We start from the raw sequence: 107,683 nt of genomic DNA on the forward strand, positions 1-107,683 counted from the left end.
GTGGCACAGTATAGAAAGACAACAGCCTAAAAGAGTAAACAATATATGTGGTTTTCAAGCTCAAGGCACACAAATCCAGGAAGGACATGTGGTTTGTTGGCAGACAAAACACAAGCAAGCCATGCAAAGGTGGCAGTTTTTTTAATACAGCCGCCCCTTTTTGTCTAATTCCCAAAACCTGGACCCCATGCATGCAAGACCAGTTACATATAGAAACACAAGAGCAATATAATCAGCCTTTGTCTATGCTCATATTTACTGTCATTCTGTCAGCATCTATCAACATGGTGCAATGCAGACTGCACACCAATGGTATACAAATTATAATAAGTGTTTCAAATTTTTACTGTGTTTCAAACTTTACATATATTTGTTTTAAAAATAAAATTGTGCTCATCAAACGAAACCTTGCTATATCACTTTAATATACCTCACAATTTTACAAGGTCAATAAAGTCTGTGAGCTCTTAGAGTTTTAATATTTGTTTCTGTGATTGTAGCACTAAAAGTAGCACTAAAAGTGTCCTTTACAACAAATCCCTGTGGCTACACACTAAAACTTCTTGTCTCCGGTGAAGTAGAAAAACATTCAGCAGATCAGATCTCAGTATCCTGCATGTGTTATTCTAAGACACTTACAGTATAATTAGTGTAATTCAGTCAAATGCATGCCATCTTGATGTTTTCGACTGTTTTACTGCCATTTAAATACAAGTAAATCACACAAAAACATGTCCAGGTCACGTTTCATCCCAAAATGAAAAGGCAAAAAAATCATTTATATTTTAACCTCTTAAGCTCTGCAGGGATTTTGGGCTGCCATCTGAAATTTTTCACACACATTTAAAAGCTCCCTGTTCACACATACAGTAGACTCATTTAATTCAACCCCCTAAATTGAAAGAAATAATTGAAATAATTATTAAATAACATTCTATATGTTTACAACTTTATGATCATTTGTTTTTAAAAGATACATTTTTTTAATGTCTAAAGTTTAAAAGCATGCTTTTTCAGTTCTGTGTCCTCAATTTTCAAGCAAAAAGTATTATTTTATCCCTCTGGGTGGCAGAAAATAGTTGAATTTCTTCTCATACTTTTTCCTACCAGATTTCATATTTTGTTGTAAAAACTAAATGGACATAACATTGGATTATTCACCCAAGAAAGCTAACAAGTAAACAAGTCATTTCTTTACTGTTAAAGGTAACAACCAAAGGTAAGATTTGATATAAAGTTATAAGCTATTTGGGGCTTACAGATCAGTAGTCCGCAAAGAAAATATACATTTGCATTTTATGCCTAACTGAAATAAAATTTCACTTTGTGATATTTCTTTAAATAATTCAAACTGTGGTATTATGGAAAACAAAATAAACTGTACAATCACCTTCAATGAGAGCTTTCATTTGATATATGACTTGTCTATTTAAGTGCTATGTGAAGGACTTTTATATTCGTTTTTCAAATTTATACACTGTAAACTCTAGGTGGGGCCAATTTGCAACACAAATGTTATCAGGCCTTATTTAGTTATTTTCTGTAAAAAATGTTTTCTCTGAAAAGCTTTCAAATGATACCACATATGCCTAACTTGTGCATTCAGGCGCTTTAGGGTGTTAAGTGTTAAAACGGCTTGCCATATACGCACCTCCCGGACCTGCCGGTGGCTATGCAGAGTGCAAGAGGTTAAAAAAAAGAAACCCTACTTTTATGGTAATTAGGAATTTTTTTGCACTGACACAATGATTTTTAAGCACATTGACCCCCCATTCTCACAACCTAAATGCATCCAGATGTTTTATTTCTGAGTTTTTTTTAATTCCCATAATTCTAAATAGCAATTTTACTATATTACATAAAAACATTAAGTAAAAATTACAGTACAATTACAATGCAATTTTACATTTTGATAAGCATAATGCTAGCACAACTTATACTACTATTACTACGATATATAAAATGTAAATTACAATTTAAATAATGTAAATCATTACATTTTTATATTACATTGAGGAGAATGACATTATTTTTTAATTATGGTTTTGAGAATTGGGTGCTAAAATGTGCTTAAAGGGATAGTTCACCCAATAATGAAAATTGTCTCATCATTTACTCGCCCTCAAGCTATCCCAGATGTGTATGACTTTCTTTCTTCTGCAGAACACAAATTAAGGTTTTTAGAAGAATATTTCAGCTCTGTAGGTCCATACAATGCAAGTGAATGGTGACCAGAAATCAGAAGGTCCAAAAATCACAAAGGCAGCATAAAAGTAATCCATATGATTCCAGTGTATATATTCTATATATTCAAGAGCAAAATGATAGCTGTCCTTTATTATTGTAAATCTCCACTTTCACACTCTTCTTCTTTTGTATTTTGGTCATTCACATTCTCCATGTATATCGCCACCAACTGGTCAGGGCTGGTCAAAGTTGGAGATTTTTTAGAAAAAAACGACTTAAATACTGATCTGTTTCTCACCCACACCTATCATATTGCATTAGAAGATATGGATATAACCACTGGAGTCTTGTGGATTACTTTTCTGCTGCCTTTGTGCCTTTTGGAGATTCAAACTTCTGGTCACCATTCACTTGCATTGTAAGGACCTACAGAGTTGATTTGTGTTCTGCAGAAATAAGAAAATCATGCACATCCGGGATGGCATGAGGGTGAGTAAATGATGAGAGGATTTACATTTTTGGGGGGGAACTTTCCCTTTAAGCATCATGAAAATTAATCACAATGCAAAAAATTTTAATGGTTCTAGAAAAAAGCAGCTTAATTTTAATAAAATTTTACAGGGGAAAAATGACCGGGACATGTTCTTTAAGTATATCCTAATATGCCAACAAAACTCTCCGATAATTTGGCTAACTCTCATTTACACGTCAGTTGAGAGTCCGTAATAACAATAACAATAATAATAGTAATAATACAAAATAACAAAAATAAACATCACCCATAACACAGAGATAAGAAGTGTAAAAATAACTCCCTGCTAAAAAAAAATAAAAGAGCAATATGGCTCTGGAGTCTCTGGACAAGTTCCACTGTCCCATATCTTCTCTGTCATGTCTCTTTCTTCTCTGAGGACTGGTCTGGGATTGATGAGCGGTGTTTTCACAGAACAGGTAGTGTGTGTGCGTGTGTTATGCTACCAATTCAGAACCATTTATGGGTTTCTTTATAGCAGAAATTGGTCATAAAGATTCTCTGATCCATCTGTTTAATGGTCAGTCTGAGAGCCAATCCTACAGCACGAGGGGTGAGGCAGTGCTGGGATTCGTTGGTGTCGTGCCGGGGGAGGGACCGTGCTTTGGAGGAGCCAAATCCAATAGGGCACGAACCGTTCCTGCTACTTGAGGCAAACCTCGTTCTTCCAGGATGTGAAGAGGCAGACATAGCTGACTCTGCAGCCGAACACACATGGCAGGGGCAAACAAAATAGGAGGGGGACGAGAAAGGCATGTCAATGGAGAAACAAATTATAACAAAATGAATGTGGAATGTTTAAAATGAAGAAAATTACGAAGGCCGTGAAGTGCAAAACAAAACAGCAAATCTAAAAACACAATGGCAAATCCTAAGGCAAAATAACAATTCAGAATCACATCAACAAATAATAAAACACAACAGCAAATCCGATAACAAAAGAGCAAATCAGAAAATACAACAGCGAGCGGGAAAAGTTCATTTTAGGTACGATGTTCATCTATGGTCTCATAGGTCAACAAGTGCATAAGGGACCTTCTTCAAGTCCACAAACTGCGCTAAAACGTTGGTGGTGTCCAAGGACTTGTTCAGACTGCCAATACAAGTCAAATTTTTTTGCATATCTAGATTGTATCCAGATTAATTTTTGATAGTCTGGACAGCAAAAAAAACACATATAACTTCGGGAGGTGGTTTTAAATGCGATTGAAATCTGATTTTTTCAAATGCGTCTCAGTCAGGACGCCCTGGCTGCTCAATTCGGATTTCAAATGGTCTTTTGGGTCACTCTTAACACGACACAGAATGATGATCGGTGACTGCTGCACAGAACATCACAATATTTACCAGTCTCCGATGTCGCTGACTTTTTCTTGTGCGACGGAGGAGTTCTGCACCGCGACTGGACAGGGCGCTTATTTGGAGAGCGAGATGATGCACATCCATTTTTCCCGCATCTGTTTTGAAAGCATCATCACGTGGTTACGCCTACGTCCTTACCAAAGCAACCCATAGGTTGGTAATGTCTGAACGCGCCAATCTGATTTGATCACTTGCAATTAATAGTGCGGACAGTCTGCCTGAAAAGATCTGATTTGAGAACAAATCTGATTTGCCTGCAGCCTGAACATAGCCCAAGCATTCATTCAGCTTGCATGTTCTAACTTAAAAAAACAATATTGGTTAAAAAAATATGTTTTTTATTTAATCAGCATTACAAAGGTTCCAGTAGCTGCCAATGGATAGGTATTCCAAGTATATCTAATTATACAGAGACAGTATTCAATAATGTTTGAAAAACACCACTAAAATTCATCAAGACGTAATTTTTACATTACAAAGGTTGTAACAGGTTGCCAGTGGTGTGAATGACTAACTTACATTGTTTTTGTTTTATTAAATAACTGAATACTGTAGATGTATAATTCCACATCCTGGGAAAATCTCACCTAGAATAAGTCAGCATATCTAATAGCAGCCTTCTACAACCTTTACAATATGAATATAATATCTTGGTAAAATTTCAGCAATTGTTTTTTTTTCTAAAATATTTGAACACTGTACTCATAATTGGAGAAGCTGGCTTCAAATGTAGAAAATGAGCCATCATGCCGCCAGTCTACTGCAAAAATGTAGACTGAGAAAATGCTTTTTTTAATGCCAGTGTTTATATTATGTTAGAAGTCAATTGAATAAATGCTTGGACCGGAGGTTTAGCACAGTTTGTGAATTTTTAGACGGTCCCTTACTACTTACAGTGTGTAGATAAAAATCCAGCCTAAATATTTTCCCTCTATCTGTGTTATAAAATGTCCCATTACTGTTTTACTGAGTGACAAACCACTCATAATGTTCAGCAATTGAGCATTTGGAATGAATTTTGAAATAATGGCACAAGTAGGCAGGGAACCAATCAGGAGAGGGCTAGGTATTCTCCACAAAGCCAATCAGGTGAGAAGCTATGGAACCTACCCTTTCCATTTCAACTGAATTACTGTTGCGTTTTCTAACTTGTTGTTTTGTTTCTGGATTTGTTATCGTGTTTTCTGATTAACTCTGTTGTTATTTTATTTGCCATTGTGTTTTAGTATTTGTTGTTTTTATTTTGCTCTTCATGGGCACCATACCATACAAATATGTACAACTTAAGAAATAAAATAATGATGAAAGTAAAAATGAGAGAAGATGAGGAGAGACAGAGGAATCGTTCAGGCAGAGAAAAGCAGACAGATCAGGTTGAGAAAAAGACACAATCAACGAAACATCAACCCGTCGATCACAAATGCAAGTCAGTCAGCCACTATGACTGAAATTAGGAATTGTTTACTTATCGCCCACCACAAGGGCCGACCTCACAAACTGACTAGTTGTTAATTGGACAGCAATTCAAACATCCTGGGCTGTGTTTCACAAAAGCATCATAAGCCTAAGTAGATCGTAGAAAGAATTGTATGAATCATCAAAAATATGGACCGTTTCCCAAACGCATTGTAACTTGACAATTGTCATAGCTCCACGAGTGATCTGAAGTAATTGTCGAGGGTTTAAGGCATCACAAGTAAACGTTCTCATGCAGTCACCTGCAGAACATTCATTAAATTACACCTAAACGTAATGTTTAGGTGTAAATGAAAATTCTCATGATTTGCTCACCCTCCTTGCATCCCAGATGTGTATGACCTTTTCATCTGCTGAAGAATATTTCAGCTCTGTAGGTCCATACAATGCAAGTGAATGGGTGGCAAAATTTTTAAGCTACACAATCCACTCTGTATGGAAGTTTCTTCTAAAAATCTTAATTTGTGTTCTGCAGAAGAAAGTCATACACATCTGGGATGCAAGGAGGGTGAGTAAATCATGAGAATTTTCATTTTCTGTGAACTAACCTTTTAATACAGTTAATATTGCAATGCTTACAACAGAAGCAGAATACAATGTGACTTCAATATAAGACAATTTTACACATTTTATTTATATTATATTAATAATATAAAAAAGTTATAGATCATTCTGGTGAATAATTAGACTGACTATTTAAGAAAATAACTTGAAAACTTCTATTAGCAAGGCAAATTCCATGTATTAATGAAGTTACAGCTATAACGACATTACAGCAGTGTTAGGTGTAATCTGATTACTAAGTAATTACTGTAATTTAATTACTTTTTAGACAAAATAGGTAGTGTGATGCATTTAAATTCATGTAATCAGATTGCAGTTACTGACTTTCAAATACGTTAATTACATTACACAGGTTACACATACAGTGTGTCCAAAATAATATTTACGTATAATACATTAAACTGTGTGTCAATTTAAAACAAAAATACTCAGAGGTCCTTAGAGGACAAAAATGTCCACTTCATAATAATATTATATATTAATATTATTTCCACTTTCAATTAGTAAATTTTTATAACCAAACATCAGTCCTGTTAATAACTACCAAATATTCATTCATTTTCAGGATTTTAACCCTTTAAATGCCAGTTTGTCTATATAATGCCACAATTGTTTTTACGCACACACCCACACAATTTGAGCTGCATCATTTGTTCAATTTGCCTGCAGTGCTCAATAATACAGCAAACAGAAAATAGGAAAAAAGCATGTATTTGCTCCATAGGCTAAACATAAGGAAAATGGTGCCATCTAGTGGAAAATATTACAAAATGAAATTAAGACAGGGCTCTGGAAGCATAATATCATAGAATTCATTATGTTATGCTTTATTGGCACTGGGATCAAATATTGCCGTTTTAATGAGTTTCAATGGGGAAATTTTTGTCCTTAAGGTACTGAGTGTAACTATTTTGTGTACATACTGTATTTTAGATGTATTATAGGAAGTGAGGTTGAAATATCAAAATTCCCCCAAAAATACACACCTTTGGCAAAAAGGAAAAATTCTGAAGTTTGCACAAGGGTTAAAAGATTAATTATGTTCGTCCGTTTGTTTTTCTGTGACAGCAGAAGTATGTGTACTCGCTAACAAGTCATTATGATGGAGAATCATGCAGTGCTGAGTGTACAGCAATGAACAAGGAGGAAATACTGTACAACATTATTTTGAATTTGTTGAAAAACTAATTTGTCTGTGAAATGTTTTTTAGAAAGTAACTTAAAAATAAAGCAAATAGATTTGTGATTACTATTAACGGCCATCCGCTTGTTCACTGGCTTCCTCTTCCGTGTTCCTTACTCCTCACCGGAGCTTACACTACGCCTACGCCATAACTCAACTCTCTCGTGAACACACGGATGGCTGTTACCGGAAGGCAGTGATTATGGTTTATAAAGTTATAAATATGGAAAATATGGATAAATATGGATATTTTTCTTACAAAAATGCATCGCTTTGCTGCAAAAGGACTTTATTAACACTCTGGAGCCCTATGGATTACTTTTTTGATGGATGGATGCACTTTTTTGGGCTTCAAAATCTAAGGTACCATTCACTCCCATTATAAAGCTTAGAAGAGCCAGAATATTTTTTTTAAATAACTCTGATAGTGTTTGGCTGAAAGAGGAAAGTCATATACACCTAGGATGGCTTGAGGGTGAGTAAATTATTGGATAATTTTCATTTTTGGGTGAACTAACCCTTTAAAGATCAATGCATTATGTTTGTATAACAGCGCCGCCTACTGTATAGGGGTGAAATCGTTTTACATTTTTTTTCCACTCAGTGTGAATAGACCATTTGTCGGCAGTTCGTCTCACAAATTCTCCACTAATTTGGTGTGAATGGGCCTTCAATCCTTGTGGGGATCGAACCAGCAACCTTACAATTACAACCAATGAGCTACACCAGCCCACCCCAACAAAAAGCTGCCAGTATTGTGGGACTTGAACCCATAACCACAGAATGGCCTAATTTTGTTAACTACAATTCCTTGTATTATCCAGATGTAATCTCCAAGTGTTCCATAACTGTGGGGTCCCTGTATCATGTTTATTATTGTGAGGAAGAGAGACAAAAGTATTAAAAAAGGAAAGAGTGGAGAAACACCCACAATAGAAAGCAAGTCTACACTAGATACTTGAGTTTTGATTTTTATTGTAGAAAAAAGGAGGACAACATTCAGGTTGTAGGAAAATCAGGCAATATGGCACACAAATGTGACAATTAATTTTCCTGTGTGTTATATATTAGTAACAGACATGTACAGGTTGACAATGAAGTATGGTGTTATTTCAACGCTGAGAAAACTGCTTCTGGTGAAAGATTGCCAACATGATCAATAACTGTAGGGTTTAGTGCTCTTAGTGAGTTGAGATGTTTTCTGTTTAACTGTGAGGTGGAAGACATGGACACACACCACAGTAAGGCACAAAGGGATAAACAGAGATTTTATGGTTTGTCGTCGTAAGGTAGAGCTCATGGAAACACTCCCAAAAATTCGAATCGAATTCTACAAAAAATACTCCCTCTCGCAATATTCCTTTGGGAAACAGCAGCTCTATGGCACAATAAACAGCTTGTTTTGTGAGCAGGCAGCATGTTTTTCTATCTAAATTTAAGGCTGAATGGGTGACTCCACCCATCTTTGTGCTTTTAGTTGGAGATTTGTTTTTTGCTATGGAAATGCGCTTCCTTTATACACATGCACACACACACACACACACACACACACAATCAATTGTATGCAATTCAGTAGGGATGGGAATCATACAGAATTTAATATTGCTAGTTCCGATTCCACTTAAAGGGATAGTTCACCCAAAAATGTTAATGATCTTATCATTAACTCACCCTCATACCATCCCAGATGTGTACGACTTTCTTCTGTAGGTCTTTTCTTCTATTTTTAGAAGAATATTTCAGCTCTGTAGGACATTTCAATGCATGTGAATGGTGGCCAGACCTTTAAAGCTCCAAAAAGCAGATATAGGCAACATTAAAGTAATCCATTTTACTCCAGTAGTTTAATCAATGTAATCTGAAGTGATCTAATAGGTTTTGAGTGAAAACAGACAAAAGTGTAACACATTTTTCATCTGTACACATTGCCATTGCGGTCTCTAGGCACGATCATGATGTCAGAGCACTAGATGGCACTAGGAAGTGTAAACAAGCTTGAAATCATGATCGCCAAGGAGAATGCTGACAAGATTTGCAGTGAAAATGGAAATACATTTTGATCTGTTCTCACCCAAAACTGATTGGCTGGCTTCAGATGACATTTACTAAACCTCTTTGAGTCTTATAAATTCCTTTAATGCTGCCTTCATCTGCTCTTTGGAGCTTCAAGTGTCTGGCCACCATTCACTTGCATTGTATGGACATACAAAGCTGAAATACTGAAGAAAAAAAGTCACACATCTGGGATGGCATAAGGGGGAGTAAATGATGAGACAATTTTCATTTTTGGGTGAACTAACCCTTTAACGATTTGGTTCCTTGACAACTCTTTTGGTATTCCCCCCACGACCACCACCACCATCCCTCCAATTATTGGTCCTAACTATATACTTAACAATAAATATAAAAACATAAACAATACTACTGTTGGTAACATATTTTAAGTTTTAATTGACCTACCACTTATTACAACAAAACTGTTAAATGTGTATCTTTAAACACTGTTAGTGGAAGAACCTGTCAGTATTTACATTGATTTAAGTCTTCAGTTTGAGACCAATTTGAGAGTCTTTTTGAAAAATGCATAAAAAAATTCCTTCGAAAATCGCATTTGGTCATATTTTATACATGTTGTTGCGTATTTAAGTGTGGTGTTATGTCCGCATGGGCGGGGAAAAGAAATGTTTACGGAACTTAACATTAAGAAAATAATATGTTTCCAGTGTTTTTAAAACTTGTGGAACCAGTTCTGAATAAGAACCAGTTCTTGATTCCCAACCCTACGATTCAGACAATGCTATAAAAAGGAAATATCTGTGCGCACAAACACTGGTTTTTGAGTAAAATCTGCTAATTTTGTGTAAAAGGTGCACACAAACAATTGGCTATTTTAGTGCATCTATCACTCCATAAGTGCAATTCAAAGAGCTGGCACCAGGTGGCAATAGATAGCACAGAGCAGCGACATGATTGACAGGTAAAAGAGGGCAAAACCAGCCAGCTGGGAAGAAGGGGCAGAGTGAAGGTTGGGTGGGGACATGGAGAGCAAGGCCTCAACCAGCCTGAAAAGACAAACAACCTCCCCTTTCAATACGTCCCCTACCGAACACAAGCTATCCTAACCACAGAGCCAAAACGAGCAGAGGAGGAGATGAAAATGTGTTTAAATAAAACAGAATTGATAGGATGTGGGGTGGTTTTAAAATGGAAGGGGATAGAGAAGAGAGAGAAAGAGATAGTGGTATTAGCTATTAAACTTGGAGGCATTGCAATCAGAGGAATTAAAGCAAAAGATGTTAAAAGCCAAGATAGTTTTAAAGTCAACATGAAACTGCATTTTACTTCAGTAATGTGACACATTTCTGAGCGAAACAGGACATTTAATAAGACAAAAATGCAAGGCGGGACTTTAATTTATCCAGCAGAATAAATGGAACGGAATGGTGAAAAGTGGGCATTCCATATCAAAATGGAGCCAGAACTGAAAGTGAGTTCACAGTGAATTGTAAAAGTCAATTTTGATTTCATGTTGACTTTAAGATTAGTTACAGGACACAAGACATATATGTACATTTTTTAAAAGTTATTTAAAAAATTGGGCCTTAAAAAGTTAGACAACTACTTTTCTTGAGAAAATGGTGTGCACATGAAACTCTAAAGGACCTAACATAGATACCTGCGGAACTCCAATTCTGCGACATGCCTCCAGAAAGTTTTCCACATTTCGTCGACACTTTGCCATCGTCAGTTTGGGCTGGAAAGAAAAAATAAGAAACATATACATAAGCAAACAGGCACAATCTCATGAATGCTAATAAAATCAGTCAAAAACAGTCACATACCACTGCTGGTGAGGGTACGTGGATACTGGGTATGGATCGAGGACGCACGTGATTGGCCAGATGGCACAAAACAACCCCGTCAGTCAATGCAGCCCCAAGGTCACTTGGTAAAGAAACCTTGAGTCGACACTCAATATTCTAAAGGATAGATAAACAATTAGACAGTCAGGACAACAGCAGTGCACCAATATAAGGTAGCTAAAATAAATAAAAATAAAAAATTAATCCAATGAGAAAGGTTTAGAAAGGTTTATCACCATTTTAATTTGAAGAATTCAATCTTATGAAAAGCAGAGCTTAATAAAAGATTAGCTGTTTTTAACTACACATGACATGAGGAAATTGTCATTGTCATGGCAACAGGACAGTACTGTGGTAGACTGATTGACTCACTCTTCTCAGTTGCTCTATCAGCTCCGCCTCCTCTCCAGTTGGTGCTGGACTTGCTGTGGGAGTGGCTTCTGTAGACTCCACCCTCTGTACTCCTGACCCTCCTGCAAATCACAAATGTGTCACATTAGACTCCACTTAACTGAGAAATCACATAATTCATAAGACATGACAAACATAATTCACATATAATTATATTTCAGAACATCCTTTAATTACATATTTATAAGCATAACGGCTCATTTAATTAATTATCATTCATGTAATTTTACTTCTACAATAATAATTATTAGATAATTATATAAATATTGAAAGATAATTAATAATAAGCATTGCTTTAAACATCATTTACAGACACCATGAGTTTGTTTTCATTCAATTGATTTTAATGAAATTAAAACTAAATTAATTTAATTTAGCAAAACAATTACTAAAGATGCAAACTTATTTCACATTGTAGTAATTTGGGGGAAATGTTCTTGATAGTCATGTAGAATGTCCTAATGCTTTTGGTTTTAGGGTGAAATATGCCCTGGAAATGCGCAACAGATTTCGTGAGAATCACCCATAATATTTACTGTATGTGCAACATGTGTTCAATTATGCAAGATGACATCACAAATGTCGCCGAAACATCAAAAGTCTGTGTCAGGTACACATACCTTTCTTCTTTTCTTCTCGCTGACTCAGACGAAACAGGTAACTCTCAGGTCGATGAGCGGTGCCGCGAGAGATGGGCAGGGCAGCCAGGCTGGGGTAAGTGGGTGATTGGATGGCTGTGGGACAGGCAGGAAGTTGAGTCACAATGGAGTGAAGGATTGAATGGGAAAAGTGAGGTACGGAGAGATAAGAGGGGTTTATGATTTCAACTAAAACATACCGGTGGGTGACAGCGAGGCATAATCATCACCTTGCTGTCGATGGCAGGAATGGTTTAAGAAGAATTGGAGAGAAAAATAAGAGCATAAAAGTCAGTGGAAATAATAATTTAAGAACACTGTATTTGTGGCAACCACTTAGATTAATTTAAAAGTTCTTGAGAATTTCTTAACCCTAATCAAACATGCACATAAATCAGTTTAAATCTTGCACCATGTCCAAAGCAGTTTCCTGTGTCAAGTAATTTTTCTGTCCTCAACGAAAACAAAATATTACGTAAAGCAACAAAATCACAGCCAGTCATTTTTGAGTAGGGTTTGGGATCAATGAGATTTCATTGTGCACCGAGCTACCCAAAACAATGTTACATAAATTGAAACCAAGTAACAGACAAAATCTTTTGACGTTGTTGGCTAGGACAAAAACACAGATTAACATACAAAAGTTGGGATTTATTGCTTGAAGCTATTGGCATTTTATGCCTGGTTAGGACAGGGTGTTTTTATATTTTATGAGCAAACTCATCCAAAACAGAAACTTTGTCTGGCAGAGCAACTCCAGCAGCAGCATGCAGCGCAGTACCTGCGGTGTACAGGAGGCGGCAACGGCTAAAGCAGGAGAAACGCACCCATCCAGTGGCACAGCAGAGAGATACTAGCCAGCCACAGAGAAACACGGAATGGTAGAATAGAAAACAATGTGGAGAAAGAAAGGAATGAAAGCAGGAAATGAATAGAGGGTTTGAGAAAGTGCATGGGAGTTAAAGAATTCCTTTAGTTTTATCACCACATGAAGTTCTCAACACCACATACTACACAGATTGAGTAAGAGGAAAAAGGTTAATCTGCTCTGTGAGAGTATTTCTAACCAAGCTATGACAAAATTAAAAATAAATAAAAATATAAGGGGGGAAAAACTAAAGAGGTCACCAGATGTTACATAAATCTGTCAAAAAAAAAAGATTTTTTTTTTCAAAAATTGCCATCCCATATGTAAAATTGGTTCATATATAAAGAAAATGTATGTTTTCATGTAAAATGTATTTTACAGTGGTAATATTAACTGAGGTATATTGACAAAAATGTTCATATATTGCTCAAATCTATTATACATTGGTGTATTTAAATTGTTGTCATAAATAATGTTTTTAAAGTGTTTAGGCTACTATTGTATTCATAAATAACAAGCTTAATGAAACTATTGTATTTATAAATAACAAGCTTAATAACAACTCAAAGCTTAAGGCTTTGCATTGTTCATAGATATTAGGAAATAACCTGACACTTTTATATTCATTTTACAATGCATTTGGTGATTTGGAAACAGTTCTCTGAAGTCCGATGAAGATGAATGAGAGACATTGAGTGAAATATTGCAATGTAGTTTTGAACCACAATACACCAAAAATAATCACAATAATATCGTATTGTGACCTAAATATCGATATTATATCGTATCACCAGTTACCTTGTGATTCCCACCCCTAGCGTACATATACACATATATTGTGTTGATTTCTTTTACAATTTGGTTCTATGCTACGGTTAATCCGTAGCAATTATAATAATTCTATATATTTTTTAAATAATATACACCAAGTCTCTGTGTGTGTTTCACCTGTTTGTGAGGGTTTGGTCTCTTCTTTATAGTGTTGGTATCTGTGTCTATCTCAAAAATTAGTAGAGCCTCAAATTCACTCTGACATAAAAGGAACATGAGAGAGAAAGACAGAAAGAGAGAGAAAGAGAGACAGACAGGGAGGGAGGAAACAGGGGAGACAAGCAAAGCAGCAGGGCAGGCGTGTTAAAGACACTATTTGGGAAAAGCGAATCTAATATTAAAGCAGGTTAGAAGGTTAGCAGTTGAAAGAATAGTTCACCTACAAATGAAAATTCTGACATTATTTACTCTGATGTTTTTCCAAACCTGTATGAACTTGTTTCTGACATGGAACACAAAATGAGCTGCTCAGACACCATTTATTTCATTGGATATTTTTTTTATATCCAATGGAAGTAAATGGTGACTGAGGGTCACAATCACTAACATTCTGCCTATCATCTCATTTTGTGTTCCACAGATGAAAGCAAGTTATATGGGTTTAAACAATATAAGGGTCAGTAAATGATGACAGAATTTTCATTTTTTGTAGAACTATCCCTTTAAAACAGCACAGGAGATTTTGGATAAAGATATTTCAGTAAAAGCTGATGTTAATTAGTTTTGTACAGTTTTAGCTATAAAGTTGTATTGTGACTTTGATTTGGAAAGACATCTGTTAAAGAAAATGAACACACAGAGTTGTTGTTCTTAGAAATGAGGTGGAACAGAGGGCGAAGTGTGAATGTGATTGGTTGAGTTAGATGTACTGAGCTGATAGGCTCTTACCATAAAGAGGGCGGAGTCATCTGTGTGAGTGGACCGTCTGGAGGGGTACAGACTCTGGGGTGAGACAGTACATGTAAGACTACAGGTAACACCACAGGCCCACTCACACACACAGCAGACTATGGGGGTGCAGAATTAACTGAGGGGTGGGGAGGTAATGGATATGTTGGTGTAATAACTGAAGAAGAGGAGTGATCAGGAAGACACTTACCTCACTGTCTGTTGGACTGAGCTTCGTAGGACTCGGAGATGATTTATTCTAAAAGTACAAAGAAACAAATCTTCCCATCATGGTGGCAGTAGTATTAAAGGAATAGTTCACCCAAAAATGAAAAGAATTCAGGCTTTTTCTCAATGTGCATTATTTTGTTCTTACGTTCCCATAGACCTGTTCAATATCACCATCCACTGCCGAAGTTCAATTTCAAAACTCGCAAGTAACGAGAATGCATAAAATTATCTGGATGTGTTTTTGTTCAGGCTAAATATCGAGGATGCATTGTATGGTGACTTGTGGGCAAAAACCAGGTACAACAGAGGCAGATAAAGGATATTTTTAACATTGTGTTTTCCCACTGTAAGCTCGCAAAAGTCTGGCAGCTCGTGAGAGACATTATACATTGTCCACCATTTGCTGGGCATGATTTAAAGTAATAAAAACATGGAAAAAACAAGTGTTTGCAGACTTTATTCTTTTAACATGTGACTAGTCCTGCGAGTCCTGACTGTTGTTATGATAATGCTTCAAATGAACGTGACAGGTTAACAATATGGAGACTGATATAAAAGACAGCAGTAATATTCCCAGTACGATTGTACACAGTTTGATTGTAGCTCAATTTCATCCATCATCCATGAATATATAGGCTTAAGACCCTAACTGGCCTCGGCATGTGCATGTTGATGAACGGTCTCCTTTCTTTTACCCATAAAAAAAGTGTTAGTTAGTTTTTTTTTTCTGTCTTAACTTTGATGTGGATTTGCATTTTTCAGAGAGCTCAATTAAAGATAAAAATTATATTTTGGTTGCATTTTTGAGATAATAAATTTAACTGTAAAACAGGCACATAATATCATAATATCGATTGCAGGCCCCTGAAACTAATCAAATCGAAATCGTTGCAGACTTTAAAACACAGTGAGTAATAGTACTAAAAGCATTTCCAATGAAGCAAGGTTTAGTACTTTATGATTACAAACCGTTCCCGCTCATGTTGGAGTGAAAGCTCAGTGTAGGTAATTGTATATGTGTGTGTGTATATGTGTGTGTGTGTGTGTGTGTGTGTGTGTGTGTGTGTGTGTGTGTACCTTGACTAAGTTCATAACAGCTTCTCTCTGGACTGATCTTGTTGTCTGGCGTTCCTCCTCGTACCGCAGTGCTGCCAAGTGAGCTTCTCGTCTCACTCGCTCCACACCAGAACCTGATACCACACTGACCGAACGCTAACACATATAACCAGAAAGATACATGAGTGTTTTTATTTAAATGTATAATGTGAAAGAGTGTGTATGTACAGTTACACTTACCTGACTGTGAGCATATATAGAAGAGGCAGCTGTATCAGACCCACCACTGTAAAGACAACAACAGTTCATGACAATCAAAGCTACAAAAACAGCTCCTTCAAAATCACTGTGGTTATGACATCACAACCAACCACCCACATTTACATATTAAAACTTATTTAGAATTCAGCAACTTAAATCTAAAATCATAACAGAGCTCATTTACATATACAATTCTTAAAAACAAATGGTTGGATAATGGTCGTGAAATCTATATTACAGTACAATCATTTTTGGTGAAAGAAACCTTGACTAATATTATAAGTGAATACAAGGGAAAAAAAATGCTACAAAACTGTATAACATTGTGTTAACAGCAAGTTAGTACCGGTTATGCAAGGAGATTTGGCGTCTTGCTTCCTCAGTTTTGAAATCTCTGGATGGGCTGGTCTTCACAGGTGAACCCTAGAAACACATTGGTTAAGTTAATGTAACCAATGTGGGATATGACAACAACTGACAGGCTGATGTCAGCAAGCATTGTACCTCTCTGGTGATTCGTCTTTCAATGTAGGCCATGAACTGGGAGCTGAGGGTGACTGGCTCCGCCCCTCTCCGTCTCTGCCCATCTTCCTCATCCTCCTCCCCAGTACAGCTGTCAATAAAGTCTATCTGTTCAAGCTCCGACTCCACTAAAGAAAAGAGATAATCAAGTACAGTCAACAGCCATGTGAATAACATTCACAATCATGCATACTTATTAGGGCTGTGAATTGATTGTAACTAATTAAATCATAGTTTCCTGTGATTAATCATGATTAATTGTGGTACATGGTACATAAAAACAAACATTAAATTACTTGATATATTATATTATAAATATATTTACTGTACTTTGTCTCAAAGAACAAGAAATTGGTTCGTTTTTATTTTATTTATTTAAATACTGTATGTACATGTTAAAATTTTGTTTTTGTGGATAGTTAATTATTTTATTTTTTTACAGATAATATATATATACACACACACACACACACACACACACACACACACAGTAGTATAAAGTATACAGTATGTTTACATGTCATAAAATCAGTGGACAAGCTATAATTAAAAGTTGGGCAAAATCTTATGCTGCATCTTAACAATTATAATATATAAAAATAATAATTGCATTTTAATCTCTGTCTTGGATTGTAATTTTCTGATTTGTGAACTGCTTTGATTAATTCATGGAAAAAAGACCAAATCGCTCACAAATCACTATGGCTTGAATGTTTTTACTCTACACGAGCCTAAAACAAGAACATCTAACCACTGCAACATCTATAGAGCAAAGTGTAAAAAGAAAATTCACTACAGAAATTTCCACGACTTTTAAAATATAATTAATTTTCCAGGAATTTTCCAGGTCTGTAAACACCTATAAACAGTTTTTAAAGCACAGTTACAATTCCAGGTTTTCGAAATAAAAATACTTTGTTGTCCATCAGCTTAAAATGTAGAGATCAGTACAAGCCATTAATAGGCTGATTTCCTTAAATAGTGAAAACACTGTGGCTCTGTAGGGCTTTCCAAAATGGGTTTGTTGGAACTACCCCGGCCAGCTTGACACCGCAATATTGGCTCAACCAACAGCGTCAGTTTGGGGTGGGATTATCACTATATTCGACCACTGGCAGACAGAGGATGCATTTGGAAATCTGTTTGAAAACAACATACATTTTTGCAATTCCGTTTGGTGACACTAGTGTCGCAGAAATTACACACTTCAGCATTAATACAGAAATCCGCTGATGTTTTTACAACAGCGTAGAGCGTAACTAATTCAATCAGAATTTAGAGTCTATCTGTTACTACGTGTTTTATAAGTGTAGATTTCCTCTTACATGTGCCATTAGTCACGTGAGATCCCGTCCGGTGCTCGTCACGTTCTCTCTCTCGATCTCTTCTCTGTCTTTGCTCTTTGGTGATTTCCGCCACTCTCAATGGCAAGTCTGACAACTCATCTGAAGGCTGTAAAAAAGTATAGAACAGATTTAATAACACAAATAAAATGAGTGATACATAATGAAGAAAAACTGTGGGGTTGATTTGATAAAATTTTGGAGACCTGAGAAGCACTTGCCTCATTTCCTGACCATCTCTTGTCTCCGCTGTCCACACTGTTAAAGCCAGAGTCCAGAGCTCCATACAGCCGACCAGAATATAAATCATCCGCACTAAAAGACGGAAATAGAACAAAGAGACCACTTAAGAAAAAGACAATAAGTATATTGAGAGTTTTCAATGTTTTAATAACATCTTAATTTTTAACTTTAGTAAAAACAGCCTTAAGATTGTTATTTTTTTTTAAGTGTTCACAGGTGTCTATGGGATCAAAATCCCACCAAATGTTTCGCAGTCTCAGATCCAAAAAATAATAAGCATGAATCAAAAAACACAAAAAACAACAAACATATTAAAGCAAAGTCATCAGAATTGCAAACAAAAACATGTTTCCTTGTATTTTCATTTTTATGTAAGCTTACGCTTTATTTTTCTTTCCATTTGTTTCCAAGTTCTGCGCTTGATTTTCCAAAACTTGTGAGTAAAGTTTCATGTACATCAGGGGGCATTTTGCATCCCTATTGGTCCACTAGTTCTTGATTGACAGTTCCTCCTCTAGCCAATCATTTAAAGAGGGGGGAGGTGACGTCACTCCAATGCAACTCCGACGGCTGCTGCTCAATATTATAATATTTGTGGTTGATAGATACTCTGCTTGTGTCTGTTTTGAGTATTTTCTGCCAGCTCTAAGAAACAATGTGTTGTCCGAGTAGACCATTATCATAGTCCATTAGCACATGTATCGAGTCAGCTGAATTTAGTTAACAAGAGTCTTTAGTTTAGGCACCATTTAAGACTTCCTTGTTTGAAGGTTATAGGCTGCACCTTTTATATAGTTTTGTGCTTATTTTTATTTTTTTATCTGTGCTTATAATTTTTTTTATTCATGCTTATTATTTTGATTCACACGTATTATTTTGGGATCCGTGCCCGCAATATATTTGGCGGGATTTTGATCCCATAGGTGTCCCCACAAAACAAATCGGTGCCTGTAAGGCTGAGTAGCCTGCCAGGAACAACTCTGTACACATTTCTCCTATTGCGAAAAGTTTCAGGAAGTAAAAAAAATGGACACTGCATTAATTGCTTTATTTTTTTAACACGTTAAACAAAAAATATTAATTTCCCAGCCCTAATATTGATTTGTCTATTGTAGTCCAGTCCCAAAATCAACCTATAGACCATTTCAATGTCTGTTCATCCATTTATGGAAGTGACGTCCGTGTCCCTTGAACATTTCCAGCTAGTTGTCAAACTCGTTCAAAACAACAGCAGAAGGCACTTCATTCATAGTGACTTTAACATGATTAACTATAAAAACATTAATACACTCACCTAAAGGATTATTAGGAACACCTGTTCAATTTCTCATTAATGCAATTATCTAAGCAACCAATCACATGGCAGTTGCTTCAATGCATTTAGGGGTGTGGTCCTGGTCAAGACAATCTCTTGAACTCCAAACTGAATGTCAGAATGGGAAAGAAAGGAGATTTAAGCAATTTTGAGCGTGGCATGGTTGTTGGTGCCAGACGGGCCGGTCTGAGTATTTCACAATCTGCTCAGTTACTGGGATTTTCACGCACAACCATTTCTAGGGTTTACAAAGAATGGTGTGAAAAGGAAAAACATCCAGTATGCGGCAGTCCTGTGGGCTGAAAATGCCTTGTTGATGCTAGAGGTCAGAGGAGAATGGGCCGACTGATTCAAGCTGATAGAAGAGCAACTTTGCCTGAAATAACCACTCGTTACAACCGAGGTATGCAGCAAAGCATTTGTGAAGCCACAACACGCACAACCTTGAGGCGGATGGGCTACAACAGCAGAAGACCCCACCGGTACCACTCATCTCCACTACAAATAGGAAAAAGAGGCTACAATTTGCAAGAGCTCACCAAAATTGGACAGTTGAAGACTGGAAAAATGTTGCCTGGTCTGATGAGTCTCGATTTCTGTTGAGACATTCAGATGGTAGAGTCAGAATTTGGCGTAAACAGAATGAGAACATGGATCCATCATGCCTTGTTACCACTGTGCAGGCTGGTGGTGGTGGTGTAATGGTGTGGGGGATGTTTTCTTGGCACACTTTAGGCCCCTTAGTGCCAATTGGGCATCGTTTAAATGCCACGGCCTACCTGAGCATTGTTTCTGACCATGTCCATCCCTTTATGGCCACCATGTACTGATGTCTGATGGCTACTTCCAGCAGGATAATGCACCATGTCACAAAGCTCGAATCATTTCAAATTGGTTTCTTGAACATGACAATGAGTTCACTGTACTAAAATGGCCCCCACAGTCACCAGATCTCAACCCAATAGAGCATCTTTGGGATGTGGTGGAACGGGAGCTTCGTGCCCTGGATGTGCATCCCACAAATCTCCATCAACTGCAAGATGCTATCCTATCAATATGGGCCAACATTTCGAAAGAATGCTTTCAGCACCTTGTTGAATCAATGCCACGTAGAATTAAGGCAGTTCTGAAGGCGAAAGGGGGTCAAACACAGTATTAGTATGGTGTTCCTAATAATCCTTTAGGTGAGTGTACGATTGTAATGAAAATTTGGACCATGTTGTTCTATGGCTGGATGCTCCCTGGATGCCTGGAATTAACGAAAATTAAAGTGTTTAGAAGTATGAAAAGAAACCACAAATGGATGCATCACCCGCTGAAATTAACCGAGACAGCTGGATGCCTGACGTACTAACAACTGGACCACACATCTTGTCTAAATTAACAGCTTCACTGATTATAGCAGAAGTGATCCAATATTCCCGATCTTGCAGCAGAGAAAACAAACTACTTTCATCGCCTCGCTTTTGTAGATGCACACAGTATCAACAACACTTCTGGATCAGTCAATTCAGGTAAATGTTTGATGTTCTTTGAGAAACTTTGTTGACTCAGAGTCTTATTTAGAGGATCCAGTAAAGACCTCATTAAATTTCAGTTTTGCATATAACATATTTGTTCTGTTTTAGCTAGACTCTAGTAGAGCATAATTTTTATTTTGACAGTTATGGGTTAAAAAACAAATGCTGCAACCGGAAATGCTTCAAGGCAAGACATGCAGAGTAGTGTTCACGAATATGGGGTATGTCAACTCAAAAATGCAAAAACTAGAGACATCCATGTTTTAGAAGAGCACTTACAAACGCTAAAATAAGGTGATTATACCATATACATCACGAGCATGATCAACAACAACACTGGAAAGCAAACATGTAAAGTTTGATTATGATCTCTACATCATTTCATCTGTGCCTGCTGCAGTCTTCCTTCATTCCGATCAATCCAAGCTCTCTTTCACTGTCTATGTCTTTTCCTTTCCCTCCCCTCTTATCTGCAGAATCACCCTGCTTTGTGCGTCCTCTGACAGATATAGCGATAAACTGTAGTGCAAACTATATCAAATGGATTTGAGTGCGAGAGAAAACCAGGGAGGAGATTCATCAACTGTATGGCCAAACATATCCAGCTGAGCAAAACAAATGTTTGCAAACAGTCTGCAATGTAACATGCAATGGCTCCAAAAAGTATTTGGACCCTTAACCCACACTTAAAAATAAAAGGATATTTTTGTAATACAAACCAAATATCAAAAGCAAGTGGCATAGAGCTTTTCTCACACTAACTTCACTTTTCAGAGCCATTTTTGCAATTACTTTTACAGAGCCCTTAAGAGGATTTTTTTCCTGAAATTGTTTTGCATGTTCTCGCCATAAGTTTTGAGTTTCCTCACAATAGTTTTATTGTGACAAAATTAGAGCGCTAAAATGCACACTAGCAGCCACAGATGTTGTACGATGAGTTCGGCAGAAACTGAAATCAGCAGCGGGAGAGTGGCACACCTTTTTAATGCGTGGGATAAAATGTCCATTTGATGCGCTAGAGTGATCTGCTCTGATAAAGTGTGAGAAAACTTAAGTTTACAGAGGCCATATTAATCTACTATATATAAAACTGAATATGTATATTAATGGGAGCATATAATCCTAATGACAAATGTCATGCCTGATCTGATTTAATCACTTCATTATTATTATTATTTAACTGGATAAGCATGTACTAGTACATGTATGTATTAAATATGTACTTTTGAAAAGAATATTCAGATGTAATCAGATTAGAAAAACACAATTCTAATGTAAAATATTTTACATGTAATCAGTAACAGTGTGTAAGCAGCATATGTATCTAATATATTTCTGTATTATCAGCAAAGCAGAATTATTAGCTAATATTTCCATTTGGTGTCACCGCTGCCCTGATCTGAGCTGATTTTAAGTCCCAGTACATTTTAACTACATTTTGCAGGAAAGGAACAGTTTTTGCAGATGTCTTTTAAAGTAATTTATTTTTTCAAACTTTACTTATCTTGATTCAGGCTTTGTTTTAAAGAATTGTGAACTGAACCATGAGTTTAGTATCGTGAACCGAATCGAGAGATGACCCTATTGCTATGGTTTCACTACGAATATCATGGTTACAATTTGATTACTGTAGTAAAACTATGGTAAATTTATTGCAAGGGAACACAAACGCAAAACTTATTGCGAGGGCATGCAAAACTACTTCAGAAAAAAATCCCGCCCTGTCCTCGAAGGGGCTCAGTAAACTTTTAAGCAACTGGTGTCAAGGTGATTTTAGTCAGAACAGTGCCCAAATAGTTTTTATATCGTTTTAGTATGTACAATACAGTATGATTACAGTTTTATCATTTCAAACCTAAGAAATGTATTTTCCTGAAATGCTTAGCTTGAAAAGTGTGCTTGTATCTTTCTTTTAATTATTTAAATGGCACATGTTTTGATATGTTCATATAGTCCAAAATAATTTCCCATTAACAGAACAAAAAGTATATTTGATTCTAATTTGTTATGTAATGCACTGCCACCATTCATACATTAAGCGTAACTTTACTGTCCAAATACTCTTTTAGGGCCTCTGTGTAATTTATAAGTGTATTCTCTTACCAGGATCCAAAAGGCTGTGGTCGTCTGTCATAATCTGGAAGGTCTGGTGTTGCTTTACACGCCTCCATGTTCAGGTATTTAAATATATGAATCTTTCCCTTTATGCAGATCTATAACACACCAGTAACATCACTAAAGACATAGCATCTTTAAGACTTGGCACAGTTGGTATTTTGTTTGGTCATTGTGGAAATAAATTTACCCAACAAAATGACTATCATTTACAATGAATTCTAAAATAAAATATGCCCAGTAAATGGTTCAGAAACTGCTTCCTGTGACAACATTCACAATATCTCACTGTATGGTATTGTGTTACCTGTGCAGGTGGGCTCTGGAGAGGGTTGTTGTCCAGAATAATGCTCTGGAGGTGTCTGAGATTGCGGTAGCAAACTGGGATTGTCGTTACCTTATTGCAGGAGAAATCGAGCCATACCAATGGCAGCTCGGCCAACTCTGCGAACCAAATGACACAGAAATAAAACAAAATTTCTAAAAGGAAATATCACCAATTTGATTCAGGTACAGGTGTGTACTGTATGTCTGACCAGGAGGCAGGCGAATGAGGTGGTTTCTGCGGATGTTGAGGTCACGGAGAGCTTCCAACTGACCGATCTGAGGAGGAAGAGTCTGGATCTCATTACAGCTCACATCCTTTAGGAGAGAAACAGAGAGAGAATTGACATGTAATGTGCATTAGTGACAGGGAATGTAAAGATGAAATGCTGAACTCAAGAGAACATTGGTCCAGATGTGGGGCAGACACACACACACCAGTTCTGTAAGCTGTCTGAGTTTAGCCAGGTCTTCTGGCAGTGATACCAGCTTGTTATTGCAGGCGATCAGAACTTTGAGAGGCAGTTGGCACAGATGAGCAGGGAGAGTGGACAACTGGTTCCGACTGCAGAGAAAATAAGGACATATTAAATTTCGGTATTAACAAAAACAATGCCAAACGGAGGGCCTGAGTAGCTCAGCGAGTTTTGACGCAGACTACCAACCCTGGAGTCACATACTATATATTTACTTTTTAAACACAGCCTTTTGTGATTCAGAGCTATCGTACATTTTCAGGTGGCTTTGAATAAAATGCACGAGTCATATGAACAACTTTAACTCTTTCCCCGCCAGCGTTTTTAAAAAAAAGTTGCCAGCCACCGCCAGGGTTTTTGACGATTTTCGCTAAATTTTAATGGCCCGCAGAATATTTTCTTCCATGAATATATGAAGATGCTATATATCAAAATAAAGATCTGAGCCTCTGCTTTTAGGCAAAAAAAACGATTTTATTTTATCTTCATTTGTTCTTTTTTTATTGTGACTTGAACAGAGGTCGGTTTTGTCAAAAAACAACATTTCAGACAAAAAGCTGATAAAAAGGCATGTTTATGTCTGATATTTTGAGCTTCTCATACTCCACTTCTTAATGTTTGAGACGATCGCAGTCTGTTTCTTTGATCAAAGAGTTGCGTACTCTTTCAAAACATGCGCAGGGGTCTTCCTTACCGTATAACACCTAAAACACGGAAACCCGGAAAATTCTGTGTTTGGCGGGGAAGCGTTTTTTCATAAAACACGGAAAATTCCATGTTTGGTGGGGAAAGGGTTAATGGTGTTTTTATGGTTCTTTTATGTCATTCTTGGAGCTTGACAGTAACGAACATGACTAACACACAGTATTGGATTGGTATCGGGCTCGTCGGACCAATCTAATAGCTTCAGTATCGGAGCCCCCTCCCTAGTGTCATGGTAATATCTCAAAGTTAATGTTGTGTCATTGTAATATGTTATGTCTGCCATTATTACCTGATGTTCAGGTAGGTTAGTGACTGTAGATTGATCAGACTCTCTGGTAGTGACCGTAGGCAGTTCTGGTACAGGTTTAGATTCTCAAGCGACACAAATATACACACCTCCACTGGCAGCTCCGTCAACCTGTTTCGTGAAAGGTCTGCGGCGAGATAACAGAAAGAGAAGACAATGAGAAACAGGTGTCTGGCTTGAGATATTCTACACACCTGTCTTTGGTTTTGCTCATGTAAAGCATGTGTGATGAAGGGCTGTTGAGACTGTCCATTTGCTCTGGAATAATACTAAACACATTGCGTTTCAAAAATCTGAGCACCTCTGCTCCACTCTGCTGCAATTCAGAGATTTGATACCACAAGTGATGTACAATAAATTGGTATCAGCAAATAGTAACATTGTTTGAGTTATCAGCGTCTGTCTGAATTGGCCATTACTGACAGCAGTTAATATCTGGAATTAATTTTCCAATCCAGAGACTCTTTTTGTATGCCATGTTTCAAAAGTACTAAACAGTTATCCATCCTTCAAATAGTACATTATAATGTTTTAATGTCTAATTTCACTTAAAATGTGCAAAATCCTAGATTGGAGTTTTAATGTGAAAGATATTTAAAAATTAAAGACAGAAAACAATTTAACTAGCGGTCAACTGACACATACGTACTAAAAATTTTAGGATATTTAGCACACATTTTTATCTCTGTTAAGTTAACAAATCTTTTGCCAACTAACTGTGAAGCTGGCTAGTTAATGGAATATTCCAGGTTCAATACAAGTTAAGCTCAATCACAGCATTTGTGGCATTAATGTTGATTACCACAAAAAAAAAAAAAAAAAACTTTCGACTCATCCCTCCTTTTCTTTAAAGGGGTCATGAATTAGAAAATCATACTTGTCATGATATACTGACATATAAGAGTTCATGGCACTATAAAAACATACTGTAAATTTCATAACCGAAAATGTTTTAGTTAGTCCAAAAAAAGGCTTTATTGAAACCAATGTGCCAAAACGACAAATTTTCTACTTCCTCCTCACTATTACGTCATAGTGAGGTCTTACATCAGCACAGGCCAGTCTCTGCATAAACAGATCAACGGCTACTTCATCGTCGACACTGCTTAGGCTGCCCACTGGTTTAACGGTTAGAGTTCAGCGGTGAGATTATTTTTGGAGCAATAGGAGGTATCACGATGGCCACGAAGATGTCAAGACGTTGCATTACCAGGTTGTGGGAAACTAGATTTGTTGCATTTCCTTCCCAAGGATCCAAACATTAAGAAAGAGTGGAAAGTCCCGGATTGCATCGGTATGAACGTGTTTGTTTCCTCACTTCATTTTACTGTGGATTCTTTCACAAACAAGACACAGTTCGAAGCAGGCTTTGCAGAGAGACTTCACTTAAAAGTTGATGCAGTGCCAACTATATTGGACCCGACAGGGATGTTGCAACAAACAATTGTGAGTATCCATGTTAATTGTTTTGCTTTGTATGTTACAGACTGTTAGATGTGTGCTGAGCCTAGTGATTTTAGACACTGGTGTATTAGTTTTAATGCACAGGGATCTCAAAGCAGCATATATTTTCGTGTCTGTTGGCAGGCATAATGGCACAATTACCACAGATGCACCTGATGAGAACGACAGTGTGACAAACACAGGTGAATGTATCCTGTACAAGTAAGTGTATCCATTCACAGTTATAAATGTGATAGCACCATGTATTTACACTTTATTTGGCACTGTCTTGCATTACTCAGCATTTGTAAAACACAGAAATGTTTCCCCATTGGAAAATGCCCCAACTCTGTAACAAGATACACACTGTTGTGTCACGTCTTGGTTTAAACAACAATAAAACTCATTCCTATTACACAAATAGACAAGTAAATTACAGTGATTAGCCTACTTACCACGCTGTCATAGTGTCCGTGGTGTTTGTGGAGGGGGTTAATTTTATTCAAATTTTCCTCCGGTTTTAATTTTTTAACCATCCTAAGTTTTCAAAACAATCCACACGCCCGTATTGGCGGGGGCGTTTACACTTATCCACATGCAAATATGTTACCCAATCACAGCAATGGGCGTTTGAACTGAAGTTTTCAAGAGCCACAAAAACTGGATAGAAACTATTCCTAAATTATGACTACTTTTAATAAAACAATTTTTTTGTAAATAAATAAATCACACTAACATAATAAGTGACCTCAAAGTACATTTGGGACCAATTTCAAAACCAATCCAGAAAGCTTCTGTTACTGCCATGACATCATCAGATTTCCAAATAACTCTAGATGTATATCTACGCACATACACTGACTTTAAACCCAGAAGACAAATTACTAAATCTCACACACACACACACACACACACACACACCTAGGACTGCATTACCACCAAAAATAGCTGTTGATGTAACAGCAATATAAGTGTCCATTTTTCTGCTCTGACATACATGTGAGGCCAGTATACTCACTGGTGCAAAAGCACATTTCAACATCAGAAGCAATCTGGGCCTAAAAATACCCAAGCATAGAGACATTAAATAGTCATGCGAGAGCCGTGGAGATGCTGAACATTTTATTCAAAGCCACTTGAAGACGTGCAATAGCTCTGTGAGTCATTCTTGCAGTGTTTACTACTTTATTGATTCGAGTGTGTGCAATCAAATATTCCCAATATTTCTGCTAATATTTGTAGGCATCTAAACTACGATACACTTTCATTGCCTCTCTTGTGCAGAAGTCATTTCAGGTAAACATTTGATGTTCTTTGAGAAAAGTTGTTGCCTCAAAGTCTTATTTAAAGGATCCAGTTAAGACACATCATTGTTTAATTTCAGTTTTTGCATACATCTTATTTGTTCTGTTTTAGCTAAACGTTATTTTGCTTTGACAGTTCTGGGTTATGCTATTGCACGTGTATTACAAGTTCTGTCTAATCGCCAAGCCTTCAGCAAGAACAACAAGCCTGTTTATTTTTTGTCCCCTTAGTGAGGGTTCACATGCAGAGTCCAATGGCAGCTATCTCCCAGTAAGAGTAGTCATTGTCTTTAAATTAGTGCGTTTGACTGTTTAGGGGTAAACAAAGTGCCTTCTACATCAAGATTTGGGACCAATTTCAAAACCAATCCAAAAAGCTTCTGCTACTGCCATGATATCATCAGATTTCCAAATAACTCTATAGCTGTCTTTACACTCACACACACAGACTTAAAACCCAGAGGACAAACGACTAAATCACACACACACACACACACACACACTTACAACTAGGACCGCATGACCACCAAAAATAGCTATCGGTCTAACAGCAAAATAAGTGTCCATTTTTTCTGCTCTGGTTTACATGAAAGAGGCCAGTATACTCACTGGTGCTCAAAAGCACATTTCAACATCAGAAGCAATCTGGGCCTAAAAATACCCAAGCATAGAGATGTTAAATAATCATGCGAGAGCCATGGAGATGAAGATTTTACGGTAATTTCACATGGCTAGTGACGACCGATATGTTTTGTTTTTTAATGGTCGATATCCAGAGAGCAGGGTGGCCGATAGGCAGATACGATGCTGACATATTACACAATTTAAATTAAAACATAACATTAACATAAAATTGCTACAAAATTAATCAACTCTTATTTGCACTATATTTACTCAATTTCACACTAAACTTTATCTTTTTAAAAAGAATTTAAAAATAATACTGTATTTTAAATTTATGTTTAGTCATAAAATTGTATTAATTTATTTGCACATGAAGAATTGTTAATATATTAGGAAAAAGGAAATTACAGTACACACAGTAGTCCAGCAACCATGGATGGCATGCCCATGTTAGCGATCGCATTTTCTCAAAAAATAATCAAACCAATTGCACATACAGTGCATAGTGAATATGATATTTACTTGTAGCACACGTGAAGTGCTTTTACTTTGAAGTTGCACTCACGCGCTCATGAGGATCCAGCGCGTGCAGCAATCTCCTGACAGTTTAAATGGCCTGGATCGCCTTCTTGGATTGTCACGGACAGACCGTCATGATTTGTGTATCAGAGGAACTTTTGATCTTGACCCTTAAATTTAGTATTTTTGCTGATGGAATACGTAATTCAGAGGAAGATATTAGATGAGCGCTCGAAAAGGAAGAAAACGTTGGATTTTCATGAGGTTTGCGAATTACATCTTCAGAAATGAGATATCTGCATATTTGCAGACAGTATATAATAGAATATTTATTGATATTTACCTTTTATCATTAGAGAAGTTACAGGGAACTGCTTCAGAGGAAGATTTCTAAGATTTTAGAATACGTGCTTCAGAGGAAGATTTATTAGCGATCCACAGGATGCTGGATCTGATGAAGTTGTGTGAGGTTGGTTTATTACATCGGTTTAAATGAGATGCGCATATTTGCAGATGGTATTAGTTTTATTGATATTTGGCATGTAACAACAAAACGAACTGTGACTGGTCTTTTACATCTCAGCCGCTTCACATGCAAGCAGGCGATTCTTTCTCAGAGCCCTCAAGAAACAAATCGGCTAAATAGGAAAATATATCAGCCGATGTCGATAATGAAAAAAAATCTGAATATCTGCCTATTAGCAGCCTCTGCGATATATCGGTCGATCACTACACACGGCATATGTGATTGCGTATTTACGTCATGCTTCAACAAGCTATGTGAAAGGCCTGCTTTTTTACGTGATGAAGTAATCGATAATTCAGCCAAAACGTTTGTTTTGCAAAGTCCTGCCTACACTTATTTTATGAACATTGTTTGCTTGACAGAGCCAACATACTGTTATTATACAAACTTAAGTTAGGCTATCCATTCATCCAACCAACTGTCTATCAGGCCTATATAACCTTCAAACTTTTAAGACATGGTTTTAAGTCAACATTCAAAAGGTTAAACTTTTCTTGTTTATAGATGTTGCTTCGATCTGGCTATATATCTGCTTTTGTTTAGTCTTTTTGTGGAGAAAGAGAGCATGTAAGTAAAGAAGGTAAAGAAGCAGGTTAAAAACAAATAGTATCATATAAAATTTCACTTAAACCTTTTGCCAAGTGCAAGTGTGTTTCACTCTTACAGGAAAGTGTAGTGTTTTATTACACATAATCAGTGGAATCAGGGCTTCATGGTCAATGTGCAGATAAGAAGCCAGAATATCTTGTTTGTAAGTGTCATCCAGGTGTGTGTGGATGTACTGATGGTTTTACAATCCATGCTGGATCTATATTTGTAACTGTGCATCTGTGCCGAAATCCGGGATCGGAAAGACAGGAAGTACTGCTGACTGTAACGTCTGCTTCCTACATGGAGCTGTACCTAAACCAGCAAACATACTGGGAGAGGTACACAAACAGCTCAGATCTATTATAGAGAACTCAACAATCCTTAAAAATAGAGCTGGGCGATAAAACAAACTAGATATTTAATCGCAATTAAAAAAATCCATGAAATCGATGATAAGCTCTAGTAATTTTCAATATTTAGCCTATGTTCTACATATAGACGATCAGTTGCGTGTCACAATGCAAGCCATTGTGACACGTTGCATGTCACAATGCAAGCAATTCGGCTTTCTCAAACAATGAAGTGGCTAACGTTAGCTGCCGGGTCCAGCCCCAGAATTGATTCCATCCGGACTACAAGAATTCATGACAACGGTTGCGCACTCTCATCGTCTCTAATGAGAAGCGTGACAAAACAACATCGTAGTTTACACCAGCTCTGATCTTCCTGCGCTGTATTCTTGAATATTTTTCTCTAGCACCGAACACGCTTCATTTATGCGATGTCCACTCCACACACATTGCATCTTTGCAATTCAGACTTTTACCTTTTCTACATTTTCTCTCAGGGGAGAGAAAATGAACCATTTCATTTATTGCAAGGGAGCACAAAACCCTCCCTTTCTTATAAGGGTCTCAGTAGTGAGCAGAACAGTATATAAACCATTGATCTTGGTTTAGCCCAGTACTTGCCCTGATTATCTTTGATTATGTTGTTATTACTTGTTCATTGGTTGTCAGGACATAGTTCTAACCTGATTAAGAAATGCAGTTTTTCCCATTAATTGACAAGACTCTGGTGGCCCACCACAGTCTCATTTGCCCCGCCACGGTCTCATAATGAACTGAAAACAGTTTTACACTTCTCATCTAAAATATTTTTGCACTTCTCAGTCTCATAATAACATAAAATGAAAGGTTGTGCGCCATTCAGCTCCTCACCCGCTGCTGTAAACTCATGCGCTAACAGACTCACAGATAACTGCACTGGAGTATTCATGGATCCGTCTAATGTTATTTGGTTGAGGATGTAATCTTTGAGGTAATTAACCTTAACTAAAATTACAAGTTACAATCATGACGATTAACGTAAATGAACGTTAGTGTTACTAGGTTAATTGGCATAACGTTACACTACTTATGGCTTCACTAGCTAGCTATCGTTAGCAGTCTGAGGTAATATTAAAAGATAAAAAGCTGAAACTGACATTCCTAGTTTTTACCCTGCTTTTCAGAATGAGCATACAAAAATATATTAAGAGACGTCAAACCCCAGATGAGGAAGAGACATGATGTCTAAAATTAAATGAGGCCTTGTGAGAGATTAGTTAGCACCACAGACTCTAGCTCTGAGTGAGAATTGTGGGTCGGGTAGTGTCAATCCAGCTAATTTTAGCCAATCGCTTTCGGGCAAGGCAGGCCTCGACTCTGTCAATTAAACCCTGGCTGGTGGTGAAGAGCATCATATGGGGAAGAATTGGGGGCACTCATCTCATAATTCAATTTATTTCAATGTTGCCTACTGCAGCTTGAAGAGCACAACACTAGCCTCTTAATTGTGCTCTGAAAGTGCACCAGATAAAAGTATTTAACTTTAAAATGTATAACATTTTCTTACAGGGGAGCAAGCCCCCAAACCCCCATAGAAGATCAGAGGTTCACCGCCCAAAATCTTGTGGGAATCACTGAAATGTATTATATCTGTATGGATTGAACAATTATAGATGAGAGATCTGTTATTATTTACTTGTGTGACTTTCTTCTGTGGAACACACAAGCCAGAATATTAGAATTCAGTTTAAGTACATCTTGTTTTTTCATACAGTGAAAGTGAATGGGGACTGAGGCTGTCAGTCCCAAACATTCTGCATGACATTTCCTTTTGTGTTCCATGAAAGAAAGTCATAAATATGGGCTACGAGTAATTACATAATTCTCTCTCCATTTTTTTTCTCGGGGTAAGTAATTTCTTTAACAACTTTTGAGAGCAGCCACATCCACAGTCAAGAAAATAATTTTAGAAGTAATAAACAAACGAATATAAAACAAAGAGATTAATCATTTAGATCAGCCAAAGCAGTTTATAGTGTTAAACTATAATCTCTTTCCCTTTTCATTTAACGCTTTTCACACACACCATTCTGATGACCCAGATGATGGAGTGGTGGTACCAGAGATCCATTGCCCCTTATCAGACTAGAATCCTGCTATTCTGCATGGATAAATGCAACCATTGACATCACCTCTGAATGACCTGGAGCTCCAGACAAACTTATACTGTGATAATATGCAGACTATGTTCTACTTAATTAGTTTTGAGTTCTAGATTCAAACAAACACAATTCACAAGTACTGTACACAAACAGCTACACGTTATTAGTCGACACCAGGCTCTTTATATGCACTAGTCTCTGACTAGCATTCCGACAAATAAATGTTAATGCCTGTTATTGCACTCAGCATCACGTAATATAGAATGCATAGTTGGAAAGGAAACTACTTATGTTACCGATACATCACTAGGAAGGACCCTTGCATCAGGCACATTCCATTTCAAATTCAGCCTACAGCTGCTTGACATTTCTTATAATAGCATCATTTATGCTTTTAAAATGACCTGAGACCACTTAAAGATTATAGAAGAATTCTAATAGTGTATTTGTTGGCTTTAAAAAAATATAACTGTAAACCTGTCAGCAGTGTAAAGGGAAACAAAACAGAACTATATCTCTGGACAAGAAACAGGTTTAATATATATTAACAGAGTTTTATGGATCATAATTTATGATTAACAAGTGAAAATGAACATGAATGATAATTCTTTTCTTGATTTTACACTTATTGATGTGTACGCCTGATACAAATTAAGAAATGACTTTAGCTATATGATTTAAATTGTAAAACAGGGGTCTATTATTAACGCTAAGACATTTCAAATAATATATAGTGATTAATTAAATTATACTTGACTATAAAATCTACAGTAGGCCTACACGAAGACTGAATAAATGAAAAGCAGCAAGTCTCTAATGCATTGCCGTCCTCATGAATGCTAAATTCTAAATGATGTAATGCAACTAAAAATCAATATGTATATTATTTTAGGTATATTGTCTTTTGTTGTCTGTATAGTGTGTATAATGTGTTTATTATTTAATATGGATATGGTATTACATGTACATATTGTTCAGTGAGTGTTGTTGTGGCAAGCAGGGCATGGCCGAGCGGTTTCTAGGCAGAGCGAGGCCGGAGATATAAGTGGTGAACGAGTTCCACCAGTGCACCACATCGGTCTCGCATTCCAGTGAGAAGCGGTAGTACTTAAGGTGAAGAGACCGTGACAGACGGGGAAAGAGAGACGCACGCAGCTGTATGTGCATGTTGATGTGCTTTTGTGTGTCGTGAGCCGCTGAAAAGCAACCCAGACCTGTATGTGTGTTGAATGTTACAGCTGAAATGTCCTATTGTGTGACAATGAAAACTTTATATGCAGTACACGTCTCACATGGATTGTTCACCCAGCTCCCACTTCCTCCATAGAAAAGGCAGAGGTCTGCCGCAGTTGTGTATTCTATTTATATACTGTATATTATCTTGTAATTACGTGGTTGCAATGTTGATGTCTGCGTAACTATAATAAAATGATTTCCAAATCTATTTTATTAAAGTTAAATTCATCATAACTTTAAAATCAATTATTCAGCAGGTTTTTTAGAAGCCACATTTGAAGCAGTTTAAAGATTTCTGTCAACAAAATTTGTTATTGAATACCAATGGAACACAATACAATCGAGGGTCTACACGCAGTGAAAACAAGCTCTGTGTTTGGTTTGGATTTTCATAATACGTTTAAATTATTAAGAATTACTTTAAAAGGTGCACCCAGTGGCAATTGTGATGGTTTGAATACAGTATATGAGGTAATAATAACGTGTACACTCATGGTGACAGAATTCACCCGTAACGCTCCTGAAAGCTTTTCGCGACAAAGTATTAGGAGAAAAAAAATATACATAAAATACTCAAGCGAATGCATAAATGAATCACTAAACACTAATGCATTAAATGGAGTGGTGGTGGCATAGTGGACTAAATCACATAACAGGTAATTAGAAGGTTGCTGGTTCAATCCCCACAGCAACCACAATTGTGTCCTTGAGCAAGGCACTTAACTCCAGGTTGCTCCGGGGCATTTGTCCCTGTAATAAGTGCTCTGTAAGTCGCTTTGGATAAATGCGTCTGCCAAATGCATAAAGGTAAATTAATTATCAAGAGCTGTCACTCAAAAACTCATCAACCAATGAGAACTCCTTTCTGTTAGTCCCGTCCACAAGGTTTGTGCCAGACAGCTAACGAAATCTCAGGGAGCTTAAATGAAAAATTTGGAAGCGTGACTGAAAACACGAGCAGCGCATTAGTAAATCCTGATCTGCAAACACAAGCCGAGAATACAGTTACCAAAGGATGCTGTTTTTTGGAAGACTAAGTTTACATTTTGCCTTTGATTTATTTTTTCAGTATCAGATTGTTTTTATTCATTCTCAGTTTATATTTTTATCAATTTCTTGAAGTTACATTCAAAACAATTGGCATAAATCTAATCCAATATATTTATGAAAACATCTGGAATTACACAACATCAGAGTTGAAATAAGCAAAGACTGGGTAACAAAGGCCTTTTCTTCCATCTAGACTTCTTTTTTCCTTTATATTTCCTGTATGAGTGTCTTGCACCAGACAGCATTTCACACTGACTCATAGCCTCTTTCAAATATAGACAGAAATATTCAGTTCACTACACTTCCTCGGTGCTCGTACACAATAGTCATCAGTTTCAGGCCCAAGGCAAGATGACAGCAGACAACACAACCTCAATTGTAGGGCTGCAACAACTAATCGATAAAATTGATTATCGATAATTGAAAACATCAACTAATTTTATTATCGATTAGTCGGATATTTGACGTAAGCACGGCAAAGCCCCGTCAGTGACGTCACTTCACAGCCAAGTGAAAAAATGAAACTCGTTTGAAAAACAGCGGAGACAAGTGGAAAAAACATGACCCAAGTTGTCCAGTGCACGAGAGCACTTAATAAACACTTCAAAGAAGACCATAATTAGTGATCAACCGATATATACGGCGAAATTTAGATTTTTTTTTAATTAAATCGTATCGGCTGATACATTTTCCCATTTGGCCGATTTGTTTCTTGAGGGCTCTGAGAAACTGAGAAATCTGCTTGCAAATGAAGCGACCGAGACAGGTAAACGACCAGTCACGGTTCATTTTGTTCTTATGTGCCATCAATAAAAAGGCAACTATCAATACAAATGACATCATATAGTGTCTGAAAACATGTGCATCTCATTTAAACAAATGTAATAAACCAACCTCACACAACTTCAGCATCCAGTGGAACGCTCATAAATCTTCCTCTGAAGTTTATTGTGAAATTGAGTAAATATAGGGCTAAATAAGAGTTTTATGTTTATGTTATTTATTATATTAAATTGTGTGATATATGGACATTGTATTGGCCACCCTGCTCTCTAGATATCGACATCGGCCATTAAGAAACCCATATTGGTCAATCACTAATCATAATGTGGAACGGTTGCTGCGTCCGGTGCATTGACAGAGTGCCAGTGCTGTTTGGTGTGTTAGAGTTGTTTTTCTCCAGCGCGTCACTTAAATTTGACTGCCATTTTGTATGTTTCATAATGTAAACATGTTCATGAATTCAAAATCAGCCGCGTATTTCGCAAAACTGTTTGTTCTTACCACATGCGAGTCAAGTTAAACTCTAATGAGCAAGCGAGCGCGCGCATCTGCATCAACAAACCAATCGCAATGGAGAAAGGGATCATTCACAATCATTTGTGCAAAATGTGCAATCATTTTGATTCAACTGTCCAACATTAAACCATGATTTTATATTCAATGTAATCAATTGTGCAGCTTTCATGGATATCAAACTGAAGTTTTAGCAGTCAAGGTGTGCCAGTTTTTAAAGTGTTTTCTCCTGCATGTAAGCGCATGTAATACAGTGAGCACAGGAATGAGCCTTTTCAGTGCGAGAGCAAATTTGCACAAGGTTTACAGATGATTGTACTATATTAAACAGTATGTACTGCTAAATATAATGTAGAATAATTAGGACTGTAAAACAATGTATTTTTCAGTCACCCACCTAAAACCTACCTCACCAACAGTGTTGAACTACAGAAAATGAACAACACAACTCAATTCAAATTATGTTAATTGTAAGTGTATTATGACAGGATTTATTCACTTCTTTTTATAGTTTTGACAGACATAATCTTTCCAGTAGAACAGAGGAATTAATTAGCTCTGGTCATGTGACTATTTGCAACACTCATGCAAAAAAGTCTACACTATAATGACAACTTAGAAAATTATTTTAGACCCTGGTCACAATTGTAACCAGTGGGATTATATGGGTTACCAGTTTCATTCAACTCTCAATCAAAGGATTCCCTTGTCATTCCTTTCTATATTACAACCTTTTTCCAATAAAACAAACACTGCAAAGTAACACAAAGACGTATTTTCTAGCCTAAAAATAATCAATGTATACACCAAATGAATAAATTTAAAAATGTGAAAAATGTCAAGTGACGACTTCCATGAACATTGAGTGATGACACTAGCAAAACACTTATGAATGATTCTTTGAAATGAATCATTTGAATTAATTGACAGAATTAATTAAACGTCCAAACACTAACACCAGTTTCACTGCTGAAATTGAAATCAGAGACATTATTAAAACATCTCTGTCATGTGACAAGACAGGATTGCTAAACAAGTCTAATGGCCATTGAGCAGGAAACAACTTCTGCAACATGAAGACAACAACGTCTTTCTTTTGCCGTGAGAACAGAGCACAAGGTTCTAGCCAGGACGTGTTAATGTGGTCACTGTGTTTTCAGATGTCTGCTACAGTACGGTTAACATGCCTATCTATGTAAGACCTAGTGTTCAAAACAACAAAGCTTGGCCCTGGAAAATGTTATTGTCATGTTGCCAATATTTTCAAGGCCGTAACCACACATAAGCAGACATGACCACAGTTCACAAAGCAATAGCAGGTAGGTATAAGTATACTACAATGAGTTTCTCAGTCATACACAGAAAACATTTGAGAAATTACCTGTTATGTTTGAGGGGTATTTTGGAGCATAGGATTGGTCCAAAAAAAAGAACATGTGTAAAAGCTCTCCATGTTTGACCACTTCTTGAGGAACTGAGCAGTTCAGTTTGTAGTCCAAAAGCCCGGAAGATAATTTGAATTTTCAAGCAATGGGTTCCCTCTGGATTTTCTTTTATAATGGCAGTTTTGGATTTATGAGTAAAAGAAGGTCTGTGGTAAATATTAAGACACTTGGACATTTGTTCTACAACATAAATTACACTATTCGTACCCCAAACATCAATTTTAAAGCAACCTTTTTTTAGTTTGTTTTTTTATGTATGTTCATTGCTAAGGATTTTTCTACAGGCCTGGTTGGGCCAGTGGTTCAGATTTTTACTTGCCCTGCCAACATTTTCACTGGCCCAGTTGTATCACATATAAAATGTATAAGATAGCTGCAAATTACAGCTTTATGCCTTGTGTAACCCCATAAAAGTGCTTAACAGATCTGAATTCACAATACTAACCTCAGCTGCCCTGACATTTACGCATGTGTTTTTCAGCGAAGGGTTCAGTGGAGCAGATGATGGGTTTTTCATCATGCTGTCAACTTTTGGGCCATGTGTAGTGTTTTCACAAGCAGGATCAAAAATGTAGTCACCAAGGTAAAAATTTGACTGTTGGCTGAATGTAATAAACATGAATCTCTGAGAGAGGACACCTACTACTAGCTACTAAATCGTATTATACAGTAGGTAAATATTAGGTCTAATCTATGATTTAAACATGCAATTCGACAACCCAAACAAGACCAACACTGATTAATACACGCAGCACAGAACATACCTGTACAGTCCAGAAACAATATGTGGAATAGGTCTGTTATTTGGATGATATGAAGTAGAATGTAGTAAAAATAGTGATTTTGCTTCTTTCTTCCATATCAAATAGCATTAGCATTAAGGGCGCTCACACTAACTTTCGTGCTCATTCAATCCCATTCAAAAGTATCCAAATGTGGGTTGCCGGAAACACAAGCTCATGTCGAAAAAATTTTGTACGATGCTGCATATCAAAGTACAAGCTTGGTGATCCCTGCACCGTGAATTCACACGACGAGGTGACACGTGACCAATAGAAGATTGAAATATCACACAAAACTGTTGACATGTTTGTTACCAAATAGAGTATTCTTAAATTTTACATTCTTTACATTTTGTAACATTACCTAGTTGTAAAATGTATACATACATTTTGGATACTGAGAGGTTCATGATTTCCAGCCACTTGTGTAACCAGGGCTTAAAGTTTATTATTCCGATTCATCCAGCGCTTCATCACTAAAGGTGAAAAGATTAGCGCTAGTATTGGGAAAAATACTAGCATGTTAAACAGCATCTAGGCAGCATGGAGAGATGACGAGAGAGAAGGATTTAGAGTCAATAGAAAGAAACTATTGATATCTTGTGTTCTTAGGTGAGAATTTCTCATTTTCACCAACTTCTTAAAATGGAAAAATGTCCCGAGCTGTGAACATGGCAGCTTCAAAGTTCACGTTTGACTGTGTGTAATTCATGTTGTACAACAAACAGTCTCTTCAGGTAGGCTAATGTTTACCACAGACCTTATTTTCCCCATAAATTCAAAAACCTCATTATAAAAACCCATAGGAAATTCACCAGGTAACCCATGGCGAATTAGCCTTCCGGGTCTCCCTAAAAATGTATGCCATGGTTGAACAGCTGTATTGCAGGACTCGGCATTAACGCTTGTCCGGGACAAGTGGATTTTTGAAGGGGAAAAAGAGAAAAGATAATTTTACTTGCCTGTCCGGACAAGCAGACTGATTAAAACGTCAATAACGAAAAAATAACTGGCTATATAGCCAAGGCCTATTTCACTTATTACAAAGTTCATATTCTTATTCTGCTGTTGAAAGTAATTCAGAACATGCAATTTTATAATTAGATAAAATTCTAGTAACAGCTGTGTCCTGTTTGATTGACATCAAATTTCATTACCGACTACTGACATTTTGGTATTGTGATAATATAAAGCATTTATTGTACATGGTAGATCTTGTTGCAATAACATGATGAAAAAGTAGATCTCATTACATAGAACAATGAGCATCCCTGCAGTAAATGATGGTGATGGGACCTTCCTTTATGTGACTACCATACATAAAATAAAATAATTATCATATGACAATAGCCTCCTCCCCAACCCAGTGCCGTTTATATTTGTCACAGATAATTTAGTTGATTACATAGGTACACCATTTGGTTGGGCATCGGTCATAATTTTAGAAAAATATACAACATAAACTTTAACATGTTACTTAAGCGTGTAACTTAAATGTCCTTTTTTCTCTCCGGACAAATAACTTTTTACACGGACAAGTGAATGACCAATTTATATGACAATGCTTAATGTCGAGCCCTGTATCATGCACAAAGTAGTCTTGCAGTGCCAGACTTCTGACTATCAGTATTAAGTTGGTCCACTTTGCAGCTAATTCTGGCAAAGATTTGCACAAATAAGCAAATAATAAAGTGTTAGCTAATTCAAATAATGGCACAGCAGTCTCTGCAAACAAGTTGTACAGATCAAATCAACACAGTCTCGTGGCAAATTCGGAAGATATTATACAACTTGGCTTGTGCAAGAAAGTATTACTTTTTTCCCCACAGAGACCAACCAATAAACAAAAAGAATTTCAAGTCAATACAATGCAGGAATTACATTTTAGCTAGCCTCCTGTCTAACATTTTGTTTTAAGAAAGGAAAAGTCTGTGAACAAATTTAGTTAATCATTCCATATTTATGTAATGCAATGCAAATGACTGATGTCAAAAACCTGTAATACACTCCCATCATCTCATTACAAACTCCAGAGGCTTTCTTTTTTTCAGCAGTACATGAAAGTTATTTTCCTATTAAAATCATGGTTAGGTTGAGGATTTGGGAAAGGGATTAGAGTTTATGGTTAAGTTTAGGCTCAGGTTAGGGGTTAAAATCATAATCGTTCATTGGTTCTTTTTTCTCTATGGGACGTTGTGAGAAAAAATAGCATCCGGCCGACTCATACTATTATTTCAAGTTGTCATGAGACCGGGTTGGACAACACACAAGAAGTCATTGGAAAATGTGCGTAGTATTTGCGGTCATAATTTGTACATTCAAAAGTGATAGGTAGCACTTATATTACAGACATAACTATCGAAGACGTTCCATTTACAAGTACTTCCATGTGGCTGAAACTCTGAATATCTTTTCAAGACTCCATGTCAGGAAATGTCAGCCATCTTACAAAATGTTGTATATTCAGTGACTTCGGATTAAGGCTGATATAAAAATTGTGAAAAGCTCACCAATCAGATTGATTTTGATTTTGAGTGCAATATGATGCTATTTCGGTTTTGATAAATATTCTTTGGCCTTGAAATCACTTTTATGGGATCGACACCTGTTTTACTTTCTGAGCAGAGCGAAGACAAAATTCCGAACCAGGAGTTCACAGGACAAGGCAGCCAAAGCAATCAGATGAGGGCACATGTCACCTTAAACCAGCAGAAAGTTAGCCAGCTCTGGCAGCACTAGCCAGCCCACTAAGCAGTGAGTCTTTGAAAATATTGTTGACAGGTCTACTAAAAAAAATGTTGTTTTGCAATATTTAAGAAATGGTAAAAAGCAACTGTAAAAACCTGTTAATTGACTAACTGTAAGTTGCCTTACCATATTCTGTAGGGATGCCAAAATAAATAGCATATTGGTAAACATTTACTTTAAGTAAAAAAGTATAAATTACCTTAATGCATGATGGCATTTTGTCTTTTTGTGCGACACTGTGCACGGTTTATTAGCCATGCTTCATGGAAAGGCCAATTTTGATGAACTTCAATAATAATGTGGCTTTCTATTTTCCTGTATTATCATCGTGGTTATCAGTGCATATTAAAGCACAAGTTGGTATAATACAATTTTTATTTTATTCTAAGCAGTTATTGATATGTACTGTTTTGAACTTCAAAATATACAGACACAACAATACCATGCCATAATGACAGAAATTTTTTTTTTCAGTACATTTTGCGTTGTTTGTTTGTTTACAATGCAGATTACTCTAAGGAAAGACAATGTCATTACTGACAATCCTTGCAGTCAGAATCAAGAGCCTCTGTCAAACAGCCATTATTGGCCTAAAATGACCTCACTAAAAAAGGCAGAAACTGGCAGAAGCTTCGGCGCACACAATCTATCATTTGCAAACCATAACAAGGAATATAACTATTTTAGGTTACAGCACCAAAATCTTTCATTTCTTACTGCTTTTAGTCAACATTTTTGTGATTTGCTTTTAGAAACAAAAAGAGATTTCTGCACGGATCACAGCGAGCACTAAGCAGACAATCAATATTGACACAGACAGTCTTGTGTGCTCGGGATCAGAGCTGTAGTCCTGATACAATGACCATTTCTTATTTTCAGATCGTCTACCACAATACAAGAAAGCAATATACCAACAACAGCAACAGTGATGAATACCCATCTCAAACACCACCAAATAACTCTAAGAAAGGTCAAAAACACAATATCGTGGAATGCATCTCAATATTTTTACACAACTCAATAGTTTGAATAGTTTCTTCTGTTAGTGAGCAAAAATCTGCATTAAATGCAGTTGTTTTATTTGATGGTGTCATACACATCACAGAAATAAAATTACGACCATTAATAAAATCTAGATTTTTACAAAAGTATATGACAAAGTTCAGAAAAATTTAACTGCTGCACTTTTATTATACTTTGTCTTTCCTGTCATACCATAAATGGTAATAATAAACTTGTCTGTCTGCATATGTGTAACCGTCACTTAATTAGTCATTAAGTATAATTTAAAAGCACTTATGTTATGGAGCAGTCCACAAAAGGTCCTTTGACAGATGTTAATACAGACTACTTGGTTTGATGCAACACACTAAAAACATGTGACTCATTTAAAGCAGTTCTATATGAATCTCGCACATTGATAAATGCAACATAACTCTCGAACAGGAAGGTGCTGGTCTTCTGATTGTGCTTCTGGCAATGAAATGCAAATCTCGAGTCAGAGCATGTCAAGAATCTCAAGTATCATATAAATCGTGACACCTGCCTCTCTATGTCAGGTACGCCTGCAACGGCTTATAAACCAGTTTGAGGTTTATTTATTTTGATTACAGTAAACCACTAAATTTGTGAAAAATAAATCAAATAATACAAATGGAAGAGGCCATGGTCATAACTTTCACAATTGTAATGACCGGTTCGAAAAGTTGTCAAGACTCAATGTAGACTGATATAAAAAATAAATCCAAATAATCAGTGCCAACAGTTGCTCAATTGCTCAGTCGTTATCGGCAAAAATCTATGTTTCCAATACAAAGCTTAAATTGTTAAATACTACTTAGAAATGTGTGATCATTCTAAAAGTATATTTTCTTTTTAACTATTGGCTGATTAATAGGTTTAACAGCCTTTTTCACCACCTTAGTTATCGTATCGGAAAATCCACTATCAGTTGGCATCTACTTAATACATTCCTTGCTACTGTAATCATACATGTACTTTACAACTTAATAAATGCTGTAATCAGAATAATGAACAAAGTGTTCTGTCTTTAAACAGACCTGTCGTTTGTCCAGCAGCTCAAGTATAAAAGACAGTACAGGGCTCTACAGTGCGAGCGATTCACTCGCATTCGTGAATTACGTAAAGTTATAATTATATAATACAATGATATGTCTTGTTTCAGTGAGTTTAATATAAGCACCCACTTCTATAAACTCATGTGAAGTTTAATAGGCTTTTTAAACTAAGTCATTATAATGCATAATTAATCATAAAACAAATCATAAATAATGTTATTTGAAATGTATTTTAAAATGAGAAGTAATTTTAAATTTAAACAGATAACTTTAAAAGATACGTTTATTTTAGCACCTAAATTGATGTGTTCAACCTTCTGTAAAACCCACATCTAGAAAACAGACATTCCCAGGCATTTGAATATTTTCTCTGACAAAGGGGGTTTAGTAAACTAGTCCTGTCCGAATAGGGCTAACGAGGCACTTACGATGGAAGTCAATGCGGCCAATTCGTAAAAGTAAAAATACAGACTGTTTGACAAGTATAGCCACAAGACGTAAACAATATGCGCGTTAACATGATTTTAGTGTGATAAAATCGCTTACTAATGTTATGCTCTGAGTTTACAGCTTTGTTGCCATGACGACATAATGCTGTAAACCCTAAAATGACGATTTAAACAAATTTACAGCTAAAATAATACACAATTTAAAAAATAATTAATGTAAGTGTTTTTATAAAATTATAAGCGTCACATTTCTCCCTTTAATCCCTCCCAAAATTGTCCACATTCACTTCAATTGTAAATGCCTGACTGTAACCGTAAACTGATAATCCAACCCCTTAACCTGATGATTAAACCACCAATCAACATGAACAAACCCCTTAATTTGAAGATGCAAAGCCTGTAAATGGTAAAACTCCCATCAAAATGATCAGACACATTAACCTGATGATCAAACCATCTACAAAAATATCTAAAAACGTGATAAAATCCCCTAACCTGCTGATCATTAAACCAATAAAGCTGAATAAACCACTATCTGCATGATCAAACCACTACCAACATGATATATTTGAAGATCAAATCCCCACTAAAATTATCCAACACCTTTACCTAGTGATCAACCTCTTATAAACAAAGGCTTTAATCCTGATAATCAAGCTTTTTTTTTATACAAATTATCAAACATTTTAACATAACACTCAATCCCCATTGACTTAAATCTCATATTATCTACATTGACAGATGCACTCCATAATTTAATATTGTCCAAACCCATAACATTAGTTTCTGTATTAACACAACAATGCCCTGAACAGTTTGTGAGTTAATCATAACATCTGGAGATGAAGAGTACGTGTTTCATGAGTATTACCAATGATAAACTGTTCAGATGGACTGATCCCAGCACAGACACACCATTCACATATTTGTACACTTTAAACTAGTGTAAAACTCGACCACTGTGACTTCTACTCAGCTCTGGGTTTGGTTAAATGTTAAAGCGGGTCAGTAAAGAAAGGATTGGGACGGTACCGGCCCGGGTGGTGTCGGTGAGGTCGTGTCCGGCGGCGCACCTCGGGAATTCCTTCAGCTTCCTGCCGCTCAGGTTGAGCACTCCGGTGGCCGCCGCCTCGTCCAGCGCTCGGTCCAGCGAGCGGCTCCAGGACGCGACTCCGGGAATATTGGATAATTCGTGATGGCCGCTTGCTCCCGCCGACGAGGCTCCGGCGGGATGGCCGATGATAAACGAGGGCACAGCGCTTTCCGCGGAGAGCAACAACGAGGCCGCCATTACACAGCAAACACTCCCGCTGGATTCACACGGCCCCCACACGAACGCGAAGGAACGATACAGTGCGCATGCGTGGACACACTGCGGGCATAGAGTGATCCCGAGCAAAAAGGTCCGACCAAACACAGAATGATAGTACGCATGCGCGGACTAAGACGTTTTTTTTTTTTTAATACCTTAATTTAACCAGACATCTTTCTTGTTAATCTTTACATTGATGATGTGGATTTTTGAGAAATAAGTAAATATTACTGATTCATAATTTAAAGGGGTCATGACATGAGGAATCAACTTTTCCTTGATCCTTTGACATATAAGAGTTAATTGTACTATAAAGATACTGCAAGTTTCACAACTCAAACTACACTGTGGTAGACATTTAAATCTGACCACCTCCACAACAACCCCTAATAGACTGTATATATTTAGCAGCATAAATCTAGCAAACTTTTTTTATATGATAATTCTTTTCATATTGAGAGTAAGTTTATAACATTATTCTTTGCTATGTTATCCTGGAATTAGTTTTAAAAATTAATTTCCACAGCTGCGATGGGGTTTTGATTACAGCTGCAGAGAGAGGGACAGTAAATTTGACATCTTCTCACATCTGTCATAATCGACCGCTCTCTATTTTTTCCTCTTCCGGAAAGTCATTCAAATGTAATTGTGGATTTTTATACTTTTGCTCTTGAAACAAATGGGTAAGTGAAAATAATATTTGCTGTGGTCTCCCATTCACTGCCATTCATCGCTGTAGAAGTTGACACTGCAGTTATTTACTTCCATGTTCAAAATCCCTTGTCATGGCCCCTTTAAATGTTACAAGGCACTATCCACCCATTCTGATGTTAGAGGCACAAATCTCATGTTTTTGTTGATAAACTGTTTTTTCCAACAACAAAAAAATATAATAAATAAATAGCATGGAAAGCAGGTATTTAAAACAAATTAAAGGTATAATTCACCCAACATTTTTAATTCTCTCATTTACTACTCACCCTCATGTCATTCCAGATGTTTATGACTTTCTTTCTTCTGCAGAACATAGAGATTCTTTGAAAAATATCTTGGCTCTGTCTGTCCATGCAAAGCAAGTGAATGGTGGCCAGAACTTTGAAGCTCCAAAAAGAACATAAAGGCAGCATAAAAGTAATCCAAAAATCTCCAGTCCTGTAATCGATCTCTTCTGAAGTTATACATTAATTTTTGCTTGAACTCATGATCACCAATAGACTACTGATGCTTAGATTTACCATGAAAAAGGAGTTATATTTTGGTCTGTTCTTACACAAAATCAAATGGATTGCCTCAGAAGACATGGATTAAACCACTGGAGTAGTGTGGATTACATTTATGCTGCCTTTATGTGCTTTTTGGAGCTTTGAAATTATGATCACAATTCAGATGTATTACAACATTAATCTAAAAATCTTTGTTTGTATTCTGCTGAAAAAGAAAATCATGCACATCTGGGATGGCAACTGATGAGAGTATTTTCATTTTTGGGTGAACTGTTCCTTTAATTAACATTGCTGCAATGCTGTCCTCTAGTGGTAAATTGAATTATAAAGAATGCAGACGCCATAGTTTCCATCCACCTTTCACGCTATTTTGTTATCGACAAAGTGAAAATACTGGGGGAAAAATTGCGACATTTGCCGCCTTCTGCCCGTTTCCATTCAAACGGAATTATATCGATAAAATTGGTGTGCGTGATGACGTCATGCCTAAAAAAAACTTTGTCATATAGGTTTTGGTTTAGCGCAAAATAAATCTGCCCTGAAGCCGTTTCCATTCAGAAATGTTTGTTTATCGCTAATTCGCCTTCCAGATGTCCCTCATTTTTTTTCCTCTGAAGTTTGGGTAAAATGGGGAGATTATTGGTACAATCCATTAACATTAACCCGTTTACTGTAATTTTAATTAACAAATAAAAGCAATCAGAAGAGGAGGAACTGCAATCAAAAGCAGTTGCCCTTCTGATAGGATCCCGAAAGCGGATCGCCATGGTCCTGTTCAAGTTGGCAACCTGCCGGCAATGTAATGGGGGAAAATTTCGGTCTCAGTTTAAGGGCCATCAATCGATGTGTAGCCTATATGCGGTGTGCACAGCTATTAAAAGTGTAATATCAGGGTTTACATGATACATTCCTGATATTCAATATTTTGAACAATCATCTAATCAAAAGCATCACTATCACAACTGCATTATGTCCCGCATATTTCTCAGATGCAGTAAATGTGATCCGAGGTAAAGATGGTTAGATTTAAAGTAGGCCTATTTAAACGTTTTAAAGAAAGTGAATTCAGCATTGGACAAATAGTTCTGATAAATGTTTAATCTTGTAGAACATTCTGAGAATGTCATTCAGACGACTATTTGTCTACAGACAGGGTAAAGCTAATTTAAGTTTGTGGAAAGAAAAGGCAATTATAGGTCTAAAAATATATAATTTTTTACGTTTGGTAATATTTTTTTTTTAATGTAATGCTTTTTTCGTTTTGGTAATTACTTTTTTTAATTTAATTATTATCATTTTTTTTTTTCTTTTGGTAAATTATTATTTTTAATTTAATGCTTTTTTCTTTTGGTAATTTACTTAATTTAATACAGAGAATTTTGCTGGCATTTTTTCAAAAGTAAAACTAAACAATAATTTAATAGAATATGGCTGGAAATGTTCCAAAAAAAAATTAATTGTTTATTTATTTTTTATTTAAAACTTCTTTGTGAAAAGAAATAATATGTTTTATGGGCAATTTCCATGACTGCCGTCTATTATTTTGAATGGTGTGGAAAATAAACTTGTAAATAATAAATAAATAAACGGACGGATACTAAATTAATCGCAAACAGTGGCCATTCGTGTGTTCAATGTGCGCGAGGTATTTGTGTTGGCACTCCTGGAAGTGTCACGTTTGCAGATCAGCTCTATAAAGATCAATCCATAATCACATACAATAAATTGGCTTTCAATACTGTTGTCACAATTAACACATGCTAATGATTGGGGCAAACTCTGTCATGTGACACTACATTTTCACATTAATGCCAATTTTATTGACAAAAAGTGTTTCCAACCCAGTTTTTTGTGACATTTGATGTATCGACATTGAGTTTATGCGCTTGAGTTAAATTTGCCTGAAAAATATTATGTCAACATTTGTGACATTCTAGCAATAATGTGTTTCCATCAGCTTTATTTTGATGCGCTTGGATGGAAATGTTGTTCATGATACTTTGTAATCTGTGAAATATATATATATATACACATCAATTAGCCACAATATTAAAACCACCTGCCTAATAGTGTGTAGGTCCCCCTCATGCCACCAAAACAGCACCAACCCGCATCTCAGAATAGCATTATGGGATGTTAATCTTCTCACCACAATACAGAGCGGTTATCCGAGTTACCATAGACTTTGTCAGTTCGAACCAGTCTGGCCATTCTCTGTTGACCTCTCTCATCAACAAGGTGTTTCCTTCTACAGAACTGCCGCTCACTGGATGTTTTTTGTTTTTGGCACCATTCAGAGTAAACTATAGAGACTGTTGTGTGTTAAAATCTCAGGACATCAGCAGTTATAGAAATACTCAAACCAGCCCATCTGGCACCAACAATCATCCATGCGATTATCTAATCAGCCAATTATGTGGCAGCAACGCAGTGCATAAAATCATCCAGGTACGGGTCAGCAGCTTCAGTGAATGTTCATCAACCATAAGAATGTGGAAAAAAATGTATCTCAATGATTTGGACCGTGGCATGATTGTTGGTGCCAGATGGGCTGGTTTGAGTATTTCTGTAACTGCTGATCTCCTGGGATTTTCACACAAAACAGTCGGGAGGTCTGTGGACAGAAACACCTTGTTGATAAGAGAGATCAACAGAGATTGGCCAGACTGGTTCAAACTGACAAAGTCTACGGTAACTCAGATAACCACTCTGTACAATTGTGAGAAGAATATCATCCCATAATGCTATTCTGAGATGCGGGTTGGTGCAGTTTTGGCGGCACGAGGGGAACCTACACAATATTAGTCAGGTGGTATATGTATGTATCATAATAACAAACTAAAACCTTTTATTATTGCTACTATTGATCAGATTTTATTACCCAAATAATCTTTCTTGTGATTATTTTATTTGCTCATTGTGATTCAAGTAAATTTTTTCCAAATAGCTATTTCAAAAACAAAACACCTAAGTTAGATGTAAAGTACATTTCATTTTATTTTTGTTGTTCTCTACAAACAAAACTGAATCTGTGGACCTTAATTTCCTTTGATACAGTCAAAGAACACAAACTCGGGTCTATAAGTAGAGAGAAATCCAATTCCAGGTGCATAGTACCAATGTTAACAATTATACTGAACTGGTCCCCAAACTACAACATAGAATATTAATGAAACATTTCTTTCAAACAAAAATGTTAGTGTAGAAAACAAAATCTAACAGTCATTCGTAGTCTTGAGTGTATTGCCTCTGCCATGGATTGAGCGGCAATATTGATCAAATGTCCCATATTGGAATGTTTCAGAAGACAATGTTCCTCCGGTTTTTGAGTAAGGCACAGGAAACCGTAGCGTTGTGGTGAAAGACCTTGTAAAACAAAGATTAAATAAGAATAAATGGAATGATCAAGTGATCTTCTGCTGTGCCGGAAGAGGAGAATTAACTGTGACTTAATGGGCTGATGGACTCTTCACATTCCCATCCGGATACTCTGAATGATCTGGAATATCGCTGTAGAGAGAGTACAGAAAAATAACATTAGAACACTGTATTATTGTTGAAATATTTTAAGTATCTAAGAATAAGTTCACACCGCAAGCAAATATGATTTTCTGCTCAAAAGTGGAACTCAAATAGGACTCAAATAAGACACTGGCCAAAAAAGGGGCAAATGTAAACGTCTTTTCGGAGTTAATAACAGTATCACGCTAAAATTTTGAGTGGGCTGTATTGACTTCAAGTAATAAATGAAAATACTGTTTGGGTGGAGTATTAACTTTTGAGTTAGATTAATTGTTTTTATTAATTGATTAAATGTTAGTCTTATGCAAAAAAATATAAACAGCTGGTCAAGCTTGCTACCAAAGAACGCAACATTTTAATACCTAATGAGTACAACTTCATGCACTCTTGAGTTATGACATTAACCACATGTTTGGCATGTTGACTAATTGTTATGAGTGTACTGGATTACAATAAAGGGATCAGCAAAGTCAAAAGTCAACCTTCAAGATATTTTGAATAATGTAGACATGAAATTCAATGAAGGTGATGAGTGTTTGTTGGATTGTAACCTCACCTGATCCACATACTACAAAGATGAACAAGGCAAGAAGCCATGGACCAACCGCTGCTTTCTCATCTTGAGGGCCTCTCTGTTGAGGAAATATTGACAATATTTTACATTTGAGAAAATAAATTGGCATAATACTTTTAAAGAAAGACAATGAGTAAATTAACACACTAAAACTACAAAGCTCAACCTATGTAGCCAAAACAACAGCTGTCCAATAGTCTTAAGCTATAGTAAGTTTTTGCTACAACACAAAGAAACAATTTAACAATTTAACCCTTGTTAATTTAAAAAAAAAGCTACTCTGAGGTCTTCAGAGGACAAAAATGTCCACGTCAAAAAACTGCCATAATAATATTATATATTAATATTATTTTCCACTTTCAATTAGTTTATTTTTATAACCAACATCAGTCCTGTTAATAACTACCAAATATTCATTCATTTTCAGGATTTTAACCCTTTATATGCAGTTTGTTTATATAATGCCACTGTATGTATGATATATATATATATATATATATATATAATTTATTAATTAATGAATACTAAATGCTAAGGTTTTTTGTTTTGTTTTGTTATCACAGTCTGGGATATGTCAATGACCAACAACATTGATTTTGATGCATTACTATTTTATGTGGTGTCAGATAAAAAAAAAAAAAAAAAAAAAGTCGACATCAAAAAAACTGCCATAAAAATATTACATATGAATATTATTTTCCACTTTCACTGATTTTTTATTTTTACCAACATCAGTCCTGATCATAACTACCAAATACTCATTCATTTTCAGGATTTTAACCCTTTAAATGCCAGTTTGTTTAAATAAAGCCACTGTTTGTTTTTTCACACACACACACACACACACACACACACACACACACACACACACACACATTCTGACATCCATACAACACACCCACACAATTTTAGCTGCATCATTTGTTCAATTTGCCTGCAGTGCTCTATAATACAGCAAACAGAAAATAGGAAAAAAGTATGTATTTGCTCCATAGGCTAAACATAAGGAAAATGGCGCTATCTAGTGGAAAATATTACAAATAAAATGAAGAAGACAGGGCTCTGGAAGCATAATATCATAGAAATCATTATGTTATGCTTTATTGGCACTGGGATCAAATATTACAGTTTTAATGAATTTCAATGTGTACATTTGTGTCATTAAGGTACTGAGTGTTACTATTTTGTGTACACAGTTTATTATAGATGTATTATAAGAACAGAGGTTGAAATATCAAAATTCCCCCCAAAATACACACCTTTGGCAAAATGTATGCCGTTGGCATTAACACAGGCGAAATGATCGAAAAAACAAAAATGAAAAAGAAAAAATGTCCCGAAGGTCACACAAGGGTTAAGATTGTATCCACATTTTTACTGTATTAAAAATATAGTTGAAAATGTTGTGATTTACCGTCGATTTGGCCACATTGCCCCTCAGTGTGATGTTCTTGCTGTGTTTCTCGTTCGCCATGCGAATTCTCTGTTTGGCCACCATCTTTCACACTACTAATTTAAACGTTTATGAAAGAAAAAGAAAAGACTGTAAGAAATCCAAGCGGTCGGTGTAATCAGCTGACGTATGATCTTATACTGAAACACTGGTTTTAAGTATACGTGTGCATAAGAGAAGGTCTCTCCACCCACGATACGTGGACGTTCCGAAGAAGAGCACACATTAGCCGAACGACAAACAACGTGAGACAGGAGCTATGGAAATAGGCGGGGTTTGACGGCCCGAAGTTGTCTCTAATTGGTCAGCCTCAAAAGGGTCATTTTTATTTTTATATTTTGTCTATTCACAGTGCTTTTTAAATCTAGTGGCTTTTCAATAATCTCAGTGTTATTAGTCAAGTGTATATTGTTGTCTAAAACGCTTCTAAAACAACGGTGTTGTCACGTGGTAGTTGTTTCTTTTCTCAGCGTTGTTCTGAATGGACAAATCACAGTCGTTCCAGATTACTATTAAATTTTGTGTATATATTATTTTATAACGATTGTTGCTAAAGGGTTTTATTTATATGCAAGGTGTTAATCCATGTCACAACAAGCATTTAAACGATTATACCTATTTGCGCACAAATGTCTCCAGTAGGAGAAAAGGCGTTTCGAGATTTGAATTCAGATAAATAGAGGTTTAACATTTCTGGCCACCATGCGCCCTCTGAAGGACATTTATGTTTATAGCAAGTGTTATTAACACTTTTGCCTCCCAATGACATGACTGAGTGAGCTTTCATCTCAAGCCCTCACACGCTCTTTTTTAAATGCCCATTCAAGATATAAATCATTGTTTGGCGCAGTTGATCACATCACTACATGAGTCAATCATGGAAACTGGGATTGTGTTCTGTCAGGTGTTAGAAAAAAAAGTTGACAAAAAAAAAGTTGTGATCACAAGCTGTTTATAAAAAGCTATCGTGTGTCATTTTCTATAAAGTTGATTAGCAAAATGAAATTATACGTTTTTAGTAAGCTATTATCGGTGTATTTCAAATCAATTGTTCATAGGAATTAATTATAACACAATTTAGAAATGGGAGAGGGGGGGTTTCAATTTACAAATACAATTATTATTATTCCGCAACCTTCTTTTGAAAGAGATTTGAGGTATTGTACTCAAAATATTTCCTTTTGACATTTTACACGTCAAACTCTGGTGACGCAGGCATGAAATTCTATGACGTGGGACGTGGGACGTGGCCGCACTTCCGTTTGAAAATGGCGCCCCCCATACCTCATTTAGCAGGTGAGTTGTTGCTTTTGAATGTGTTTTCAAGCTCAACATTTCAAGGCGTAAAGATAAAACAATTAATTTGTGATGGCATGGCGTGAAATAAAATGTAAAAAAAAAACGATTTATTCTCAAGCTCTTCCGTATATGCATGCTGCATTGCCAATCACAAGCCTGTCATATGCGCACATGATCATATTTATACTGTCAGATCATATATGAAAATATTAAATATTGATCAACATTTGCACACATATATCCATATATGAAAAATGTATAAGCCTCTATAATATTTAGCAGTTATAGGTGATGGTAATTGGTTAGCATTTTAAAAAGTACAGAAACAATTATTTTATAAAGTTATTTCAAACAGTTATGTTAATATTATCTCTCATTGAAAACAGTCCAAGGATCAGATGGAACTTTGCTGTTGTGTGGACCTCCAAGCTGTCAAGAAAGCTCTGCATTTCAGAGGTGAGAGACAAATAACATGTTCTTAAACCAGCTAATTTGTAGGTTAAAATATACGGTAAAGTATACAGTTATAAGTGTGTGTTTTATACACAAAAGGTTAATATATATTAACCTTTTGTGTATATATATATTTACATATGGAGTTGAAGTCAGAAGTTTACATACACTTAGGTTGTAAAGACAGATTGTTTCACTTTTTATTGACTATATCACAATTCCAGTGGGTCAGAATTTAAGAAGTTAACTGTGCCTTTAAGCAGCTTGGAAAATTCCAGAAAATGATGTTAAGCCTTTTGGCAATTAGCTTAAGATAGGCTAATTGGAGAAAATTGGAGGTGTTCTGTGGACAGCGTTGGGTAATTTACTCCAAAAAAAAAAATATTAATTACTAACTACTGATTACTTCTTCTACAGTGTAGTTAGATTACTGTACTAATTGCTCTTTCTGAAAAGTAATTGCATTATTACTAATTTGTTTCTAAAACCCTGATTAATCTCGACCAGATGAAAAATACAAGGATAGACATTTTAATTCTTTTAAATAAATCATAAAAAGTCAAATAAATTATTCATGAACTGGCAAAAGAATTTAAAGGGCTGCATTCATTTAGAAACCATACATTTTCACATGGTTGGGTGGTTTGGGCATCTGGTAAGGATGCCCCCTGGCCGCCTCCCTAGGGAGGTGTTTCAGGCATGTCCAGCTGGGAGGAGGCCTCGGGGAAGACTTCTCCACACTGACCTGGGAACGCCCCCAGTCAGAGCTGGTTAATGTGGCTTGGGATAGGGAAGTTTGGGGCCCCCTGCTGAAGCTGCTGCCCCCGCGACCCGACTTCGGATAAGCGGTTGAAGATGGATGGATGGATGGATGGATGGACATTTTCACATTAGATGTTAAATTTAGATTTTAAATTCACTATTGTTTTATATAAAAGCCTGACTACAGTTTGCAAGTGCACATGGGGACTAAGATTTGGAGAAATGTCCTCTGGTCTGATGAAACAAAAATTGAACTGTTTGGCCGTAATGACCATTGTAATGTTTGGAGGAAAAAGGGTGATGCTTGCAAGCCGAAGATCACCATCCCAACTGTGAAGCATGTGGGTGGCAGCATCATGTTGTGTGAGTGCTTGGCTGCAGGTGGGACTGGTGCACTTCACAAAATAGATGGCATTATGTGGAAGGAAAATTAAGTGGATAAATTGAAGCAACATCTCAAGGCATCAGCCAGGAAGTTAAAGCTCGGTCTCAAATGGGTCTACCAAATGGACAATGACTGCAAGCATACCTCCAAAGTTGTGGCAAAATGGCATAAGGACAACAAAGTCAAGATATTGTAATGGCCATCACAAAGCCCTGACCTCAATCCGATAGGGAATTTGTGGGCAGAACTGAAAAATGTGTGCGAGCAAGGAGGCCAACAAATCTGACTCAGTTACACCAGTTCTGTCAGGAGGAATGGGACAAAATTCCAGCAACTTATTGTGAGAAGCTTGTGGAAGGCAACCCAAAACATTTGACCCAAGTTAAACAATTTAAAGGCAATGCTACCAAATACTAACAAAGTGTGTGTAAACTTCTGACCCACTGAGAATGTGATGAAAGAAAAAGAAAGCTGAATCTCTCTAATATTATTCTGACATTTCACATTCTTAAAATAAAGTATTGATCATAACTGACCTAAGACAGGGAATGTTTTCTACGATTAAATGTCAGGAACTGTGAAAAACTGAATTTAAATGTATTTGGCTAAATTTCTGACTTAAACTGTATTTACATAATTTCACCATCTACCTTTTTTAGCAGTTCATGTAAACAGTCCTGCAGTGTGACATACATTTTTGTCAAGAACAAATATTTAATTAACATTTGGTGATAACGGCATGCATAATAATTATGCAAGAATTAAACGAATGCTTTATCATCAACTCTACTATTTATTTCAGGGATGATCGGCAAGGCAAACACATGACATTCAGCAGGGATGGATCTTTGTTTGGTTGGTGCAACGGCTCGCAGTACGTATGAGGAGTGAGTTAGAGTGTCGTTAATTGTTCTCAGGATTCATATTTGATTAAATATAAGTCTTCTGTTTATGTTTTTAGGGTCAGTGTGATCAAAGTTCCTAGTGGAGACTTGGTGAAGTCTTTTGATCTTCCCAAAACAGCTTCGCTGGAATTCTCACCTCTGAACAATGTTTTGGCCACCTGGCAGCAATATACCAGTAAGACTTTTTAATGTGTGTGTTTTTTATTTTATATTATACTGCAATACATATATGAACATACAAAATCAAAAGCTAGATTTTTGTGCATTACAGCTAATAGCTTAAGTGTAATTTTTGTCTCTGTTTCCAGATAACACTCACATATCTGTTCCTTTTGTTTGTCAGAAACGCAGGATAAACCTCAGGGAGAGCCAAACCTGCAGCTTTGGGACTTGCAAACAGGTACCTGTATCAAAGCGTTCTATCAGAAGATGATGACAGGATGGTGAGTGATTATTAACAAACAGTGATGATGAAATTAAAACCATAAAACTTACAAAAAGTACTATGGTGGTGTAGTGATGGCATTAGATGGTATTACCATGGTACCTTGATATATACCATAATACTGAATGATTACCGTATTGGTGTACATGGTACTTCACAGTACTTCAAAGAATACAATGGCACTGCCATGGTTAAGGTACCAAAAAACATGGTATTACCTTCGTACCATGTCAAAACAACATAGTAGTACCATGGCAATTTTTGGTGCTTTTTAATGGTCAAATTGTCTTTCTTAATATCAGTTATATTCAATACCTGTATGTAAATGACTAAGTGTAAAGCATGAATGTGCATAAGTTCTGTATTTGTATTTTCTTGGCCATTTCTAAAGGTGTCCAAGATGGGCAGATGATGAAAGTATTGCTGTTAGAAATGTCAATAATGAACTTCATTTCTTTGAGAACAACAACTTTGGTAACCCATTTATTATTCGTTATTTTTCATTTTATTTCATTCATTAAGATGATGTTGCGTTATTTGTAGGTTCTTTGTCATTTATTAAGCACTTTAAACACTTTTTGAATTTTATGTAACTTGATCTCGTTTGAGATGTATTTATGTTTAAAATGTTTATGTAACTTTTTGTGTTTTGGTGTGTAGAAACAATTGCGAACAAGCTACACCTTCAGAAAGTGTCTGAGTTTGCTCTATCTCCTGGATCCCAGCCGAGCAAGGTATCCGAATGCTTTAAAATAACATTTTCCAGTATCTCTAAACATGCTGTTTTACTCATAGAAATATATTAAAGGGATCATGTCAAGCATATTTTTTTATTTTTTATATTTTAGAATTACATGACCTTTTTCTTCACTGCCTCTTGCCCTCGGTCTGAAGTGCATGAGATGTCCCCTTTAAGACTTCTATAGACCATTTTGATTGACTAACATATTTCCAGAGCAAATGTCACCTGCCACACATGTTGTGAACAGTTATTTTACAAGAATGAAAGCATGAAAACGTGCAAGCAATTTACAAAATCCCTTGGAAGCTCTCAGCCCAGTCAGTCATTTTCAGTCATACATGTCCCAATTATAGTGAAGCGTGCAATCAAACTATTACAATTGTTCCGACTGAAATAACAGTAGTAAACTGAACAAAGTTGGCACACTTTTCCTCCCGAATACTAGGCATACAAGATGTGATGATAAAATAATGCAACAGTGATAATAGCCCATACTAACTGTAAGTTGTGAATGTGAAGGGTTAATAAATCTGTATCCAGCTGTAGGTCGTTATGAGGGACCATCGGTCCGTCTTTTCGCCACTTTAATAGGCATCTTGTGCTGGTAATTTCGGGATGATCACCGATGGGGAGTTGATTGTTTTGCTGGTCAATCAGGGGAGGGGATCTCCCTTGACAGTTTCCCTGCTTAAAGCTACAGTTCACCCCAAAATTGTAATTCTCTCATCATTTACTCCCAGATGTGTATGACTTTCTTCCTTCTGCTGAACACAAAGATTTTTAGAAGAATATCTCAGCTCTGTAGGTTCATACTATGCAACTGAATGGTGAGCACACTTTGTAGCACCAAAAATCTCTTAAAGGAAACATAAAAGTAATCCATTTGACTCCAGTAGCTAAATCCATATCTTCAGAAGTGATATAGTAGGTGTGAGTGAGAAACAGATCAAAATTTAAGTCATTTTACATCTGTAAGTCGCATGTGGTGGTGCCTGTTTAATTTCACTTTCACATCTGAAAATGAAAGTTAAAGTGGAGATTTAGAGTAAAAAAGGACTTAAATGTTGTTCTGTTTCTCACCCACATCTATCATATCGCTTCTGTAGACATGGCTTAAAACACTGGAGTCATATGGATTACTTCTATGTTTCCTTTATGTGATTTTTGGAGCTACAAATGTTTCACTTGCATTGTATGGACCTACAGAGTTGAGATCTTTTTCTAAAAATCTTTGTGTTCTGCTGAAGAAAGAAAGTCATACATATCTGGGATGGCATGATAAGGGTGAGTAAGTAATAAGAGAATTTTCCTTTTTGAGTGAACTATTCCTTTAAATACGGGACAATGGGTGTACTAACAAATACATTTCAGCCAAAATACAGGATGTTCTGGCTAGCTTGCAAGCTTACTAGCATACACTGTCATTGAATTGTCTTTCGTTGCACTCGGTGCTTCACGTTCTTCTTGCATAATAAAACAATTTAATCTTTGATTAATATTATAGTTCTCTATTTGGTAAGTAACCGTGTAATAAGCACGATCCACTCCACGTTGAAGTCCTCATCATGCTTTATTTTGCAATATTAAAAAATGACTGACTATACAATTCTTTACATATCCAACAAACACAGACCGAGAAAACCGTAGTGTTAAAATGTGTCTATTTAAAAAAGTCTTGTCGAAATAGTTGGCACTGCTCCATCTTTCAAAATGGGTTTATTTGCAAAGCCTGAATCATAATGGTTCTTGAAAGAATCCTTTGACAAATGTGCCGAATAAACATAGAATAGCACTGAAGTGTTGAGGAACTTGCAGAGATCAACAACAATGTCTGAGGCCCTCACTTGGCATGCATATCTTTTCGTTGGTTAAACGCAAACTACAGTAACAATAGTACCACTTCCAGTGTTTGAGTACCTCAGCCGCTGTTTCTTTATCAATTCACAGTGACGATTACATAAATTGTGAAGGCAGGGTATTCAAATGACACTGCACTGTGACATCACAATGAAGATGATTTTCAAAACAAGTTGTTTTTCCAGAGTGGAAACAATAAATGCTCTTTTTGGACTAGAGAGGAAGTTTTGAGTTCTGAAACTTACAGTATGTCCTTGTTGTATGGCTAAAGCACTATACTGTTAAGCAGAGGGTTGTCGGTTCGATCCCCACAGCCACCACCATTGTGTCCTTGAGCAAGACATTGCATAACTTCAGGTTGCTCCGGGGGGATTGTCCCTGCAATAAGTGCTCTATAAGTCGCTTTGGATAAATGCGTCTGCCAAATGCATAAATGTAAATGTCTTTATAGTACAATGACCTATTGTACGTCAACATATCAAGGAAAATATGATTCCGCATAATAATGGCCTCTTTAATTCTGATCATGTGTTGCTGAAGGTTGCTGTCTATGTTCCTGGAAGCAAAGGTGCTCCGTCATTTGTACGGCTGTATCAGTATCCCAATTTCGGCGGTCCAAATTCTGCTTTGGCAAACAAAAGCTTTTTCAAAGCTGATAAAGTGGACATGCTGTGGAACAAAAAAGGTAGATACTCAATTTGCAGTTTATGATCATTATCATCAACCTTTTTAGCTTAGTTTATTTTGGTTCATATTGTCAGAGAATTTTAGATACGTTTTTCCTCTCATCTCCTAAAGCCACTGCAGTTCTAGTGACCGCCAGCACTGAGGTTGATAAAACAGGCGCCTCTTATTATGGAGAACAGACGTTACACTATCTTGCCACCAATGGAGAGGGTGCAGTGGTTCAGTTACGTAAGTACCATGATTCATTATGTAATAATGATTCACACAGCTTTTTTTTTCATACAAAGACAGCATATCAGATGCTGCCCAGCTTCAAAAGCATCATAAAAGCATCACAATATCTATTTGACTTATGCGCAACATATTAAAATTTTTCTGCAGCCATATGATAGCATTTCATTGAGCATTGACAGAACACTATTCTGTCAATAATAATGGCTTCAGAAGACTTGGATTATAGTGCAAAAGTCATATGGATTATTTGTGTCATATTTGTATATTGCTTTTTCCCCTTTTTGTTTGTACTGAAACATTATATGAAACTGTATAATTTTGTAATACATGCATGCAGACCATCATTCACCTACATACATTGTTTTGTTGTCCTGTACAGCAAAGAACGGCCCCATATATGATGTCTCCTGGAACCCCAACTCTTCAGAGTTTTGTGTGGTTTATGGTTTTATGCCCGCAAAGGCTACAATCTTTAACCACAAGTGTGAGTCCGTGTTCGATTTTGGCACGGGCCCCCGGAACGCTGCTTTCTACAGTCCGCAGGGCCACATCCTTGTTCTCTCAGGCTTTGGAAACCTGAGAGGGCAGATGGAGGTTTGGGATGTTAAGAAATACATTCAGGTGTCGAAACCCCAGGCTGAAGATACTACACACTTCTCCTGGTGTCCTGACGGAGAGCATATAGTCACGGCGACGTGCTCGCCCAGGCTCAGAGTCAGCAATGGCTATAAGATCTGGCACTACACCGGGACTGTGTTGTTCAAACATGAAACGCCATTGAATAAAGAGCTCTGGCAAGTGTTATGGCAGCCCTTTCCGACCGGAACATTCCCAGAGAAGGCGGTGAAATACCAGGCGGTGCAGAGTGAGCTTGGCAGCACTGAGGCCAAACCTACACAGGCGTACCGCCCACCTGCCCTCCGCAATAAACCCCAGGCAGCCATCTCCAAACTAGTGAGTTTGTGTAATGCACATCCTTTTTTTTCAGATCATTTTGTGGTTTAGATTTAGGATTTTCTGTGAGCAAATATTTTGACCATTAAAGGAGTAGTTCTTTCAGAAATGAAAATTCTCTTATCATTTATTCACCCTCATACCATCCCAGATGTGTATGACTTTTTTTCTTCTGCTGAACACAAAGATTTTTAGATGAATATCTCAGCTCTGTAGGTCCATACAATGCAAGTGAATGGTTACCAGAACTTTGAAGCTTCAGAAAGCACATAAAGACAACATGAAATAATCCAGTGGTTTAATCGACCAGTCTTCTGAAGAGATGCAATCGGTTTTGGGTGAGAACTCAAAACCAAGGCGCAGTCTCCTTGGCGATCATGATTTCAAGCTTATTTACACTTCCTACTGCTTGATGCATGTGCAGGGAACTAGATGGCACTAAGAAGCTTGAAATCATGATCGCCAAGGAGACTGCTGCAGATTTACAGTAAAAACAGAGTTATATTTTGGTCTATTTTCACTCAAAACCAATTAGATTGCTTCAAAAGACATTTAAACCACTTATGGATTACCTTTATGCTGCCTTTATGTGCTTTTTGGAGCTTCAAAGTTTTGCTCGCAATTCACTTGCATTGTGTGGACCAGTAGAGCTGAGATATTCTTCTAAAAATCTTTGTTTGTGTTCTATTTAAGAAAGTCATACACATCTGGGATGTCATGAGGGTGAGTAAATAATGAGAGAATTAAAATTTTTGGGTAAACTATAACTTTCAGGGCAGGTGAAAGAAGGAATATTCAAAATGTATTCGCAGTTGTGAGCTCTCACACCACTGGTTGAGCAAATGTTGCTATGTCAGGCTGGTGTGTAAATACTTAAGCCATTTCAGAGCAATATTTTTGCTATATTGTCCTCCATTAATTGGCATTCCTTGTCTTTTAAAGCATGAAGAAGAGCCGCCACAGAACATGAAGCCTGGTGCTGCAGGAGAGAAGCAAATGTCTAAAGCTGCTTTGAAAAACCAGAAAAAGCGAGAGGCAAAGAAAGCAGCTAAACAGGCAGGTTTTTTAATTTACCTTTATGTTACCTTTATGAACCAGTTCCTTGAAAGGGAGAGACATTCTTATGCCAAAATTGGACTAAAATCTATGTAGTGTAAGATGAGTTTTCATTATATTTGGTCTATTTTCCTGGAAGAGAAAGACTACATTTTCCATTTTTCCAATGCTTGTATCAGCTAAAGGTCCAATAATCCTCCGTGAACTATACAGAAGAATATCTAGCTCAGAGTTCTGCTCTCTGTCAACACAGGAAAACAAATCTGATGAAGCTCCGCCTCCAGTAGAAGATTCCACCCCTGTCGCTCCTGCACATGTGACTTCTACCCATGGAGACCCCGAAACTGACAAAAAGATCAAGAACTTAAAAAAGGTGCAATGTTGAAATATGGTGACCGAATCAAACAAGATTGCTGTCGAATTTTGCTACATTTTCTAAAGCATCATTCAAAAGTCTGTAAGTACACCTAAAAGCCACTTCAGATGCCGCTTCTGTGCCACCTTTGCTGTGTAAAGATGTCTTAAGTGTGGTTTAGGAAGAAAAATGTAAATGTTTTGCCTGTATAGATACCCCCCAAAAATATATTTCCAGGTTATCAATTTAGGAAGTGTAGTAGTAGTATTCAATTTAGGAAGTGTAGTATTCAAATCAGTTTTAAAAAACAGAAGATCTGTAGATATATCCATATTTATTTTTCTACTTGCATACCAGAATGCCAATCGTAACCAACAATGAATTTACATTGCACTCTCTAACCTGGTTTTATGCTTATGCATCTGACAGAAACTCAAAGCCATAGATGAACTGAAGGAACAGCAGACAGCTGGTAAAGTTATGCAGAAAAATCAGGTACGATATCAAAACTTCATCAACTCGTGAAAAAAAAAACTAAACGTTCTCAAATGAGTGAGCTTGTTTTTTATATATATATAGATATATATATTTATTTGGTATAATTACCCAGATCAGTGTTTTTGTCTGAGGCTAAAATCACAATAACAGAGTTGTTCAGTTTGTAGCTCTAAAACACAGAAGGCAATTAGCATTTTCGAGCTATACGTTTATATTTATGAGTAATTAAAATTTGAGTAAAATAAGAATGTGGTTAAAATTAATAGATGAGACTTTATTTTTTTTATTTCACAACAGAAATTACATCCAATCACAATTACATTTTGAAAGTCGCTGTTAAACATTGTATGTTGGCTAGCCAGTTGCTAAATAAGAACTACAACTCCCACAAGCATGTGAATACACCTGCCTGACAAAACAGACAATCGTTGTAGTTCTTATTTAGCAACTTGTTGTTAGCAACATATAATTTTAAACCACAGCTTCAAAATTCATTTTTTAGTTATAAATGTAATTTATGTTGTAGAGCAAAACAGTCATTTTAACCAGAGACATTAATGTACTCATAAATAAAAAAAGCCCTCAGGGTTGGCCTACAAATACAGCTCCATTAGCAGCAAATTACTTTTATTTAAGGGAATTAGCTTTAAAAAAAAAATCACTATTAGAGAATTTGTTTAATAGTTTTTAAAAACATGTTTTCATTTTTTATTTAAAGCTTGAGAAGATCCAAAAGGAGGCCCAGCTATTGAAGGAGCTCGAAGACCTTGAATTAGGAGTGTAAATACACTGCCTGTTAATCAAACTGGTTATCAGTTTTCAAACCATGCTTTGTCATAATGTTAATAATCTGTATTGGAGACACTATTCATGACTGACAAATAAAAGCCTGTTTTGTCTCTTTTGACATGTCTAAAAATAATAAGGACTCATTTCTAACAGCAATGTTGCTATGCAATGTCATGTCATGTACAGCGCAGAAGAACATTGATGACGTCATGAAATGTCAAATAAAAACGATGTTGTCGTTTAATGTGCGTGACTTTTATTTTGGCGCTCCGTGAACTGGAAGCAATCTGTCCTACTGAGTGAAACCATAGCAGTCGCAGGAACGCAGATGAATCTTTGAGCTGAAATTATTCACAATATAATTCAACAGGACGAACCAAACCAGCCGAAAATTCAGGTTTGATTAGTTAACAGTCTTTTAGAATGAATCTTGAATCTGTAGAGTGTTTTTATAAATGTTTATTTGTCATATTTAGATGAGCCGGTGAGATGCTTTAATGCTCTCATGTATCACATGCATGTGTTTTGTGTTTATATTCAAACTTTCGGCCGCTCTTGTAGTTTAATAGACGTGTTTTACGGCAGCATAAATGTGTTTTTAATTATTGTACACGTTTAGATTAGTTTCAGGTTTTGGCATTAAGCAGATCAGCCATTTCAAGAGTCACAAAGGCCAGACATTTGTCCGGATCAGTAGCAGTGCTCTCTTATTAAATAATTTATCTCCTTTTTGATTATGTATCATTTAGTTTGTGTAGAATAAAACCCTTGTTATCTTGATCATACATTATAAAATAAATATAAAATATTTTAGGCCTTTGAATTTAGTAGATTAGCTGATGCTTGATTTTTAAATGTTATAAATGAGGTAAGTTTAGCCACCAAAGATTTTATTTCATAGTTTGTTTTTCAAAATGTATTTATTTTAATTAATTCTATCAAGAAAGAGGATTAATCCAAAATGTTCCTAGAAAGCTCAGTGTTTTATTACTGTGTGTTGTATTCTGTTGCTTTTTTGAATCCCGTTTTAATAATTGAATAAAAGACTTTTAAATTGATGAGCTACTTTACACAATGTAATGATTTTTTTAATTGATTAAAAAAATAAAAGTAATGTCGCAAGACTCCGATGCAAGGTGTTTTTGATGGTAAAGTCTATCATCTGCACATGCACATTTTGGAGTAATGTGCAGATGTTGCTGTCTTGGAAGGAAATTAAATACTTTAATTCGCCAAAGTGGCATTCAACTGATCACAAAGTGTAAGTCAGGACATTACTGATGTAAAAAAAAAAAAAAGCATCACTATTTGAAAAAAATATTTTTTTATCAAATCTAGACAGCAGCATGACTTCAACAACTTATCCTTGAATAATCATGCTAAATTGCTAATTCGGTACTAGAAAATCACTTGCCATTATATCAAACACAGCTGAAAGCTATTTTGTTCATTAAATGAAGCTTAACATTGTCTTGTGCTTGTTTTGGAGTTGCCAAATTATGCAATAGCCTGGCATGTCTTAAGGTCAATAAATGGCAAAGAATAAACAGCTTTCTCTAGAAACTCGTCAGTCAATAATTGTGTTTAGGAGGTAAGGCTATACAATACTTGAAATTGCCAAACAAACGAAGATTACATACAAATGTGTACACTACAGACTTCAAAGACAAAGCACAACTGGCTCTAACAAGGACAGAAAGAGATGTGGAAGGCCAGATGTGCAACTAAACAAGAGGATAAGTACATCAGAGTCTCTAGTTTGAGAAATAGATGCCACACATGTCCTCAGCTGACAGCTTCATTGAATTCTACCCGCTCAACACCAGTTTCATGTACAATAGGAAAGAGAAGACTCAGGGGTGCAGCCTTATGGGAAGAATTGCAAAGAAAAAGCCACTTTTGAAACGGAAAAAGAAACTGTAAGAGTGGGCAAAGAAACACAGACATTGGACAACAGATAATTGGAAAAGAGTGTTATGGATCTTAACCCCATTGAGCTTTTGTGGGATCAGTTAGACTGTAAGGTGTGTGAGAAGTGCCCGACAAGACAGTCTGCAGGATCTGCAAAGCTGTCATTGCTGCATGTGGAGGATTTTTTGATTATAACTCTTTGAAGTAGTTTAAGAAGTTCTGAATTTATTATTATTATTTTATTTTTTTACATTTTAATAGTAATTGTCATGTTATTAATGTCCTGACTATACATTGTGATCAGTTGAATGCCACTTTGGTGAATAAAAGCACCAATTTATTACCATAAGAGCAAAATCTGTACATTATTCCAAACTCATGGATGTATGCCAGTGTATATGAAGCAAATATTATGAACTCGACTCGGATAGTTTACAGAATAAGCACTAAATAATCATAGATTATTTTATTTCAAAGTGGCACACATTGCATGAATTACAAGGACAATCCCTCTGGAGTAACCTGGGTTTGAGTGTTTTGGTATAGGGCAAATTATATAGTACCTGAATCAACCCTAGTGGATTTTAACCTACAAATAATGTGCTAGCAACCATTAATGTTATTGAAATATTGTAATGATCATAAACTGACTCTCCAAATGTTCTCCAAAGCTGGTAAACATCATAATTGCTGCTTCACTTTAAGAGAGCACATAAATATACATTAATTTATTTTCCATTTTTAAAGGTCTTGACAGGCATAAAGAAGAGACAATCCAGACTGATCTTAGGCTTGTAAGTAAAAAATATTAACAGTGCATATTTGTATTTATCAAGAGTGTGATGGTATAATTATTTTTGTCCTGTTCTAGTGTCTGGTAGACTTGAATGGACACGTTGCCCAAAGGTACACAGGTATATCTGGTTTGTGGTCTTCATTGACCCTGATATATTAAGTTGGAAGGAAGGCGGCGATCTGCTTCAATTTGTCTCATTTGTTTGTGATTTGTGCAGTAAGATCAAATCAACCCATCCGAAGTTCCATTATGCCTGTGAAAAAGAAGAGAAAGTCGTCCGGTTCAGAAGACCCCAGTATCAGAAAGTGCAAAATCACCAGGCAAAAATATTTCTGTTCCTATTATTCTTTCTGTTCATTCTGCTTTCTTAGTTATTAGATCTTTCTCACAACTGTTTGAATAACAGCAGTGTTTTCTTGTGATTCATATGTTTGTGCGAGAATGCCGTGATATTTCAGTTATATCCTCGGTAACGTTAGTAAATGAATAAGATATCATGAACTAATAATGAACAATATATTTATTTTCAGCTTTTATTAATATTTGCTAATGTTAGGTAACAAAAATACAATTGTTCAATGTTAGGTTCATGTTCGTTCATAGTGCATTAACTAATGTTAACATGTACATCTTTTCACATTGCTAGATGTTGAAGTTAACATTTATTAAAATGTATTAATACATGTGGTAAACATATATTTCATAGTTAGTTCATGTTAACTAATGGAACCTTATTATAAAGTATTACCATATCCACTGTAGTTGCTTTTGTAAACACAAAAGGACTAATAATGTATACCTGCTTTGTGTTTTAGACTGACTTAGATACTAGACGTAGAGGTGTTTGTAGTTGATTTTGAGATATTGAGCATTTTGTGAAAAATATTAGACATGGTGATGAAATTTCATCATATAGTTGATGATATTCATGTCACCTTTAAATTCCAGTTACTGTAGGACACAAACACCAGGTCGACTGCTAAACCCAGAGGATCTGTTCTCTAGCAAGAAATGTCTTGCCTGGTTTTATGAATACGCAGGTACATGAATCAGAACTTTCCTACACTTGATGAACATTATTTATTGTATGCAGCTTTTTTAAAGTCAACATGAAACAGCATTCTCAACCCATTTTACTTTAACAATGTAACATATTTCCAAGTCAAATTGGATATTTATGATTTATATTAGGGATGCACTGACACTTCGGCTGCCAATATTTATAGGCCAATTATTGACCATATTTAAACATTCGGCATATTTGTTATAAGCATGAAAATGCCATTATGAAAAACAATATATAATTAATTATTAACACACTTTGTATAAACGCTATTATTTAAATTGCCATCCAGAAATAAAAATGTCTCAACAAGCCATGTGATAAGATGCGCGGGGTGACGGTCTCGGATGCGGAGGCAACTGAGATTCGTCTTCCGCCATCCGTATTGAGGCAAATCACTACGTGACAACAACTTAAAAGAGTGGGTGTTCCATAGCAGAATGTATCCATTTGGTTGAATGGGAAGGGAAAGGAAAAATACGTGGGCTTGTAATGTCAGCTGGAAAGGAAATTTGTTTCAGAGAAAGGGCAAGTTATTCCATTTTGATAAATGGTTGTAATGACAAACCTTTTTTTTTTTACCTTGTTATAACATTATTTCATGTTGACTCATGTTTTGCGACGGATCTTTGCACATAGATTTATATTTCCCAAATAACATTTAAAGTAGGGCTGACGATTTAACACGTTAATTCAGTGCGATTCATTTTACCAAAAATAACGCGTAAAAAAAAAAATATGCAATTAATCGCCCACGGACCATAATAAGGAAGATTCCTGAGAAATGCAGGCTTGTAGTACCACCTGTTTACTCCAGAGGGCAGTAAGTGAAATTTCAGCTGTATGAGCAATGCGCAGTTTATACAGTGAAGAAAACACTTCAGTAGGCAGAACAACAAACATGCATTACGTTCTTGTGATCTAAGGGATCTCAAGATGTGTTTAAAGATCGAGTATTAAACTATATTTAACTTGACACTGTGACCTAAACATTTTATATTTATGACGCAACACACCCGAGACGTCTGACGTATGTGTAAATTGACGGGACCTTAAACAAGCCCTCATAATAAATCTCGAACCGATTGACAAATTGACTTGTGAAATGGATTGCTGTGAACTGTATGCCAATGATTGACTTATGATCAATAGTATGGTAGTAAACAATACATTGTATTCTAAAGCCGCTTTTGTATTGTCTTATCAATGATGAACTCTTCTGCTACAGGGATTTAATGCATTTTAATTATATGAATATATATATATATATATATATATATATATATATATATATATATATATATATATAATTTTTTAATATTTAAAGATAACTATGTATAATTATATATTGATATAAATATGTATAATCATTATATATTTAAATATTGTTATATGAGGGGCTTTCTCAGCACATATTTGTATATGCGATTAATCGCGATTAATTGATCAGGACACCATGTAATTAATTCGATTACAAATGTTAATCGATTTACAGCCCTAATTTAAAGTGTTTGATTTAAATGTGTACAGGGTCAGATGATGTCGTCGGACCAGAGAGCATGGAGAAGTTTTGCGAGGACATCGGCGTGGAGCCAGAAAATGTTTGTGTAATGTACTTTTTGGTCAACATTTTTCAGATGCAAAGTATGATTGAAATAACTCGTACTGTTCTATTGTGTCCTTTAGATTGTAATGTTAGTGTTAGCGTGGAAACTTGATGCAACAAATATGGGATTTTTCACTAAAGAAGAATGGCTCAAAGGAATGACCTCACTACAGTAAGAGGATAACCTTGCATGTCCTCTAAATCAGTAGGAATTGTTGATTGCACCTTTATTGTTTTTGCATTCATAAATTCTTTCCTGTCCATAGATGTGACTGCACAGAGAGGTTACAAGGCAAACTGGATTATTTGCGCTCTCAACTGAATGACCCGGTTATATTTAAGAGCATTTATAGATATGCCTTTGACTTTGCCAGGGTGAGATGCTGTATTTGTTGTTTTTTTATCAGGATGAAATCTTAAATCATGTATTTTTTTGTGTAAATTAAAGTTAGGTCAATACGACAATTATCTGCATAATGCTGACTTTTCCATACCGTGTCCAATCTTGTTTTTGACTGTAGGATAAGGATCAGCGCAGTCTTGATATGGATACGGCAAAATCCATGTTGGCGCTGCTGCTTGGAAGGACGTGGCCCCTGTTCCCTGTCTTCAATCAATTTCTGGAGGTCTGTGCCCATAGTATACATTAAAAACCCAGTGAAATAGTTTGGCAAATGTCATTTTCTGTCTTGTGTTGACATATTGCCTGTTGAAACGGTGAGTTGGTGCTGGACATAATAAAGGGCTTTAGACTTTGCAAAAACCTTGATTTGCTACTTGGTTTCACTAGTCTGAGACGGGTGGTATTGAGGACATTCTCAAACATGAGATGATATTTAATTAACCAAAATTGGCAATCAATGCCATTTCAGTCTGTTAAAAGTTCATTTTAGCAACCCTTAGGAGTACACTTGCATTAGGTGACATAAAAGCTAAGAAACATGGACTGCAAGTCACACAACTTTAATTTTGATTAGTAGAATTTGGCATGTAACAATATGCAGTAATGTGCTACAATGATCAAAAGTATGTTTTCTCTCTCTTTGTTTTCAGCAATCAAAGTACAAAGTAATGAACAAGGATCAGTGGTACAACGTCTTAGAATTTAGCCGCACCGTCAACACAGACCTCAGCAATTACGATGAAGATGGAGCCTGTAAGTTTGATGTTGTTCTCATTCATCGATCCATGTCTTTCTCATAAGTCCACAAAAATGGTCTTGCTTTAATCAAGTCTTCCCACTTTTATTTTTTTTTCCTCACGTCAACATAAAGGGATTGTTCACGCTGAAAAATGAAAGTTCTGTCAACATTACCTCATGTTGTTTCAAACCCATATAACTTACTGTCTTCCTTAAAACGTAAAGATGTACAGAAAGGTTTTTCACCTGCGTCAATGCCCTTCATTGATGATCTGTGTCTTGTGTGCTTACTCCAGGGCCAGTGATGCTGGATGAGTTTGTGGAATGGCATAAGGTCAGAATTGCATTATAGCACAACCAGATGATGAAGTAAAGACCCGTGGACGAGCTTGAAGCACATCAGAGTTGTTTTTCGGAGTGCCCCAAACAGCCCCAGAAGATGGCATACCCCTCATGGACTGCTTCAACATGTCTGAATACAAATCATCACTACCTACAGACTCTTACAGTGTTACTTTAAAAGAAAAAAGGCACAGAAAAAAAATCACAAACCAAACAAAAGGCGAAATATTTTTCAAATGTATTGAATTTGTTGTTATTTTGGCAGTGTTGTAGGATTTTTCTGAGCGCGAGATGGGCTGTTTGTAATTTTCGGTCGCTTTCATTTTTCTTTTTTCTTCAAAGTTTGACTTTGTTTATATTGTTTTGAAAAGGAAATAAATAACAGTTGTATGTAAATGGATTTTCTTCTGGACATTAGTGGCTTGCTGTAGCGATAAAGTAGCATCAACAATCTAAATTCAGTATAAATGAAAACTGACACTACTTCAGACAGATTTTATAACATCCATCCATCAGCCAGAACATTAAAACCACCTGCCTAATATTGTGTAGGCCCCCCTTGTTCCACCAAAACTGCGCCAACCCGCATCTCAGAGTAGCATTCTGAGATGATATTCTTCTCACCACAATTGTACAGAGTGGTTATCTGAGTTACCGTAGACTTTGTCAGTTCGAACCAGTCTGGCCATTCTCTGTTGACCTCTCTCATCAACAAGGTATTTCTGTCCACAGAACTGCCACTCACTGGATGTTTTTTGTTTTTGGCACCATTCTGAGTAAACTAGAGACTGTTGTGGGTGAAAATCCCAGGAGATCAGCAGTTACAGAAATACTCCAAACCAGTCCATCTTGCACCAAAAATCATGCCACGGTCCAAATAACTGAGATAAAATCTGATGGTTGACGTGAACATTGACTAAAGCTCCTGACCCGTATCTGCGTGTTTTTATGCACTGCTGCCACATGATTGACTGATTAGATAATCGCATGAATAACTTGTACAAGTGTTCCTAATAAAGTGCTCGGTTAGTGTATATATATATATGTACACTGGCGGCCAAAAGTTTGGAATAATTTACAGATTTTGCTCTTATGGAAAGAAATATTGGTACTTTAATTCACCAAAGGGGCGTTCAACTGATCACAATGTATAGTCAGGACAAAAACATTTTCTTTAACTACTTCAAAGAGTTCTCATCAAAAAATCCTCCACGTGCAGCAATGTCAGCTTTGCAGATTCTTGGCATTCTAGCTGTCAGTTTGTCCAGATACTCAGGTGATATTTCACCCCACACTTCCTGTAGCACTTGCCATAGATTTGGCTGTCTTGCCTGGCACTTCTCACACACCTTACAGTCTAGCTGATCCCACAAAAGCTCAATGGGGTTAAGATCCATAACACTCTTTTCCAATTATCTGTTGTCCAATGTCTGTGTTTAACTCTTTTTTTTGTTTTTCTCACAATTAAGAATCCCATATCGGTCGACTGGTATAGTCACTATAGAAAGCCTGGTGGCCAATATACAGTGGGGTCCAAAGGTTTAAGACCATTACTGAAAATACTTCTGTTTTGCATTCTTATTTAATACATTTTTATTTAAAAATGACATTATCAGTAACAATTTCAGTGCATGAATTTCTAGCATTTGGAAGGTACCGTTCATGCATGACAGCATGTACTTGAGCAGGCATGAACTCCAAAACCTGATCATTCATGTTATTCCAACATGATTTGAAAAATAACACCAAATGAAGGAATATATCTGTACAAAGGAGTTAACATGGTCAATGTCACACATTGTACAGACATTTGGACCAAACTATGTACCGTAATACAATTTATTGACTAAAGAAGATGTACAAATTTTGTTACAATTTCAACATTTTCCTTATTAAAATCACTTGAAAGACTTTATGTAAGCATACCACTTTAGAAAAGCCTTAAATACAACAAACGAATCAACTAAAAATTTACATCAGAAACACCTGCTGTGACTTTCTCACCTTTTTCACCTCTCATGAGTTTTCATCCCTGCACATTATTTACTCAAAATACACTAAAAAATATTTGAAAGCAGGAGAAGTACTCTATCAAATGATAAGTCTGTAGGTAGATACCGGAACTGACGCTAAAATGTTAATTGTCCAATCAAGCATCGTTATCAACTGATGCAGATAATCTCAAAATGGCCAAATATCGGCTGATGAAAGAAATTTTCCGCGTTCAATAAAAGGTAAACTCAATCGACAGCATTTGCGACAAAATGATAATTATCACAAATTAATGTTGATATGTAAAAATAATCCCAGTAAAAAATGGGAGTGAATGGGGCCGGTCCATAAACGTTAAAATGTAAATGCCACAAAATATAAATAGACATGTTAACATGATTTTAATGTGATAAAATCACTTACAAACCTTATCTGTGTAGTTCTATCCTATATTTGCCATGTCAATGTAACACTGTAAACTCGAGTTTTCACACTAAAATCACATATAATGTTTACATCTTGTGGCTAAACTTTCGAAACTGTATTTTAATGTTTACGGATTTGCTCCATTCACTTCCATTGAAAGTGCCTATTATTAGTAACCACTATTTTTGCATTTCTTTTTTTTATTAAACGAAGGACGAGTCTAAAGAAACGTTTTTGAGAATAAACATTGTGCTGCAAATGCTGTCGATTGAGCTTAACATGTACTGAACCCAAAACATTCCTGTAATCGGCCAGCCTTATCTCAGTATATCACTATACAATACCATAAACAAAATAATTCAGATATTTGTTCTCAGATACGTTCACTGATCTTGTGATAGTGCCTCTGCGATTGTCTATGCCTCTCCAATGTTTCCGTCTCCTGCTGTAGTCGTTGAACAGTTTTCATAAGAAGGAGCATTTGGTGTCATTTGGACATCAGTTGATTCTTTTACTGGGTTGAAATCCAAAGATTCTGCCTGTTTCATAATGGTACTGAGTCGCGTCAGTGATTTTGTTCTCAGTTTTGGCATGACTTCATCTTCAACCTCTCCTCCAGAGTCTTTTATGTGGCTGTATTGAGTCCCTTCTTCATCATAGTTGTAGAGTTTAATGACACGACTCTTTTTCTTTGGGTGTGGACTTAGTACTGACGTTGACTTTTGGTTCTGTTCTCCTTCTGGAGTCTGGAGTTGGTTCGAATCATCCTTCTCGCCATCTACTTCACCAACATTCTTGCTCTCCTGTTCAACACAATCTTGGTACACATGGCTTGCCACTATGTCCACAGTGTCTTCTCCATCGTCCTGGTTTTTGTGAAAGAACACTGTCTCCAATTGTAATGGTTGTGTATTTGTGGTGGGTTGTGAGTTGTCATTTCCACTGGTGGTCTCGTGATAGTTTTTCCTATACGGTATGTGTGCCCTTGTCATTTGTAGACATTTAATCACATAAGATCTACTAAACACACCAAACGTGAAGGCCACTAAAAATGTCACAATGACTGATGATGTTACAGCTGTGATAAAATGGCTGTCTGACACACCATCAGCATAAGGTTTTGTCTCTCTGGTTTTTCTCCGCTGTGCATTGTGAGTAGGATTTAAGCCCATTACATAGACTCTGTATGGCAAAATTGTTTTGCCTGTCTCTTCCAAACGAATGCAAAAATAAAAACCGTTATGGCTTGAGGTGATTCTTGATATCTTCAAACTGCCATTGCAGGTTTCCACTGGGTCCTTGTTTCCATAGTTGCAGCCCTCAAATAACCCGAAAGGCGTCTGCCACCATTGTGCCAGCCCTGCAGCGTAAAGAATAAAAATTATTTGAGACAACACTGGCACTTTACATGAATAGGCTACAAATGAAGGTTCAAGGTTTATTATTTGTCACATACATATTACATGCATGTGATGCAATGTATTAAAATGTTTTTCCTTAGTTCCTCGACCCACATTACAACAACAAACAGAACCAACAACGAACTAAGGACATACACCCACATAATGATATATACTATATATATAAAATAGTCTGTATATATAAGTCTGTGCGAAGCTAGAATATACAGACTCTCTCGAGTGTCCCTGTTCTGTAGCCGGATTGCCTGAGGATAAAAACTCATCTCAGTGCTGGTCCTCAGGATCTGGTAGAGCTTCCCTGATTAAATCACTGAAAAGAGTCTGTATCTGGTGTGGTGAAAGGTGTCTGTGATGCAGGGGAGAGAAGTCCTGATGACCTTCTCCGCTGTCTTCACCACTCTGGACAGCTTCTTTCGATCCTGGCTGTCTGACAAACTGGACCGTGATGCCTCCGAACCAGGCGGTGATGCTCACTGTGGGAATACTCTCCAAAGCCCCAATGTAGAAAGCCCTCAGCACCCTATGGGAGACCTTGAACCTGGCCAGGCGTCATAGGTGGTTGAAACACTGGCGCGCCCTTTTCACCAAGCTGTTTTTGCGTGTTTTTCAGGAGAGGTCTTTCTGTGAGGTGGCCCCATTGATCATCAGGGGGCTGTAGATATTCACATGCATCCTCCCATTATCAATTACCATTCCCTTGGTCTTGGTGACATTCAGGGAGAGGTTGTTATTATGACACCATGTGGAGAGGACATCCACGTCCTCTAATTAACTCTTATCATCATTGTTAGTGATGAGGCCTACCACCACTGTGTCATCAGCAAAATTCAACTTGTTGAAGCTGTGTTTGGCCAAGCAGTCATTGGTGTAGAGGGAGTAAATCAGGGGGCTGAGGTCACGTCCAGTACTGAGGGTTGAACGCGGAGGAGATGTGGTGTTTCATCCTGACCACCTGGTGGTGTCTGGTTAGGAAGTCCTGGATCCAGTGGCAGATAGAGGAGTTGAGCCCCAGGTTCTGGAGCTTTTTGTAGAGGTGTGAGGGGATGATGGTGTTAAAGGTGGAGCTATAATCCACAAACAGTTTCCTTTCCTCTGGTCCAGATGGGAGAGGGCAGTGTGTATTAATGTGATTAATGGCATCATCTGTGGACCTGTTGGACCGGTATGCAAACTGTAATGGTCCAGACAGCTGGGGAGGGAGGAGCAGACATAGGTTCTGACCAGTTTTTCAAAGCACTTCATCACCATAGAAGTGTGCTACAGGACGGTAGCCATTCATGGAAGCAGGATGGGCGGTTTTGGGGACAGGAATGATAGGTTTGAAGCACTTAGTACTCTCTAAGGGGTAGCTAGTTTGGGACCAAATGATGGTTTGTGGTTATTGGTACGCTTATATTTCCCATAAGTTAAAGAAAAAAAAATGCTTGATAAATAATTTTGCAGTAACTTTGGTAACACAATCAAAACAATAATAATAATTGTTATATTAATAATTGTAATATTAATAATTGTAATATTATACGTTTTCAAAATTTTGTTAAAAGTTACACAACTTTTTGTTATGAAATTGAAATGCATAAATCTTAAAAAATGTTTTTGAGTGCAGTTGATTAAAAAAACACAAAAAATAGCGTGATGGGGAAACATCATGCATTAACCGGGTTGAGAACAACCCAGTTTTTTTTTTAATAAAACAAGTTAATAATTAGAATTTTGTTGTTACAATTAAAGGAATAGTTTGCCCAAAAATGAAAATTAAATCAGAATTTACTTACCCTCTTGCCATTTCAAGTCATCATGGCTTTTTTGTTATTCAGAACACAAACAGAGAAATTTAAGGATTATCACGGCCCGTCCTTTAATTGCAATGTTTTTAAAGCTAAATGTCAGAAGTTCAGGGTGAACACGCAAGCCACTGTGAACGAGTGCCTCTCATAGCGCTCATGAACGTGAAATGGACGTCAAGATTTACACTGAAAAAAGACATTTTGGGTTGTTTCTCACCAAAACTTATATGTCTTAAGAAGCCTTGGAATATGATGCTACTAAAGTGATTACTTTTATGAGACGTTTGGGTGCATTTAAAAAAAGGGACTGCCACTGTATTGAAAAGACGAGATATTCTGAAATTGCTTTCTTTTTTGTGTTTCGCATAAGAAATTCATACATGTTTGGAATTACATAATTGTGAGTAAATTATGACTTTTCCAATAAATGTTCACTTTTGGGTGAATTATTCCTTTATCAATTTTACAGATATCAAAATTACTACATTGCCCTACTCCAATTTGCAACTTATTCTTGGTGTATTAAAAATGTAAAAAAATAAATGTATTTATACTGCTTCTGCTTACCTTCATTTCCTTCATCCCTGCACTGCAGCTCCAGCGTATGTCCTGCATGAATGTGAACTGAATTTATAGGGTTGACTTGCAGTGGGTTTGTTTTACCACTCAGAAGCTCAGGTGACTGTTGAGTGTTCCCCTCATAAATATCACTGCGTGCTGCAGTTTTGTGTGTGTAACTTCTGGCACACAGAAAGTTCCAGAGGAGAATCAATCTCAGAGAATTGATTCCAAACTCCATAGTATCTAATGGAAATATAATGCTCATTTATTATAGTTTAGTTGTTTTTTTAATAACTCTTTGACCAAAACAATGTGTATAATTATTTAAAAACATTTATGAATGTTGTTGCATTAGAAAACACAACACTAAACCATGTTGCAAACAGATTTTTTCAGAACTAACTTTAATTTGCTTTTCATTTGTGCTATCTTTGCTTAAAATAATACCACTTTGACATTTTGTTATCGAATGGCATGACATTCAGAAGTGTCCAAATACCTTTTGGGGCCATTCTTCAAAAACAAACAAAAGCTTAAGATAAGGGTCAAAACAGCAAATATTCTACAAAACAACTATAAAACAAGCTAATTTCCAGTTCAATTAATCCAGATATACAGTATGTTATATATTGATATTGAAAACAACCAGACAAATACTCACAGAATTGGACGTGGAGTTTGTGTTGTTTTGTCTAAAATAGGAGTAAAGTGCAAACCTCACATGACAGCTCTTTTATTTCATCGCATGCTCTATGTTTAAAGATTAACATTTTTCTCATCAATAACAGACAGGATGTCATGTGAATGCAAATGCAAGTGAATTGTCTCTTACATGTGAGATGTCATGACAGTTAAAAAATATATATACCAGTCATGGGTGGAGAAATCCATGGCAGGAAATGACTGGTTCTTGTATAAATATATTCTTGTATAGTGTGAATCTTATTTTAGCAAATTACCTCTCATTGTTACATCCATCCTCAGTTAGTGTTACAACTCACCCCAGTTGTGGGGTGGGTTGTAACAACAGAACTCTTTGTATTTGACACTAACTCACATAATCTATGATTGAGTAATAGATGTCCAAGTGAGTTATATTTGTAGAAGACAGATATGGGTAGTATGTATCAAAATTTGAGAGACCTAGCACAAACAACCACTGAGTTACTGACGCTCAAACAAAAGGTGTTACTTTCATCCCCGGTCTCCCCTATATAGTGGAACTTTTTTCACGTGAAAAAGTCTGCGTCAAAATGTGCAGTTTTTAACTTGTGTGCAAGCTATTTCAGCTGTTTTATATTGTAATGTTTTGTACAAATGATAAGGTAAAATGGCTATTGGAGCATATAATATTGTTACATATTGTTAGAAGAAATTATATGTGAGAATATGAGCAAAAGTTAAGTATGGAGTGCCACAGGGATCAGTTTTAGGGCCTCTGCTTTTCTCCTTATATATGCTTCTCCTGGGAGATATTATCAGGAATCATGGAATAACTTTTATGCAGATGATACCCAACTTGATATTTCTTCGAAATCCAACTAAATTTCACAAATTTCCAAATCAGCAGAGTGTATCAATGAAATCAAAGGGTGGCCAGAAATGTCCTTCTACTCAATTCTTACAAAACAGAGGTTCTAATTATTGGACCAAAAACCTCTAAAAATAAGCAGCTAAATAATAATTTGTCTCTCGATGGATGTACTGTTACATCATCTTATACAGCAAAGAACGTATGTGTTATATTTGATACCAATCTGTCCTTTCCTATGTTTGTAGAACCCAGAAATAATAGTAAGTTACAACACAAGACTAGATTATTGTAATGCTATACTATCCTAAACTATTGAATAGTCTCCCTAACACTGTTTGGGATACAGACACACTCACTCAGTTTAAGTCTAGACTAAAGACTCATATACAGTATTTAGACAGGCATACACCTAATTTATCCATCAAGGCTGCTTTAATTTGCTCTGCCGGAACCAGAAACATTTATAATAATCTATAACTCTGAAATAAATTTAATGGCATGTATGCTAATATTATTCTATTTGTATCCCTGTCTCATACCAGAACCGACCAGATCCAGCTCCATTCCTGCTTGGTGTTGAACTCCACTGCTACGTGTCTCTGTGTGATGATGACTAAAAGCAGCCAGTGCCAGCCAGACATCACTTCAGTCTATTACGATGCACTTCAGAGAATGAACTGATGTCAACTCCAACCATAAGACATGGGATACTTCATATGCCACTGCCTGAACCTTTGACTTAGGATAGACCTCACAAAAATGACTGCTGAACTGCAATGCACGTAACTGATCTCGGCCTGCATCACCTTGGTCTAATGATGGACTACACTCTTAAAATGGAATACATAGACTATTAATGAATTGCCAACAAAAGCCTTCATTAACCAGAAAACAAAGGACAATGCATCTATGTGAACTTATGCAGCTAATCCAGGATGGACTTCAAAGACATTAGTCATTAATCTTACAGTTCAAACTAAATCTTTGTCTAAATACATAAACATAACGATTTAGTTTTATACACAATTTATAATCATATTTAATCAAATTACAAAATGATGACTCTAAGACTTTATAGACATTACAGTTTCATTTTCTGTTAATGCATGATCTTCTGTAAAGCTGCTTTGAAACGATACAAATAAAAATGACTTGACTACACTTCCCATAATTCACTGTGGAGGGAATTATGGGAAGTGTAGTCCTGGAACAGATGACAGGAGAGAAACACAGGCCAGACAACAGTGAATCGTGACATAAAACAACAGGGCTTCAATACACAAAGGATAATGACTAAATGAGACACAGGTGAGGACAATGAAGGACAGCTGGCAGAGATGAGAGCAGGGAATTATGGAAAGTGTAGTCCGGGAAGAGATGACGGGAGAAATACAGGCCAGACAACAGTGAATCGTGACAATTTGTTTGACAATAATATGGTGTCCGAAGTTTTTCGGCCTTGGAGCTTATCTGAATGTGCTTGATTCCATGCTCACAAGAGCACTGTGACTCTGGTCCTGCCCTGATGGTAAAACGAAACGTGATTAGTTGAAGATAGAACGTGCAAGGGTTGCTCCAAGTAATGTGGCCGTTATCTGATTGGCTTGAGTAGACAATGGGTGGAGTCCACCTATTTGTAGATTTGTGTGCACATCTTGATGTTAGATTTATTTTAAAATCAACAAACGCATGCATAGATCCTCAAATGCACAGGAAGCGATCCACAAATAAATGCCATGCAATGCACAAATTAGTTGTTTTTGTGAGTTGAAAAATCTATTTGTAAATTATGTTTTTATTTGCAAATCTCATTTTAATTATTTGTGAATTCATTTAATTTTTGTGAAACTACTGATATTTATTTGTGGATCGCATTCAATTTATTTGTGAACCATCTTTCTATTTGTGAATCTCTTTCCATTTGTATGTTAATATGCAACATTTCCATCTCCATAATTTTTTGCCACTCTACCGGCTCATTCTATGAAGCTTTACTGTTTCTTTGCCATAAGGTGACAGCATTGAGCTTAAAGTTTTTTCCCCATGCAGGCATGCACTGTTTCTAATCTCTACTGACAAATTAGGACGAGTTTCAGAAACTAACGCGTGTCAACTGTCTGTGTGTAAATGATGGCCCCTCCCTAAAACCAAATAGAAAATGAAAAAAAGAGAACGAAACAGATGTAAACACACAGTCTTGTGGTATTTGCATTAGAGTCTCTACGGAGAACTGAATAGAAACATTCATCTGTGCATATGGAGCACTGAAGTAATACGTGACATCTGGTTTTCATATGTGCGTTCATTTGAATAGATCAAACCAGCCGGGGGAAAGGAAACCGGAAGAGTTTTTCAGGTAAATGCAGAGAATTTTAGTTTATTTGCAACATTTAAAAACCATGTTAACTCATTGTTTTGAGAAATCGTAGTTTTTTTTGCGAGTTTATGAGGTTGGACATTCAAATGTTGAATACACATACTTTTCTCTTTTTTTTTTTTACTTGTTTTGAAATGTGTTCTTGTGTAGAACATGTCAAAAACATGTTTGGCGCGTGAGGAGTTACACTGTAACGCTGTAAATGAACGTTGACGATATTGATACTTTGTGACATTATTGTGTTTCATTTGTACAGAAATCAGTGTTACATTCCAAACATTCAAGCCTGAATCTGAAAACGTATCCTTCTAACAAAAAGTTATATTTATCTGTATATAAACGACATGGACTGTTTTTACAGCATGTGTATAAGTTACAGTGGCAAAGTATTTGGACACTTAAGCATATACACTTAAAAAGTCTGCATTAGTCAACAAAATGTCAAACCAAGTGGTATTTGGACACCGTGTGGTTGTTAAACATGAACACATGTGGTTACTCTGCTAGAAACCCCTGGGAACTTTAGAGGAACTTGAACTTTCATCTAACCTAATGTCATTTCAGACATTTTAATGTGTGAATCAAGTGTCCAAATAAATTTTTAGGGCCACAAACAGTATTTCGAGCAGCCCAAATAAAGATATTGACAGCAGAAGACACACCCTGTTTTAAAACACAATGCCATCTCTGAGTCATTCCACTCCTAATCCATAATGGAGATCCTTGTATTGTGAGATATGTATTCTATTTTGCTTGACTGGGTCTGAAAAACAGGATAGTTTGGGGTTTTTGTGGTTGACAGATAACGGTATGAATGGCTGTTTGGTCTCTTAAGCAGATTACTCTGAGATCAGTATTGATTTTGTTATGAATAACAGTCTTTTAACAGTATGTGTAATGCTTTAATTGATGTGTGGTGATGAGAGGGGGCTTCTGTCCTCCATTTGTGAACTCCGGACAATCCTTGGTGGTACGTGATGAACTCAAAGAACTGTATAGTAAACTAAAGCTTTGGCCAGTAGTATTTTTCAGATGTTTAGTCAGAGTTTCTGAATTCTACTTCTTTTTTTGACATTTCCGATTTGACTGTGTGATGCTGAATACTCATGAGATTTTTATACTTTATTATTATTTTAATTATTATTGCAAGAATGTAAAACAGCTTTACATTTAAATTTGTAGTGTGTAGGCCTAATTTTCTGTGACACTAGCGCACCAAACAAAATCGTCAATCGTTTTCAAACAGATTCCAGAAACTCCTGATTTTCCACTGGTTGTACAAACGGAGAGTCTCACCCCAAACTTACTCCTTGTTTGAGCCAATGTTACTGTGTCAGGCTGATTGGCTGCTCAAACACATTTTTTAAAAGAGCTATGCTTTGATTAGGACTGGGCAAAAATAAAGATTTTCCAAAATGCCTCGCAATCTTCATTTGAACGATCTTGATCTCGATTCTTTAATCCCAAGATCAACCTTTTACTCTGTGGCAGCCCTCTATAATGCATGTAAATTAGTCGCATGTGCGATCAACTTAAATCTCTGTGATTAGCCTCTGTCTGGTAAACTTTCAGATTTCACTCACCAGTGATTAAGTAGCATAGTGTAGAAGTTATTAGCACCAAGATCCTCTCACTGTGTGTTGAGTAAAAGTTTGGTTTAACTCGCTCAGTGTGTCAAACGACAAGATCCACGCATCCATTTGTCATTGAATATTGTCTCTTTTAATACCGTACAGTATTTAGTATAAATTATGCAAGTAAACAATTAAACATGTATCAAAAATATATATGCATCATAATATATGCAATTTCAAGACATTTATTGATGGAATGGACTGAATTTAAAAAAGCTCAAAAATTACCATTATGATATGCAACAAAGTCTTTCTAGCAAGTCAGTCCACTATCGGCCATCTTTGGAATGCTCTCGGGAGGCTTGTTCCAGTCATTCCAGAGCAGCTCCTATCTACCTGAGTGCAGAAAGACCAAAATCTCAAAAACATTTGGCCTAGATTACAATCAAAGGACATATTTCAAATCAGAAATAAAATCTGACAATACTGGATTCATAAATTGTGCTTCTTTACCTCATATTATGCCAAAAAACTCAATTGTCCCAGCTTGTTTAGCTCATGCCCATTCTAAAGTTGATTGAAAGGTGATGTCTGTATCTAAAAGGTGACTGGCTCTTTTAACTGTAAGGTGGGACTTCCTTTCTTCATCCGTTGACCGTTGGGCACTCAGAGTTCCTTGATTGAGCGTTCCAATTTCTCCCATTCATTTTAACAGAAGTGGCCCATCTCTGCTAAATCATTTCTTTAAGCATAGCATTATTAGCAATATGAATAGCTTTTGTATGTAAGCAAAATGGAAATTTTGCCCATACAAATGCACATATGATTCGATATGGTATAGGAATCTAATAAGACCGAGAGTGTGTGAATCCGAATCTTATCAGGAAATCCGCATCAATACTCAGCCAAACTTTTGATAGTGCAACAGTGCCACAGTGTTACACTTTTAGGTAAAATGAACTTACAAACAGCTTAACAGCTTACAAACAGGGGCGGCTGTGGCTCAGGTGGTGGAGCGGGTTGGCTGCCAATCGCATGCTTGGTGGTTTGATTCCCGGCCCAATGAGTCCACATGCCGCTAGCGCCTTGCATGGCAGCTCTGCCGCCATTGGTATATGAGTGTGAATGTGGGTGTGAATGGGTTATTGGGACACAGTGTAAAGCGCTTTGGTAACCTCTCAGGTTAAAAAAAGTGCTATATAGTATGTGCAGACCATTTACTTATACTTGACTCTGCATATAACTCTGGGATTAGAAATAAAAATACATCGAAAAGGTCAAAGTTAACATAAAACATTTGTTTGCAGCTCATTTTACTTAAGTAATTGGGCGCTTTTACGAATTAAGCTAGATGTTCAATGAGTAAAACACACACACGCACACACACACACACACACACACCAACAGACCTTGCAAATAGAAGGGACGTTACAGGAAATAGCCCGGTACACCAGCAATAGAGTAAACCAATCCATCTGCAACAGTGAATAACCCTCAGAACGTTCTTCTTTACATTTGTTATCTGCTGTCTGTGTTTCTTATCAGGCTGCAGTATGTTCTCCTCACTGAAGCCCTATGAAGGGCAGCAGTTTTCAGCCCTGAGGAAGCAGTGCCAGCAGAACAGAAGTCTGTTTGAAGACCCCCTCTTCCCCCCCGTGGACCAGTCACTCTTCTACAGTGAGAACCGCATTGGAAGGGTCACGTGGAAGAGACCAAAGGTAAGGAGCTGTTGAGGCCAGCCGTTAAAAGTAACAATTGCAGATGTTTAGATATAAATAGTGCAAGTTACTGCAAGATTTTAATTAATTGTTGCTTTTATTGTACATTCTTTATCCAGCCTAGTTGATGGCAGAATGATGCTAATGTGCTCTGAGTTGTTTTAGCATGTGCTATGTGGTTGATACCCAAAAATACTGTCATCATTTATTTAAATTCATGTTGGTCAAAACACATATGACTTATATGGAACACAGTAGTAAATGTTGGTTGGAACATTCAGTCTCTGTCCCATTCACTGTTATTGCATGCAATGAAAGTGAATGATGACTGGGGCTTTACAGAAGTAAGTCATGGGGGTTTGGACATCAATTTGGAGTAAATTATGACAGAATTTTGGGTGAATTTAAGTTAGGGATTTATTCGGATCACTAAGTATGAGCAATAGTTCTAGTGATGCTTACCTTTGCAAATACAGTACTAGTAAATAATTAATTTAAAGACTTCAGTGTTCAATGTAACTATTAAAACAGTTTAATCAGTTGAAGGTGGACTTTATTGCTCCTTAGACTGAACCCAGGAGTCCATAAATAGCAACCTGGATTTTGGAACCTGGAATTGTTCTTATCTAATCTGTGTTTAAAGAAGGGGTGTGGCTTTACTTTGGCCTTAGATTAAGATTGTTTGTAATTGTACACCACATGTCATTTGTGGTGCATTTAAACCGATGCCAAATAAAGTTGTTTAGATTCATAACAATAACCTCTGCATATAGTCAACTGTGCTCAATGTTTTTTTTTTTTTGTAAATGCTTTACTATTTTTTATTTAGTTTGGCTTAATATTATAGCAGTTATTGTTAAGAAATGTGTATCAGAGGGGGCCTGGGTATCTTGCCGAGTATTGATGCTGACTACCACTCCTGGAGTCGTGAATTCGAATCCAGGGCATGCTGAGTAACTCCAGACAGGTCTCCTAAGCAACCAAATTGTCCCGGTTGCTAGGGAGGGAAGAGTCACATGAGGTAACCTCCTCGTGGTCACTATAATGTGGTTCTCGCTCTCGGTGGGGCGCGTGGTGTGTTGTGCATTTATGCTGTGGAGAATAACATGAAGCCTTCACACGCACTACGTCTCCACGGTAACGCGCTCAACAAGCCACATAATAAGATGCGTGGATTGACTGTCTCGGATGTGGAGGCAACTGAGATTCATCCTCCACCACCCGGATTGAGGCGAGTCACTACACCACCACGAGGACTTGGAGTGCATTGAGAATTGGGCATACCAAATTGGGGAGAAAATAACCAAAAAACACACAAAAAAAGAAATGTGCATCAGGAAAGGTTTGTGTATAAACATGATTTCCTTTAACTGTCATAACTGGAGCCTTTTGTGTGATTCATAAATCAATTCCTTGCCATCTGAATAAAGCCAGTTATTCCAGGACATCCGTAAACAAACCGTGCCTTCTAAAGACATGTAGCATAGGGTTGATAACTAGCCAATCTGTTCATTGCTATATACAGTATTATATAAAAAATATTCTTCTTTCACATTAAAGGGGTCATGAAATGGAAAATAAAATTTTCCTTAATATTTAGACATATAAGTGGTAACTGTACTATAAAAACATACTGTTCAGATCTCAAAACTTCCTCCCCAGTCTAAAAAGAGCATTTATAGTTCCCACCCTTTTGAAACACCTCATTTTCAAATCTTTGTGTTTGTGACGTCACAAGACATTGCTCAGTTTTATTTACAAGCCCCACAACATGTCATCGCACCTTTGGTGCTGCCCACTGGTGTTCAGTTCGTATCGAGAGAGAGACAGGCCTTGTGTTACCAACTATACTTGAACACCAAAGGGGACCCCTCTGGACTATTTTGATGTTGTTGTTTTTTTGCATATAACATACATTACACAGACGTCTTTGACCATTGTCATGTTTATCGTGCCACTTTTAGAGTCAAGTTGCAAATTAGAAATGGAGATGCCATTCAGTGTCATTCAGCTGCTCTGTTTTGGTGTATGTAAACATGCACTAGCTGGATGTCTTTGTGTATAACCGTGAACTGCTTGTGAACCAGTCATATTACAATTCAAGCTTTGCAAAGGAACTTATTGAAGAATATTGCAGTTAAAAACACTTGGACTTGACTGCAAAATCATGAGTAAACCGTTTTATTCATGAATATTTTATATTTTGATATATATATTTATCTATGACTGTTTGATAGTTATGGTGCTGATGTGCTTGAGTGAACAGTTTAATACATTCGGATGCAATGTGTTGGATGGGCATTGTGTGTAAACCCTGAAATTAAGTTTTATAATGTTGTGAAGAGTTTGTTTATTCTCTACCGAGTGAGTTTTTAATATGACTGAATTTGAGGGGTTTGCATGATGTTAACCAATCAGAACAGTGGGCATTTACACTGATGTTTAAAGGAGATGCTGAAGCCAAAAAAAGAGCGTTTCAGACAGTGGACCAGGAACTGGGTGGAAAATTATCATGTATTGCTAAACTATGAGTGTTGTGGTGCAAAAAACATTTTTAACATTATCTGAGAAGATTATAAATTATATATACAGGTATATAAAAAAAAGCATTTAATGTCCCTTTAAATTTAATGTCTTTCTGGTTGTTGATACTGTGCAGTAGTGTCGCACATGCATTCTGTTTTGCTGAGATCTTGCTCTCTTCATTCGGAGGTATGACACACTTGCTGATACAAAATGCTGGATGGTTGACAAACATACCAACTCACCACAACTCTTTCACTCTCAGAGTCCTATCACGTAGAGCTTGACGAAATAACAACACGAGTTCCACTTGAGCATAAACAATTTAGAGCAATTTAGGGTGTTTTAAGATATGTAGCTTGTTTGATTTGTTCTGAAACATGGGCTAAAATAGTTACAATGTTGCATTTTCTTCATGGTTCGTTTTCATAAGGTTATATTTTAAAATGGACCAAAGTTGTAAAATTTCAGTTGTTGTCGTTTTTATCTGTCATGATTAGTTGTGTTCTCTCTCTCTCTCTCTCTCTCGAGTGCACACGCTTGCACACTTGCGCACACACACAGAAAGAGTGAAGCCAAGTTTTGAATCTGTCAAAAAGTTGCTAATGCCTTCTACCTATGTCTGTTCTGCCATTATCCAAAAGAGAGAAGCCATTGTAAAGATCAACCTATATGTAAGATTTCTTCTCCATCGGAGCGATTGTTTTGGTGTGGATCCGTGTGCAATTTCCATGTTCAGCAAGCAAGAAATGCAGCAGGTTCCAAGATAAAGGCTCAAAATGAGCCAGGTGTGAAACGCCTATAGGATGTGATTCAAGGAGTAACTTTACCATGTGAGCGTGTGAGATTATGTATTTATCCCCTCAAGGCTTGTCGTAAAATATCCATATGCAGATTTCGGTGAGTAAATAAATGACGTGCAATAAAAACAAGACTGTTGTGGCTCGTCAGTTCTTCGGTAGAAGAAGCTCATTGGTCACTTGACGAGATCCCGCCTCGGCAACAGAATGATTTTTTCAAGCAACCCTGATGTGGGTTTTTTCTTCCATTTTTGAAGCCATTAACTCAGCAGGGAGTCCAGACGGTCAAGTGATTAACGACCTTCCGCTGACAAACTCCAGTACGCTTTTCGTCTCCCTCTGCCTGGCCGTCGATTATGTTTATGAAGCTCACACCTGAAAATCACTGGAAAAATCAACTAGTGTGGTTTAGTAACCCTCCCATCTGCTTGCAATATCTGTGCAATAGCAGTTAGCCAGAGCTTATCACATAAACATGAAAGAACTTTAAAATCAGTCAATCAAAACTGAATGTAGTCCATTAAGACACTTTGCATCCCATTAACAAGATAAAAATGCAGGAGGTTTGAAGTAATCTGCTGAATGGATTGTCATTGTTACATCAGCTTAAAGATTTGTCTTCTAGTAATCTAGAAGATTGTTCCATGTCAAATCCTAAACACTAGTAATAGTGAACACCCCTAAAACATGCCACACAGAGCAGTATGTTTGCACTTAGGGAGCATTGCCATACATACATGACACTCCCTTTATCAACGCCCATCATGAATTATGGCACTTTGTTCAGGCATGTCAGAATAATGTAGTTAAACAAGTGCAATGCAGCAGTGTTCCACCCACTGTAAAGGACTCCTGTGTTGTGAACTTCACAGTGTATGCTGTTTGTAGAAGCAGAAGTCCGTTTTGTTAGCTCACTCCTGTGGCATAACAGACTTTTAGTCTCCATGTGTCTCATGGATGTCACATGAGGCAGCTCTTCCTCAATGAGTTGTTTTCTTCATTGTCTCACACTAGGATAATTACTGTATATAATGGAATTTGTCATAGATTTGCTGGAAGACAAAGACAATCTGTTGAATAAAGTTGAAGTCATGGAGGAAGGAATATTATTTGGTTGTGTCTCATTGTTTTTCTTGTTAAAATCAGCAAGACTCAATGATAGATTGAATCAATGAATGAAACATTGATAGATTCAAAAGGGGCCTCCATCTGGCTCCATTATGGTACGGAGAACCCCCTTTTCTCACAGTACATTCTATTTTAGATGGATTTTTTCCTTGTTATATCCTCGAATATCCAGTTTTACTCTGAAATACATCACATTATGGAAGTAAAATGAGTTGAGAATGCCATTTAATTTCAACTCATTTTGTCTATATTAAAATAATTTTCCCTGTTTGTTGCGTTTAGGGAAAAAACTAACCTTTAAATATTGAAGTAGATCATTGAACAATGAGCAGTTTCTGCATTACTCATTTTGGTCAAACAGCTTGAATGTCACTTAACAGATTAACCAAGAACAGGTAGACATAGCAGACAATTACAGGCGTTCTGTTTGCTTATCCACAGAAACCGACTACCCTGAGGTCCTTGTGTAACTCGACTCTGTTGAATGTGTTCATGCTCTTTTGCCATTACACTGTACTTCATGTACAATCTTTTTGTCTCTCTCTCCCTACAGGACCTGTGTGAAGACCCTCACTTGTTTGTAAATGGAATTAGTGCTCACGACTTGCACCAGGGGCAGCTGGGTAACTGCTGGTTTGTGGCAGCAAGTTCCAGTCTGGCCTCCAGAGAAGCTCTATGGCAGAAAGTAAGTTCATGTTAGTGTCCTTACAAAAATGTAGTTTTTCACCAAAATACAACAGTTATTGTTACTGTAAAGTCAAAATAAATTTCAAAATAAACTCTTTCCAACAATGTAAAAAGCCACCAGTATCTTTATCACGTATTCATTAATTACTGTATATGAGTCATTCTATGAGACAGGTGCCATTTGTGTCCGCAACATTATCATAAGGCACAAAAAATGTCCCAAAGTGTGTTTCCAAAGCTTAAAGTTATTAAATCAAGTGTTCTTGTTAAAATTATATATGATAAAAATACTATTCTTAAAGAGTAACACACTATTTTTAATAATTTTTCATTAGTACATAGCCAATTTCACATGTCCGTGTTGACCAACATGACACTTCCATCTAAAATATCACCATATAAGTTTTTATATTTTTTTCAAAAATGTACGTGTGTCCCTGTATATATGAGGTATATTTATTCAAAATAAACCTTATTTTTTGTAAATATTTTATGATTTGTGTGCATCCCTCAGTTTGACTTACCACCCCGTCACACTAACTTGTTTTAGCTATAAATAATGTACCGTTGCTTTAAATGAAATCACAAAGTGGAAATGACATAATTTGAGCCTTGTATCCACCAAAAACAAAAGCAGGCAAGTACTGACATTCTTTTGCTTTGTTTATTTGTTGCTTTTTCATGTTAGGCAGGGTCACGTTCCAAGCTTAAACTAACCACCCCGTCATGCAAAATATATAGGGAAAACTGTTTTTTATGACATTTTTTACATTATTAATGCAAAGAAAATTATATTTCAGATTGAATGCATTTATACTATGTGAGGAACTTGACCACATGTAAGATCTGCAGCCATTTTGGGATGAAATTTACCACCCCATCACATACCACCCCTTCACATGTTTTATTGTGACGTGGCGGTAAGGGATGTGATGGGGTGGTTCTGCTTCCCATCTGAATGTGTGAAATCAAGGATTCTAATATAGGCTAATCAATTTATTTTCTGTTAACTTAATCCTGTTTGGTTCACTCACACACTCATCACTCACTATATCTTTCAGTCACTCATCATTTATCTTTTTTATTTACTGTACAACTTCCTTTATACAGTTAAATGCAAAATGTATTGTGACGTATATGTTCAAAGTCTACAATTTTTTTTTCATTATTACAAGGAAGAAAATGTTCAAAAATTGTTTGTTAATAATTTTATTGTAAAATGTTCAAAATATCATTGGTTCTAAAGTTTGCATCCCCATTTCTGAATGTAATAGCAATGTTCTCTAATAATATCTTTGTATCTTTTTCCATTAAATGTTCATCCCACCTCTTTGGGTACTCTTCGAGCAGCTTTTTTTGTAGTTTAGAGGGATGTGTGGATGCGACACTCCCATTCACCATTATGATGCTCTTTTCAGGTATTCAGAGCATGACCAAAGTTTTCCATTATATCTCCAATTTTTATTTTCCCCTCCCCCAGTTTTATAAAGGTTAAAACCAGCAGATCATATAGAAAAACACTTTGTTCATACCACCCTGTCACAGTGAACCACCCCGTCACATCAGTTACCACCCCGTCACAGGGTCATTTTTATTTATTTTTTTTATGGAAAGGAAATTACATTTGACATAAATTAATGTTGAATGATGTTCTTTTTGTGTGGACTAATCAGATAAATGTAACTTTATTTGTATTTTTTAAGTGAATTTGTTTTTTCAGTACAAACAATGAGGCCATTGAAATGTCAATTTCATATTTCAAGATTAAAAATCTAAAAATACAAAAAATTATAAAAATTACTATTTCTATTTCTATTGATGGCTTCCCAAAAAGGGACATTTTACTGTTAGGAAAACATTAGATTTTAAAAATCTATTTCTTGTTTTACTACTCTAATGGCGTACATATTGTCCGTAACTGGGTGGTACAAGAAAGGCTCCCATGCCTGAATAAAAAGGATAATATTAATAAGGATTTTGTGCCTGAGGTGGGAAAATATGTTTTTTTTTTTTGAAGGATTAACATATCTTTCAAGTTGTAAGTTTTTATAAATAAAGTTTGTTCTTAATGAAAATTTTGAAAATTGCAAAGTGGAAATGGCACCCGTTTGGTAGAATGACTTGCTCAAAATGTATCAAAATATATATATATATATATTATTTGATACATTTTATAATACTGTGTTATTTCGGCTGAAACTATAGTTTCCGTGGTAACATTTTGAAAGGGTTTATCAATGAGAGTGATCAGCAGCTTACCTCATTATCTACCATCTAATACATTTTTGGTTAATAAATAGGTTATACAGTATATCCACAAAAGTTAATATTCCCTTGAGTGAGAATAAGTACACTTAGGATATTAGAATATCTAAGGTGAGTTCTAGGTCTACAAAGAAATTGGTGACCAAAACCTCTTGGAGATCAATAAAGCATATGTATGTATCCATAAAGGAACTGACTAAACATTTCCAAATAAAGAGTCAGTTCCTGTGTTTTGGAGGAGCTGTGTTGTGGGAAATCAGTTCAACTTAAGTCTAGACTGGCATGTGCACACCTTCAGACCAGCTGATAGCGAGACTGCACCATTGTTATGCTTATCAGGGTTAATTATCATTGTGTGGAAAATGTTATATCCTTTCAGAGAGGAGGACAAGTTTCCTATGATCTTTTAATGTAGTTTAGTATAGATGGGATTTTTAATTTGAGATGTTTGAAAAAGAGGCTGTGAGAGAGAAAAACTAGCACTTTAGAGTCACTCTCCAGATGCGGCAAGCGAACAATATACAGCAATCATAAAATTTGTAGCCATCTTTTTTCTGTATATGTAAGCTGTCCGGCACCACTTCAAACGGCTTCCATCAACGGTACCCAGTTATGACTTCATGGGCTGCTCAGAATTTTTCCACTTGCATAGCTTTTCAATAGACACTTTGTTTCATGACTTTTCATTTTCTGAATACTTGACTTGATACTGCTTTTAAAAACTTAATTTGATTTTTTTGTTCTTATCAAATTTAAATTGGAATCGAATCGAGAGCTTGTGAATCAGATCAAAGTCCCCTTTCAAGGGAAGTCAGTCCACTCGGCGGCCATCTTTGGAGTGCTCCCGAGCAGGCTGTGCAGCTGTTTTTTATGTAAACAAGTGGCATATATGTACAGCTCCTATCTACTTGAATGGGGAAAGACTGAAATCTCCTAAATGGTTGGTCAAGATTATGCTCAAAGAAGCATATTTAAAATTAGCAGTAAAATCTGACAACAATGGTATCATAAATTGGGCTTCTTCAGCTCAGGCTTGTTCAGCTAATGCACATGCACATTCTCAAGTTGACTGTCTGGCAATGTCTGTGTGTAAAAGGTGATTGGCTTTTTTACTTGTAAGGCGGGACTTCCTTTTCTATGTCCATTGGCATTCCAATTTCTCCCATTAATTTAATACCAGTGGTACGTCTTGTGGAAAATAGTGTTTGATCTGGATCTAATTGAAACAGGAAATCTGTATCAATACCCAGCCCTAACATTCAATAACATTTTATTATTCAACACACATTATTCATAGATTAAAGTTAAAACGGCCATCTTGAATCTCATCAGGAGTGGACTTGTGCACAGAACGAGGCATTTTTATGTCCAATACCTGAGCTTTGTCCTACCTTCTCGTCCGATGTGCGGTACCGGTAATATTTGTGTTGGCTTATTTTCATGTTATCTTAGTTTTCGTTTTATAAGTGAAATAAGATATGCCAAATCCTAAACAGAAATCTTTTTTTGTTGTCTTTGGTGATGCGATTGCTCTTGCATAAGCTCATAATTGTGCACAGAACAGGGTCTTACCTTATTAGACAGTGTTTGTTGGTAATGGTACACTGTAATCACTGCAAGTAGAGCCATGGGATGTGCTTACTGTGCAAATGACGCGTTATTAGCATGTGCCTATTTAGAGATGGAGAGAATGGAATTGCATCGGACGACTAATTGGAGACATGGGGTTTCATCTTGTACCATTTTCATGTGTGTTCTTAACCACTATCCACAATCACAGACACAAACCGGTCTCATGAGATGTTTTTTGTTTGTTTCCATGTTGTTGTTGAAGATTTCACTGGTGCTAATACATTGTAATAGGCTCTTCCGTACACTAATGAGCTTACAGTTGTACGTCATCTGTACTTGCCGCTCCACGTAATTCTCATTAAGAAGCCTCGTGGGAAATCCTGCCTGTCGCTGTCACAGTACTCTGATATGCTTGCTGTACTATGCCCTATACAGCTACACACCACTGCTAAACTAGAACACTAGAGCTCAATCTCTCTCTCTCCATTGTGTACGTTCTGTCCCTCTGTTGGTTCCTCCTGAGGTCTAATTAATGTCTTCTACCTCATCCCTCATTAGATGCACACACTACTGGCTCTCTGGCCCCACACACCTTTAAGATGTAGCTAGATTATTTGAGATGAGAAGATTATCCATCATTGAGGTAATTTGAGAATTATATTTAAATGCACACCTTATCAACAACATATCTTCCCATCCCTAGTTCCAAACCCATATGACATTTTTCTTCTGTGGAGCACAAAAGGAGATGTTAGGCTGCGTTCACACTGCCAGCGACTTTGTCGCTGCAGGTCGCCAGTGGCAGGCGGTTAGGTCGCTAGTGGGCGTTCACACTACTGGTTTCCTAGTAACGTTTATAAATGACATTCACGGGTGCCATTCCATTGCTGTTGACAGCGAATCCGATTTCTTGCCGCTAAAAACAAACATTTTGGAGGGAAAAGACTAAATATAAATGGAATCATTATATAAAATGCTTTATATCAAAGATGAACGAGAAACAAGGCGTGCTCTTTGCCATAGCGGCTGTTTATCTGCAGCGAAAACGCAAATGCCGGTCTGTCTGGGTCCAACCAACAATCTCAGAGTCACCACGGTGAGTACCACCGGCTGGTGCAGGAGCTGTGGCTGAATGAAGTCCGGTTCCAGCAGTACTTCAGGCTTCACAGGACCCAGTTTGATGAGATGCTGCAGAGGGTGGGTCCCCTGATCTTTCCATTACTGCAGGAGCTGAGAGAGAGAGAAGGATCACGTGAGCTCTACCATCTTCTCTCGTATTGGCTGTCGCTCCCGTAAGTCGCTCTTCATTTGAATAAAGTTAAACTTGTCTCAACTTTGTCACGTCGCTGGACACGCCCACATCTGGTGGCCAAAAGCCAGCTGTGCTCTCATTGAAAATGAATGGGATGGTGTCGCTGTCTCGCGCAATGTCGCTGGCAGTGTGTATGCAGCTTAAGGCGGAATGTTCATGCTTTATTTTTCCACAAAGGTGACCCAAAACACGCCATAAAATTAGTCCGTACAACTTGTGAAGCCATACTATAGCTTGTGAGGCACATCTTGAATTGTAATCCATATTTGAATATAAGCGCATTGCATATTTGTTAAGATTTCTGTCAATTCCGTTGTCATATTTGGAGTTTCATTGTATGGAAAATATGGAAGAAACATACTCGTATGAGTTTGGAATGACATAAGAGTGAGTAAATGATGACAGAATTTTTATGGTTGTTTCTTTTAGTAAACTAGCCCATTGAAGAAGTGACACCCACTCATGGACTATAATCCCCAGTTGACTCAATTCACCATATTATACACAGAACTTTCTGGTAGTTGTGAATGTGTAGTCTTTGCCTGAAGGCAGGGCATTCTGATTGACGACAATATTGATTATATCACATGCTTGTTATTGCCAGACTGATTGACCTTCCACAGAGATGCCTTCACTATGTCGACTCAATACAAAACAAAAATCAACTAATCAACTATTTCTGTTTTAATTGACTCTTTAGAGTGTTCTCACATTGACTATAGAAATATTGCATAAGCGGCATAATGACATTGGATTAAATACTGTGGATTCCAAAAGTCTTTGACCACTTGTGAAAATGCTTATATTTTTGCAAGTGAAAAAGTTCAATTGAAAAATGAATTTCAACGTAGTATTTGGTATGTTGCCCCTTTTGCTTTAATGACAGCATGCACATGAGCTTGCATGGACTCAAAGTTAAAAAAAACCTGATGATCCCTGTTTTCCAGATGTTTGAATGTTCCGAAGAGCATCTTGTGTGCTTCAATGGAAGACTGTGCAGTCTGTAACAATTTCTGTGTAAAATTTGTCCAAATCCTAAAAGATTCCAGGTTTAAATAGAATTTTGAATACCAGATTTTCAATATGGTCTTAGACTTTTGGACTCCACTATATGTACCAGATGAAATCATCCAAAAAATTGTTTGCATGCATCACAGCAGGACAATAAATGAAAACATACATTTCAATATTATAATTCTGAGAACTAAGTACTAGAGATAGATTTATATAATAAAGTTTGCCCATCTTAGCTTTTTAATACGTAGGGAACATGAATTGCATTGAAGGCTTTCACTGAGTGGTATATGGATAGAGATTTGCTCTGACATCACAGCTAGAAAGTCTAACCTGTCTGGGGTTTTAGGTTTCAAAGTAAGGACCACTGTGGCATTTGTCGATTTGATTGTCACTCATTTTCCTTGAAGACCAGTGAGCAGGAGATCTTCTCTTTTTTGGCTCCCTCTTTGTAGGCAAACAGAAAGTACATCACCTTCCGCACCATGGCCAGCTCTGCTATCCTCTCTCCAAACTCTTGAATATCTGCCTCCAGGCATTTGATTGGTGAATCTTCTGGATCTCCAGCATTCCTCCAGAACTGGCCAATTGGTTCCAGCAGCTGTCTGGTCATCAGGTTGGTCAGGTCAGGCGTCCAGAGCTGTGAGATGCCTGTCACCACGAAACGTCCCGTTCCATGCAGGGTCACGTTCCAGTGAGAGAACGTCAACTCCTGTTTGGTGAAGTCCAAGCGGTAGACGGCTTCATGAGGCAGGAGCAACCTCTCGCCATCTTGCCTCTTCTGGCCCCTCTGCTGCAGCGACTGCACCCTCAAACGCATCATCTCAGTCAGTTGGAGGTCTTCGGTGAAGGTCAACTCCATTTCCGAACCCATGACTGAATCTTCTTGCTTCTTGCTTGAGGAATAAATAGACTTGTCTCTCTGCGACTTGTGTCTGTCTGCAGTTCCAGCGACTGAATAAACTCTCTCAACCTTCACTTACCGCTCCTCTTTCCAGCTCCCCCCCTCCATCACCTGTCTCACTGGCCCCACGGGGGGGAAAAGTCTCATTTAGTTGGGGACTTTATTGATTCTGCCGCACATGCTCTGAGCATCTGAATGAGATTTGGGAGCAGGGGGAGGAGGAGACTAACAGGAAAGTCAGTATTAGAGTTTGACTTGTTGCAGCACTAAGCTACAGATGCATATTAGAGTAAAAAGTAGCAACTTAAGGATTTCCCTGTTGGCAACTTGCATTTATTTAAGTATGCATGAGATCGATAATGCTGCTAAGTGTTTCTTCTGAGAAAAGGTGCATGTTTAACAGTTCTTGATGTGAAAGAGGACCAGGAACTTTCCACAAATCAGAATGTTCATTTCATGTAATCCGTTTTTATTTACGGATATTTAAACCTGTAAATAAGCAGAAAGTACAGGGGGGTTTAAACATTTAAATCAAAGTAACGCTATACAGAGAAAAAACATAAAATCATGCTTGGATAGCTTGAATCACACTTGTGGTGTCCATGCCAGTTCAGGTGCATGTTGTCATTAACCCTTAAATGCATGGGTGTTTCAGCAAACATTATTGCATAACTCGAGTCTTTGGTGACCTAGCAGGTATCTATAGCAAATGGATCTACAAAATGCCCAGGTAGCGACACATTTTCAAGACAATTAGAAAGTAATGGAATAGAATATATTCTGATATATTTTGATGTTGTGTTGTTGTTGTTTTTTCCAAACAAATCAGGACAAATCTAGAACAAGATTCATTACTTTCATACATTTCGAGACGCAACTGCAAATAAGCTACATATGTATTTTCTCAGGCACTTGTTTGAGTCTAAATAAATGCACAACTTGCATGATTTCAGTATAGTTCACTCAAATGACAATAGCCAAATCATACTGTTAATGTGTTACACTTGCTATAGTTTACTTCCACTTTGCTGCTTCGTCAATTAGCAGTGCCAAATGTAAATCAAGTCAATCACTGAAACATCGGCGCCACACGGATTTGGATGTGTACACTGATATGGGATACTGATAATTCACCATTTTTACACAGAAAACCAACGTGATATAGTCTTTGTTAATAATTAACAAAGAAATGTTTATCCTGTGATAGTAAACTTATAGATATGAAATAATCATAAAAATATGATTAATGTAAGCGCAATAAAAAGCAACACTATTACATATGTCTACTATAAAAATGGTACAGGGGGTGGAATGAGGTCCGGGTCACTAAAGACCTGAGGTATGCCTTAAAGGGTTAAAGCAAAAGTGGGACATACCAAAACTAACTAATTCTAGTTTAAATTTATGTTAATTTTTCAACTCAACTTTTTACTTATGCTGATAATATAGTGTAAGTTTTATACATAAAAAATACATTAAATTAGAATAGCATTTTCAGGTCTTTGACAATGTCAGCTCTGGTTGACTCTGTAATATATGAGCTGTTTTGTCTGTTTATAGGTTATCCCGGATTGGAAAGATCAGGAATGGGACAAGCAGAAACCGGAAAACTATGCCGGAATCTTTCACTTTCGGTTTTGGCGTTTTGGAGAGTGGATCGACGTTGTTATTGATGACCGTTTGCCAACCGCCAATGGGCAGCTTATCTACTGCCACTCAAATGACAGTAATGAGTTCTGGAGTGCCCTGGTGGAAAAAGCCTATGCCAAGCAAGTACCATAACCAGTCTAAATATAATAAAACACTGTATTATCATGGTACATAAAAAACATAGTATTACAATGGTGGGTTTTGATACATTTTTGTTTGTATGAAACTAAGCTAAACATTACAGTTTTATATATTTGTGTTTTGAAGGAAACATATATTCACGCTTTCCTTCACTGAACAAATTTTTTTTTGTTTCTTAGATTGTATGGCTGTTATGAGGCTTTAGATGGTGGCAACACAGCAGACGCTTTAGTGGATTTCACTGGAGGTGTAACAGAACCCATGGATTTGCTTGAAGGCAAGTTCAGTCAGGAAGAGGCGGCTCGAAATCAGCTATTTGAGCGGGTTCTAAAGATCCACAACAGAGGAGGACTGATCAGCTGCTCCATTAGAGTGAGTCTGAGTCAAGGACAGGCAGGCTAAATACATTTGTGGTCATGAGTGAATCTCACAGAAACTGACAAGGATAAATCTATAAATGTGTGGAGAAATAAAATAAATAAGTAAATTTTTTCTATACATGTTATGATTAAAATCCCCAGTCTAGGTTGGGGTAAACCATAACAAAAGTCCTTAATGAATAAAGATCCTGGAGTCCCATCTCCTGCTCTCAGACACACAGTGAAACGGATATAAAAAATGATTTGCTTATTTACAAAATAAAAACGGGGAGCAGAACCTTCAGGAGGGGGAAAGGCCAAAACAATAAAAACAGAACAATCTAGAGGGAAAAGTCTTAAAAAGAAACAAATTTATTAAACAAAGACTTGCCTCCCTCACTGGCCAAACACAGGAGAAAAAGTAGTTAAAATGAAATGGCACCTACCTTCCTACAAAAGCTCCCTATAGTAGTTAACAACTTTAAGTGATAGAACAATAAAAATGCTGTTCCAACATGCTTCAAGGCCACCACCATCGTCCCCATGCCAAAGAAGTCTTCATTGTCCTGCCTCAATGACTACAGCCCCTTATCACTCACACCCATCATCATAAAGTGCTTCAAGAGACTTGTTATGAGGCACATCAAGACCCAGCTGCCCCCCTCACTAGTCCCACTGCAGTTTGCGTATTGTCCCAACCATTCAACAGACGACGCCATCGACACTGCCCTCCATCTGGCCCTCACCCACCTGGATAAAAAAGGCCCCCCAGGGTTGTATGCTCAGTCCACTGCTGTTCACTCTGCTAACTCACGAATGTGCAGCAATGCACAGCTCGAACCACATCATCAAATGCGCAAAGACACGACCGTGGTGGGTCTCATCAGCAAGAACGACGAGTAAGCATAAAGAGAGGAGGTGCAGCGGCTAATGGACTGGTGCAGAGCCAACAACCTGTCTCTGAATGTCGACAAAACAAAAGAGATGGTTGTCGACGGCTCCTCTGTGGAGATCACCAAGAGCACCAAATTCCTTGGTGTTCACCTGGTGGAGAACCTCACCTGGTCCCTCAACAACTGCTCCATTACCAAGGAAGCCCAGCAGCGTCTCTACTTTCTTCGAAGGGTGAGAAAAGCACATCTCCCACCCCCCATCCTCACTACATTCTATAGAGGGACTATTGAGAGCATCCTGAGCAGCTGCATCACTGCCTGGTTTGCGACTTGCACCGTTTCAGACCGCAAAGCCCTGCAGAGGATAGTGAGGACAGCTGAGAAGATCATCAGGGTCTTCCCTCCATCATAGACATTTACACCAATCACTGCATCCGCAAAGCAACCAGCATTGTGGATGACCCCACACACCACTTTTATGTAGGAATGTGTAGGTATTATTTAGTCTGTGTAGTCTCATATGGTTCTGTATTTGTCATATGTTGTTTTATGTAGCACCATGGTCCTGGAGGAACGTTGTCTAATTTCGCTGTACTAACTGTATATGGTTGAATGACTATAAAAAACCACTTGAATTGAAAATTAACACAAATTATAAATGATACAAAGCTTAATAGCTATACAACAAGACACAAAGTAGCTCAGCACATCTGAGACAGGAGAGTGGAGTCATATTATGCTGTTTCCCAGCAACTTTTATCTCCACAGCTCCTCTCATTAGTGGTCTCACCTGGTAGTCTTTAGAGTGCTAGAACAAGCAGAGAGGAGACAGAAGACAGGGAAAACACATGCACACACAAAAGATATTCCCACCCCAAAATACACAACCAAAACAAATTATATAAAATGCCCACTTGAATACGTTCTAAGACGTAACAATATTTTATATATATATATGCAATATGGCCCTACATCAGCACTGCTGTGATTCGACCACAGTCCGAGTGCCGTAGGTAATCACAGCAGTACTGATTTAGGGACATTGCGAGTGTGATATTGCTTATAATCAGCAGTTCAATGAACAAGTAAATTTAAATAAATTAGGAAAAACTGAGTACGGTCATAAAAACACATTTGTGCATGGAACTACTTTCTTACACGACGGATCAGAATCTGCCATTACTGGTTCAAAACAAAAGATATAGTATCACGGCTTGTGCTGTTTCTAACAAGTTATTGGATAAACAAGGATGGGGGTGTGTGTGTGTGTGTGTGAGAGAGAGCGAGAGAGAGACACAGACACACACGGAGCATGTGAAATCACCTGTTGCCACTCCCTAGCAGAGATGCTGTCAGCTTTCTGAAGATCCGATTTCTCAATGGAAAAATGGCATCAAAGCGAGGGTATTTCACACTATTTCGCAGTAGCCGGTTTGCAAGAGTCGATAACTATAGAAACCGTGATGTCCATTTTAAACAGCTCCCATTGTGTAATTAATCAGTCTGTTGTGTCTCTCAGCTGTGATGAGCCATAATTCAGATTCACTTTAGCCATTTGCAGTATAAAACCACATTGGAAAAAGAAAATGTGCAAGAAGCTCAAGGTGCAACGTCAACACATAAAAGGACCTAACATAAAACAGACAAGCAAATGCCACATAAAACTCAATAATAAAACACCGTACAATAAAATCCATACATTGATTTAAAATGCTTTGTTTAAAGTGATCACAGCTTGGGGAAAGAAACTGTTTGAAACTCTTAACTCATATGCACTGCTCTTACACTTTAGTTTAGAATGGGACGAACACAAGCGGAGTGATACACAGTGAAGCCTCCGAGTGCTGATGGTGTCAGACCATCATGGGCTCATGGAACGTCTCTCGTCCATTCAAATTCAAGGACCGGATCGTGTGTGTGTGTGTGTGTGTGTGTGTGTGTGTGTGTGTGTGTGTGTGTGTGTGTGTGTGTGTGTTTGTGTGTGTGTGTGTGTGTATGTGTATATATATATATTGCATAAAGAAATTATGCCTATTTTTAGGACTATTAAGATTTTTCACCCTCCTTCCCCCTAATTCTCAATACTGTAATGCTAAAAAATATGTTTTATATACACTTTCAAGTAAATGTTGTAATTTCACATCATAATTGTGTTATCATACTGACATTAATTAATGTTAATTTAATTTTAAAACCATTGTCTGGAAAGGATGGTGTTCAGAAATGAGAATAAGATTTTTTTCACATTACAGTTATAAGAATTTGGAAGGAGATATGTATAATGTTTAAGTCTAATGGCTATACTTTTAAAACAGTGTGCATCTGAGTATGTATTGACTCGCCATTCTTTAAATAAAAGAGGGACGAGTCGAAATTCTCAATATTATAACACAAATGCTGTTAACCTGCATTGAGTCCAGAATGTTCTTTAAACACAATTTTGACAAGTTGCATGCTGACTCAGTTTCATGTTTTCATACTGTTTGGCTTCTCTTTTCTGTAGGCAACTAGTCAGGCAGAGATGGAGGCCCGTTTGGACTGCGGTCTGGTCAAAGGTCACGCTTACGCTGTAACAGATGTACGGAAGGTGCGATTGGGCACTGGTCTGATGGCATTCTTCAAATCTGAGAAGCTGTCCATGATCCGCATGCGAAACCCGTGGGGTCAGAGAGAGTGGAATGGAGCTTGGAGCGACAGGTTTGTCAACATCTGTAAACTGTTAGTTACTGTACTTGAACGCCTGTGACATGCAACATCAACTGTTCACTTCATCATTAAAGGAGACGTTACCCATTTTTAAAATTTCAGCTTTATGTTCGTACTGAAATAAACACAACTACAGAGGCCTGAATCATTACTGTGTTTGAACAGCAAGGATTATTTATTGCATTGTTTGTGGAACCAAGGACACTCAGATATTTTAAAGGCATATTTTAAGATGGAATTTTTCCCAGCAGACTTTCCATTTTGTAAATTGTTTACTATTGAAGATACAAAACACTGTAAATACTCCAACTGATCATTATAAACATTTTTCACAGTTTTTAAACCAAATCTGCACACAAATCTGTTAATGATGTGCTAAAAGGTTAGGTTAATCTTTTAATTGTAAAGCACATAGTGAGGGAGATTTATAGTGTGTAATCCTTGGCACACCCATGTAAAACATTTGATAAATTAGGAAATAGAAAACAGGAAATGTTTGACATGGAGTCACTTTGTCTTAAGCTGTCTGAGTGCGTGCGTGTGCGCGCACGCATACTGCCCTCTTCTGGAAGAACTGCAAATAAACAAACTGAATATCAGGCGTTATGCCTCATAATTTCAAATGCATAAAATTCAAGAAACAGTTAATTGAATTTAAGCACTATAATTATTTTTTAATGCATTTCTTTCTCTCTCCAATTCTCTTTTTCTGTCTCCATCTCTAGCTCAGAGGAGTGGAAGAGAGTCAGTAAGAGTGAGCGAGAGAGGTTGGGTGTGACCGTGGAGGATGATGGGGAGTTTTGGTGAGCGAATTGGTATTTTTTCATTCTTTTCTTCTTTTTTTTTAATTCAGCAAACCTGAAATGTATTGGACACTTAAGCCACACTAAAAATGTCTGAATGGCATTGCATTAAATAACAAAAATATCAAAGCAAATGTTATTTGCAAATAAATGATTTTGAAACTTCACTTTTCTGACCTTTTTCTTGTTTTGCTGCTTATTGTTCCTGGAAAGCTGTGAAAACAGTACTTATGCATCTTATTATTTATAACGTTTGTTTTTGCTCAGGATGGATTTTGAGGATTTCTGTAAGCACTACACGGATCTAATTTTGTGCCGCTTGATTAATACTTCATACCTGAGCATCCATAAGACCTGGGAAGAGGCCGTGATGCGGAGCTCCTGGAGTCACCATGACGACCCTTTAAGGAACCGATCGGGAGGCTGCATCAACCACAAAGCTACCTTCCTCCAAAACCCACAGGTGTGGTGGGCATTTGGGGTTTGTGTGTGTTTATGCATTGTGTATATGTGTATCGGTGTATTGAAGAATGTGTCACTCTGTTTTTGCAGTATGTGTTTGACGTAAAGAAGGCAGAGGACGAGGTTTTGATTTGTCTACAACAGCAGGACAGAAGAGCCCGACCTAAAGAAGGCAAAGGAGAGAACTTGGCCATCGGCTTTGATATCCAGAGGGTATGAAACCACACACACACACACACACACACACACACACACACACACCCACACACCCACCACTGCGTACACACCTGTATCATATTTTTACACTTGAAGCCACAGTTCACCCAAAGATAAAACTTTTGCCATCATTTACTCACCCTCATGTTGTTGCAAACTCGTATGACTATCCATCTTCTGTAGAACACAAAAGGAAATAGTTATATAAATGTCCTGTTGGTTGAATTCAATACAATGACAGTATATAGTGACTCATTGTAACGCTTTATAAAGCATCCAAAAGTTTCATAAAAATAGTCCATGCAACTTGTGCATCATATTCCAAGTCTTCTGAAGGCATACAATCACTTTGTGTGATGAACAGACCATAATTTAAGTCGTTATTCACTCTCAAATCAAGTTAAGCTTTGATGAAGTCCAGAAACAGTGCTGAAATCCGGTATGTTGGCTATGTTAATGAAATCAACCAGTGGGGTTTGATGTTATCGATGTTTATTTCCTTTTGTGATCTGCTGAAGAAAGTAATACAGATTTGGAATGACATGAGGGTGAGTAAATTAAGACTTTTTTTGGGTGAACTATTCCTTTAACAGTGATGGGGAGGGGGGTTATATTAAGAAGATCTGGCATAGAAGTGCATGCATAGTTGTTCTGACTGATACTTCTTTTTATTTATTAATTATAATTCAATAAAAATGACAAGATTACAATAATGAGAATCATCAGGAATTATTAAGTAAAATTGACTGGATGTATTACACTAATTGTCATGAATATAATGTCAGTACAGTACTAAATATGAATAACTACTGTCAAAGTTATGTCATGTCTGCGTCCAATATTGACAATTAAAAACGTATGTCTTCTCTGATAGGTTGAGCTCAACAGAGAGTACCGTATGCACATCATTCAGAAGACAGTGGGCAGCTCTGTCTACATTAACTCTCGCAGCGTGTTTGTGCGGAAAGACCTGAAGGAGGGACGTTATGTCATCATTCCCACAAGCTTTGACCCCAGCCTACAGGGAGACTTCCTGTTGCGGGTCTTCACAGACATACCTTCAGACTGCAAGTAATACATCAGACAGATATTTGATATTATAGGCATAGTTCACCCAGAAATGTGAATGGTGAGTCATTCCAAAAACCATCTGACGTTCTTTCTTTTGTGGAACACAGAAGGAGATGTTTCAGAGAATGTGCTGCTCTTTTTCATTTAAAGAAGGTAAAAGGGCACTAAAGCTGTCAAGGTCCAAAATGGACAAAAAAAGAAAAGAAAGCACCATTTAAGTACCATAGAAGTAGTCCATATGGACTCCTGTCATATATTGTAAGTGTTCTGGAGTCATACAGAAGTTTTGTGTGAGGAACAGACAAAAATTTAAAGGGATAGTTCATCCAAAAATGAAAATTCACTTATTTACTCATCTTCATGCCATCCCAGAAGTGTATGACTTTCTTTCTTCTGCAGAACACAAATTAAGATTTTTAGATGAATATCTCAGCTCTGTAGGTCCATACAATGTAAGTTAATGGTAAGAAATATTAAAAGCTTTAAAAAGCACATAAATGCAGCATTAAATTAATCTATATGACTCCAGTTGTTAAACCCATGTCTTCTGAAGAGATATGATAAGTGTGGGTGAGAAACAGGTCAATATTTAAGTCCTTTTTTACTATTCTCCTCCCTTCCCAGTAGGTGGCGATATGCACGAAAATGCAAAAAACGAGAAGAGCGCTTAGGAGGGTTGGTGAAAGTGGATATTTATAGTTTAAAAGAAAGACTTAAATATTGATCTGTTTCTCACTCATGCCTATCATATCTCTTCTGAAGTTATGGATTTAACCACTGGAGTCTTATGGATTACTTTTATACTGTCTTTATATGCATTTTGGAGCTTCACAGTTCTGGTCACCATTCACTTGCATTGTATGGACCTACAGAGCTGAGATATTCTTCTAAAAATCTTCATTTGTGCTCAGTAGAAGAAAGTCATAAATATCTGGGATGGCATGAGGGTGAGTAAATGATGAGAGTTTTCATTTTTGGTTGAACTATACCTTTAAATATAGGGCTTTGTGTATGAAAGATAATAAATATATTGATGAGATCCATTGTGTGCTAGGGAGCTGACTCTAGATGAACCACCCCAGACATGTTGGACAGGGTGCTGTGGATATCCAAAACTGGTCACACAGGTGCACATCCACAGAGCCGATGGACTCAAAGCCCAGGACTCGGATGGATGTAAGTAGCATCCTCTTCTCTCTGTCTCACTATACAAACCTCTTAGAGAAGTCTTCTGCATAAGACCACCTACTAAATGCCTTAAATGTAAATTTGATGTTTATGAAAAGTCTTGCAGAGTCCGCCTTTTGGTCTGGTCCACTTTGCAGCTTATTCTGGTCAAGAACTGCCCACTTAGACAGGAAGAGACGGTTGGACTGGCATGTAAAGCATCCAACCCCAGTTGGTTTTGTTTTACATATCTTAGAAATGAATGACTGACCTTCTTGTTTCAGCATCTGACCCTTACGTTATCATCAGCTGTGAAGGAGAGAAGGTTCGTTCTCCAGTGCACAAAGATACGCAGAGTCCAGACTTTGACTTGAAGGCTGTTTTCTACAGGAAGAACCCGAAAAAGCCGATCCGCATTCAGGTTGAGATTATTATGTTGTGGTTATTATGATTAATCGATTGTTTTCCTTAAATCTCATAATATGCATGGTGTTCGCACATCATTATTTATTTGATCAATCAGATCTACAACAAGAACATTCTGAAGGACTCATTCATGGGTCAGGTGACCATGAGCGGCGAGCTCTCTGACCTGCAGCAGCTTCACACCGTTCACCTGAGGGACAAAGGAAATCGTCAGAGCAACGACCTCCCGGGCTTCCTGTCGGTGAGCCTTGTCACCAGTGACGTCCTAACGAACATCTGACATCACTCGGGCTGGGGCTGTCATGGTAACTGGAGTCATGATGATAACCATATTACAGTGATTACAGTGTAATAGTCAACAGTTCTTGCAACTTTTAGGCACTTGATCAGGAGTTTATACATCCTTTTATTCCTCATTTGGACTGTCCTATGAGAATGTATCTGTCTGCCAAATCGGACGCAAAATCAACTTGTTTTCAAGGTTTTTGCAATTTAAAGCTGGTATATTCTGGTATTGTTGCCTTTCTATTGTTTTATCTTGGGAATTATGTTATACAATATGCATCTATATCAGTATATATCTAATACCACTATCCACTTTTATTTCTGCTGTTGTAATTTTAACCTTCAGTTTGCCAATCAATCAGTCTTTTTTCTTCCCATAATTTGTGGCTGTGAATCTGGAACAAGGATGTTATACAATATTCTTAGGAACTTTGAGCCAAAATTGAAGATGTCTTATAGAGCCATATGGTTTCAGCATTACCTCTTTCAAACCCTTTCTGTTTACGTATATCATGTTTACAGCCGCATGAGTGGTTATCAAAACATCAGTGTAATGATCAATAGTGACCACAAGGAGTCAGTTTGCTGCAACAGATGAAGGAGCACATCACTTTAGGGTTTAGTATTTTACCTTTTAATGAAATCAAATAGTAAAGTTACATTTTTCATGTAACAAACATGAATAAATAATCATAAACCTCATTCATTAAACATGCTCGGGTACGATGTATTAATCAAGCGGCACATAAACCAAAAAAACGAAATCTTTCTCAAATATATTAATAAGAGATTCAGTGAGTGTTGTCTATATATATATATATATATATAAGGCAAAGTCTTGTTTTAAAAAGAGAGAGAAAAAAAAACATGGAATTTAATGGGTTGTGTCAAAAATTATCCTAATAAGTATGTGGACAAACAAACATTTGTAATACATATGTGCCATTTTACAATCACTATGAATTGTTTTCATTTCCTTTCTTATATTTCAAGTTTTACCAGTGCTTTACATGTTATGCCTTTTGAGTGTTGTTTACAGATAGTGCCTTACCAGAGCTGATTGAATACCATTGCCTTATGAAAACTTATGCCATGCCATGTTATATTGTCACTCAGGTTTATGCAATGTGATGCACGATTTCACATCATTAAAAAAAGATTTCATCATTAATTGAGAGGTCGTGGTCAATTCTATGCCTATATTTCTGAAGACTACACATTAAATGACTGAAACACTGGTTTTGAGTTTTTCACACTCTCAGCCATGTGTTTCAGTTGTTTCACCAACCTGGATATATCAGGGAATTTTTAAATTGTAATTTTCAGGCTGGGAAACGTCATGAGAATTAATCAAATTATCGACAGTTATATTGAATATATAAATATATATTTTTTTATTATTTATGCTCAGATCTGCTAAAAAAAAAAAAATGCTTTTTTTGAGGACAATCTATATAATATGATTTTTAGTTATCCTTATCCAGTAATCAGAAATGACTAGTCATGGAATTAAGGGAAGATTTTCATTGGTCAAAAGGTGTGGGAAAGCTGTAGTTATTTTGTACTTGTCATAGAATTTAACCTTTTTTTTGTATAAAATATACATTTATAATATACACTCAATAAAAATTGTTCTGGCCTATTTTTAACATTTACCTTTTTTATGTAAGAATTGCACCAAATTTAATTGTGTATTGTTTAACAAAATTAAACTGATAAAACTTTGTTATTTTTATTAAAGA

The 107,683-nt window shown here is 36.8% G+C and overlaps 7 protein-coding genes across 10 annotated transcripts; 3 read left to right on the forward strand and 4 right to left on the reverse strand.

Annotated features, from left to right (window-relative positions):
• Window positions 1–2,595: 2,595 nt before the first annotated feature.
• LOC127623089 (DISP complex protein LRCH3-like) lies at window positions 2,596–45,158 on the reverse strand. Of its 3 annotated transcripts, none has more exons than XM_052097334.1 (22): window positions 44,836–45,157; window positions 25,204–25,348; window positions 24,172–24,298; window positions 23,946–24,051; window positions 23,717–23,853; window positions 23,398–23,507; window positions 18,438–18,531; window positions 18,199–18,325; window positions 16,856–17,001; window positions 16,698–16,774; window positions 16,331–16,376; window positions 16,112–16,246; window positions 15,015–15,062; window positions 14,804–14,857; window positions 14,033–14,113; window positions 12,998–13,069; window positions 12,417–12,450; window positions 12,199–12,312; window positions 11,540–11,640; window positions 11,147–11,284; window positions 10,981–11,058; window positions 2,596–3,417 (listed from the first exon to the last, which is right to left on the reverse strand). In XM_052097334.1, the coding sequence occupies exons 1-22, from the start codon at window positions 45,092–45,094 to the stop codon at window positions 3,259–3,261; spliced, it is 2,388 nt and encodes a 795-aa protein (XP_051953294.1). In that variant the 5' UTR covers window positions 45,095–45,157; the 3' UTR covers window positions 2,596–3,258. The 3 variants fall into 3 exon arrangements, with proteins under 3 accessions (XP_051953294.1, XP_051953293.1, XP_051953295.1); XM_052097333.1 differs by lacking the exon at window positions 2,596–3,417 and adding an exon at window positions 7,644–10,422 and having other exon boundaries at window positions 44,836–45,158; XM_052097335.1 differs by lacking the exons at window positions 2,596–3,417; window positions 12,998–13,069; window positions 14,033–14,113 and adding an exon at window positions 7,646–10,422.
• A 4,159-nt stretch (window positions 45,159–49,317) lies between these two features.
• On the reverse strand, window positions 49,318–52,117 carry serp1 (stress-associated endoplasmic reticulum protein 1). The gene is made up of 3 exons (XM_052097529.1): window positions 51,849–52,117; window positions 50,417–50,492; window positions 49,318–49,848 (listed from the first exon to the last, which is right to left on the reverse strand). The coding sequence occupies exons 1-3, from the start codon at window positions 51,930–51,932 to the stop codon at window positions 49,808–49,810; spliced, it is 201 nt and encodes a 66-aa protein (XP_051953489.1). The 5' UTR covers window positions 51,933–52,117; the 3' UTR covers window positions 49,318–49,807.
• A 1,021-nt stretch (window positions 52,118–53,138) lies between these two features.
• eif2a (eukaryotic translation initiation factor 2A) lies at window positions 53,139–63,512 on the forward strand. Its single transcript, XM_052097407.1, has 14 exons — window positions 53,139–53,183; window positions 53,573–53,642; window positions 55,589–55,660; window positions 55,748–55,866; window positions 56,035–56,134; window positions 56,528–56,610; window positions 56,797–56,870; window positions 59,276–59,420; window positions 59,534–59,650; window positions 60,036–60,610; window positions 61,553–61,666; window positions 61,920–62,039; window positions 62,451–62,516; window positions 63,238–63,512. The coding sequence occupies exons 1-14, from the start codon at window positions 53,156–53,158 to the stop codon at window positions 63,301–63,303; spliced, it is 1,749 nt and encodes a 582-aa protein (XP_051953367.1). The 5' UTR covers window positions 53,139–53,155; the 3' UTR covers window positions 63,304–63,512.
• A 74-nt stretch (window positions 63,513–63,586) lies between these two features.
• LOC127623140 (DCN1-like protein 5) lies at window positions 63,587–71,171 on the forward strand. 2 transcript variants are annotated; one of them, XM_052097410.1, is made up of 11 exons: window positions 63,587–63,705; window positions 65,967–66,013; window positions 66,091–66,133; window positions 66,233–66,335; window positions 66,964–67,055; window positions 68,609–68,679; window positions 68,765–68,856; window positions 68,951–69,059; window positions 69,206–69,310; window positions 69,738–69,840; window positions 70,122–71,170. In XM_052097410.1, exons 4-11 carry the CDS (start codon window positions 66,265–66,267, stop codon window positions 70,175–70,177), a joined length of 699 nt encoding a protein of 232 aa, XP_051953370.1. In that variant the 5' UTR covers window positions 63,587–63,705; window positions 65,967–66,013; window positions 66,091–66,133; window positions 66,233–66,264; the 3' UTR covers window positions 70,178–71,170. The 2 variants fall into 2 exon arrangements, with proteins under 2 accessions (XP_051953370.1, XP_051953369.1); XM_052097409.1 differs by having other exon boundaries at window positions 63,592–63,705; window positions 66,091–66,125; window positions 70,122–71,171.
• A 109-nt stretch (window positions 71,172–71,280) lies between these two features.
• On the reverse strand, window positions 71,281–77,094 carry LOC127623139 (uncharacterized). Its single transcript, XM_052097408.1, has 3 exons — window positions 77,016–77,094; window positions 76,361–76,597; window positions 71,281–73,945 (listed from the first exon to the last, which is right to left on the reverse strand). The coding sequence occupies exons 2-3, from the start codon at window positions 76,590–76,592 to the stop codon at window positions 73,002–73,004; spliced, it is 1,176 nt and encodes a 391-aa protein (XP_051953368.1). The 5' UTR covers window positions 76,593–76,597; window positions 77,016–77,094; the 3' UTR covers window positions 71,281–73,001.
• A 1,981-nt stretch (window positions 77,095–79,075) lies between these two features.
• LOC127623267 (calpain-5-like) lies at window positions 79,076–107,130 on the forward strand. Its single transcript, XM_052097644.1, has 13 exons — window positions 79,076–80,244; window positions 83,385–83,557; window positions 88,562–88,693; window positions 97,323–97,531; window positions 97,733–97,925; window positions 101,309–101,502; window positions 102,237–102,314; window positions 102,582–102,777; window positions 102,867–102,989; window positions 103,867–104,063; window positions 105,118–105,239; window positions 105,515–105,651; window positions 105,754–107,130. The coding sequence occupies exons 2-13, from the start codon at window positions 83,393–83,395 to the stop codon at window positions 105,934–105,936; spliced, it is 1,929 nt and encodes a 642-aa protein (XP_051953604.1). The 5' UTR covers window positions 79,076–80,244; window positions 83,385–83,392; the 3' UTR covers window positions 105,937–107,130.
• On the reverse strand, window positions 95,250–95,739 carry LOC127623268 (olfactory marker protein-like). Its single transcript, XM_052097645.1, has one exon. It carries the CDS (start codon window positions 95,730–95,732, stop codon window positions 95,250–95,252), a length of 483 nt encoding a protein of 160 aa, XP_051953605.1. The 5' UTR covers window positions 95,733–95,739.
• Window positions 107,131–107,683: the final 553 nt, after the last annotated feature.

This window comes from Xyrauchen texanus, chromosome 29 (assembly GCF_025860055.1).
Source record: "Xyrauchen texanus isolate HMW12.3.18 chromosome 29, RBS_HiC_50CHRs, whole genome shotgun sequence".
NCBI classification, from domain to species: domain Eukaryota; kingdom Metazoa; phylum Chordata; class Actinopteri; order Cypriniformes; family Catostomidae; genus Xyrauchen; species Xyrauchen texanus.

Coding starts and splice junctions, on each gene's coding strand:
- LOC127623267 (XM_052097644.1), top strand. CDS start 83,393: ATGTTCTCCTCACTGAAGCCCTATGAAGGGCAGCAGTTTTCAGCCCTG. Junction 88,694..97,322: donor GAGAAGCTCTATGGCAGAAA/GTAAGTTCATGT, acceptor GTCTGTTTATAG/GTTATCCCGGATTGGAAAGA. Junction 102,315..102,581: donor GAGGATGATGGGGAGTTTTG/GTGAGCGAATTG, acceptor GTTTTTGCTCAG/GATGGATTTTGAGGATTTCT.
- LOC127623089 (XM_052097333.1), bottom strand. CDS start 45,094: ATGGCGGCCTCGTTGTTGCTCTCCGCGGAAAGCGCTGTGCCCTCGTTT. Junction 16,775..16,855: donor AAAGACGAATCACCAGAGAG/GTACAATGCTTG, acceptor ATGTGTTTCTAG/GGTTCACCTGTGAAGACCAG. Junction 14,858..15,014: donor TCAGTCCAACAGACAGTGAG/GTAAGTGTCTTC, acceptor GTCTCACCCCAG/AGTCTGTACCCCTCCAGACG.
- eif2a (XM_052097407.1), top strand. CDS start 53,156: ATGGCGCCCCCCATACCTCATTTAGCAG. Junction 55,661..55,747: donor GGTTGGTGCAACGGCTCGCA/GTACGTATGAGG, acceptor TTATGTTTTTAG/GGTCAGTGTGATCAAAGTTC. Junction 62,517..63,237: donor AAGTTATGCAGAAAAATCAG/GTACGATATCAA, acceptor TTTTATTTAAAG/CTTGAGAAGATCCAAAAGGA.
- LOC127623140 (XM_052097409.1), top strand. Junction 68,857..68,950: donor AAAGGAATGACCTCACTACA/GTAAGAGGATAA, acceptor TCCTGTCCATAG/ATGTGACTGCACAGAGAGGT. Junction 69,311..69,737: donor TCTTCAATCAATTTCTGGAG/GTCTGTGCCCAT, acceptor CTTTGTTTTCAG/CAATCAAAGTACAAAGTAAT.
- LOC127623268 (XM_052097645.1), bottom strand. CDS start 95,732: ATGGGTTCGGAAATGGAGTTGACCTTCACCGAAGACCTCCAACTGACT.
- LOC127623139 (XM_052097408.1), bottom strand. CDS start 76,592: ATGGAGTTTGGAATCAATTCTCTGAGATTGATTCTCCTCTGGAACTTT. Junction 73,946..76,360: donor CAGGGATGAAGGAAATGAAG/GTAAGCAGAAGC, acceptor TTTACGCTGCAG/GGCTGGCACAATGGTGGCAG.
- serp1 (XM_052097529.1), bottom strand. CDS start 51,932: ATGGTGGCCAAACAGAGAATTCGCATGGCGAACGAGAAACACAGCAAG. Junction 50,493..51,848: donor GCAATGTGGCCAAATCGACG/GTAAATCACAAC, acceptor TTTCCTCAACAG/AGAGGCCCTCAAGATGAGAA. Junction 49,849..50,416: donor CTTTGTAGTATGTGGATCAG/GTGAGGTTACAA, acceptor CTCTCTCTACAG/CGATATTCCAGATCATTCAG.